This window comes from Arvicola amphibius, chromosome 10 (assembly GCF_903992535.2).
Source record: "Arvicola amphibius chromosome 10, mArvAmp1.2, whole genome shotgun sequence".
Classification (NCBI taxonomy): Eukaryota; Metazoa; Chordata; class Mammalia; order Rodentia; family Cricetidae; genus Arvicola; species Arvicola amphibius.
Genome location: NC_052056.1, coordinates 111,943,863 through 112,083,234, shown reverse-complemented (window position 1 = coordinate 112,083,234; position 139,372 = coordinate 111,943,863). Strand labels below are relative to the sequence as shown.

Here is a 139,372-nt window from a genome sequence, read left to right as displayed (position 1 = left end):
GTGGATAGAATTTAGAGCCAATGTATAACAGAGGATGTACTGAACAGAAGAGTTTGTGGCCCAAGGTGGGGCTTGCTGGGTGAGGTTTACATCGGGTTGAGGCGTGAAAACTCAGCTACAGCACCACCTGGGGAGGAACCCAGCAGTCTTTTTGTAGAGGGGCTGCAAGTCCCACCCTTATCCCCCAGACCAGTGAACGTCTCAGATCCCTCAGCCTGTGGACCCGGGTTGGGGAGGCTGGGTTGGGACGCCGCTCCGCGTGGCGGCAAGCTTGGAGACGCAGCGTGGCAAACTAGCCTGCTGGCTATGGCCCATTGCTTCCCAATACCTGCTGAGACCAAGTTTCAGAGGGAGTTCTTTGGAATGTGTACCCACTTTCTCAACATGAGGATCAAGGCTTGTCCCGCCGGCAGCCTTCATGGGGAAAAGGAGAGCGAATCTAAGAGAGTAACTTGATACAGGTTCATGTGCCTGCAGGTGCAAGTGTGTGGGCAGGAGACAGACGGTCAACGGTCACAAGGCCATAATTAAAGACAAAGCTCTAGGCTGGGGGCGTAGAGTTGATAGAGTGCTAGCCTAGGATGCATGAAAACTGAGGTTCTAATGTTACCACCACATAAAACTGGAAGCGCACATCTCTAATCTCAGCATTTGGAAATACAGGTGCAGAAAATCAGAAGTTCAAGGCCAGCCTGGGATTTATGAGTCTCTCCGCACCACACACACACACACACACACACACACACTACATGAGTTTGGTACTTAGGTGGCTTAGATATCCAAATTCAAGGTCTACTTGGACTACAGAGTTCATAGAGTTTAAGGGCAACTTAGGATCTGCCTTAGTAAAAAGAGGGCTGTGGTAGAGTGTTTACCTAATAATATATAACCCTGTACAAATCAGAGAAGAGTCAGAAATGCTACAAATCCCAGTACTGGAGAGTCCAAGGTAGAAAAAAATGATAAATTTGAGACCAACCTTAGCTGCACAGTGAGATTCCCCTCTCAACAGCAAGAACAACAAGCATACTGTTCTTGAAATGCGTGGTCCTCCCATGGTGGAGGGCTGCAGAGCTGAGACCTGGAGGTCATCAGAAACAGTGCAGCACTGAGCATCCTAGGCTGAAGTGACGGTTCTCCTGAAGTCATTTTGCACGTCGGACCCACAGCTCTCCTGAAGCTCTAGTGACAAGAGGCTGGCAAGCCTGACTGTCTGAGAGAAGCAGCTGGGAACCCTCCTTCACACCTGTTCATCTCCTGGGGATACTCGGTACTCCAGGTAGCTGTCAGCCAGTCCAAGCAGACCCTTTCGGCTTATTTTCTTTTCCATTTTTCATGTGAGCGTGTGTGTGTGAGTGTGTGTGTGTGTGTGTGTGTGTGTGTGTGTGCAAGTTTTTGCACGTGTGTACATGCTTGTGTGTGTGTGCATGTGGAAGTCTGAGGTTGCTATCAGGAAACATCTTCCATCGTTCTGTTCATTGAGGCAGGACGGGCCATCAAGTCCACAGCGCGATGAAAGGACTGCTCTCCCTAGAAGTCGCTCCCTAGCCATTCCATTTTACTGTTTGAGACAGGATCTCTTCAGTCCAGGACGGCCTTGAAGACCCAATCCTTCCGCCTCTACATCCAAAGTGCTGGGGTTTCAGGCACATGCCAACCATGCTCAGTTTATTAGGTGCTGGGGCTAGAACCCAGGATTTTGTGCATAGCAAGCCTCATTTTTTTTTTGTATGCTTGAGGTTTTTATTTATTTCTAAATTAGCATGCAGAGTTAGGTATTGTTATGGTGTTCCAAACTTTAGAATGTTTTATGACATTATTTTATTGTGTATATGTGTGAGCCTATGTAAGACCGAGGACAACCCATGCGAGCTGGTTGCCTCGCACCACCATGTGAGTCTAAAGGACTGAACTCAGGTCGTCATCAGTCTTGGCAGCGAGCATTTTACCCCCTCATCACATCTTTTCACCTATCTTCACTTGTACCCATCACATCTTTAATCTTATTTTATGTGTGAGCGTTTTGTCTGCAAATATCTGTGCACCATGTGTGTGCCTGGTGCCCACGAAGGCCAGAAGAGGGTGTTGAGTCAGCTGGGACAGGAGTTCCAGACCCCATGTGAGAACTGGAAATCATGTCTAACTTCTCTAAAAGAGCAGTAAGTGCTCTTAAACACCGAGCTGGCCCTCCACCCTCTTGGGGTTTCTTAAAGATTACTTCTATTATTTTAAATTATATGGAGGCGTGTGTATTTTTCAAGATAAGTGCACACCAGTGCAGGTACTCACAGAGGCTAGAGGCATCTCATTCCTAGCACTTAGGGAGTAGAAACAGGAGGCTCAGAAATTCAAAATCAGCCTCAACTACACAGTGTTTAAAGCCAGTCTAGGCTACTTAAAACCCTGTCCAAAAAAGGGGGGGGGGCTGGGAGATGGATCTGTGGATAAAGGAAATGACCAACAAGTCCAACAACCTGACTTAAATCCCCAGAACCCACACAGCAGAAGGAAGGACTGATTTCCACAGGTGTACTGTGCATGCACGTTTGTCTCGTTCTCTCTGTCCCTTCCTCCCTCCCTCCCTCTCCCTCTCCCTGTTCCCCCCTCTCTTTCTCTCTCTCTCACACACACAAACACCAAAAATAAGCAAAAAAACAAGTATACAATTTTAAATAAACACATGAGTTGTATATATATATAAAGGCAAAACACTCATATAAATAAAATAATAAAATAAATAAATCAATAAAAATAAATGAAGATTGGCTGGGCAGTTGTAGTCTGAGAAAAACTACAAAAGAAGAACAAAATGGAGGGTAGGGTAAAAGTAGTTAGAAACATGTACTGCTCTTCCAGAGACCCAGAAGTTTCCGGCACCCGTGGCGGCAAAAAGTTCACAGCTGCCTGTAACACTAGCTCCAGGGAATTTGGCCTTATGATCACTTGAACTCAACTGCGTGCGCGCACACACACACACACACACACACACACACACAAACGGGAGTGGAGAGGAGGCTCAGCAGTTGCACAGTTTATAGCAGATCCGAGTTCAGTTCCCAGCACCCAAGCTGGGCATCTCACAAACACGTGTAACTCCAGCTCCAGGGGATCTAATGCCTCTGGCCTCCAAGAGCACCTTGCAGGCACACAAACTCACATATACCAGCATATAATTAAAAGCAAAATTAAGAAACACAGAGAACATGTTAGTGTCCTAGGCCATGCAGTCACCATGGCCACACTGATCAAGATGGCCTCGGCTACCACTGGGGCCATGGTGATGTCCAAATCTGAGCTGCTATCCAGGGAGTGTCCAGGTCTGTGGTCCTGCTGCAGCTAGAGTCCGTGTTGAGCTCCATGGCCCCTCTTACCACAGGGGGCCATAAGAACCATGCACATTGAAATCTGAGGGCTATGCTGAACCAGCATCATTCTTCAATGGCCCTGGGAAAGTTGGTCCTGCCCCTTGCTGGCCACTACAGCAGAAGAACTGGTCCTACCTCACATGGGAGAGCTGGCTCCACACTGAGAAGAGATGGCCCCAGCCCTCACCACCAGCATGGGAGAGTGCCTGATGGCATGGGTGTAGAAGAGCTGACTCTGCCCCTTTAAGATGTGGGGGAAGGGTGGGAGGCCCAGGGGCCTGGACTGACCAAATCAGCTACCTCCCTGGCACACATTCAGGGCTTTGAGTTGGTCCTTCCTTCCCACGTTTACCCCATCATGACCTGCTGAAGACTGTGAAGGGACTGGTCCTGCAGGACCATAGCTGTAGGATCTCCATGACTCAGGGCAACAACGGGATATCTAAGAGGAGTTTCTATGATGGTGTACCAGGGCCAGAGGCCTTGACCCACAACAACTCATTGCAATGAACATTTGCAAGTAAACTGGAGAGGACGAAAGGGTCTTCTGCATGACACGTTGCAACTCCTAATGCTACTAAGATGAATGAAGAGGTGTTGGAGAGGTGGGGGAGATGGCCAGTGGCATCAGTGACAATGCACGGGTTGCATCGAGGAGCAGGTGCCCAGCTGGGGTGAAGCTGGGTACCCTAGACTGGCTGCTCCTGCTTGCCTTGGGCCCAACCTTTTGTATAGCCCCCAACTCTGTTCTGGTTTGTCACTTCAACATTCTCTAGTGAGGCTTGCCTAGCGTGTATGAAATCCTGGGTCTGACCCCTGCACTCTATAAATCTAGGTGTGGTCATACACACCTTTCATCTAGCACTCAGGCGGTAGAGGCAGGAGGACCAGAAGTTCAAGGTCATCCCCTGCTATATACTACATTTGAGGCCAGCCTGGTTTACCCAAGACTCATCTCCTACCCTTGTGCACTAGGGGTAAGACTAGGATGAAGAAACTCAATGCTCTGGTGAAAAGGGTGGGGTGGAAGTGGGGAAAGCCCAGAGTGACTCCCACTGCCACCTACTTTTCAAAAGTGGGAATGCAAGCCGTGTAGTGCATGCCAGACACTCATAGGAAGGGACCTTTCAAGGCCATGCATGGGTGCTCACAAGTTTAGGGGAGAGCAGAAGTTGACTTGCCTATACCCTGCTGTCCCACTCATTAGTTTTGTTAACTTGGCACAAACAATAATCCCCTTGAAAGAGACTTGGTGAGGGGTTGATGGATCAGGTTGGCCTGTGGGAAGGTCTGTCTGGGATCATCTTCATTGACTTCACTGATGTGGGAAGATCTAGCCTGAAAGTGGACATCAACATTCCATGCTTTGGGGTCCTGGACTGTATAAGAATGGAGAGAGTGATCTGGGCACTGCTCTTGACTGTGGATATGACTGATCACCTCAATTCCCTGCTGCCTTGACCTTTCTGAAGGGATGGATCTACCATGGCAAACATGACTTTGGCAGGCCTTGTCCTTCCCCCAACCCCTCTGTCTTGCTAAAAACCACCAGATTACACTCTGAAAGTGAGTACCCATATTCCCTTATTTGGCCACTTCCTCCCCCCTTCCTCAGACTGACTACCAAGGTCTAGCTATCAAAGTACTGAAGCTCAGCAATCAAAAGCCCCCCTTCTGCTAACCTAATTAACATATCCTATCAAAATTAAATGCCTCATCCTAACATGGGGTTTCCTTTTTTCCCTGTGCGCCATGCCTGTCTCCTCTCTATCCAGAGGCAGTCCTTTGTCCTTCCAGGGAATCCCTTCCCCCCCCTCCCTTGTTCTTTTTCCCTTCTCCCTCATCCTCTGTCTCCTGCCTTTATCTCTTACTCCCTACTCTTTGATCCTCTGGGGCAAATAAATCTCCTTTGTGTTAAGAACTTGATCCTGGAGGGCTGGAGAGATGTGGCTCAGCAGTTAAGAGCACTGACTGTTCTTCCAGAGGTCCTGAGTTCAATTCCCAGTAACCACATGGTGGCTCACTACCATCTATAATGAGATCTGGTGCTCTCTTCTGGGGCAGAACACTGTACATAATAAATAAAGACAGGCTTATTTAAAAAAAAAAAGAACTTGGTCCTGGGGTGCCTCAGCTGGTCCCTTCACTCTCTTCAGAAATGAAGTGTAGCTTGCAATTGTGTAGCTAAAATAAACAATCTCCTTTGTAGGAGTTTGCATCAGAATGCACCATGGGATCATGTGTTTGAATACTTGGTCCCCAATTGGTGGGACTTTTCAGGAAGGATTAGGAGGTATGGCCTTGTTGGAGGAGGTGTCACGTGGGGGCGGGGGGGCTTTAAGGTTTCAAAAAGTCATGCCATTCCCATTAGCCCTCTCTACCTCATGCTTGTGGGTGGATATACAATCTCTTAGCTACTACTCCAGTACCGTGCCAGTCTGTCTGCTGTCATGCTCCCCACCATGATGATCATAACTCTGGCTCTCTGGAGCTGTGAACCCTAAATGAGATGGTTTCTTTTCTACTGTTCTGTCACAGCGATTGAAACATCTTTCTCTCTAAACTGTTTTGTTGGTGTTTTATCCAGAAAGAAAACCAGGGCAGGAGTCATTCCAAACCTTCCAGTAGTCCACTCAGCCCTGGGAGTGCGGTTGAAGAGGGTGGTTGGCTTATCCCCACTGTGACTCTGGGGCTCCTTAGGACTTCCACTTCTACTTGTGTCCTGCCAAACCTGCGATGTTTCATTTTGACAACTTGAGTTCTAGAATCATGCCAAAACAAACCCCTGTATTTGTCTGTGAGGGAGTTTCTAAACTTAGGTTAACTGAAGTAGGAAGGCCCACTGTGAGTGTGGGCAGCACAATCCCATGGCTGGAGTCCTGAACCCATCCTTGTCTCCCCTGCAGGTTCCCTTTCTTAGCAACCTGGAGTTGGGTAAGTCTTCTTTGGCCTTGGTAGAGACTGGGGTCTCCATCTCATCCACTCTAGCAGTTTGGGAAGGTGGGCTCATCCATTGGAACAAATGCTCATATACAATATAGTGGCCTCATGTCCCCTAGGATATAATAAACTCACATGACACTGTTGATCCACAGGAGGAAAGAGTGGTTGCATGTGCATCTACACAGCAAGCCTTTGTCACCTACTGAATCCAGGCCCAAAGCCCTAAAGGCCAACATGGATAAGTGCTTTTCTTCAAGAAGAAAAGAGTCTAGGATGACAGAGAGAGTCAGGCCTTCTGTTAGGTGCCAGTCAAAGGCCTGGAGCTTTACTTTCTGGTTTTATGAACTGTGCATTATGAGGGAAAGATCCACCCTTAGTGGCCTTCAAACATGCGAATTTCTCCCTCCCTCCCTTTCTTTCTTTTTTATTGGGGGGGGGGTTTATGCACCCTGAATTAATCAGGGTTTTGTAGGAAGAGGGCCCACTTGTACTTCCCAGCCACCCAGCTAGCTTACACCCAAAATAATCAAACAGAAACCATATTAATTAAATCACTGCGTGGCCCATTAGCTCTAACTTCTTATTGGCTAACTCTTACATCTTAGTTTAACTCATTTCTATTAATCTGTGTATTGGCACATGGCAGTGGCTTACCGGGTAAAATTCTGAACGTCTGTCTCTGGCAGCTCCCTGGCATCTTCCTGACTCCGCCCTTCTTTCTCCCAGAATACAGCCTAGCTTTCCCCACTTAGTTCTGTTCTTCCCTGCCATCTGCATATCGCCACACGGTAGTGGCTTACTGGCAAAGATTCAGCATGTCTTATTCTGGCAGTTCCATGACGATAGACTTGCTGGAACTTTGCTGGTAGGCCACAACCTCATGGTGATACACAGATTAATAGAAATGGGTTAAATTAAGACGTAAGAGTTAGCCAATAAAACGTTAAAGCTAATGGGCAAAGCAGTGATTTAATTAATACAGTTTCTGCGTGATTATTTCAGTTCTGAGTGGTCGAGATGAAAACAAGTGGCCTCCTGCTACAGGGTTCTCTAAAGAAATGAATATATATTCATATATATGTGTGTGTATGAATACAGATATTATACACATATAAATTCATTTTATCATACTCTGAGGATATGGATAAGGCGTACCTAACTACTTATATGAAATATATGTATGGGAATTACTAGAGCAGTTTCTGGGAGGTAGTCTGGGTAGTCCCACAATAGCTATCTCCTGGCAGAAAGGCCAAGAATCTGGTAGTTGTTCAGTTCACAAGACTCAGCAGTCCCAGTCTGGTGCTGGAGTGTTGGAGGATTCCTAGAGAGCAGATGGTCTTTAGTCTAATACCAGGGAAGTAATGCCTCAGCAACAGGACAGGTAAACTTACAAGAGTAAGAACACGCAGGCAAAAAGCAAAAGCTTCCTTCTTCTAATGGGGCCTTTGAGGTCCAGCCCCAAGATGCTCTTCAGGGTTCAGGATGGTACAGCAAGTGAAAGGCACTTTTTTCTTAGGATAGCTGAGGGCAAATGAACTCTCTCACACGTGCTGTTCTAAACAAACCTCTTTATTCTTCTGCTTCCATTCTAATTCTCTTGTCCTAATTCTAATTCCTTCTGGCTTCTCCTCTACCCTCAAAACTCCCCTTCTCTGTGTGTGAGGGGCAGGCATCAGTAGCAGCCACATTCTCTTAGTAGTGGTAACAGGAAGCTTGAGTAAGACTGGAGGTAACTTCTCCACCTGTCTGAGCAATGACAGGGACCACCTCAGACAAGAAAACCTCTTCCTTTGTTACCAGTGGGCTATGCCTTGAAGTGATTGAAAAAATTGCAAGAGTTGCTTCTCTTTGGTCAAAAGCACATTCCTAGGGTCAGTGACATGTAGCTGAGCTATTGCCATGGCAACACAAGGTTCCAAGGTGACAGGACTAAGATTGTGACCAGTTTGGGTGCACAGAGTCCAGTGACAAACTTTGCGACATAGGTCTATTGCCAGCTATTCTTGGCAAACAAAGAATTGGCATGCCTTCCTTAGGGTGCTTTGTGTAGCAACCTTGGTTGGACATTTGTGACTCTGACCTTGGGTATAGCTGTAAAGTTTCAAGCTTATGATCTATTTACAAAAAGCCTTTAGTCTAGCTTGAACTTGCTTGGAGGTAAAAAAAGTAAGATAACTGTGTGCAGTTTATGTTAGACTGATGAGAAATTGTTTTCTGATATTAGTCTGAGTAAAAGAAACAAAGTAGGCTTTTAAGTGTCTACAGTCCTCGTGGGACAGTAGATCTAGTTATGAAGCATGTCCTAGTATATTTTCTATATGTCAAAATTATACGATAAATGAAAAGTCATCTTCCTGACTACCCACAGATATATGTGCCCAATAGATTACTATTTTCATGAGATAAACATGCTAGCAGTGAGAATACACCCAAAGCTTGAGGAAGAAATGAAATGGCATATGAGAAAATTACAGATACAGGCAACCAGTTTTCAGAGTCAGTGGTCCTGAATCTCCATCAGAGTCTGGTGGGTCGATACTCAAATGATCAATTGCCATATGCTGTATACGTCCCAGGCCTCTGACATTCTTCCATGTCCTTCTATATGGGCTGCCACCAGAACATGTGGCCCAAGTTTAGGGTCTTTCCAATAAAAAAAAAAAACTCATTCACCAGTGTGGTCAGCTTGGGTTCTTGTTGGTTCTAGATGTAGTTCACAGCCAAGATTAGTTACTACACACCTCAAGCAGGCCTCAAACTCTCTACACAGACAAAGATGGCTTTGAGCTTTGAACTCACTGTGTACCCCAAAATAGCCTTGAACTTTTGATCCTCTTGCCTCACAAGTGCTAGGAATTGCACACATTCTCCACCATGCTTGGTTGATTACAGTGCTGCAGTTGGAACCCAGGACTACATGCATGCTTGAATGCACTCTATTAGCTAGAGAATCTGTTCTCTTCTCCACCACCCTGTGTAATGAAGTCTCAAGAGACCCTGCTCACATTCTACGATGTACTGATCCCAGTCTCTGCCTCTGCCCCTTCCAAACACTGCATTAGTCATCTTCATGTTGCTGTGACAAAATACTTGAGAAATGAACTGAAAGGAGTGAAGAGGCATTTTGATTCCCTTTCAGAGGTTTCATCCTTCTGAAAGGATGAAGAGCTCACTTTGTTTTGTTGCTTGAGGCTATTGTGAGTCAGAAGAGCACGGTGAGGAGCAAAGCTGCTCAGTTCAGGGTCCTCATGGAGGAGAGAAGGAGGAAGAAATTGTAAAAAGAGCCTGAGCATAAGAGATAGTCCCCAAAGCCAGGAGTAGTAGCACGTGATGCCTATAATCCCAGTACTTGTGAAATGAAAGCAGAAATATCAGTTCAAGAGCAACAGGGCAGCCTCAGCTACACAGCACGTTTACTAGGCTTATTTACAAAGCATGAGTGAGGGGTTATGGGCAGGAACATGAGTGACTCTGAAGCAGACACTGAAAGAACCTTCACCTAACATGGATGATGGCTTCCCCATAGCTAAGCTACGTGGATCATGCCATCCTCAATGAATCCACCCCATCCTATGTTCACTAGCACCTCCTGAGACACGATTCTATTTGGCACTAGGGCAGAACTGCATAGAGATGGCTGGAAGGAGCAGCTGGACTATTATGTAAACCAGCATAGTTAATCTAATGACTATGGTGGCGGTTTTACTTGAATACTAAATGGGAACAAGATGGACGAACTGACAATGAGTGTGTGTGTGTGTGTGTGTGTGTGTGTGTGTAATTCCAGGTCTTGGGAAGCAGAAGAGGGAACATGGCTACTTACTTAGAGGCTAGCCTTACCTATCTGACAAGTTCCAGGCCAACCTAGGTGACATAGTGAGATACCTCCAAATATCACAAGGCAATTTTTAAAAATGATGGGTGGGGACTGGAAGATGACTTGGTAGTTAAGAGCTCATACTGCTCTTACAGAAGACCCAAATTTGATTCCCAGCTTCCAAATCAGGCAGCTTATAACCACCTATAACTCCAGCTTCAGGGCGACCCAACACTTTGGGCCTTTGTAGACATCTGCACTCACATGTACATATCCTATCTCCATACATACACATAATTATAAATAATAAAAATAAAATTTTAGAAAAAAAAATAACTCGGTTGGCAAAATGCTTGCCATACAAGCATGAGGGCCTGTTCTATCTCTAGAACCCATATAAAAAGCCAGACACGGAGGTGGGTACTAGAGAGACAGTAACAGGAAGATCCTTTGGGCTTGGTTGCAAGCCACCCTAATCTATTCCATGAACCCCAGGGCCCAGTAAGAGACCACGTCTCAATAAATAAGGTGTGCAGCAATTTTTGATCTCTGGTCTCCATATGTATACATATACATGGGCACCTTCATATACACAAGAACACAAAAAGAAGGGTTGGGTACAAAATAAAACGGAAATCTGAAAGAGAAAGTGATAGTAAGGTCCCATCATATAATAGTTGGCTGGACGCTGAGAAAGTGGTGGCGGCCCCTTCTACAGAGTGAGTCTGCACAAATGTGGGGAGGGTGAAAGTGTGATTTATTGATTTATGGTCTACTCTGGATTGGCTAAGAATGAATGGGGTCACTGTCCTTAAGGTCCAGGATAACATGGGTCACTGTGTGACCCAGGAAGCAAAAGTTGTGGGACTTTGCCAATCTTGACCCCAAAGAGATAAAATGTCCATGATTGTGCTTGGTGGAGAAATACTGGGATGGGTATTAGGGGTTGGGTTCAGAGGGAAGTTTGTAGAATTAGGCTTTTCAAGGTGGCTCAGTTCACTGACCTAGGTTTACCTTCAAGCTGAAATAATATTTTCCTATTACACTTATTTATTGTGTGTCCACACATCCATATAAGGAGATCTGAGGACAACTCGCCCAAGCCAGTTCTTTCCTTGTAATATGTGGGTTCAAGGGATGAAACTCAGGTGATCAGGCTTGGCAGCAAGCCATCTTACCTGATGAGCCATCTCAGCAGCTCTTCACACACACTTTTAAAACCCTTTATGTGCGCATGTATGTTTAAGTGCAGAAGTCAAATGACAACCTTGGATGTTAGTTCTCCCTTCCCACCTTGTTTGAGACAGGGTCCCTTGTTCATTGCTGCATATAGCAAGTATAACAATTACTTTTCTGCTGCTATAATAAGATGTTTTGACCAAAAGTAACTTATAAAAGAGAGTTTACTTTGGCTTATAATGAGAGGGCTAGGTGTCCATAAAGATGGGGAAGGCATAAGCAGAAGAGCAGGAAGCTGGGAGTTCACGGCTCTACTTCCCAAAGTTTCCAAAGCCTCCCCACACAGCACCACTAACTGGGGACCCAGTGTTCAAATACAGGAGCCCATTGGAGGGATGTTGTCATACAAAACCCTACATTAGGCTGGCTGGCCCAAGAGCACAGACATGGCCCTTGGCAGCAGCCGAGGCCTAGATGTCACTATGGCTCAGGTGGCAGCTCAAACTCAGAGCATTGGCACAGCCTTCAGTGTGGTATCTTAAGTCCAGAGATCCTGCCTCCCCTCATTAAAAAAAAAAATGTGTGTTTGTGTGTGTGTGTGTGTGTGTGTGTGTTTGTAGCCATATGGTGAAGTCATAGAAAAAATCCCTTAACCCCACTTTACATGGACTCCAGGGATCAAACCTGGGCTGTCAGGCACCTTTATTAGCTAAGCCATCTTGCTTAACCACCCCTCCCCCTATTTTTGACATCCATGTCTGGTTTGCATAGTCCCTGCTCCCAACCTCCCTCCTCTTTAGGCAGAGTTCTCCGCTTGACTCATGTTTTGCTTTACTTTTTATAAGTGGCTTTGATAAAATACTCCAACCAAAAACAATTGGGAGAAGAAAGGATTTATTTTCCTTACATTTCTAGATGGAAGCCAAGGCAGAAACTGAAACAGAAATCATGGAGGAACACTAATGTCTGGCTTGCTTCCTATTTTTTTTTGTTTGTTTGTTTTGTTTTGAACACAGTCCTTGCCTACTTGCCTAGGGATGGTGCTGCCCACAGTGAGCAGGGCCTTCCCACATCAATCATCAGTTAAGAAAATCTCTCACAGTCATGGCCACAGGTCACTTTGAGGCAGTTCTTTTGAGGCTCCCTCTTTCCTTCCCAGGTGACTCTAGCTGACAATAAAAATGGGGGAGGATAGAATTTTAGTCCTTTTTGGCAACCCAGTAAATCACCTGTCTCTGGGTCTGGGCAATCTTTTCTTCACTGCATAGATCCCAGGAAAGACCCTCAGGACACCAGTTTAAGGCTTATTCTCAGGTTCACACTTCGCTATTCTCCTACAGCACAAGTCCACCTGCCCAGGGATGGTACTGACCACAGTAGGCTGGGCTCTTCTACATTATGAATCAAGAAAATGACACACACATATGCCCACAGGCTAATCTGATGGAAGCAATTCTTCAGTTGAGGCTTCATCTCCCAGGTGTGTCGTTGACAACCACAATTAGCCTTTACAACTATGGTTTCCTTACTGGGGAAAAAAATCCTTCAAGTTGAGCATGGTAATACTTGCCTGTGATCTCAGCTCTGAGAAGTGAGCAGGATCAGTGTTCAAAGTCCTCCTTATTACAGAGACTTTGATACAGCCTGGGATTCAGGAGACCCTGACTGCAAATTAACATCCCCTTTTTATGTGCATGTTTTTATGTGTGTATGTACATGTATGTAGGCCATGTATGTACATGTTTGGAGGCCAGAAAAGGGCATCCTGGGTGCTAGGATCTGAACTCTGATGGTTGAGCAGTGCTTGCTCTTAACTGCTCAACCATCTCTCCATAACTGCCCCCTCCAATTACTTTTGTGTGGAGTGTACGTCAGAAGCCTTAATTGATCCTCACCTTTTTTGATGCAGGGTCTCTCGCTGAACCTGAAGCTAGACTAGTGGGCCACTGAGTTCCAGGCTGCTCCCTGACTCAGCCTCCTCATGTACTACAGTATCTGAAGCGTGGTGGTCGGCCGACAATGGGAAATAACCAAACTAGCCTTGTCCGAAATAAGCAGCTTTAATAGACGAAGGAAATGGGGCAAACTTACAGAGCCAGGGTTCCAGCGAAGAGCAGGGAACCAAGAGGGAGGAGCTTACCCAAACACGAATCTTTTAAAGGTATTTTGTGCCCCGGAGGGGTCACGCCCCTCAGACAGGGGATTAGTCAGCCTCCCCAACAAGTATCTGTTCTTTGCACAGGTGCGGGAGGATTTGAGCTCAGGTCCTCAAGTTTTTTTTGACAAACTATTTACCAACTGGACCATCTCCCTAGTTTAAGCCTCCTGTTTTAGAATTTTTTTTCTCAGCCATAAGGCAATTTTTAAGTTTTAATGTTTTGTTGTTTTTAATTCTTGGGGAGAGTTTCATGAGTTTCATGTCGTCCAGGCTGGCTTCAAACTGGCTACACAGCCCAGAATGACCTTCAGTTACTGATCCTTTCACCTCTACGCTTAAGAGCCAGGATTCTGAGCTTGCACCACCATTCCTGGCTTCACAATGTTTTTTTTAAGATAATCACTGTTGACTGGTTTGTTGACACTGAAATTTGTATTTCATGGAATTTTCACATGTGTTATCATAAATTATAATCATGGAGGATTCCAATAGGTCTTTATTATCTTACAACAATAATAAACAAGCATCATAAATCTCAAATTATGTATTATCAGACTATTTATAGCAGTTTCCTTTCAGGTTAATTTTCCACTTTGGAGGAAAACATGACATTAGACGTGCTATGAGGAGGAAAACATTCCATCCTGCAGGTAAGGTCCTTAAACTCAGGAAGTAAATAACTCAAGGCCTTTGGGAAGTCCTTGAGACTGACCAGATTTGCTAAGCTCTTCCTTCCCCCACCAAGCACATGCTATAAGGACTAAGAGATGCTCTCAGACCAACACAGCAGCTTGGAAGGAGTAGAGACCTACCTAGCTGCCTAGGAATAGGGCAGTCTCCAGTCTGCTGAAATGCCTGCAGGTCGTCTAGTCTGCTCCGGGTTTTCAGCTTTTTTTTTTTGTCACCCATGTGGAGGTGGGACATTTTGATGATCCAGATAAGTCATTCCTGCTCCTGTAAGTAACCACCATAAAACTTACTGGTTTACCAAGTTGGACTTTGGTGGTATCTTCATTCCAGTCTTTTGTTGGTTCCCTACTTAGGGTAAGTAGAAATTTGTTAATGTCTGAACCCCAGGTAAGGTTTAAAAAGCCAACGTAAGATTAAGGTACTTACTGCCAAATCTGATGATTCCAGTTTGATCCCAAGGACACACATTAGGAGAGAACTGACAACCCTGAGTTGTCCACTGTGGCAAGCATACACATAACTAAGTTTAAATTTTTAAAAAGCATAAGCAGAATAATCTCCTCTGAACGGAGGGTGGACCAAGCCAATCAATAGCAACAGAAGGTACATAGCATCTGACAGACAGGTCTGGGTCCTGCATTCCTCCTCCCCTGACCCACCACTGGGACAGTCTAATATCTTTCATGAACAGGAAGAGGCTTTCTTAGAAGCTATACATACCCATAATTCAGTCTGTAACAATTAGATCCATGAATATGCTGAAGGCGTAAGTACTCCCAGCTGCTGAGAAAGAGCAAAGGTACCTTGTGTGTGCTCCTGCAGCCGGGTGCGGGGTGGGGGAACCTCTATGGGAGCCAGCTGGAACTTGCAGTCTGGCTTTTTACTAGATCTTCCCTTCCTCTTTCTGGTTGGCTACCTTGTACCAGCTGCAAACTTTCTTATTCCCCTGCATTCCAGCACTGTGTGTATGTGCAAATGTATGTGGAGGGCATAAGTCAATATTGGGCATCTTCCCCAATCACTCTCAACCTTGTTTTTTGGTTTTTGAGACAGAGTCTCACTGTGTATCCCTAGCTGGCCTGTAACTCCCTATGTATACCAGAATAGCATTGGACTTAAGAGATCTGTTTGCTTCTTCCTCCCAAGTGTTTGTGTTAAAAACATGAGCTATCATCATGCCTAGCCACTGGTTTTTGTTTTGTTTTTTGAAAGAAAGAGTTTTTCACTGTTTGGCTGGCTACCCTGCTTGGATAGCAAGCCACAGGGACCTTTCTGTCTTCCCAGTACTGACTACAGGTGCGCAATACCTGGCGGCTGCTCCTGGTTTTGTTTGTTGTTTGTTTTCTTTTTTTCTTACCCTTTAACTACAGAATCTCACTATGAACCCCTGGATGGCCTAGAACGTATGTAGCCCAGACTAGCCCAAACTGCCAGCCATCCTTATGTCTCTACCTTCTGAATGCTGAAATCATAAGCATAGGCCAACATGCCCAGCTTGCACCTGGCTTTTTTACTTTTTTTAAATAGACACTGGGGATCTAACTCTAATCCTCATGCTTGCATACTGAACACTTTCCCAACTGAGTCATCTCCACGGGCCCTTATGGCTTGGATAATAAATGCCCCCCCCAAAGTTCCTATCTTCAGAACAAAACGGAACATGGGGGCTCTGACTTCATTAGTGGTTCATTCATGGATAGATTCACAGCTGAATGAACCATGAGAAGGAGATGGGGCTGTCCCAGGAGGTAGGACCTAGTTGGAGGAAGCCTGTTTCTTTGTTCTCAGTCTCTCCCCATCCTGGCTGCCATGGGCTGGGCAGCTGTGCTCCAATTTGTGCTTTCCACCATGACCTTCTGCCCCATCAATGGCCAGAAGCAACGGAGCCAAGTGACCATGGACTGAAAACACTGAAACCCAAGAGCCAAAATAAGCCTTTCTTCTATATAATATTCACCTCAGGCATTTGTCAGTGACAGAAAACGAACACAGATATCCAGAAGCTTCCTTGAAAGGACTTTACAGCAGACATTTGAGGCTTTGTGGGCACATATTCTGTTGGTAGGGCAACTACACACGACTTAGAAAACCGTAGGATCTAGAGTTGAAGAGATGGCTGACTTAGTGGTTAAGAGGCTTGCTGCCCCTGCAGAAGCCCAGAGCTCAGTTCCCTGTACCCACATCAGGTGGCTACAACCACTCATAGCCCCAGCTCCAGTGGACACCCTCTGCTGGCCTTCAGCACCTGCACACATACGCACATCCACACATGCAAACTCACAGTTTTTGTCTGTTTCTGTTTTATTTACAAGTCAAGGTTTCTTTGTGTAGCCCTGGCTGTCTTGGGACTAGCTCCACAGACCAGGTTGGCCTTGAACTCAGGGAGATCTGCCTGCTCCTGCTGAGATTAAAGGTGTGTGCCACAGCCACCTGTCTCACCTTAAAATGATCTTAAAAAACGAATGTACCGCTTACTTTTACCCAGTCTTCAGAATCATGCTAACTTCTCCAGCTTCTCTGTGATCCTTCAAAGCAGGCAGCTGGCGCCTCTTCCGTGTCCTCTCACTCTTCCTCTCCACTCACTTGGGAAGCAAAGGCAGGCAGATCTCTGTGAGTTCAAGGCTAGCCTGGTCTATACACTGAATTCCAGGCCAGCCAGAGCTATAGAGTAAGACCATCTCAAAACAAGAAAAAAAAAGCAAGTATATAAATAAAAAAAAATTAACTAATTGGGGAACCAGGTATGGGGAATAATGCTCTATCATCTTTCTGATATTCCCCAAAAATCTAAATAGTCTATGCCCAACAAGATGGCTCAGAGGATAAAGGTGCCAAATAAGACAATCTGAGTTTGACTCTATGTGGCGAAAGAAGCAAAGCAACTCCCTCAAGTTTCACACACAAATAAAAAGATAAAAATTAAAAATTTTTTAAAACGTAATTTTATTTATTTATTTGGGTTTTTCTAGACAAGTTTTCTCTGTTTAACAGCCCTGGCTGTCCTGGAACTAGCTCTTGTAAACCAGGCTGGCTTCTAACTCACAGAGATCCATCTGCCTCTGCCTCCCGAGTGCTGGGATTAAAGGTGTGTGCCACCACCACCCGGCTAAAAATAAAATTTTTAGAGTCAGGTATTAACAACAGAATATAAATAAAGGAAAACCAGGTATGGTGGTATACACTTGTAATCTCAGCCCTAAGGAGGCGGAGGCAGGAGGATCATGAATCCAAGGTCATCTTCAGCGACATACCAAGTCTGAGGCCAGCTTGGGCCACACCACACCATGTTTCACAAAGGGGGTTGGAGTGGTTGAGGAATGGCTTGTTGATTAAGAGCACTGGCTGTTCTTCCTGAGAACCTGAATTTGATTCCCAGCACCTACACAGTGGTTCAATTCTCCCTCACTCCAGTACCAGAGGACCGCCCACATTCTAGTCTCCATGGTTACCAAACATGCATGTAACACATAAATATACATACAGCTGAAATACCTGTGGTTGTTTGAATAAGAAGGGTTCACTGATTAGAAGGCTGGTCACCAGGAAGTCACACTATTAGGAGTGTGCCTTTGTTGGAGGAAGTATGCCATGGGAGCGTACTTTGAGGCTTTTGAAGCCAAAGCCAGGACCAGTGACTTTCTCTTCCTGCTGTCTGTGGAATCCAGATGTAGGACTCTCAGCTCATCTCCAGCAGTATGTTTGCTTGCATGTTGCCATGAATGATAATGCACTAAGCCTCTGAAACTGTAAGCCAGTCCCAATGAAATGTCATGGTGTCTCTTCCCAGCGATAGAACAATGGCTAAGACAGAAGTGAGTTGGTACCAGGAACTAGGGTATGGCTGTGATAGGCCTGACCATGCTTTTGTTTGGAGAAATATGGAACGCTATGGGACTCTGAACTAGAAGAGCAACAGGACAATTTAAGCAGGGCTGAATGGGCCATACTACTAGCAGCATGGAAGGCAGTGCTGAGGGTAATTTGAAATGTGGTGGTCCTGTTCAAGAAGTTTCAGAGGCAAAGAGTATTAGTATGAGGCCTAGAGACCATTCTTGTGATATTTTGACAAAGAATGTGGCTGCTTTTTACCTATTTCTAAAATGTCTGCTGGGGTTAAATTAAAGAGTTTTGGATTAATGGGGCTGGCAGAGATTTCAAATTAGCTTAATATTGACTCTATCATGTGGTTATTAGTGGTCAGTCTTAAGCAGCTTTATAATGAAAAGGAACAAGCTACACAAGGAAAAATACAAAAAGTATAGTTTGGGGAGAAAGGAGGCACCAGGAAGTATAATAGAGCTAAGGCCTGAGTTCAGAGAAATAGAGATTAAAGAAAAGTCTGATGCTAAATGGAATAAAGGAAGTGGTAGCCTAAGGGCAAGATCATACCCAGCTATGCTTCCAACTTGTGAAAAGGAATTAAGAAAAAGCTTAAGCAATAAAGGAAACCATCAAAAACCACAAAGCTTGTGAAGATATAGTTGAACAAGGGGGCCACGTTCTAACTCCGAGCAAGCAGCAAAACTTGGCAGTTTGGGCCTCCTGGTTCTGACTTTTAAAATCAAGAATACAAAAAAGGGGTTATGGAAATCTCCCTCTGATACTAAGGAAAGTTACTTATGCCGGGCTTGTGTCAGGGGTGTCCCAGCACGGAGGCCCACATCGGGTGATGCTGTTCCGGTGAAGCCTAGATTGCCTTGGAGACCACCCAACATGTTGGAAATGTCAGAGTTGTGGGATACCTGCTGAGGAAAGTTGCTAGCAAGGAGGAGGACCAGCCCCAAGGCAGAGAAGTGTGCTGCAATCAACAAAGCTGAAAGGAATTGGAGATCGGAAGACATGAGACATGGAGATGCAGAGTTTGGAGTTTGTACAGCTGGTGTTCGGTCTTGTTTTGATTTCATATTTCCTCAGAATGCTCCCTTTACTCCCTTTAGGAATAGTAATGTATATTCTCTGACATTGTATGTTGAAAGTATGCAATATGCTTTTTTATTTTGATTTTACAGGAGATTACAGTTAAGAGATTGTCATGAATCTCAGATGAGACTGAACTTTTAAACAGAGTAGACTGTTACAGACTATGGGAAGTTTTGGAGTTGAACTGAATGCAATTTTGAATTATAATATGGCTACAAGCCCATGAGGCCCAGGAAGTGGTTTGTGAGGGTTTGAATAAAAATGGCCTCCATAGGATCAGAGATTTGAATGCTTGGACACCAAAGAAGGCACTATTAGGAAGTATACCCTTGTTGGAGGAAGTGTGTCACTGGGTTTGAGGTTTCAAAACCCCAAAGCCAGGCCTAATGGCTCTCTCTTCCTGCTGCCGGGGGATCCAGAAGTAGAACTCTCAACTCTTCTCCAGTACCATGTCTGCCTGCAAGCTACCATGCTGATAATGGACTAAACCTGAGACTATAAGCAAGCCTCAATTAAATGCTTTCCTTTATAAGAGTTGCCATGGGGGCTGGAGAGATGGCTCAGCAGTTAAGAGCATTGCCTGCTCTTCTGAAGGTCCTGAGTTCAATTCCCAGCAACCACATGGTGGCTCACAACCATCAGTAATGAGATCTGGTGCCCTCTTCTGGCCTGCAATCATATATGCAGGCAGAATACTGTATACATACATACATACATAAATCTATTTTTTTTAAAAAAAGAGTTGCCATGGTTCTGTCTCCTCACAGCAAAAAACATGACTAATACCCATACATGTAAAATAATATGTATATTATGTATTTGAGACAGGGTTTCTTTGTGTAGCCCTAGCTTTCCTAAACTCACTCTGTAGTCCAGGCTGGCCTTGAACTCAGAGATCCTCCTGCCTCTGCCTCCCAAGTGCTGGGATTAAAGGTGTGCATCACTACCACCTGACTTGATTTTTTTTAAAGATGAATAAATGATTTCACTTTTTCCTGATTGAAATAGGAACTTGCTGTGACCAAGGCTAGTTTGTGATTCTCCTGTCTCAGTTTTCTGAGTAGCTGAGACTACAGGTTAAATATTACTGGGCTTCCTCTAAACACTTCATTCTTTAAACTGGCAGTAACAGTTTTATCTCCATTTCTTTCAGGGTTTTTGGTTTTGTATTTGAGACAGAATCTCACATAGCCCAAACTGACCTTTGACTTGGTGTGTACCTAAGAATGACCTTGAATGACCCTGATATTCCTGCCTCCACGCCCCTAATCCCAGTGTTAGGATTACAGTTGTAATCCCATTACAATTTACCGAGCTATTTCCAGGATTTCACTGGGGAAGGTATACAATGCATGTAGCATGAAGGACACTGTAAATACAGAGCACTCACTGCCATTATACTAAACCCCTGCTGTCCACTGTAGGAACTCTAGTCCTATGTGGCTATTTGATAAAAAAAAAATTAAATACAATTTGGATTAGGGAGATAGCTCAGTTGGCAAATTGTTTGTCATACAAATAAGAAAACCCAAGTTTGACCCCAGAACCCATGTCAAAAAAAAAAAAAATTAAAAAGGGCTAGGCACAGTAGCACGCTTGAAGAGGCAGACTGACTTCAGTGCTCTGAATGAAAGTGGTCCCCTCAGGTTCTTTGGGAGCAGCACCATCAGATGTGTCCTTGTTGGAATATATGTGGCTTTGCTGGAGGAACTGTGTCAGTGGGGGTGGTTTTAAGGTCTTAGATGCTCAAGCCACATCTAGCATGGCCTTCTCTTCTTGTTGCCTGCACATCCAGATGTAGAGCTTTTAGCTACCTCTCCAGTACTAAGTCCCACCATGATAATGGACTAAACTGCTGGGCTGTAAGTCAGCCCCAGTTAAATGTTTTCCGTTATAAGAGTTGCCATGGTTGCCGGGTGGTGGTGCCGTACATCTTTAATTCCAGCACCCAGGAGGCAGAGGCAGGTGGATCTATGTGAGTTTAGAGTGAATTCCAGGACAGGCTCCAAAGCTACACAGAGAAATCCTGTTTTGAAAAAAACAAACAAACATTAATTTTATGGTGCTGGAAAGATGGCTCAATGGTTAAAAGCACTGGCTGCTCTCCCAGAGGTCCTGAGTTCAAGTTCCAGAAACCATATGGTGGCTCACAACCATCTATCCGTAATGAGATCTGGTGCCCTCTTCTGGCCTGCAGGCAGACATACATGCAGAACACTGTATACATAATAAATAAATAATAAAATTAAAAAAAAAAGAGTTGCCATGTCATGTTGTCTTCTCACAGCAATGGAAATCCTAACCGAGACACAAGCAGATCCCTGGAGCTCCGTGGTCTGCCACCCTAGCCGGATTGGCCAGGTCAATGAAGACACTTTGTCTCAGAAAAACAAGGTAGACCATGTGAGCGGGGTGGTTGTGGCATACACCTGTAATCCTAGCACTTGGGAGGCAGAGGTAGACAGAGCTCTGTGAGTTTCAGACCAGCCTGGTTTACAGTAGAGCAAGTCCCAAGACAGCAAAGGCTCCACAGAGAAACCCTATCAATAAATAAATAAATAAATAAATAAATACACCAGAGGGCTCTGTCTGTCCTCTACATGCATGTGACAACACACACACACACACACACACACACACACACACACACACACACACCTGCTGTGAAATAATCCCTTTGTATACTGTGAAAATATATTAGTCTCATTGGTTAATAAAGAACTGACTAGCAGGTAGCCAGCAGATGGGGAAGTTTTCACAGGACAGCCAAACTGAGAATGCTGGGAGGAAGAAGGGCAAAAGTGGAGTCACCAGGATACACAGAAGGAACAAGACATGCTGGAGGGCAGGTAAAGCCACAAGCCATGTGGCAATATCTACATTAATAGAAAGGGGCTAAATTAGAAGAGTTAGCTAGTAATAAGCCTGAGCTATCAGTCAAGCATTTAAAATTAAGTTTCTGAGTGATTATTTGGGAGTGGCTATGACAAAGGAAGACTCTACCTATACACATCTGCATACACACTTAAATATAATTAAAAATTCAGATCTTCAGTTAACTAGCTACTGCCAAGTGTCCAACATCAAGTTATAATAGGGAAGTGTTGATAGGGGACACATTGATTTTTGTGTGTAAGTATAGTGTATACCCACATGCGTACACAAATATAGAGGCCAGAGGATGGCAATGGATATCTTGTTCTCTATCACTGGCTAACTTATTTATTCATTTGAGGCTGAGTCTCTCCAAACCTTAAGTTATATTGGCAGACAGCATGACCCATCAATCTTTCCATCTCTGTCTCCAACAACAGGTGGCTTTTGATGTGTGCACCAGGTTCTACACTCATGTGCTCATGCTTGCACAGCAAACCTCTTACCTATTACCTTCCAGCCCCACACCCATAATTTCTACATGGTCTATAGGACAATACTAAACAATAAAGAATGTGATTTTGTTATAGAGTAATTCCTTTGTACAATGTGAAGATTTGTAGCTGTGATTGGTTTAATAAACAAGCTTACTGGCAAAAAGTTGAACAGAATAAGAAAGATTAGGTGGAAGAGTCAAACTGAGAATGCCAGGAAAGAGAAGGGTAGAGTCAGGAGTTACCAGCCAGATGCAAAGGGAACAGGAGATGAACACGCCGTACTAATAAAGGTATTACCACATGGCAGAGCAAAAATAAAGAATATGGGTTGACTTAAAATGTAAGAGCTAGTTAGTAATAAGCCTGAGCTACTGGCCAAGCATTTACAATTTATATTAAGTTTCCAAGTCATTTATTTGGGAAGCAGGCAGTGGGACACAAAAATTCTACCTACAAACAGTGCCCAATGTTCAAGGCCACATAAAGCCTGAGAAAGTTTTAAAGGGATTGCAAACACACAAAAACAGAGTCAAGCATGACTTCTAGGTAACCATCTTTTCTTGGGTAGTCTGTTAGCTAGTGGCAAGCAAAGGTGCAGCTCCTTTAAGAGATGACTTCCTGGCTCAGTGCTAGTGGCAAAAAACAGCAGCTCTTTTAAGAGCCTAACATTTAAATGGGGTTTATGAGCAGCGGGCAGCCCACTACTCAGTGGCAGCATGGACCGAAAAACTCCCCAAAGTTGGGGTGGTAAATGTGGCTCCACTGGCACCTCCACCATGAAGCTAGGCTCTCAGGGAAAAACACTGGCACCTCCACCATGAAGCTAGGCTCTCAGGGAAAAACGTAGCACAAAGTCAGCTGCCAAAGCAGAAGCCACATTGCTTAGTAGTTTAAAAGTTTATGTAGTCAGGAAAAGATTAAAAATACATAAGATACATTCAGAGGGGGGAAAACCCTCTAAATGGGTTATGGTGTGTTTAAAAATGTACAAAGGCTTTGGAGAGAAAAGAAAAAGAGAATGGGTAATGATAAAAAAGAAAAATATAGTTTTAAAATATTAAAGTCCTTAAATAGGGAGAAAGTAATATAAAAGAAAAAAAGCCATGTAAAGATGAGAAATACAGAGAGTCTGGATCCTTAATGTTATTATGTTGTCTTTGAATTGTGTAGCCGCTAAGAGACATTATGAAAACTGATTTAAGTCAAAAGATGTGTTACTTTAAGGGAGAGATTATGCTTTTATTTCCACAGGAAATGAGAGGCTGTGGGTTCATTCTGGGTTAAAGAAAATCGGATTTGATCGAGGAAACCCCCCCTGAAATCCTGACTGCAGACATAAAGAAACAAATCTAAAAGAACTACAAGACATGTGATATATATTTTACTTGCTCAAGCACATAACAAAAAATCATCTTTGGCTGACTTTTGTACAATGCAAAGTCTATATTTATATAGAATTAAATATGTATGCTACTTTTAAAAGTTTATGTATTTTTCGAACAAGGGGACCAAACACCAATGAAAACGGATGGCCCAGGTGATGCAGCATTTCAAAATGTCTCTGTTACAGTCTGCTCAGAATTCTGCACCCAGAAAAGCTTCAAGGCTGCTGGCTGAAATGATACAGTCTCATAGAATACTCCAGTTAAGACTTGACCATAACACTAAATTTTCTTAGGGTTCCGAAAGACAAGAGTGGCCACAAACAGTAGATAGCAGTCTCGAGAACTATGCCTACATTTCCAAAAGACAGGCTGCGGATATTTACTATCATTTAAGGGAGGTTGGTTACAAGCTGTTATGGTAATGGTCATGAAAAAAGGGGAACAAAGGAGATAAGATTCAAGGATCTCTTTCTGAAAAGAAAAAGGAGATACAGAAATGATAAAAGGGTAGATTATTGACTCTACTTTTAAGCCCAAAAAAGCAACTACTAGTGTTAAATATTTTACATTAGTATGGATTTTTGTATATTGATATAAATCTAAAGTTAATTTTGTTACATTGTACGTGGGTTTTTTGCTCTTGTTTAGGATATTTATGTGGCTCATTTAAAAATGTAAGATTTAAGCCAGGCAGTGGGGGCGCATACCTTTAATCCTAGCACTCAGGAGGGAGAGGCAGGTAGATATCTATGAATTCATGGCCAGCCTGGTCTACAGAGCTAGTTACAGGACAGCTAGGGCTGTTACATAGAGAAACCCTGTCTTGGAAAAAAAAATGTAAGATATAATTTAAAAGTACAGATTAATAGACATTTATAACAGTCAAATTTACAGTTATATTAGGTGTTTTCAAGGTCATAAACAAATATATTTAGATAGTAGATGATCTTCAAATACTTCAAAGACTTACAGAATATGGCATTTAATGTTTAATAACCTAAGGCTTTTCATGACATTGAGACATGCCTTCTCCTAGCAGCACCAATTTACTTCACAGAAAATAATGGGCATTAAGGAAACTCCCAATGGGGTTTGCTTACTTTATGGGAAAAGCTAGCCATGTGGGCAAAGAAACTGCCCTTGCCTCAATCACTCAATTACTAGACCACAAGAAAGGCAACTACCGAACTTTGCCAAGACAAGGAAAAATTCCCTGCTTCACAGGAAAGTCTGTCAGATATGCTAGCTCTATAGCTGAGAGCTGGATGTCCCAATCTTACACAGGAACTCTGGGTGGCTGTCCAGGCAGCCTCTTGTCCCTGTAATTAGGTAACATTTCATCCTTCTGGAGTCTTTGATGGAGTAATAAAGATCAAATTGTTAAATTTATTGTTTTCCTTAGTTATGATAGAAAGCAAATTAGGTATAAAATTTGGACCCACAAAGATAGGATAAGTAATGGAGTATTTTTCTCTGACTTTGACAAGTGCAAATAGACTGGAGATTATGACTATGATTCTAACTTAATAATTGTGTCTGTTGTATATAATTTTACTATGTTAAAGTTGAAACCTTTCCTTTTAATTAGACAAAAAAGGGGGGAATGCTGTGTAATAATCCTTTTGTACACTGTGAATTTTTGTGGCTGTGACTAGTATAATAAACAAGCTGACTGGCCAATAGTTGAACAGAATAAGGTTAAGTGGGCGAGCCAAACTGAAAATGCTGGGAAAGAGAAGGGCAGAGTCACCAGCCAGATGTAGACAGCAAAAGATGAATGTGCCATGCTAATTAATAAAGGTACTGCCATGTGGCAGAGCATAAATAAGGAATATGAGTTAACTTAAAATGTAAGAGCTAGTTAGTAATAAGCCTGAGCTATTGGCTGAGCGTTTACAATTTATTTGGGAAGGGACTGACAGTTATATGGGTGCAGGCAGTAGACAGGAAAACTCTGCTTACATAATTTTTTCAACTCTTCTGATTCTTCTTCATATTTCATCTCCCTGGCTAACCTCTTTGAATTTCAATCCCTACCTTCCCTGTACCCTTTTCCCAGTTTACTTTTCTTCTTACTCCTTTAAAAACTATTTCATATGGAACCCATTTGATTTCTCTTCTGTTTCCTCCTACAACACCTCATGGTCCAATGGTAATGTGGGACTTCTGAGTTCTTGAAATGCAATTAGTCTAATTTGATATGTGAAATATGCACTAAATTTCAAAAGCAAATGGAAGAAAAAATCAGAATGTAAAAGATTTCATAACATTTTTTAATTTTTTTCCTGAGATGGGGTTTTTTCCTGTATAGCCTTGGCTGGCCTAGAACTAGTTCTGTAGACCAGGCTGTCCTTGATCTCACAAAGATCTGCTTGCCTCTGCCTCCACAGTGCTGGGATTAAAGGTGTGTGTCACCACCATCCAGAAAAAGATCTCAGATTTTTTTTTTAAGACAAGGTTTCTCCCTGGCTGTCCTGGAACTCACTTTGCAGACCAGGGCCTCAGACTCACAGAGATCCACCTGCCCCTTCTTCCCAAGTGCTGGGATTATAGGTGTGCACAATCACTGCCCAGCAGATCTCATAACTTTTAACTCTGATTATATACTGAAATATTTCGTATATAGTTGGTTAAGTAAAATTATTAAAATATCTGGTTTTTACATTTTCTAAAAGGTACTGTGTGTGCTAACGTGTGGATATGAAAGTCAGAGGACAACTTGCAGGAGTCTGTTCTCTCAAGTGGGTTCTGGAGATTGAATTTAAGTGGTGCCTTATCTTGTTGAGTCATCTTGCAGACTCCTAATTTTCACCTTTTTAATACAACTAATAATTTACTTTTTTTTTGAAATATGGTCCCATGCAGCTGGGCTGGTCTTGAAATTTGCTATGTAGTCAAGAACGACCTTTTTTTTTCCTAGACAGGGTTTCTTTGTGTAACAGACCTAGCTGTCCTGGAACTAGCTCTGTAGACCAGGTTGGCCTTGAACTCAACAGAGATTCACCTGTTTCTGCCTCCTGAGTGCTGGGATTAAAGGCATGCACCACCATAGCCTAGCTAAGAGAGAACTTTTTTTTAAGGAAAAGTTTTATTTATATTTTTGAACTATGCATGTGTGAGTCTGAGTGTAGATTTGTGTACACGAGTGTGGTGTCCCTGGAGGGCAGAGGAGTGCTGTATCCCTTGAAATGGAGATCCAGGCAGTTGTGAGTCAATAGATGTGGTTGCTGGGAACTGAATCCTTGTTCTCTGCAAGAATGGTAACTGTTTTTAACAGTTGTGCCACCTTCCCATCCTGCCCATGAACTTTAGATCCTTCTACTTTATCTCCTGAGTTCTTGGATTACGGGATAAAGTAGCCAGGACTGAACCCTATTTGATACTGGAGATCAAACACAGGACTTTGTGTCTGCTAGGCAAACACTCAACCACCAAGCTACATAAGCTACATCCATGTCCCTTTCCTTTTTTCCTTTTTTTTTTTTTTGAGACGTGTTTTTCTGTAGCTTTGGTGCCTATCCCAGAACTAGCTCCTGTAGACTAGGCCGGCCTTGAACTCCCAGAGATCTGCCTGCCTCTACCTCCCAAGTGCATGATTAAAGGCATGTACCACCACCGCCTGGCATCCTTTTTAGCCTTTATTTTGTGAGCCACCTTGGATGAGCTACGAAAGTATTTTACCATTAAACTACATGGCCCACAATTTAATAAACCTGCTACTTATACATAATATTAAAATAACTTTTTACTATGCAAAGCTAGTTAAGAATGTCACAGGGCTGTAGAGATGGCTCAGCTGATAGACACTGGCTGCTGAACGTGACAACCTGAGTTCAATCACCAGACTCCACATGACTGAAGGAGAGAACTGACTCCTGCAAGCTTTCATTTGATTGCTACATACATGTTCATATAAACACATACATACAGAATATGTTAAAATATAATGTATTTTCAAATTCCATAAAACTATCTTTAAAAGACCACATAACCAGTTGTGGAGTTGCAGGCCTGTAAAGTTAGAATTTGAGAAATGGAAAAAAGAATCATTTTCCTGACATCCTTAGCTACATAGAGAGTTTAAGGCCAACCTGGACCACATGAGACTCTGTCTCAAAAACATACATATCAGCCGGGCGGTGGTGGCGCACGCCTTTAATCCCAGCACTCGGGAGGCAGAGGCAGGCGAATCTCTGTGAGTTCGAGGCCAGCCTGGTCTACAAGAGCTAGTTCCAGGACAGGCTCTAAAAAAGCTGCAGAGAAACCCTGTCTCGAAAAACCAAAAAAAGAAAAAAGAAAAAACAAAACAAAACATACATATCATCTTTAAACCCAGCACTCAGTAAGCAAAGACAGGCAGATCTCTGTGAGGCAAAGTCAGTCTGATCTCCAATTCCAAGCCAGTTCTATTTAGGAAGACCCTGACTAAAAGAAAACAAACACGCTAAAAACAGAGAAACAGAATTTTCTAAATCATGCAATTTGCATATTCTTTTCTGATCGCATTAGCCCAGAACAGCAGTCCCCAAAGGGACAGGCAGTTGTTTTCCAGTCACTGGCTGGCTGGCTGGCACATAGCATGCACTTAAAATCTCAAAGGAAGAGGGGCTGGAAATGTAATTCAGTAATTAAGACCACTGGCTTCTCTTGCAGAGGACCTGGGTTCGGTTCCCAGCACCCTGATGGCAACTAACAAAAGCCTGTAACTCCAGTTCCACAGCCTACGACATTCTTTTACGACTTCCGTAAGCACTGCACGCATGTGGTGCACAGGCAGAAAACCATCCCAAACCCATTTAAAAAAAAAAATCTTAAAACCAAAAATTTCAACGTGAGAGCCTCTGGAAATGCCATGCTGACCACATCCCTTAATTCACTTCACTAGATAAGAAAACTGAGGCCAGGCGTAGTGACGTCAGCTGGTGCTCAACCGCAGGCTGAGCGGAAACGTCTGTCGGAACCGGGATTCGAACTAGTGATCCTAACTCCTAGCCTGGGCTTCCGGTGACCACACTTCTTACTTTGCACAGCCCGTCAGGTGCGGACCACATGGTGTGCGTAGTACAAAGAGAGCCAGTCCTCGGCCTCCGCGCTCAATCGACGTCTGCAGCTGGCCAAGCCCCAGCTAGAGCCCTCCACGGCCAGCGTTAGCCACTCCGCGTCTCCACCGGCCGCTTTAGCCCTTCGCAGGCGGCGCCGACAGGAAGTCCTGCCTCCGCCGCACGCACCAGCGTACCGCGACAGCCATACCAACCAATGAGCGCCGCCTCTTCGAAGACGCCGACCAATAGACGAGCGCGCTGAGAAGGGGGCGTGTCTGGCCGCGGGGCCAGGGAGCGGGTCGTGCGCGCTGAGGAGGAGCCGCCGCCGCCGTCGCCGCCGCCGTAGCCGCTCTGCCGCCGCCACCACCACCGCTACCGAGGCCGTGCGGAGCCGTTATCGCCGCGCCGCCCGCCCCGGAGCAGAGCCCCGGGCCTTCCCGCCCTTGTTCAGGTGAGGCCGGGTGGCTCCGGCGACTTCCGAAAGAGTAGGCCGCGCTAGGGCCTGAGCTCGCCTAGTCCCGCGGGCTCCCGCCGGGCCTGCACCGGCCGAAGGCCCCAGGCCGCGTAAGGCCTGGGTACGGAGACGCGCGTGTAGGCCGTGGCTAGGCGGAGGGAAACCGACTCGGTTTGATCCTGGTCGGCGACAAGCCTCCCCCGGTCCAGATTCCTCTCTGGGCTCCCGCGAGAGAGGCGGGAGAAGGACACGGCGTGGGCACGCGCTTTGGGGGGCCGAGCTCCGAGGCTTCGGGGGGCCCTGCATAGTCAGTCTCGGAAGCCCGGTGATCCGGGGGCGGAAGAGAGGAGCGAGGGCCTTGGGCGCCCAGAGGTCACGGCCTACGGACTCGCTCCCTCGGGAAATCCCACAAATTTCTTTTGTGACCGATTTTCAGGATACAGCGCGACGGATCGTGAGGTCCGCTTAGAAGTGTGCAGACCTTTCTTCTGTATGTATGGAAGTCCTAGAAAATAAAAGGAAAAAAAATTGATCGCCATCTCTAACAAAGCTGTTCTCGGGACGTTTGCATTTGTAAAATAATGTATAAACAGTGAAAATCTAGTAGCACGCAGTTGAACAATGGGGAGTGAAGGAGAGTCTTCCTTTTCTGTTGTCTTCTACTGCTAAAGCCTGTCAAAATGGGTCTTAACACCTACTATGTGCAGGGCAGCTGGAAGAACTTTGTTTCGCTGGACAGAACTTCCATTGTCGAAAGTGTTCATGTGGGATACCGATGGCCAGTGCTCTAGAAGGGGGCAAGATCGGATGATAAAGCTTTTCTAACCTCCTTGCTTCAGACAGTTATGGTCAGATAATGGTTGGTTGTGGGGGCCTGGCTGCCCTGTGCATTGTAGGAAGTTGGATGGCATGCCTGGCTTCTCTGCCCACTAAGTATTAGCATCTCTGCCTCCCACTTTTCCCAGTTGTAAGGACCAAAAATAAATTCAAATGTTACTAGGGGTCTTTCTCATTCTCCCCACCACCAAACACACACACAGAGGTGAGAAATCCTTAAATAATCTTTCTGGAAAGTTCTTCCAGCCTGATTCTGATGTTCTGTGGGAAGCTCTTAAGATTTTGAGTAAGCGGTGTTGAATTACCTGCAGAATAGCAGGGTGAAAGTATTGTGCAGATGTAAATAAGAGGAAAACCTCAGTGTTGTGCGTGCCACCCGTGGAATACATGATGTTACAAATAATCACCCGAATTTATCAGCAGTGTTCCATGTGTTAATACTTGGCAGGCATGTCTCCAACCCCTAAGCTAGGTGGAACAATATCCATTTTAGAGAAGAAAGTGAAGCTTAGGATAGTCTCATGCATTGAAGTGGCCAGTGCAGGATTTGAGTGCAGGTCCTAGCTAACCCAGTGGTTTGCCGCTGAACATGTGTGTACAAAACTGCTGAGATCTGGTTTTTAAAATGCTGTGGGGCTAGAGAGATGACTGCTCGGCAGACAAGAGCACTTGTTGCTCTTGCAGAGGACCCGTGTGTTCAGTGCTTAGCACCTGAATGATGGCACACAACTGTCAATAACTCCCCTTCTAAGGGATCCGTGACGCCTTCTGACCTTGCAGGCACCAAACACGCATGTGGTTCTCATATATGTACAGACAAAACACAAATATAAAAATAATTTTAATGCTGTGACTTTGAAGTCTGTGAAGAAGCTGAAAGAAAGAGGAAATGTTTCTGTTTCAGTTAGCACTGGTTTGAGGGAAACAAATTCAGATGTGTTCAGGAATAGGTCACCGGGCAATAGTAGAAAAGGCGAGATGGAAGAACATACTTTTTCCTGTGCTTACTCAGTTGCTTCCCACACTCACTGTTTCTTTTCTTTCTGCCTTTGCACGCCAGCAGGAGCTGACTTTTGAAGATGGAGATCTGATAATGTTTCTCCTCATTAGAAGTCTTTGGACAGGGAGACAACAATTGTGCTGGGCTTTTTGAATAGCTCTAAAAATTAAATCAGAAGCCCTTAGCATGGGGTAACACCCCACACACACCATCTCTAACCCTATCTGTTCTTTTCTTGGAAGAAGATCTCTTTCTTATATTGTGTGGCCTGATTCAGAGCACAAACATCGCTTGAAGCTGCCTCCAACTGCCAAGGCTTCTCCACCTCCAGAATCAACTGTTCCCTGGTTTGTGTTCCCATCGCATTCAGTGTGTTCAGTCTAGTTAAATGTTGAACGGTGAGAAATGCAATGCCAGCCTTTTGCCTCTAGGTGGCAGTAGCTCAACAGTGGTACTGGCTAAGAGAAGCCCTAAGGAAATTGGTCAACAAGAGGGAAGTGAGCCTTTGCATCCCTCTCCCCCAAGCTGTGTTCTAGCCCAGAGGCTAGCCTCTGGAGAGACCATGGTGTATATGACTTAGGTGTAGATGATTTCAGCCTGGCTGGTGAGCAATAACATAACATAATTGATGTGGAAACACAGAAAAGGGAACTGTTACTCAACTCAGGGGACCTCAGAATGTTCCCTGGAGTTGTTGATGCAGGAGGACTGGAAGGAAGTAGCTAGGTAAAAGACCAAGTGGGAAAGACTCTTCAAGAACTTGGTGAGCAGAAGAGGTCAGGTCATCCATTTGTTTGGGCAACCATGCAGGTATGGAACTCTGGAAAAGCAGAATGAAGTGAGTAGCAGATCCTTTGGGAAGAGAGCTCAGCTATTATGAGGACCCTCTCCAGATCCATGTTAATTGACAGAGGGAGTCACATTTGCACAGGAGGAGCTCACTGGCATCCAGAAAACCAGTTAGGGGCTTTCCTTCAATTTAGAAGTATTGCTAATATGACCCAGAATATCAGCTGTAGAGACAGGGAGCATTGAAACACAATTAGAGGGTCAAAAGTCCCATGGCTTGGAATTTGGACATGAGAAAGAGCAGTGGTAGCTGACCCTGCCCAGCACTTGAGTGCCACAAAAATGGGTGGCCACAGAGAACCTGAGAAGGAAGAGGGAGCAGTTTAATGTATAACTGGAGACAAGAGAACAAGCACAAGGCTGAAGCAGAATGCAGGAAATAGGATGGTGACAGAATATCCATGTCCACACATGGGGGTACTTACTCCAGTGCTCAGTGGTTTAAAACCCCCTTTCTATCTTCAAGAAAGTTATTGTGAATTACCAGGACCTATTCTCTATTACTGGGAAGAAATGACCTTTCCAGAGCTGAGGGTAGGTCAGTTGGTAGGATGCTTGCCTTATATGCATGAAACCTAATTTTAATACCCAGCACCACATAAACCAGGCATAGTGTCTCGTGCCTATAATCCCAGTGCTCAGGTATTATGGGCACATATTGGCTATCTATGGAGGTCGAAGCTAGCCTAGGCTACACTGAAACTGTCTCAAAATGAAAGTCAATCTGATTTGAGAAGAGTACTCAATGTATGAGACATAAAAAAAAGAGGGTTAGTCTTTACATACAGTATATTGAATGGAATGATTATCAGTTACTGAGAGTTTGTTTTTATTTAACCAGATTGCAATAAAAGAAACAGGGCTATCCAGAATCAGCAAATGACCACAGTAAGAAAAAGGAAGGCATCAAGAAGCTACCAGGCCTGAGTGTACCAGTTAAGCCAGACCAAGAGAGTCAGTCAGGAAGGTCAGCATGGAGATAAAACTAGAAAATTATGCTGGGCTTAGGTTTCTGGGCTTTGTCAAGGGGGTTCCAGAAGATTGATTAGGGAGAGAAGAGGACCAACTAGTTCAAGAGCTGTTATCCTGATCTATTGATACTGGGATTGCTTCTGTTTTGTGTTCCTGTGCCTGGCACATGGTTGGCATTCTACCCATGCCTGGAGAAAAAAGAGTTAATGGCAAGCTCAGAAATGACTGGATTCAGCCACACATCAAAGAAACCTTTATGCCAGAGGAAAGATTGACAGGAGAATAGTGCATAGCAACTTGGTGGCAAGGCTCATGTCACCATAGACAGAGGCCTGGAGACGTTGGAAAATGAGTCATTTAGAGGGAAAGGTTAAATTGTGTTTAGAGACATGTTTAGAAGTTGGGCTAGGATAGAGGGGACAGGGCCCTGATTGAGAAAGGAGGGAGAGTTAGAGATGTCTTCAGATGTTACTCAGGCAGAACTTGAAGTTGCATTTGGTAGAGGGAATAGAAAGAGATGAATTGGAGGAGAGGTGTGGTAGTTCTAATGCAGGAAGTAAGTCAAAGTTAGGGAAAAGTTTGGATAAGAGTGAGACAAGAGACAGGCTGGGAAATTACACACCTTGGTTTCAGGAGTAAGGGTACCCACATTTATCAACTGACAGGTGTTGTGTAGCAGTTGGTAACATCCACAGTGAGAAAATGAAGTGACTAACCCCCACTCTCTTTCGGATGTTGCTGACATTCATTTTGGAAGTAAAGTAGAGCCATGGGCTTTCGTGCCTTAATGTGTTGCTGTGCATGCCTGTGCAAGAGCTTCACCAACTTCAAGTCTCTGGCACTTTTAGCAGGACTCTGTAGCTGGCCAAGTCCCTAGGGCCTGTAGAGCACTTGGACTGGGCGGCCAGCTTCTCTGCACCTGACCTACTGTGAACTTGCTGACTAGAGCTGTCCCAGCCAAGTAGCCTTCCCCTTCTTGACTGTAGACAGGGACCATTAAGGATCTCTATGTGCCCCCATCTACCTGAGCACTCAATGGGTAGCAGTTGTAATGGGGTCAAGTGGCACCTTCAGTTTTTTCTAGCAGGAAAGCTTTTCCTGGGTATTTGTTCCCCACCCCCACCACCCACCTTGAACACTCAAGAGTTTTATATTTAGAAAGAACCACGGAAATAATTAAGGAACTAGAGAGAAGGCTTGGCAGTTAGAACACTTGCTGCTCTTGCAAAGGACTTGGGTTCTGTTCCCAGCATCTACATGGTGACTCACAAATACCTGTAACTCCAGTTCCAGGGGATCTGACACCCTCTTTTGACCTATATGGGCACCAATGCACAGACATATGCTGGCAAAATACTCATACACATAAAACAAAATTTTAAAATAGAAATATTTGAGTTTAAGCCTTATTAGAAGAAGTGGTAGTAGTGCTGGTCAGGCCTGATGAGGAGTTTTGACTGTCTTCAATCTAGCATTTGTCCTTTACAAAGGCCTGCCCTACCATTGAAAAGTTTGGCTCTCATGTTTGCCTCATGGATATTAGCTGCACTGATAACACCACCCATGTATATTTTTATGTCGTATATAAAGGTGTCTACATTGCTCTCCCGCATATGCAGTACATGTGCTGCTGATGAGAACACCATGGTAGATGTCACACAACACAACTATAAGACATTTTGAAAGGTGCAATAGGATCAAAAACCCCAAGATCCTTTTAAACAAGATTTCTCCTTGGTATATCCAGTACTTGAAATGGTTCCAAATAATAGGAAGATCATTTTTTGTCACATTTGAAGTTTCCATCTTTTGCTCCTTGCAGTTGGCTCTTATTCTTTGGGGTGGTGCTTAATAATAATGATCTTGAGAAAATAAGATACTGTTGTATGTGGCTGAGTGATAGAACTGTTGCCTTCAAGACTCAAGGTTCTGTCCTTACCACCTTGTGGGCGGGTGGACATGAAAATGCCATTATGATACCCATTATTTTGTATGTTAACTTTAAAATTATTTTAGGGCTGAAAAGATGGTTCAACTGTTAAACATGTGTTCTGCTCTTGCTGAGGTCCTAAGTTTGCACACAATATTCCACATCAGACAACTTAAAACAACCAGTAACTCCATTTCCAGGGGATCCAACACTTCTGGCCTCCTCTCACATGTACATAGCCACATGTAGATACATAAACTTAATTAAAAATCAATCTTAGATACTTTTAAAAGGAAGGAACTTAATGGGTTCATAAGATGTCAGGACAGCTTCTGACTGCTGTTCTTTAACATCAAAGAAATGTTCCACACATGTAATACTCTAGGTGGAGTCTGAAAGCCAGTAACCCTTTGCTACTGTGTAAGACACCAGGGTTGCCTGAAACCCTGAGTTTGGGGGCCCTTAGATAGCAATGGCCAATCCTTAACTGATAGGGGAAATGCCATGATCAAAAGGTCATTTTCCCAGGATGAGACTCATCCATTGCCCTTGGGATGTGTTAACCCCTATGAATTTCCCCAGATGCTAGAAACTTGACTGCAAAATTTGTGATAGTTGGGACTTTGGCCATGTATGTGTATAGGTCTAACCTTGGCTCTCAAAGTCTTTGTTGTATTTATGTTATTTATTTTGGTGTGGGGCACATGCGGAGTTCAGAATAAAACTTGTTGGAGGTTAATTTTACCATTTTTATATATGTTTTGGGTATCAAACTCAGATTGTCAGACTAGCACAATAAATTCTTCATCTGTAGACGTAAGTCACAAAACAATCCCACACCAGTTTGGAATTATGATTAATAAAAGGGTTATTTATTTAAGGGGAAAAGTTAAAGATCACTGTCCTAGACAGTAGCCCTCTGTGCGACCAGGAACATAGTCTAGTAACCAGAAGAGGAACCAGAAAAGAGAGAGAGGGAGAGAGAGAGGGCACACAAACACAAGTAGGCCAGCTGTGAGCTCCTCAACATAGCCAGCACAGGGCTACGCTGCTTTTTTAAAGCAAAAGAGACCACACCCAAGTGGACTGGTATCTTAAAGGCTATTGGCTGAAGGAGCCGAAGGAGCTCCTGCAGTATTCACCCATTGAGCCAGCCAGTATCTCAAAAAAGTAAATAATTCTAAGTCAGAGTAGTTGAGGAGCTAATAAAGGCTAAGTCGATGTTGGAGAAGAATTGAAAAATAAAGCAACCTGTTATCCTGCATAGAGCAAAGCCAGGTTGGGGACACCAGCTGGAAAATTCAATAGGGCACCATCATAAAAGTACTAGAATTCATGCTGGACCATCACTATTTAGTGACAACTCAAGGCCAAGCCTTGTCATTTATTAACAGCCTGACTGACCATTAGCAAAATAAAAATAGTGTGACCTCTGAGCTTTAGTGGTGATGGCAAAGAAAACCTGGAAGTGAAGGGACTTGACTTAGAGGTAGCAGGAAGTGGCAGTGGCTTGATAGTGGTCATTAATAATTGGATAGTCACAAGACCTATTATGGTTAGAGCTCGTGGACATAGGACCAGTTGTACCCAGATTTGGAAAGTGTCAAGGGAGGCATACTAGAAGATTGAGCAGAGTAGCTAGCTTCTAATGTATCGTGAAACTGGCTCCATTGTTGCTTGTTGGCTACAGACTTGACCTCCAAGAGATGCTCAGCCGTGGCTGTCTGTGACCATGCTGTGGAGCAGTGTGACATGTTCTTTGTTTAAATCTTAATTTGAATTTAGTTTTTAATTTGCATTATAGAAAACTACTCATCTTTTGTAGGATTGTTTGAAGAAGAGTTTTTTTTTTTTCTTTTTTCTTTTTGATTTGTTTTGAGAAAGGGTCTGAGTAGCTCAGGTTGGCCTTCAAACTTGCTGTATATCTGAAGATGATTTTGAATTTCTGAACCCTTACTTCCACCTCCCAAATTCTGGGATTATAGTTGTCCACCACCGCTTGCATGTGGTGCTGGGGATGGAACCCAGGGCCTCATGCATGCTAGGCAAAAATTCTACTAACTGAGCTACATCCTAGCCCCACTATTTGAGGCTTGTTGTTTTGTTTTGATTTAAAGGGTCTCACTGTGTAACTTTGGTTGGCCTAGAACTCTGTGGACCAGACTGGCTTCAAGCTCACAGAGGTCTACCTATCTGTGCATCTTGAGTGCTGGGATTAAAGGCATGTGCTACCACATCCCACAGTATGGCCATCAGAGGAAACTTTGTGGATTTGGTCCTCCCCTTTTATGTGGATTTGAGTGATCAAACTCAGGTCTCCAGGCTTGCATAGCAAACAACTTTTTCCATTGAGCCATTTTGCAGGCCATAATCTACTATACAGTCTCAGTGGTTTGCTATCTCATGTTTGCGGGGTGCCTGGGAGCTGATGATGTTTAACATCATAAGACTATCATACCACATTATTAGGAAAAGGTCTAAATTTTGACGTATTAATTTCTGTGAAATGGCATTGCTCCTGAACCTTCAAAAAGTTGTACGTTTCTACATTTGGTGGCACATACCTATTAATCTTAGTAATTAGAGTTAGAAGCATGGAGCTGGAGAGATAGCTGATGGCTCAGTGCTTTAGAGCGTTCATTGCTCTTACAGAGAACTCAGATTTGATTCCCAGATCCCACATGGTGACTCATAATCATCCTAACTTCAGTTCCAGGGGATCCAATGCCCTCTGACCTCTGAGGGCACCAGGCACACATTTTGCACATACATACATATATACATACAAGCAAAACATTCATACACATAAAACTAAGTAGAGCTTTTAAAAATTTATTTATTTAAAGTCATGAGCTAGAGGGTCAGCCTGGGTTACACACTAGTCCTGTTGTAAACACCATGGGGAAAAGTTTTAGGATGAATCATCCTTTGGAGGCTGTCTATAGTTTGATCCTTTCCAGAATGTCCTAGTAGTGTTTTTGTTATAGATCATATCTTAATTTCCCTGTGAGTGACTTGTTTCAGTTGTTCAGACTTACAGTGATTGTGAATAAAGGATGCTGTGTGCATTTGTATATAGGGTTTTTTTTGGTTTGGTTTGGGATTTTGGCTTTTTGTTTTTCAGGACAGGGTTTCTTTTCTGTGTCGTTTGGAGCCTGTCCTGGAACTCACCCTTTAGATCAGGCTGGCCTCGAACTCAAAAACATCCACCTGCCTGTTCCTCCTGAGTGCTGGGATTAAAGGTGTGTATCACCACCACTCAGTTGTGTATATTTTTTATATGAACATGGATTTTCATTTCTCTTGCACTGATGTGGCTTACACCTATAATCTCAGCATTTCAGAGGCTAAGATGGGTTGCCATTAAGTTTGAGGCTAGTTTGGGCTACATGGTGAATTTCAGTGTTAGACTAACAAGGTGTCTCTCTAACTTAGAAAGGATGAAATGAAAGAAAAGAACAAAACAGTAGTAGGAATGTGATCGCCAGGTCACATACTAAGTATGTGTGTTCAGCTCAGAGGCTGTCAGTTTGTTTATCAAATAACCATTACATTTTAGTATTACTACCATTGCTGTGTGCAGAAAGCCTGACTTCTTTCACATCCTTCTCAGCGTTTGACATTGTCTTATTATGCTTTGTTTTGGCTGTTTAATAGGTGGACATGGCCTCTGCCTAGCTAATGATATTGAGCCTCTTTCCATATGTTCATTTGTCATGTACATATTTGCTTTGGTGTACCTCCAAAGTCCAAGTTTGGGAATTGGCTTATTTTGAAAATTGAGTTATTTATTTGTGTATTTTTGTATTTGAGTGGTCTGGCATGCCACTGTACATGTGTGAATGTCAAAGGACAATCCGTGAAAATGAGAATGGATTGATCTTTGGCCTCCATGTCTAGGGGTCTTTCCACTCCAAAGATTTCTTTTGTTTTTGCTACACAGCTGGCCATTCTTGGCCATCTAGATTCATTCTTGGGTTCTGGGTATCAAACTCAAGTTTCAAGCTTACATGTCCAAATAGCCAAATATTTTATTCTCTGAGCCATCTCTCCAGTTCCTGTTTGTTTTTGAGACAATACCATTTTGTTGAAGATGACTTAGAACTCCTGATCTGCATGCCTCTACCTCTTAAGTACTTGGCTGTCAAAACTATACCACCATACTCAGATTTATTTATGTGTGTATGTGTGTGCAAGTGCATATTGCTCATATTTTAAGGTAGGTGTGCTCTGTCACTTTTTGCCTTATTCTTTGAGAAAGGGTCTCACCAGACCTGAAGCTAGTTTGGAAGACAGCAAAGCCCCATCAATCTTCCTGTCTTCTTTACAGTGCTGAGATTATACAGCTAATCCTAGCCATGTATGTCTTTTTATGCATATTCTTGGGATTTGAATTTAGGTTCTCATTAAGCCATTGCTTCAACCTCTTGCCCCTTCCCCCCTTTTTCCCTTTAAGTGAAGATGTATCTGTACGTGTTTGTAATTGTTCACATCAAACTGTGAACATATACTTACCTCTAATAAACACAATTTATGTATACCACCAGTCCATTTCCCAGTAGTTAATTAAGAATAGGGGAGATGGGGAGGCTAAGATGGTGGACCAGAGTAAAAAGAACCATATACTTAGTACACTGAAAAAGCAGTGGGCAAGTGAGTAACAAAATAACTTGTTCTTGTCTTGAGAGCTTTTAAAAAAATGTGTTCTAGGAGCTGAAGAGATGGCTTGGTGGTTAAGAGCACTTGCTGCTCTTCCAAAGGACCTGGCTTAAATTCCCAACACCTACATTTTAAGTGTTTTCACTTCTTTGCAAATACTTTCCTCAGTGTTGGGGTATTAGTTTTTCCGGCATTGTCTTGCAAAGCATCGATATTACATTTTAATGACATCTATTCATTTTTTAATGAAAACAACTTTTGGTGGTATATCTAAAATCTTTGTCTAGCCCAATGTTAAAAAATGTTTATATTCATAAAAAAAAAAAAAAAGACTGACAAGGCTGGAGAGATGGCTCAGCAGTTAAGAGCACTGACTGCTCTTCCACAGGGTTCAGTTCCCAGTACCCACATGGCAGCTCACAGATGTCTGTGACTTCAGTTCCAGGGGACCCAACACCAGTGCTCATAAAATAAAAATTAAAAAAAAAAAAAAAAACTGGCATGGTGGCACATGTCATAATCCCAGCACTTGGGAGAAGCTGAGACAGAAAGAAGAATCTCAGGTTTGAATTCAACCTGGACTACATGGAATTTGACTACCAGCAATTTTAGGAATCAAACCCAGGGCTTTCACCACATATGTGAGGCAATCACTGAGCTATGTTCCTAATTTGCTACTGGCCTGAGCTACATAGGGAAACCCTGTGAAGGATCTTTGGAAACTTCAGAGTGGATAAAGGAGGGGGAGTTGAGAAGAAGGAAATAATGGTAGCAATTTTTTTCTGCAAAAAGCCAGATGGTGAATCTTTTAGGCTCTATGGGCCATGTGTTTGTTACTAGTTTGCTACTACTCAACTCTTGTCATTGTAGTGTTTTTTTAAATCAACCTTAATAGATAGCACAAAGAAAATGATTATGTTCTAGTAAAACTTTTTAAAAGGTGATGAGCTGTGCTCATCTTGTAAGAAGGTAATCACTAAAAGTTCATTATCTATAAAAGCAGAATGAATAGAGGAGAGTAGATGCACAACCCTTAGGGAAGGAGTGAAGAGAAGAAAGGCTTGGGATGTAACTCAGTGGTAGACCACTGGCCTAGTGTATGCAAGACAGTAGATTCGATCACCAGCACTGTGAAAAGGAAGGAGGAGTAGGGGAGGGAAGAGAAAGAGAAAAAAGGAAATAAAAGGGAAAGGAAAAAGAAATGTTTGTTTTGAATGTCATCTTCAGCAAGCTTGAACATGCATATTAATTTTTGTTTTGTTTTTTCAATGCAGGGTTTCTCTGTGTAGCCAGTCCTGCCTGTCCTGGAACTGGTTCTATAGATGAGGCTGACCTCAAATTCAGAGATCCAACTGCCTCTGCCTTCCTGGGATTAAAGGCATGTGCCACCACTGACCCAACACATACTAATTTTTAGCATTAACCTCTGTGCTCTCATCTTCGGCATATGCTTTTGTTTGTTTTGAGCTAAATGATCTATTTAAAACTCTCATGACCACAGACAGTTTAGCAAAGTGATCACAGTTTTTGTGATTAAACTTTAATGTTTTCTACTAAAAATTGATACACATGTAAATGTTGTTCCTGTTTTGTACTTTTTACAAGCAAGGGGATAGTGTGTGTCTTCAGATTACTAACCTGCATCTGTGTGGTCATTGCTGCAGGACAGATTCCTTTGTTCTGGTTTTGGAGGTTGGTTTCACATGTCCCGAGTCTTGAGATTGGTAGGCGCTCTAAACTTTTCCAAAAAGGTGATGCTGTCTTATGTACATGTCAGTCTCTTCTCCCTACTTAAAGGATTTTATCCATCCTATATGACCAGTAAAAATAGTCTGTCATTTCATCCTGCCGGCTTTTTTGGGGGGAGGTGGCGGGGGGAATGGTGGGGTGTCTCATATTAGCCTAGACCTGTGGGTCGCAACCCCTTTGAGGGAACAGACGACCCTTTCACAGGAGTCGCATATCAGATATTTATAACAGCAACAAAAATAATTTTATGGTTGGGTGTCACTACATGAGGAACTGTATTAAAGGGTCACAGTATTAGGAAGATTGGGAACCATTGTCCCAGATGATTCCAAACTGTGAAGGTGAACGTAGTTATGCTTCTACCTCCCAGACGCCAGAATGATATCAATGTGTCATTGTGCCCAACTTGCATGGTGTCAGGGTTAGGCCAGGACTTAGTACATGCTAGGCAAGTGCTCTCCCAGCTGAGTTAACTTCCCTAGCCTTATTTGCATTTTTTCTGTTATTCGTGAGTTTCTCATCTCTGAATGGCTGTCATCATAAAGTTGTAGTTTATATGATTTTCTGCTTTTCTGTTGATAATGTTTTGGATTTTAATTATTAATTTGTAGATGCATTGAATCAACTTACTTAGCATTAGCAATGTTGACATTTTAGGCTGGGTACATCTTGATTGTTGGCATCATTCTGTGCCTTGCAGAGTATTTAATTAACAGCATCCTGGAATCTGCTCACTAGACACTGATAGTGTGTGGGCAAGTACACACTGGTGCTAACCAAGAATGCCTGCACACATCATCACATCCTGTCCCCTGATGGGTGAATTTCTTAGCATGACAATCACTGATCAAAATGATACATAGCAGATACATTCTTCCAGTCTCTTACTGCTTGTCTTTGTTTCTTGTGATTTTTGCCATAAAGCTTTTTAATTTTATACTTGGTTTGCCAGGCTTCTCTTTTTTGATGTTAACATACCTTATAGAGAGGAAGAAACTTGCACAGTTTTAGTAACAAACACTGAGGAGTTTTTACTGTTTACATGGTTAAAAGTTATGAGAGTGAGAACCTGAACACTTATAGGAACCAGGCCTCATTGATTCCCCTTCTCTAAGTGAGTCAAAGAATAAGAGAAAAATGTGTGAGAGTTGTGTTCAATTTTATGTAGTCTCTAGCAAAGCCCTTTTTTTATCTTAAGGTGCTAGACATGGAACCTAGTGCCTCCTGTGTACTAGGCACATGTTCTGCTACTTAGATCTAAAAAGCTTTTCTTTGTTTTTATTTTCTTTTGAAATAGAGTTAAATATAGCCCAAACTGGCCTTGAATTTGCTACACAGCCTTAAATTCCTATCCTGTTGCTTCTACTGCTTAAGTACTGGAATTACAGGTGTGTGCCCACACCCAACCTCTGCAAAGGTGTTTTTAAAGCTAGGCAAAGCCTTATATCTTCTGGGTGCTGAATTTTCAACTAATGTAGAGCTACACATCTGGAGGAAGGGGTGGACTGCCCACTGAGACTTTCAGACAGGTAAGCATACGTGAAGTGTTGGCTAGGAATTTAGAAGTAAAGTCGAAAGGCCTCCTAGACTAGGACTCCTAGACACTGCACCACAATGTCTGTGAGCAAACCAGGTGTGGGCTGTGTTTTCAAAGGAGTGATCTTGATGCTACTAGCTGCATCTATGCAGAAGCTGTCCTGGGCTGTTTGCCTCTGAAAGTGAATTTTCCAGAGACTGCAACTGTGATATCTCTCTCTCGCTCTCTTGCTCTCTCTCTCTCTCTCTCGCTCTCTTGCTCTCTTTCACTTGCTCTCGCTCCATTGCTGTGTGCTGTGTCGTTGGGGAGAAAGGGAGCACATATAACAGGGAACATAGGTTTCTTGTTATCCTTTAACAATGGGGATAAGAAAAGGCAGTTAGGAGGGGTAAGCTCTTGAGACACACAGACTTTTCTCTTAGGAGCTTGAGCTGTTTTACTGGGATGGCATTTGGGTTCCTTCATATGGTTCTTTAAAGCCATGTTTGTGATAGTCATGCTTACCCACTAGAGACAGAACCCAAGGTTTTGTGCATGTTCTGTTACTGAGCTGCATCTCCAGAACTCTTCAAAGGTCCCTACTGAGCCAGGCCAGGTGGCAACATACCTGTAATCCTAGCACTTAAGAAAGGTAGGAGGATCAGAAGTTTAAGTCTAGTCTCAGCTACATAGTGAACTGTGAACTATCTTAGGCTACATGAGACTTCTGTCACCAACCCCCCCCCCCCCCACACACACACACACACATCCTCTTATCCAAATGTGACAGCTGAAGCAAGAGAATCTTCGTGTTTGAGGCCACTCTGAGCTACATAGTTCATTCCAGGCCAGCTTGGCTTAAAAGTGAGACTGCATTTCAAAAAGAAAAGAAAAGGCACTGTTGGTGAACATGGTTGAACTTGGAATTGTTATTTTGTGTTAATAGAATTATTTTGTAGGGTAATTTTAGTTTTATAAAAAGATTATAAAGATGCTAGTGAGGAGCTGGTAAGATGGCTCAGTTGATAAAGGTGATTGCTGTTAAGTCTAATTGATGACCTGAGTTTAAAGGAAGGGAGAACTGACTTTTACAGGTTGTCCTCTGACATCCATGCTCTTGTACATATATGCATATGTGCACACACAAAATAAATGTAATTTTAGGCTAGAGATTGCTTAACAATTCTCTTCTAGAGGACCCAGGTTTTGGTTCCCCACACCCATGTGATAGTTTGCAGCCATTAATAACTCCAGTTTCAGGGGACTTAATGCCCTCTTCTGGCTTCCATAGACAGAAAGCACATGAAGTGCACTTATATATAAGCAGACGAAACACACACATAAAATAACATAAATTTTGGGGGGTGGAGAGATGGTCCAGCAGTTAAGAGCACTGTGTGCTCTTCCAGAGGACCTGGGTTCAATTCCCAGCATCCAAAAAATAAATAAGAATAAATTTTCAAAAATAAGCCATATTCTTTTTATATCCTTCCCCAACAACTTTTTCTCTGTTATCCACATCTTACAGTTGGATACTTTTGTTGCAGTTAATGTATTTGAGCGTGTCTGGCATGTGTGCACATGCACATGCCTGCTGCCCACAGAGGTTAAAAGAAGTCAGGTCTCCTGGATCTGGAGTTACAAATTATTATGAGCTACCATATGGGTGCTGGGAACCAAACTTGGATCCTGTTTAAGAACAGAAAGTTATGAGCTATCTCTGCAGGCCCTATTTTTGTTTGTTTCGGTGGAGGGTGTTTTTATTGTTGGGGTCTCATATCTTATGATGGTCTTCAACTTAATGTGTAGCCAAGGATAGCCTTGAAATTCTGCCTTCTCAAGTATCAGGATTATAGGCATGGCTACCTTACCTGGTGTTATTCCCACAGTTTTGCCTTTTCTGTCATACAATTGGAATCATACAGTATGATATTTCAAGACTGTTTTCTTTAACTTAATAATATGTGTTTAAAGTTCTTGCTTACTGGGCTCAGAGGGATGTAACTTAGTGGCAGAGTGCTTACCTAGCATGCTCAAGGTCCTAGGTTTGATCCCAGAGCCTACCCCTACCCCACAAATAATTGTTTTTAAATAAAATAAGGACTAGGAACTTTGGGAGGTTAGCTCAATGGTAGAGTACTGCCTGTTAATTACAAGATCATGGGTTTGCTTTCCAACACCAGGTAAAAGATAGAAAAATTAAGGCTGGGGGCATAGGTCAGTGTTAGAAAATGAAAGTTTCTCCTTGTCTTATTGTGGCTTAATAGTTGTGGTGGTTTGAATAGGTATGACCCCCATAGACTCACATGTTTGAATGCTTGGCTTATAGGTAGCGGCGCTATTTAGGAGGTATGTTCTTGTTAGAGTAGGTATGGCCTTGTTAGAGGAAGTGTGTCACTGTGGAGGCGGGCTTTGAGGTCTCATATGCTTAAGCTATGCCCAGTGCAGTCTTCTGCTGCCTGTAGATCAAGATGTAGAACTCTCAGCTCCTTCTGTAGTGTCATGTCTGCCTGCATGCTGTCATACTTCCCACCATGATGATAACATACTAAACCTCTGACCTGTATGTAAGCCAGTACAAATTAAACATTTTCCTTAATAAGAGTTGCCATGGTCATAGTGTCTCTTCACAGCAATAGAAACCTTAACTAAGATAATAGCTCATTTCTTTTAGGTCATTATTGGTAAAGCAGCTGTTTGTAACCACAGTTGATCTCTTTGTATGGGTATAGGTGGGTGGATATGGTGTGTGTGTGGGGGGGGGGGGTTACAAGTTTATGTGGAGGCTAGAGGTCAGTAGTGAGTGAATTCTGTCACATTGTATTAAAATACCATGACAAGAGGTAGCTTACAGAAGGAAGTTTATTTGAGCTTACAGTTCCAGAGAGAGACTCTAATGGTGAAGGAGATGTGGCAGCAAGCAGCCAGGGGTAGTAAGGTGTGAAATCACATCTCCATCAACACTCAGAAAGCACAGAGAACAAAGTGGATATTGGGCAAGAGTAAATGCAAATGCAAAGCCTACCCCCAGCAGCTTCCTCTAGCAAAGCTTCACCTCCTAAAGGTTCTACACCTCCCCAAACAGTACCATGTCTGGGAACCAAATATTCAAATGCTTGAACATGTGAAAAAATGTTTCTTGTTCTCATTCTCTGAGACCTGGGTGCCACTAAGAAGAGCTACTCTGTAAATGGCAGTACTATCAGTAAGACAGGACAAGATCATTGTGGAACATTGGCTGTGGTGAGGAGAGGTGTATGGTAGTGTCCACCACACACTTTTCACCTTATTTTTTGAGACAGGGTCTCTCACTGAACCTGAAGCTCATTGATTCAGCTAGGCTGGCCAAAGAGTTCCACGGGTCATGTTCCCAGCTCCCTAAACTGGGATTACAGGTATGTACCAATTCATCCAACTTTTATATGGGTACCAGGGATATGAACTCAAGTCTCCATGTTTGTGCCAGTAGGCTCTTTACAAACTGAACCATCTCCCCAGTAATTGATCTTCTAGTGCAGAAAGGAAAATTCCTTAAGTGCAAATGTTATCATTTATCTTTGCCTTCACATACGCAGATAAACATTTAGAATTTACCTGATCTTATTTTTCTTTGCAGATTTTTAAATAATACAATGTCTAATGGTTATGAAGACCACATGGCCGAAGACTGCAGGGATGATATTGGGAGAACGAATTTAATTGTCAACTACCTCCCTCAGAACATGACCCAGGAGGAATTACGGAGTCTATTCAGCAGCATTGGCGAGGTTGAATCTGCAAAACTTATTCGGGATAAAGTAGCAGGTAAAGAGCCTGAGAGATTTCTTGAAGGGGTCATGGTTGCTGTCCAATTAAGCACTGGCTCCCCTTCTGGTAACTTCCTTAGTACAGAGTAACTGCAGAGATAAGGTTCAGCAGTTAAGAGCACTTTCCACTCTTGCAGAAGGGTAGAGTTTGGTTCCTGTATCCCCTTCAGGCAGTTGTCTGCATTGATAACTCCAGCTCTAAGGGAGCTTATGCTCTTCTGCTGACCTCCACAGACACACATTCATATGCACATAACACCACCACCACACCGTACACACAGATCCCATAATTAAAAATCAAGTATATCTTGATAAAATCTGAAAGTAAGTTCCCCAGAAAGAGCTTGGGTTTTTTGTGAGATGGAACACTCATGCCAGGTGTAGTGGTGCACACCTTTAATCCCAGTACTCAAAAGACAGAGACAGGTGGATCTCTGTTGTGAGTTCCAGAACAACCTGTTTCATGTAGTGAATTCCAGGACAGCCAGTGCTAGGTAGAGAGACCCTCACTTAACAACAAAATCCACATGTACAAAATAAGACATGAAAGGAGAAAAATGGGGCACAAGAAATGGAATGCTCTGAAAACTGTATGGTGCCAAATAATTCTGCACAGATTGATAACTTTCATCATGTAGAAGAGACCCTATTGGGCCAAGCACTGACAAGTCCCTTTCTGTGAATGCAGACCTTCGTGCATAAGTGAACCCTTCACCAGCTGGATCTCTGAGTCAGGAGCAAGATGCCTGAAAGCCTTGTATACTCTCTTAGTGTGACTCCAGACCTTTGTGCACCCATCTATTCAGTAGCCAGTGGTACTTGTAAATCCTGATTATACCTACCTCATAGGTGTTTGTAAAAGGCCAGCCAGGTTCCTGTTACAGCCTCCTCAGGTTTGGCCTCATAGTTCTGAGAATGTGGCTTCAGGAACTCAGTGCTACAGAGTCCTGCTTCATTTCTTTCCCTTTTGGGTGCAGTGTTGTTCTTAGGAGTCACTGCCCTTTTCCTCCTTCTTTCTGCCCTCCCTGCTCCCCTCCCCTTCTCTACTTTGCCCGACTGGGAAACAAGTAGTACTTTGAGGCATCTGGCTATTTAGTTTCTAGGTATCTGGATTCATCTTGGAAACTAATTTAAAAGTTGGTTTTTTGGGGGTTTTTTTTGGGTTTTTTTGTTTGTTTGTTTGTTTGTTTTGTTTTGTTTGTTTGTTTTGAAAAAATACTCTTTTTGTATTATGGAAAACTACAAGTATGTGTGAACAAAAAAAATGTATATTACGTCTGGTATATTCATTGTCTTGCTTCATCAACCTTCAGCATGTTTCCAGTAACCCCTGTATAACCCTGTACAGCCTATCTGATCACTGTCCAGAGAAATCACTCATCAGATGAGGTTCTCAAACTAAAAGCCCTTTTCCCCTTTCAATCTCAAGTCTGGTTTAATGCCATCTAAAAAGAACTTTAGATAATACACAAATTAAAGCCAGGCAGTGGTGGTGCATTCCTTTTAATCTCAGTACTTAGAAGGCAGAGACAGGTGGATCTCTTGTGAGTTTGAGGCCAGCTTGGTCTACAGAGCAAGTTCCAGGACAGCTAGGACTGTTAAACAGAGAAACCCTATCTCGAAAAAACATGCAAAAAACAACAAAAAAGCCAAACACAGATTGAATATTTTAGATTGTTCAGGACTTTGTTCTGCGTAATTTGGATCCCTTTCTCTGGCTTGTGTTTTGCTGGCAGGGGTTCTCAGCAGTATCTTCAGTTCTGGGCTTTGGAGTCTAGCTCTTGGTTCTCATACCCTGATTTCTTTCTCTGGACTTCAGAGGAATGTGGGCTATATTTAGGAACATCTAGATTATGCAGGGTTAGTCCTGAAAGAACTAGTCTTGGGGAATTGAGGCAGCGGAAGTGGAATTAAAAAGTGAGTTGGGTTCCCAGATATAAGGCTTCTCTCTGAACTATAGGCAGTGCTGGGTGTTGTGGAGAAGGTACCTGTTTAGCTCAGCAACTTCTTAGCTAGCAGCCTTTCATTCCTATTCAATGAATGGCACATTTGAGACACTCGCTCTACGCTTATTTTACCCCTGCTGTCAAAACATTTTTTGCTTACTGATTCTAGGGCTGTGGCCTTAAATTTCACTGTTCATCTGTTATTTAGTGACCTCGTCTGCCTAGTCCCATGTCTCCTTTTTCCCCAGCTGGAGCTCAGCCTGCCCACCCCAGCAAGAGAGTCCTGGCTAGGCATGCTGCTAGGGCCAGTCCCAGACCTGTTGATTGGCATGGTGGATAGTCCCATCCGTCATAGCCTTTATGTGTGCTCTTTCTCCTCCAGCCCTCAACAGGTCCTCAGTTGGAGCAGATGGCCACCTACTATTTCACAGTAGAACTAACATCTGCCTTCTCTCTTCCATGGGCCCCTTCCCTCTCTGGCTACTATGACCCATGAGCTATCCAAGCACACACTTTTACTTGGGTTTCTTGAAGATCATCCAGCCAGGGCTCCACAGAGTCCTTCCTGAGTTCCCTGATGTCCTCTAGCACTCTGAAATTTGGAGCTAGATGCTGCAGCCTGAAGCTTGATTACACGCTGAGAGATTCTGAGCATCATTCCTTTACCCACTTGAAACTGGTAGCATCTTCTGAGTTGTGAACATTATTATATTTCTCTAGACATTGTTCTGAGTGATTGTAGGAGGCAAAAAAGATGAGATTCTGGCATGAGAATGGGAGCACTTTGTGTGTTGTCTTCCCGTGTATAGGCTGTCACTATCAAATTCCCTCTCTGTACTTCTAGAAATAACCTCTTCCCCTGACTGGCTGGCTGGCTGCCTTCAAGGCCACACGCTGTCTATCACAACTTTTCCTTTCCCGACCCTTGCAGTTCAGATTATTCCATGGCCCTCTTTCTTTTCCAGAGCTGATAACCAGGGTGAGTTTGGTTTGCTACACAACCAATATGTTCCATACTGTTCTGTGTCTTTGTCTTAGCTGATGGAACCATTGTCTACAAAGTAGCTCCACTCAGAAGTACCAGGTCTCAGAATTCATTCTCCTCAGTGTTTCTGTAGACTTTCCCTGTTTGTCTTTTACCTCAAGAGTCATCCTAGACTAGGACACCATTATCTGCTTTATTGCTGTGACCTCTTCACTGGTCACCCAAGCCTTTCCTTCTTCCAGACTTCCTCAGTACAGCAAAGAGACTTCTTTAGTTTCCATGAGGCCCAATTACTCCTTTCCTCCTAAACTCTTCAGGTTCTGGTCTCTGTTGGTTTAAGAATACCGTCCCTGGCTCTAGCTAGTCATCATAAGATCCTGGCTTGTGGGTTTTTATAGCAACCTATACTGCACTGAGGTGGACACTTTCAAATCTGATACATTCATTTTACAATATTTTACTGTGGGTCAACTAGGCACTAATGACAGCAGAAAAAGGGTCAGGGTTACTAGGATAAAAAGAATGCTCACTTTGTTGACTAGGAAGCTTCCGGTGTTTCTGGCCAGCCAGGTATAAGTCCTTTTGTTGAAGACACTGTGTTTACTGTTGGCATTTCTATCAACAAACGCTACATACAGGGTGTCATCCCAGCATCTATCTGATATCATAGTTTACTGTGCAACCTGTAGCCCTTTTGTACGACCCTTGAGGGATCAGAGTCAGCCCTCAACCCTCATGGTTTCCTGTCTCTCTGTCATCTTGTTGCCATGTACTCAGGATTGAATCCATAGCCTTCACCATCTGCTTGTGCCCAACACCCACCTTCAGCCTGGACTGAGTTGCTTATTTCCACAACATGCCTACTCTGGCTCTCAGGACTGCTGAACAACGTTCCTTCTACAAGAATGCCTTTCCACACTTTGCCAACTTTTCCGTTGACATGATTCATCTTTGCTCTTCATTAAAAAAAGAAAAAAAAAAAAACTGACCAGATGTGATGGCTCATACCTTTAATCTCAGCACTCTAGAGGCAGAATCAGGCTACATAGTAAGACCCTCTCTCAAAAACAAACAACAGCAGCAACAAAAAGCAGAAACAATAGACATTACAAGTAGGAAATAAAACTCAAATTACACATAATTTGCCATTAGATACATTTTCTTTCAAACCCTGTTTGTTATATATCTACTATAAGTAATTGTGGTTCTGTGAGCTATATAGCAAACTGTTCTTCCTGTCTGGACATGTTCCATCCCTACTGGACATGGTATTATCCCATCATCACAGTGGTTGTCTAGAATTCTGTATCCCATGTTTATAAGCTCCACAGAGATGACTGCCTTGCATCACTCTGCTCACTTGCTATTTCCATAGAACCTTCCTGGAAGTAGTAAATCAGCAAATAAGAATGTTCCTTTTAAGAACCCCCATGGTTCCAGTAGCCAACTGGCCCTCCCTTCCACCAATGTTTGCTTGCAGTCAATGCCGTGGGCCCTGCAAGATTCCTCTGCCAGCTGACCTGTATTTTAAGTGGAGCCCATCATCTCCACCTTCTTGCTGACCACCTTTCTATTTTCTGTAAAACACCTTCCTTGTCCTTTGCCTCTTACCTTTCCTTTGGTTCCATTACTATTTCTTTCTTAACTGCCAGGTTTCTTCTCTCTGTCACCCACACCCTTTGTCTCTCAGTGACATCTTCTCTGGAGTCCCTCTTTAAAGTTCACAGTGCCCACCTTGCCATGCTGCACCGGAGTCCTCACCTTACATGGACACCTTCAGCTCCTGTCCCTAGAAGCACAAAAGACAAGGCGAGGCAAAAAGCTGAGGCATCATCTTTTCAGTTGTAACTCTTATCTGAACAGAGAACTGTGGAAATGCAAGATACTGGCCCAAATGCACCAGGGAGCATTTAATAAGGTGACATACATGGTGCTCCATGTGGGGGTTCCTCCAGTTAAGCAGACTCCCAATGCCTGTCTTCTGACTACCAGTAGTATCTGAGAACTTGGAGAAATGCAAACCACCAGACACACCGGATCAGCTACTCTGAAAACTATACTATCTGCATTTTAACTTTTTGGAGAGTGATACTAATACTGGGTCAGCCAGAAAATAGATGGCAGAATTATGTTTCTGCAGTTAGAAGGGGAAGGGGGTACAACCAGCCTCTGGGACATTCTCAGACTTTAGAGCCGTGGTTTGTTTATTCTCCATATCTATTCCCTTCTTATTCTCTTCCCCTCTTGCCTGTACTATTTATCCCATCTCCAGAGCTTTGGCCACCTGACCTTGACTCTAGGATAGTCTTCCTACCCAAGTTCCCAACAGCCTATCTAGAATCTTTGTTTGTGTCCACTACTGTTCCCCAGTCCTCAGGTCTCTCTCGGACTGATGTCTTCTTTCTCTTAAAAAAAAAAAAAAAAAAAGACAACTCTATAAGGCTATTTGGTCCTTGTCAACAGAAGCAACAGGAATGAGACTTGCAGTGTCTTGAGTCCCAGGCTGAAGAAAGATCTTAAGAGTCGAGGTGTCCCACTGCAAAATACACAGTCATTTGGGGACTACTGCCCTTGCCTCATCTTTAAGCCTCCTACCAGCTGTCTACTCAGCTGCCTATACTAAAGTTCTTCTGCAATCTTACTACCCCTATGCCCACAAATACTGTATCAGAAGAACTGATGGTAAAAGAGACAGGTGGTCCAGCCTCATGAGTATGGAAGAAAGACAAGCAAGCCCAAAAGCCGTGGTGCCTACAAGAGAAAAAGAAGTGCTCCATTCCTGGGGTCAGGGTAAATCAGATGGGCTATATTGCTAGAGCGTGGTAGGGGATTGGTAGAAAAGCATTAAACAGCAGTTGCTTAGAGAGGTACAATAGCCTAGCCACTCTGAAGAAATAGGTAGAGATGTGTAGCCCAGATATATTACAGTTGAGACCTTTTATGTCCCAGATTAGCACTCTTGGTGGTATTCTGTAATGTGACTACTGAATGATAGTTTTAGCCCTACAGCCCTGCTGCGGATGCTCACTTTGTCTAGAGCTGTAATTCCAAGTCTCTAGGAATTCTTTGTTAGAAATGGGAAACAAAGGGCTAGAGATGCTTTTTAAAAGTGCCAACTATGCAGGGTTAAGGACCTGAGTTGGGAAAAAGTCAGACTCTCCACATAAAAAGTGTAATCAAACTGGAAAGATGGCTCAGAGGTTAAGAGCACTTGCTGCTCTTCTAGAGGTCCTCAGTTCAATTCCCAGAAACCACATGGTGCTCACAACATGATGAGATCTGGTGTTCTCTTCTGGCTTGCAGGCATATTTGCAGGCAGAGCACTATAAATAAATGAATAAATGCATAATACATCTTTTTTTAAGTCTCTATAATCTCATTGTTGGGGCATGGAATGGGAGGGGGAGATAGGTGGATCACTGAAGCTCTTTGGCCAGCTGGTCTGCCTATCTAAGTCAGTACACTCTAGCTGCAGTGAAAGAGTTTGTCTCAAAGAATAAGATGTTGACCATTTTATTCTCTTATTCTGTGTATGTCAACCAGTTATGGGTCTTTGCATTGATCATCATCTACTGCAAAAAAGCTTCTCTGATGAGGGTTGAGAGACATACTGATCCTATGGGTAGAGAGATAGGAACTTAGGGAGCCGAGTTTAAGGGGGATTGTTTTTGTTTTCTTTTGTTTTAATTTTGATTACACTTTTTCCCCTACTTCAACTCCTCCTAGGTCCTACCCACCCACCTAACTCCATGTTCTTTCTCTCTCTCTCTCTCTCTCTCTCTCTCCCCCCCTTTTTAAAAACAAAGAGAACAAACAAGCACAAAAGGCCTACAAAAAAAAAAAAAATGGAAATCCAAATATACAGGCAAAAGACCAATATGCCCAGACAAGCGAAGAGACAAAAAGTCTGCTAAAAGACCAAGAGTTCATTTTGTGTTGGCAAACTAATCCTGAGCATGAGGCTGGCACGGAAGTGTTCTTAGTATACCCAGTGAGATTCCATTAGAGAAAGCTAATTTTTTCCTTTGCAAGTATCAGTTACAGATAGTTTTGTTTCTTAGGGGCGGAATCCCATATACACTTCCCATTCTAAATGCTGAGACACTCCTCCCCAAATCTGGCTTGAATCTGCACAGGCTCTGTGTGTACTGCTGTAGTCTCCATGAGTTTATATGTTCATCAGTCCTGTTGTGTCTGGAGAACCCTGCTTCCTTGTAGTCTTCCATCCCCTTTGGCTCTCAATCTTTCTACCTCCTCTTCTGCAATTGCTTCCTAAGCCTCAAGGGAAGGAGTTTAGTGGAGACATCCCATCTAGGATTGAGTGCTCCAAAATCTCTCATTCTGTACGTTGTTTATTTGTTGATCTCTTTGTTAGTTAGTTACTCCAAGAGGAAACTTCTCCGATGAAGTCTGAGTGAAGCACTGATCTCTGGATTTAATAGAATATTATTAGGAGTCATTGTATTGCAATGTTCCTTTAGCAAAACAGTAGTATAGTTGGTTTTTCCCGGGCCCATGTCCTTTCCAGTGTTGGGTTCTTGGTAACTCAAGCAATATCTGATATGTGTGCCACTATTGTACAGCATATATCAGAGTAAACAACTCTTTGACTGGATTTAAGACACACTCCATGAGATGGAACCCATACCTGATGTTGGTTGAGTAGCCACTAACCGTGACAGCCTGAGTTTTGTACCTGTGACCAACATGGTGGAAGGAAAAAACTTATTCTTAGAATGTGTTTATTTTCCAAATGTTTGCTGTGGCGTGGGTACACATGAATACACGTGCACACGAATACAGTAAAATAATTTTTAAAATTGAGTATTGTAAAGTGCCAATAAAACAAAAAATAGTAAGCATGCTTTAGGTTCTCTACTTGGTTCAGGTCTTGTTATCAGCAAAGGAGGTGACTTCCTGGGTTCTGATTGCATCAGACTCACAACACAGATCTCGTCTCTGTATCCAATGGGCTTGTCATACAGCTGTTCTCTCAGGAACCCAGAACAGAATGAAAAGTGCTTGCATGAACTAGCAATATGTGAGTCAAGTTCAAATCTCCCTCGGTAAGAGGTCTTAGCTAAGGCTCCTTCCTGACTATCACTCCAGTAGCTTCATTTTCCTGGGCCTCTCCTTATATGCTGTATTCCTTCCTAGGTGGACAGGTGGGTGTTCCTAAATGTCCTAAATATTTCACAAAGAGGACATTGGGATCCTTTGCTGCTGCCTTAGTTGTCATTCCTCTCACCTCTCATTTCCAAATGGGTGCTGATTACATTCTTACAGTGTAAGAATTCTTCTGCTGCCAGGAGAAGCTGAGGGAGTTTGGCCAGGGTTGTGAACCTATGGCCAGGACCACTTGGCAGGCCTAGGATTCTCTCAGTTTAGTTTCTCCCATCCTTTCACTGAGTTCAGTTTCCCCAGACTCAGGAAAGAAAGGGAACCAGTACTAGATGGTGCCAGAACCCAGAAGGCCTTTACACTCTTGCAATTCAGGTTTCAGAGAATCAACAGGCTCTGACCACTGGCCATCATCACCTCCTCTTGTCAGGCCCCATAATGCAGCCAGCATCTTTGGGACTGCTGGGCAGCCTTTCTCAGTATGCAGTCAGTAACACATTTTTATTTCTTTTTTTTAATATTTCTGTTTTGTATATGCTCATGCACTATAGTTCACATTAGGAAGTCAGAATATTTGATTCAATTCTTCTGCCTTGTGAGTTTTAGGGATTGGTCTCAAGTCATCAGACTGTTTACTGGCTGAACCTTCTCACTGGCTCAGTTTTTAAGTATCTTTTAATTACAGGTTGCCTTTGTTAATTGCAAAGATGACAAGGTTTGCCATCATCTCAACAGTAGTTCCCCAGAGTGCCTCACTTGGAATTGTGCTGTGCTGTGTTGTCTTCTCTTTTTCTGACCTTGCCCTTGTACCTCCCCTTCATCCTCATTGGCAGCTAGTTTACCAATATCATGTTCTCTCCATAGGACACAGCTTGGGTTACGGCTTTGTGAACTATGTGACTGCAAAGGATGCAGAGAGAGCGATCAGCACGCTGAATGGCTTGAGACTGCAATCCAAAACTATTAAGGTAAAGAGGCGTGGTCCCACCTCATCCATTCCTGTGCTGAACAGGAGTCATTCTGAGGCCTGGTGCTTCTAGAGCATCTTGGGGAGTCCATGTACACTTCAGTAACCATCCCAAAATGACTGGTAACCTCTTCATTCTCACTATGAAAAGTTGTAGGAAAGGAGTGTATACCAAGTCAGTCCTCACCCCCTGCCTATGGCATCCCTTAGGTCCCCTTTTAGGCAGATATGATGGCCCTCAGCCTGAATTATCCTTTGTCATCCTTGAGACTGCACTGCCAGATTCATATAACAGCTCCTCAATGTTCTCTGGAGCCCTTTGTCTTCAGAGGATTCTTCTTCACCAAGCAAACCTTTCCTGAGCTTCCAGTCAGGGCTAGCTGTCAGGGATGAAGATCTGGGTGACTTCTATCTCCTGCCCTACTGCCCTTGTGAGTTCAAGGATGGTATGTCCATGCAGCATGATAAAGGCCATTATGGTTGTGGGTTCATCTCAACACATAGCATGATACCAACTGATGTCTCACAATTCTGTCTTAACAACAGCCACCCGTGGTCATCACAACCCCCACAAATTTAAGAGCACTCTTCCCAATAAGGCTGTCCTTTCATGGCAGATGCAATTCTGTGTTACCAACTATACCTGCAGTTCTAACCCAGTTGTCTGAAGTTTTGGAGCCCCCTTGACCCCTTCAGATCCTAAGCCACTAAAATGGTTCCCAGAATTTATAGTTCCTGTTATGCTGTGCCTAAAGTCAGGACTTACTAAGCAGAGAGACACAGTACATAGAGCACTCGTGTCCCTGCCCTAGAGTCAAGGAAAAGAACAATGTTTGGCCATGAAAGGCATTCCATTGTGCATCATGTCTTAAGTTTCTTTTTTTTTTTTTTTTTTTTTTTTAGATTTATTTATTTATTATGTATACAGCATTCTGCCTCTGTGTATGCCTGCACGCCAGAGGAGGGCACCAGATCTCATTACAGATGGTTGTGAGCCACCATGTGGGTGCTGGGAATTGAACTCAGGACCTCTGGAAGAGCAGCCAGTGCTCTTAACCACTGAGACATCTCTCCAGCCCCATGTCTTAAGTTTCTATGGAGGTCTTATTCTATGTATGGGGCTGACTTAGTTGTTGTCATATAATATTATAAGCATCATTTATTCCCCCTCCACCTGCCCCAGCACACAAATGTGACGTGATACTGTTTTGACTCAAAGTCCCAACCTTGTAGCCACTAACATGGTCTTTCTGATACCTTGACCTTCATCTTGTCCATCTTTTAGCATAAATCCAGATGTAAGCCATAGACTTCTGAATAACAAACTCTTTAAATAGTTGTAGAAATTTCTCAAGAAGAACCCAAGAAAAAGACCAGACCAATTATTATACAAATAAAGATGAAGAACAAGATCCATTGTATCATTGTCTGGTCTTCTGTGGCCTGTCCCAAATGGATATATGTCCATGATGCATATTAACATCAACCCAAGAGCCCATGTGACCGCCCATGTTGGACTGAGGGAGCCTGTACCAGTAGGCTCCTACGTGCCACTCAGGCTGTACCATAGGAGATCCTCCAAGATTTCCAGTGTTGAAAAAGCCTTAACCAAGCCAGAATGGGGGATAAGAGTATTCCAGACTCAGGACCTAGAGATGGTAGGTGTGTCATTCATAGATGGGGCACCAAGCAAGAGCAGCTATAGTGGAAGAAAACTAGAAGCCAGACATACTCTGTCCCTAAAGCTAAAATCCTTATATCTGACCAGCCTCAGATTACAGCTCTTCATGGCTAAATTGTCTCTTGTGTCCTAATTGGTCCTGATGTTGTACTCTGTTTGTAGAGGTCAGAGTGACGGGTTCTGCTCCTCTATGCCTAACCACCTTTTCTCTGTGACAGCCTGGCAACTATAGTGAGGAAACAGACAGATCAGGCTTGGGTGCAGCTCTACAGGCCTGCCAGCGGTGTGTGAATCACACAACTCACACTTAACAGGATGATTGAAGGCCAGATTCTTCCACATGGTGTCTCAGGTCTTCACTACAGCCCCATAGAGTATGAGAAGCTGACTTTTTCCTTGTCTGTTTCTCTTTCCTCTCCCTCCCCCTCCAGTAAATGAAATGGTTTTCCCAGGATGTGGCAGAGAGAGAGAAGGAGGGGCGAAGGCCAAGGCTTGAAATTGGATGCTCTGGCACCTGGCATTTAACACCAGTTTAGCACCTTCCCAGCACTTGGTGGAAGATAAGTGCCTGAAACTTAAGTTATAACACAGAGCTCTGAGGAAATGGAACATTCATTTTGGTCACCCATTATGTTGTTTTGTTTTTTAGGTTTTTTTGAGTCAGGATTTTACTATAACCAGTACTGACCTTGAACTTGTTATCCCCAGCCCCCATCTCTGGAGCACTGTAATTCATTATGTGTGTTCTTATCACCAGTGACTGTGGTTGAGTCATTCAGTAGGTGTTTGTTGAATGCCACTATTGCCCCTGACTGTTCTAGGTGCTGAAGGAGAAATGGTGATCATCTAAGTTTTACTCTCATGGAGTTAACTGAATAAAATCACAGCTTGTGTGAGTCTGTGGTAAATGTAGTACATATAGTATAGGGACAAAGGGAGCTGTGCATTAAGTAGATAACAGTTCTGTGACAACCACTTGCTCAGGTAAGTTTTAAGTTTGCTTATATAGTACCCCAGACCAGGTATCCTAAATAGCAGAAACCGGTTCACTGCTCTAAAGTCTTAGAACAAGGTTAGTGGAGTTGGCTTTTTTCTAGGGGCCCTAGAAAAGGATCTTTCATAAGCTTCTCTAAATTCTAACAGTTGGCAATCCATGTCATTCATTGGGTTATAAAAGCATCCCTTTGTTCACTACCTTCATCTCTACATGACATTGTACCTGTGTGGATGTGCCTGGGTCCAGATTTTCCCTTTTTATAAGGACAATTATATCATACTAGGGTTTCAGCCTCCCATGTGTGACTTGTCTTAACTAAGTTTGTATGCAAACCAGGTCACATTCTATGATCCTCAGGATTAGGGCTTAAACATGTGAATCTGAAAAAATATATGTGTGTGTGTGTATGTGTGTATGTATATATATATATTTCACCCACAGATTTCTCAAGATGAGGACAGGAAACCACTGGATTGACACTAAAGAAAAAGTGTTGCTGAGAACTTAAAGGGTCCTCATGGTGTCCATATACTCAAAGGGGATATGTGCTCATAGCAGTGCCAGATGCCCTCGTGCTGCTCCATTTGACTCAGTTTTGACTTTGAACTTTACAGTGCCTAAAAAGGACAAATAGTTCTTGTGGTTATGTCTGACATTAGCATTGAAGTTTTCCTTAGCATTTGGCTCTGAAAAGTACAGATAGTGCTCGTCCTGAACTCAGCCCTACTGGTGGCACTCAGTCACAGTTTCGGAATGTCTGTATCTGTGTTCTTCATCAGAAGCTGAGAAAATGATCCTAAGCAAGGTAGACTGGTCCTAGATGGCAACTCCCTGCTGATCAAGCCTAATCCTGGGAAAGCCTAGAAGAGCTGGCAGCCCTGCTAATGGGGAAGCTACCTTCTTTTTTCAGTGTTCTGCCCAAAATTTGGTGGTTTTCACCAAGTCCTTTTGTAAAGTTGGAAGCCCTTAGTTGTGGGTACTTATTCTTCTACAGGAATGAATGGGCATTCTGCAGGATTGATGTAGACATAAACACTTCGGGCCTCTGTGAAGAGAGAAGCTGGGTAGGCTGTAGACCAAAGCAGAACAGTCACACGTGTGTTTTAACCCGTAGTAAAAGGAGTGGCCATGTATTCAGAGAGCTCTTGCTCTACAGGTTGGACCTTGGTATCCAAGGTCTGGGAACAGATGGTGAAGCATACACTGTACACAGCTTTATTTCCTCAAAGACTGCTGCCCAGCTCCCCAATAGTTCTGATGTTAGCCGTGAGGTTAATAGCTCCTTGCCATGTTTAAACAGTTTTGTGTCCTCAGTACACAGATCTGAGTTCTTCTTCCCCATGTATCATCTACCCCATTTCTGGAGCACTTGGTTCACACACACACAACTCTGTACCCAGCTTCCTGACTCAGCTTTAGGTCCCATTCTCCCCTTTATTGGCAGAAAAGCCTCCTGCTAACCATACTGTCTCACTGAAGATCAAGGCTGCCCCTGGTCTTTGAAGTTTCTACTACCTCTAGTGCCTCTACCATGGAAAACGCCCAAAACCTTTGGGTGCGTGCCTTTAGGGTTCCTTTTCTTTCTCCTAGCACAAGCATTCAAATGCTGATCACTGGGCCTCCCTCAACGCAACATTCTTATACGGGCTTTTGTAGTGCCTTCCTTGTTGGCAAGGGTTGATACAGCCTTTACAAGAGGGTCTCAGCTTTTGTCTGCCATACCACAAGTTCCGTGCAGGTGGGAACGTAGGTCCTGTTTTCAGCAGATAACATGAACTTGAATCCCAACTGCTGTGAGCCTATGGTCTCTTTTTCTTTGTGTAATAGGAATAATGTTCTGCTTGTTAGAGATGCTGTGGACCAACTGAGAAAATACTACAAGGTGTCTGAGCTCCCTGTTGGCCTGTAGTGAGCTGCCATGAAAATGCCATTGCATGAGATTGTCCTGTGTGCAGTTACATGCCATAGCATTGGCTTCGCATAACACCAAATTTTGGTCCCTTCCTATGGTACTTTGGCCACATGCCAGCCCTGATTCTGACTTGTTTTGTTTTTTAAGGTGTCCTATGCCCGCCCAAGCTCAGAGGTCATCAAAGATGCCAACTTGTACATCAGCGGGCTCCCGAGGACCATGACTCAGAAGGATGTGGAGGACATGTTCTCTCGTTTTGGGCGAATCATCAACTCCAGGGTCCTTGTGGATCAGACCACAGGTACAGACAGGAGCTAGGATAGGCAACAAAGGCTTCTCTCTGAGCATAGAACCAGGTGTTCTAGGGAAGATAGAAAAATATTATTAGCCTCCAGAAGGGGGCAAATTGGACATTAGTTTTCATTTGATTTGGCTAGGGGAGTGAGCCAGCATTCAGAGAGTCCTGGGGGACAGGGCTAATGGTGCATACCTTTAATCCCAACACTGGAGAAGCAAAAGCAGGTAGATCTGAGTTCGGGATCTGCCTGGTTTATATAGCTAGTGTCAAGCCAGCCATGGTGACATAGTGAAACCCTCTCTCAGAAAAAATAAAAAAGAAATAAAAAGAAGAAGCCACCCAGCATTAGGCTAGCATTTGTAGGAGAAATATCAAAATTCTGGCATCTTCTCTGTACCCACAGATAGCTTTCGTTGCCCTGGGAATAGTTGGAAAGGTTTCTGTTCACCTGTCACTTGCAGTTCTTACTACAAATACATGGTGTCAGTGTGTCTCCTCTTAGAGTCCCAAGACCCCACCTTGTAGTGAGCTGAAGCCAACACCACTGGCTGTTTCAGGTGGGCTTCCTCAGTCTTCATGATTGTGATGCTCCTTTCCAGAGAAAGCAGTAAATTCTTGTCTCTGCCATCCTGACCTCTTGGTGGGTCCCTCCCAGACCATATCTTGGACCCCAAACTGTGTGGAGAGACTAGACATAAAAATGCTGAACACTGGGCTGGAGAGATGGCTCAGAGGTTAAGAGCACTGACTGCTCTTCCAGAGGTCCTGAGTTCAGTTCCCAGCAACCACATGGTGGCTCACAACCATCTATAATGAGATCTGGTGCCCTCTTCTGGCCTGCAAGTATACATGCAAACAGAACACTGCATATGTAATAAATAAATAAATCTTAAAAAAAAATGCTGAGCACTACCACATATGCTCATGCTGCGTCCCAACCAAACCAATACATTACTAGTCCAACCATACATACAGCTCCAGCTGGGGGCATCATTACCCATTATCTCTGCAATATGAATGGGAGTTTGCTGGCACCAGAAAGAAGGAGTCTGTTCTGAGACTGAGCAAGGCCTGTGTGGATTTGCTTGTTTTCTTGCTTTCTCCCCTTCACATTCTCCATAGACTTGGTGCCCCATGCTTTGGCTTTGGATGGCTCAGTCGTTAGAGCAACTTGTGTGTGGCACTTTTGATGACTGCACAGGGTTGATGTTTCACTTTGTCTCAAGCTCAGGCTCACTGCAGACTTTCCAGGTACATGTCACAGGAGCTCTGAGTATGACCTTGTAGCCTGGTGTAAACAACTACTCTGAGCAGTCTATGGCAGAAAGGCCTAGTTTCCCTCACACAGTTTTGCCCCTTTCTCTGGATGATCAGCAAACTAAGTATTTATTGAGCAGGAACACCCACCCCCCGTTTCCATTGAACATTGTCAGTAGTTCCTGAAGTACCTGTTGAGAGAAGCAGTGAGCCACTGGCCAGTGGGTGACCAAGCCAACACAGGTTCCTCTCCCTGAGCCTCCTCCCTAGATCGCATATGGCTCCTATATCAATCATGACCCAGCATTGCTGGGTGTGGGAAACTGAAACAGAACCCCATCCCCAAGAACATACCACTTTTCCTAGAGGCTCCACCTCTGCTTCTTTGGCATAGTTGGCCCTACCATGCAGAAAGTGTCACCTCTACAGTCAGCTCCCTCATCTGTTTGTAGGGATTTTGTCTCTTTCCCTTGTCCGAGAGATATACCACAATATCACCTTCTCTCCCTAATTAGCATGAACTCAGGATGACTTCACACTTTACTCTTGGCCTTCACTTTGTTTCTCGACCACTTTAGCAAAGGACACTACAATCTAAGCAAGAAGAATGTGGCAGGACTCCCCTCCCTTCCCTAGCCCTCCTTCCACAGATGAAGCCATGTAAAAAGATAATGACTTGCTCTTCAGGGCTTCTGCTGCAAAGAGAGGCTACTCTTGCTGAGACTGTATGATGCCCAACATTCCCAGGGAAGGGAAGGGTATGGAAAGGGAAGACTTGTGTTAAGTTCTGTGGATAAAAAGCACTTAAAGTTCAGAAAAGCAAGGGTGGGACCATGGCCCAGTGGTAGAGTTTGCATACCATGATTAAGGACCCAGGTCTCATTCCTGGGGGAAAAAAATAAAGTACTTAACAGAATAGCATTTGGGGCTGGCATGGTGACTAAGTAAGTGAGGGTACGTGCCCACAAGTCTGAGAAACAAATTCAATCCATGGGCTCTATGTGGTGGAAGAAGGGGACCAGCTTCCTCACATTATCCTCTGACTTAATTTGACTTACGATTTCAAAGGGTTAGAACTCATGATGGCAGAGGGAAGGAACAGTTGAGAGCTTAGATTGTGATCCATAGCCACAAGGCAAAGAGCCTTCCACCAGTGACACCCCTCCTTGAAGAAAGTCATACCTCCTAATCCTTCCCAAATAGTTTAAACAACTAGGGACTAAGTATTCAAATATATGAACCTGCGGGGACATTCTCATTCAAACCACCACAATTATTTTTTAAGTACATTTTTATTTTATGTGTATGAGTGTTGTCTACTTGAATGTGTATGCATACAGTGTGCATACAATGACTAAATAAATGTTTAAAACAACAACAGCACAAAAAAAAGATGGTGGCACAAATTTTTAATCCCAACACTGGAAGCCAAGGCAAATGGGTCTCAGTGAGTTTGAAGCCATTCAGGTCTGTGTGATAGGACCCTCCCTGCCTTTAAAAAAGAAGAAAAACTGGATCTTCTTTTAAGAATCTTCATGAAGCAGACAGTGGAAGCTCACACCTTTAGTCTCAGAGGGAGGCAGATCTCTGTAAGTTCGTGGCCAGCATGGTCTACAGAGCAAGTTCCAGGACAGCCAGGGCTGTTACACAGAGAAACTAAAAGAAGGATCTTCATGTAGGGCTGGAGAGATGGCTTAATTGTTAAGAGTAGTTGCTACTCATCCAAAGAACCATTTTCAATCCCAGCATCCACATGGCAGTTCATAGCTGCCATTTCCAGGGTATTGGATATCTTCATTTGACCTCCACAGACACCAAGCACACAGTGATACACATTCATATACATAGGCAAAGCATTCACATATATAAAATAAAATAAATAAATCTTTTAAAAAATATTTACACCCATAGTCATTAGAACTAGTTTTTATTTTTTATTGTTTTTGTTTTTTATTCATAATTGTGAATGTGATTAGTTCACACATCTGGAAGTTGTGCCAGTTCTTGGTTTCTGTTGTTAATCCTGAAAACATTAGCAAAAAGAAAGCCCAATTCAGGAAACTTTCTGAAGAAGAGTCACAGTAAGAGACAGTGGAGATGGAAGACACCAAGGAAGCCATGCTTTCCAGACACAGCAGGACTTAGGCACATATGATATGAACTCACAGATCAGGTCCAAGCTGGCTGATGTCAGAACTGAGAGAGAGAAGTGGACATTATCTCCCATCCCTAACCAAGCAGTCATCTCACTAAGGAAAAATTAGTTTTCTCTAATGGAGTCTCATTGTATAAACCACAATTAAGGGCAGTCCCTATGCCTCATAGTAGACAGCCAACTGAAAACTAACTCAGTGATATTTTTGAAACTTTTTTGTCTCATAATACTTGTTCTTTTCCTGTTTGTTTGTTTTTATTTCCCTGTTTGTTTTCTAAAATGAGAGAAAGCAAGCATGAAGTTACAGGTGGGAATGAGGGGAGCAGGGAGGGGAAACCATAATAAAACTAATTGTGTGGAAAAAAATCTGTTTTTATTTAAAAATAAAGTAAAGCCCAAATCACAGAGTCATCTTCAGCAGTATGAATTCATCAGACATGGATTTTTTACCTCCTTCATAAGATGTTATCCCCTTTTTCTTTCAGGTAGTTTTTATTTAAAAGCAATCGCATAAAACTAAAGAAGCCATTCTTGGACACAGGCTTTTCCTCGGCTTAGTCACAGGTGTAAGAAATAGAATGACAGTCATTCCAAAGGTGACCTTGTACCAACCCACCACAACTTTGAATCATACTGGCCTGAAGTTAGGTCAGGGTTCAGCTTTCCAGGATTAACCAAGCTGTCAATTTTGCTGTGTAAGAGTAAAACAGACAACACCTGCTGACAAGGATTGGTCTTCAGGTATTCCTTCAGGTGTTGAGCAATGAGCTCAAATATCATAATCAGAGCATGGCATATTGCTAGGTCTGAAGTCACTAAATCAGTGCATGCTATGCATTTTAAGTAGGGGTTAAGCTTTGTTGGGGTTTGCAATGTTGCCTTTGAACCCAGAAGAAAGAATCCATAAGATCCCTGGCTGCTGTGCACATGAATTACATAGCATTTCGAGTTCTTTCTAAGAAGTGTAGGGAAAGTACCAAGATGTGGAAAGAGACTTGAGAACATTTGACAGCATGCTCACTTCACAGGTCACCGAAGACTCTAGGACATTATTGTTACTCTTTAACTGTGCGCTAAGGGCCTTTGCCTAAACCAGGAATAAAGTGCCATTAGTAGAGTGGTTGCCTGACATGCAGAAGGATCCGAGTTCAGTCCCTAGCACACGTAAGCTAGGTATAGTGACACATACCTGAAATTGAAGCACTTAAGAGGTAGAAACAATAAAATATTGGTAGGAGTTCAAGATCATAGGCAACATGTGAGTTTGAGGCCAGCCCTATCTCAAACTGAAAAATGTCTGCCTAGAAAAGGATCACCCCCATCCAGGTTAGCCTTAGTTGGTCATGTGAATGAGAATATTTAGTCAGATTGGGGTAGCCTTCTCTTCTAGACCACATTCAGAAATCCAGTTCAAAGATGTCACTAAGACAGGCTGGCACCTTAATACTTTCTTAACAAACTCTTCAGTGTTTGCAGCCATCACCCATTTCTGAATGTACTTCAGAGCAGAGTTTACCCCTTTGCTCCTCCCAAGGAATCATTGCTTCAGCTAGAAAGAGAATCTGAAATCTTAATCTTTGATTAGTCATTGTTTTCTTTATTCATTTGTTTGCATATTTGGAGTTGTTTTCAGTTTATTTCATTATGTAGGTGCCTGGTTTGAATGAACCACAGCCTACAGACTTGACTTTTGCTTCTCAGTTTTATTTTTCTGTCCTTAAGGTTTTCCCCCTAACTCCATTTTTGTTGGTTTGTTAAAAAGGTTTATCCAGAGGGGTTGCGTTTATCCGGTTTGACAAACGGTCGGAAGCAGAAGAGGCAATTACCAGTTTCAATGGTCATAAACCCCCAGGTTCCTCCGAGCCCATCACAGTGAAGTTTGCAGCCAATCCCAACCAGAACAAAAACATGGCTCTCCTCTCGCAGCTGTACCACTCGCCTGCTAGGCGGTTTGGAGGCCCTGTGCACCACCAGGCGCAAAGATTCAGGTGGGTCCAGAGGTTGACATCCTGGTAGGCTATTCGTAGCCTGTTACACTACTCCTTCAAGCTAAACATAGCCCTGTGTTGAGAGGACTTCTCAGAGAATGCTAGACTGATCCTACCAGTCAATTTTTCTAGCTTTGTCCTCACCTCTATTAGAAGTGTGTCTACACTAGGCATGGTGTCTCACCTGCAGTTCCATCACGGGAAAGATATAGGCAGAAGAATCAAGAATTAAAGACCACTTGGACTACAAAGCAAAAACATTTTCAAGGAAAAGGAAAATATTGCAATGGACCCTTAATATCAGTGGTCAGAGAGTGGGTTCCAAGTCCTCTGTAGGCACCAAGTACAAGGTTGCTCAGCTCTCTTATGACACATCTCTCTTTGCACATCACCTACACATGTCCTCCTATAGACTGGATAATTCTTCATACCTAGTTCAGTCTAAGTACTGTGAAGTAGTTGCTGTGATGTGTTAACTGGGGGATAATGGCAAGTCTGTACCCAGACAATATGGATTCTTTTTTTCCCAGGTATATCCAGACTATAGTGAGTCATGTCCACAGATAGCCCATGGCTGCAGGGGGCCAACTGTACATCCACTGAGGCATTGTCTGTCATCGGAGTTGAAAAGGTGGCACCAACTCCACTGGCTTCTGGTAGTGCTCCAGTACTTGGTTCCTGTAATATGAAGTCATATTACTGGAATAGTTCAGCAGGAATTGCAATCCTTCTTTCCTTTTTTTGTTTTTTTTTTTTTTTTTTTTTTTTTTTTCTTTTTTTTTTTTTTTTTTTTTTTTTTTTTTAATCTTGGACCTGGAGAGATGGCTCAACAGTTAGGAGCCCTGCTACTCTTCCAGAAGATGTGGGTTCAGTTCCCAGCACACAGGTGTTGTATCACAACTGTCTGTAACTCCAGTACAAGGGAATCCAATCCCTTCTTTTGCTCTGTGGGGACACCAGGCACATACATAGTGTGTAGACATACATGCAGGCAAAACACACACATATAAAAAAATAAATGCATATATTTTAAAACTATGTAAAAAAAACCCTATATCTGTGAGAAAAGATGGCAGTCAGCATGTACTTAGGCAAGACCTATTTATAAGTTTCATACATTTGATCACTGACTTTAAAGCAAGCCTTTATCATGTGACTTCCTTGTCTATTTTTTCTTTCCTTTTTAGACAGGGTTTACTATAGGCCAAGATGGCCTAGAACTTACCATGTAGCTAATGGATAAAAATGGCCTAGAGCCAGGCCTGGTGGAGCATGCCATTAATTCCACGCACTCTCTGAGTTGAAGGCTAGCCTGATCTACTGAGTGAGTTCAATGACTGCCAGAGCAACACAGATAAACTTGGGGAGGTGTGGGGGAGGAGAGAAAGAGAATAGCCTTAAACTTCTGATCCTTCTGCCTCCTCCTCTTGAATTCTAGCAAATGAATCTGCTGCTGCTGCTGCATCCTACTTGTGATGTGCTAGGGCTGCCATACTATATTGAAGCTGCTTGGTCATATTTATAGCTGAGTGTTAGGTGTCTGCTGCTTAAAGGCCCTGACCTGAAGAAAGGCTGCTTTCCTCAATTCTTTTGTCTTCTACTAAAAATGTCAGTTGCCAGACTCAGCTAGAACAAAACCAGCTTAGAATCACTGACAGAGATGTCAGTTCAGACTGTTAATACTGCCTTAGGAGCAATGAAAAAACCAAATTAAGGTGCCATTTTCTTCATTTTTGTCAGGGTGTCAAAAGCTCGACTTAGGTGGATAAAGTTGGGTTTTTTTTTTGTTGTTTTGTTTTGTTTTTGTTGTTTTGTTTTCTGCTTCATTCTGTAGATTTCTCATCTTTGTTTTAAGCATTGGGGCTGAGTAGATCCTGCTCTTTCTACATAAGCTGTCTTGGAGATTATTTTCATAGTATAGCCATGTAGAGTCCTCAGCCTGGCTCTGGTTCCAAAGCTGACCTGCCTCTACCTCCTGGTTTAAAAGCAGACTGGAGAGGTATGTGGAAAGAATCAGGTCATTTCAGGAGTCTAAAGCCACTAGAGCGGTTCCAACTAAGTAATCAGACAGTAACATGAAGAGCTGCTCAGGGACGAGACCAGAAGATGCTAGAGGACCAGGGTTTGGATGTGACAGAGATAAGGAACGAAAGACAGGCCCAGGTGGTCAGAGAGCAGACAGTCAGAACAGGATTCTTTGTCCATCAGAGGCGATGAGGGTGATCTCCTTAAGAAATGAGAATGAGAAAGATGGATATTTGTGTCCAAAAGCTCTCAGCTTCAAGAAGTCCAGCCAACAAGAGCAGTTCCTGTGAATGACACTCTCGCTGGACTAGAGATGCATATCTGAAATCCCAGGACTGGGAATGCTGAGGCAGGAGAATCTTAAAAGACAGTAAACTAGTCCCCTAGGTGTTTTCAGTATATAGTCATTTTTTGGTGTTCATTAGAGGGCTGGTTCTAGGACACCCCCTCACATCCCTATCTCACATTTCAGAATCATCCAACATATAAAATAGAGTGGTGTTTGCATTGATCCCATACACATCTTCTCTTCAGCTCACCTGCAGATCTCCACATGATTTATACCTGACACTGTGATTACCATGGAAACAGTATACTATAGTATACTATACTCTTCAGACAGTAGTGACCCAAAAATCTGTCCATGGTTAAGACAGGTAGAAAATTGTGGGGAGTTTTGCAAAGGATCCCTCCTCCCCCAGTTATATTTTTTGATTCAGAATTGGTTGAATTGCAGATGTGAATGCTAAAGACATCATTTGATTGGAAGAATGCTTACCCAGTATGTATGAAGCCCTGGGTTCCATTCCCAGAACCACATAAACTAGGTGTTTTAGTACAAACCTGTCATTCTAGCACTTGGAAGGTGGAGGCAAGAGGATCTGAAGTTCAGGATTATCCTTAGTTACATAGGGAGTCAGAGGCCAGCTTGGGCTACATTAGACCCTGCTGGGGGGGTGAGGCGGGGCGGGGGGAGTCTCTGTGTCTGCTGGCACGCACTTAGTTCCAGTACTCAGGAAACAGAACAGATGGCTTTCTGTGAGTTCAAACCAGGCCTGTTCTACATAGTGGTGAGTTTCAGGCCAGCTAAATCTACATATAGTGAGACCCTGTCTCAAAATTAACAAATTGGGCAGTGGTGGCCTACACCTTTAATCCCAGCACTCTGGAGACAGAAGCAGGCGGATCTCTTAAGTTTGAGGCCAGCTTGGTCTACAAGAGCTAGTTCAGGACAGGCTCCAAAGCTACAGAGAATCCCTGTCTTGGGGGAAAAAAAAAAAAAAAAAAAAACAAAATGAAATGCATATGGAGAACCTATAGATATAAAAGGCACGCTGTAGTTGCCACATGAAAATCTAGGTGGCTTGGAACCACAGTCAGTGCAATTTTCTAGTTTTCATTGAAAGCCAACTCAATTTAGTATGTTAGAGGCACCTGGGTACCATCCTACCACCCACATCAACAATACCATAGTCTTTCTGCATTAAGACTGCCTCTGGACCACAGAAGGCCGTCTGACCACTGCAGTATCCTACTGCTGGCTATTGAAACCAGTGCTCACAGTTTTTAAAACCAGAACAGATACTGTATTTTGGTTCTTTCTCACCACATTAAAACTAGCCCTGAAGCCTTCTTTTACCACATTGAAAGTAAAGTAGCCATGGGGTCCCACAGCCCCGTTTTGGTTGTATGCTGCTCCAGAGATGTTATCTATGTCTTCAAACATTCCTAAACTTTCCCTCCAGCCGTTTGTGGGGTTTTGTTTTTGTTTTTGTTTCCAAAAAAAAATACCTACAGAGGGCAACAGAGCTTACTCTTTATTATTCTTGTTAATCTTTATCACTGCAGCTACATGTTTTCATTCACATTTTTTATCCACAATTTTTAGCAGTTTACTATGGCCAGGAATAGTGTATATGCCTGTTGTCCTAACCCTCAGGCTGAGGCAAGAGGACCGTGAATCCTGAGCCAGCGTGAGCTGTAGAGTAAGATACCTATTGCCCAAAAGAAATGGAAAAATAGACGGGATGGAGGTGGCATACGCCTTTAATCCCAGCACTCACAGGCATCCTGTGACCACATCCTGGTCTACAGAGCAGAGTTCCAGGACAGTCTCCAAAACTACAGAGAAACCCTTTCTTGATAAAAAAAAATAAAATAAAATAAAAGAAAGAAATAGAAAAATAGAGGGTATGGTGGGGAGATTAGGGAGGAGGTAGGTACGTGAATGGGTGTGGTGGTGGATGTTTCACTGTGGGAAAAACTCATTGTTTGTCAAGTTACTGATACTCCTCTAGCTTTGTTCATGTCTACTGAGTTCATAGGCCTCGGGAGCTTGACCTGGTCCTTGTGGGGTGGTTTGAGCCAGTTCAAAGCTAGGGGAAAGGAGTTATTGTGTCCTGTACAGGACTTTGACCCCTCAGGCAGAAGTATCACTGTGAGAAGGAACTAAAACTAGAGGTGGTGACATATACCTTTAATCCCAGCACCCAGGAAGCAGAAGCAAATCTGAGTTCAAGGCCAGCCGGTCTACAGAGTAAGTTCCAGGACAACCAGGAGTTACACAGAGAAACCCTGTCTTGGGGAGATAGAAAAAACAAAGGACAAGAAAGCAATGAAAAGGGACTAAACTTGGGGGAGGCAGGGAGTGTCCTCTATCCCCTACATGGACTGCTGTAAACACAAAGGGTGCTGTCCGCTGCACTGGAGCATGTGAAAGAAACTTCCAGGATTTCACTGTGGGATACGGGATTGGACTTGTGGTCAGTGCCCACCTTCAGTTCCTTCCCCAGCACACAAAAACTAAAGTAAAATGGGGAAAGTCTCAGAAACAACTAAAGGCATCCCACATAGCTGCACACATACAGCAGACATGGTGGTGCTGCTGCTGTCAGCTGGCAGGAGCTGGGTGTCTCAGTCGGACCCTCACAGAATGGGTCCTGACCCACCACTGTTTTGCTAGATTCCTTTCAAGAGTTACCCAGAGGTGCAGACAGTGTATGTTTTATGTGCACAAATTCAGATAAATTATATGAAAGTAGAAGGAGCTATTTGGGAAGAAGGCAGGATCTGAGAGAAGATGGGACAAGAAGATAACAAAGGAGAAAATATCACAGTGAACATTGTTACCTTACACAGCTAATACGTTTTAAGTCATTTTGACTCTCGTGGTACCCCAGCCTTGAGCATCTGTAACTTAGAGGAAGAACTGGCTGTGTAGAACAGTGAGAGGCCCAGTATCCTTACATCAATGCATCATCCCGGCCTGCCTATCCTTCCTCCCTTTTATCCCTCCTGTGCAGATACACTACTGGCCTTAACCTTGACCTGAACGTGTGCTCTCTGTTTGCTAGGTTCTCCCCTATGGGTGTAGATCACATGAGTGGGATTTCTGGTGTCAATGTCCCCGGCAATGCTTCCTCGGGCTGGTGCATCTTCATCTACAACCTTGGGCAAGACGCTGATGAGGGGATCCTCTGGCAGATGTTTGGCCCCTTTGGTGCAGTCACCAATGTGAAAGTGATTCGTGATTTCAACACCAACAAGTGCAAAGGGTTTGGTTTTGTGACCATGACAAACTATGAAGAAGCTGCAATGGCCATAGCAAGTCTGAACGGCTACCGCTTGGGGGACAAAATTTTACAGGTTTCTTTCAAAACCAACAAGTCCCACAAATAACTCGCTCATGCTTCTCTTTTTTCTTTTCTTTTTTTCTTTTTTTGTACGGAATAGATAATTAAGAGTGAAGAAGTTGAAACTTTTTTGTTAGTGTACAACTCATTTTGCGCCAATTTTCACAAGTGTTTGTCTTAGTCTAAATGAGAAGTGCAAAAGGTTTTTATACTCTGGGATGCAACCAACATGTTCAAATGCTTGAAATCCCACAAATGTTAGACCAATTTTAAGTTCCTTAAGTTATTTCCTTTAAAGTATATATTAAACCGAAACCTAAATAGATTGCATTGACTAACCAGTCCCTCTGGATGGTGGTGGAACTGAAGCATGCTTTAACTTCTAAGACTGTCTAACACCTGTTTCATTTGATATCTCCACAGACCAGATTTAAAACAAAACAAAAATCTTATTTTTTTCTTCTTCTTAGTTTTAGTTCTTAACCTAAAGATGTTAGACAGATGGAGAGTGTGTTTTCTCAACTGCCTCACCATTTTAAGCAATTTCTGCTTAGTTGACAGAAAATTTGCCCTCCCCAGCAGGTCCCACTGCTGCTTCCTGTCCACTCAATCCTGGCTCTATGGTGTTGGGAGCAGCAGCAGCAGAGCCCATACTCTATGGACCCTCCCCAGGGAGGATGATGGGTTCCACATGTTGGGCTTGGCCAGGCCCTCCAGAGGACACAAAGGTGTTTTATAAGCCCAGGCACCAATGAGAACGGACCAAAGAGTTTCAGGGCAGCTCCAGTATATTCCAGAGTCATACCTGAGCTCCAGGCATGCCTGAAGATGTCCCACTCCTCTGACATCCTGAGTGTCTGTCCACACGTTGCATGCATGGTGCCCACACATCAAATACTGTTGTTCATGCAACCTCTCGAGTTTCCAAGACCATTTAACCTATCTTGAATGCACAATGACAGCTCTGTTTTTAATGACACAGAAACATTTGAGCATTGTATTTCTCGCATCCCTCCTTGTGAGCACTAGACTTTTTCCAATCTTAGATTTTGTTTTGAAATTTTGCTTTTGTATGGACACTCAGCAGAAAAGTACTTCTTGCCAGTTATCTATTAACAAAAACCTTTGATTTGTAGTTTTAAGGATTAACCCTCAAAGTTCTCTTCATAACTGCCTTGACGTTTGGGGTTCTGTTCTGTTAATTTTCTTTTGCTTTTTTGTGTTTTTTGTTTGTTTTTACTTTTGCATTTAAGACCATTAAATTTGATTTTGTTTTGCTCGAGTTTTGTTTTGTTTTTTGTTTTACCTTTTCTTTCTTTTTTGGCTAGGGAAGGCACAGACAGCCCAGCATTCAGGGAGGAGTCTGTCAGACCTTAAACATTTGCCTGAAAATTTAAAAAGCATTTCTGGATCTAAGGTGTAGAAACACAGCTGTGGATCAATGGTTCTTAACTCGGGAGCTGGTAGGAAAAGTCAGAGGGAAGGCCTTCAGAGCAGATAAGGCCTGACCCCTGCACCCCTCAGAAACGTGCTCTGATTTTTATTAGCATGTGGAGAGAATGAGAACAGGCTAGCTCAGTTAACTGGCAGCTCTTCACTTTGATGTGAGCCTGGAGTATGTAACAGCAGGCTAGTACTTAGGTTTTGATATCATATCATGATATGACGGCATCATTTATATATTTGTTTACTTATTTACGTATTTAGCTATTTTGTTTCATTTATTTAAGTGGAAAACTGAGCAACAAGCACAGCCATCTCTAAAGCATGTCATCGTGTCAGAAACCCTTGGACAATTTGAGGCTGCCTATCCCCTCCCCGTGCCTCCTTTCCCTGTCTTCCCTATAGTGTTCCCCACCATTGATGACATTGCCTCATGTACCAGGGCTTTGTCCCACCTGACAGGAGCCAAGTGCTACTCACTTCTTCCCAGAATTCCCAGCCTGTAGAACCTGAAGCCAAGAACCAAAGGCCCATTTGCCCAGATCTGACAAAAAAAAGAGAGGGGTCACCTGCTCTGTTGCTACAGAGTGCTCCTCCCCATAGCACCAGAATGTTCTGGTAAAATAGGCATTTCCAGTTTCTCAGGCCAACATTCTTCTGAGTGAAGGTGGGATTCCCCATCTGACCCTTCCCTGCTTTGTCCTCACTCCTACAGCCATAGCAGGTGTTCCAGGCCTGAAAGGGACTGTGTCTTTAAAGCACCTGGTGCTCAGAGCCAGCACCTCAGTCACTACTATCTCCACCCTACAAACACCTTTTTACTCTATAGTGATCATTCCGACCTGAAGCATGAGAGGAAAGGGGAAAATCATACCAGCTTCTGCAGGTGGCCTCAAGTTGAGTGAAAATGTGTGTAGTCTCCACTGTCTGAACAGCGTTCTAGATAAAAGTTGGTGCATTTCTTAACAGGCTTTCTTTGTCAGTGTCTAGAAAGAGTTAGTTTTGAAAAGGCATTCCTGAAAGCAGTTTTCAGTCTATGAAGGGACTAGGTGCTGGGCCTCATCTCAGAGTTCATGATGGCTTGTATAGGCTTTCTAGAAAGGGGACATCCCAGAATCCAGAGGTGTATATGATTAAAGTACTTGCAGAGCATAAAGGAAACTCTGAGTTTCATCCCAGCAATGGAGAAAAAGTTACTACCCAAGAAGCTATTCTTAATATTTTTTTTCACAGAAATCCATCCTGTTTTTATTGAGCAGGATAAGCTCCTTTTGTTTGGTAATCTGATGTTTAAAAAAAATAGAGTAGGTAATGTTCACTCATCAGAAATGTGGTTCAGCCAATACCAAAGAGGCTTTGACTGAGTTCTCTTGACCTGTATGATTGACCCTGGTAGTGGGTTATCTGTTGAGCCGCCATCCTACTTCTAGTTGGGTTACCTGTTTTCTTCTGGTGTGATTCTCTCCCCTACCTGAAACTTTTCTAGGTAATGTACCAAGCCATCTTGGCTGTGCCTCTGGTTGCAGTACTGTAACTGTATGTCCCTCCTCCCCATACTTAATTGCTCTGCTCAGCTCACCATCTTGCTTGACTGAGAACCAGACTTCCCTGGGGTGGGAGGTAAGGGGTGATGCCACTGTAATGAGTGGGTTCTGTCTCCTTTGCAATTGCCTTAACCTTTAAAGAGTCTATGTTTGGCAGTAAATAGTTCAGGAACCTTACACAGCTGGGTACTGGACCTCCTGGCTATAAGGGGCTATGATAAGTCTCCTAGCTGAGATTTGAATGGAATTCTGCTGGGTCAGAGAAATAGATGAACCTCCAAGACAGTGGCAGTTATCTGCCCAGCTTTGCCTCCAAACAGAAGCCATTTGTCTATAACGTAACATGTTGAAAGGATGTGACCTACTCCAGTCTGGTGTTATATTTGGGAATCAAAGTTGAAATAACAGCTCTTCCAGTTAGCATGATTCAGCTCAATTTTATCTCTTGATGCTTTGTGCAGCCAGCTTTCCTCTATTGGATGAAAGACAATATGAATAAGCTGAAAGGGGCCTCTGCCTTCTCCATCCCAAAACCTTACCCCTTCCCATCTTCCCAGAAACTGCCTCTCCTACTGGAACCTGAGGTAGCTGGGGTTTATCACACTCAAGAGGTCAGGAATTCTGTTTTCCAACTTCCCTAGAACACCCCAAAGTCATGAACGCATATTGTTGAATGACATTGATGAATTTACACATTCTTAGGGGAGCAATAGAGCATGCATTTCCATCCTAGATAAGGACTTCCCACCTCCCACCCCTGCCTTTGACCTTTAATAATGATTGTATTACATTTTTCCCTAACCTTTTGCTGATGTGGTTCAATTTCTTTTTCTCAGTCATGAAAATATTTATTATTTATTTATTTATTACTTGTAAGTCACCAGCTGCCAAGTATCCACATTAGGCTGATGGAGACTTTGAGAGGACTGTGCTTTTCTGTTCCCCCTCCCCCAGAAGAGAAGGCTGGTTGGTTGGTGGAGGCCACCTCTCTTTCCACATGCTGTTTTCCCTCACAGTGGCTTGCTTTGGGGGAGGGGAGGGCTTCTACCAGCTGATTCCCATGTTGTACACTAGATGGCTAGACATTTTTGTATATTAGTATGTTTTAAGTTATTGATTTGTTTTATATGAAATAATTTATTTTTCAGGTACCTTTTTTTTTTCATTTTAACTTTGTTTTTACATGGGTTTGTTTTCAATAAAGTCTGACACTGCTGTCCAAAGTCAACAATAAAGTGAATCCCATTGTGTTCTTTTGAGGATGTTTATGTAACTAGCCTTTAAAAGTAATTTTCAGAAAAAAGTAGGGACAAAGCCCTTACCTGTTTCCCTTCTCCCAGTTTGCCTTTTTCCCCCACTACTTTAAATCCTTGTGAATAAATGTTCTTCAGTGTTTTAGGAAGAAGAAGCAAACCTAGATTTTGATAATCCAGAAGATTTCAGATTAATGAAGCTTTGAAAGAACCATTTTTCGAAATTTTAGTGACGTGTGAATATTTTTTGTCAATGGCTTTCTCAAAGAGAATGAAACTTTTGCACCATTTTCAGAGTTTTTATAGAGATGCCAAATTGATATATTTACATGTAATGGAAACATGAAAAAGTTTTATTAAACAATTGTTCATAGCTGTGTAGACATTTTAATTCAGTTTCCAAGGCTCTTCAAAAGCGTATTTTGGAGGTATGGGGCGTTAACTGATGATTCCAAATGAAATCAGTTTGTCCGAATACTCAGTTCCTTCGCAGGTGTCAGGTTTGTGTTAAACACTGTATGTTACCAGTGACTGGAATTCTGTGATATTTTGGTAATAAATGAAGTGGGATCATTGAGATGCGATGGTGTAGGGGTGATCATGTGTGACTTGTCAGCATTCCAAAGCTGGATAAAGTGCCAGGTGACTTCTTCCCTCCGTGAGCCAGGACCAGGCCACAGCCTTGACCTAGCAGAGAGGGAGCCCATGGACACCCCAGGTATGATGTGTATCTGTCTCCTCGTCACCCTCTCATTTCTACCCAGATGTTTCTTCCTCATGAGGAGCCCCAGAGCCCTGATGGTCAATACCTCTTCCCTGTACTTTTGGGTTGGACATGGCCACATTTGAGCCATGGGATGGAGTGGGACTCTGTTTCCTTTGGGGACAGGAAAGCAAGTGTAACTCTCCATCTTGTTATGTAATTGGGAGCACAGACTCTCATATGGGTTGGAGATGGGGCTCTTTGGATAGAGTGTCTAGAATGCACTAAGATCTGACCCCCTAAGATCAGTGACTAAGATTGGTGCCACAAAAAGCAAGTCTGGTAGTGTGTGGCTGTAATCCTAATACTTGAGAAGCAGAGACAGGAGGACCAGTAGCTCAAGGTCATCCTTGACTACATAGCAGATTTGAGGCCAGGCTGGGATATGAGAGACATTATTACCTCCAAGCCCTCCAGAGTTTGGGGGTGGGTACTGCTTTCTGGAGTTAAGGATCTAAAGTCTGGAAAAGAAATTGTAGCCAGGTGGTGGTTATGCATGCTGTTAATCCCAGCACTCAGTATGGAGGGGGAGCAGAGGCAGGAGGATCTCTGGGAGTATGAGACCAGCCTGATCTACAGAGCAAAATCCAGGATAGCCAGGGCTGTTAACACAGAGAAACCCTGTCTCAGAAAAACAAAAAAGAAATTGTATCTTGAAGAACTGGGAAGAAGACTCAGAAAAGCCTGTTGAAGACCCTCCCCAGTTGAACAAACTCAAGAGTGGAGAGTTGGTGTGGGAACCTTATTTGGTAGAGTACACATGGAGGATGTTTCTTGTCGGGGCAGGCCTCCTGGAGAGAGACCTTGTGGGTTAACAGTGTGAACTGCATACTCCAAGTGGTTGGCTACAGGCAAGTGTAGAAGGGCTGGACTAGGGGGAATGAGACCCAAGTTTACCCTAAGGGAAATGCTACAACCACCAAGGGACTGAAAGGCCTCAGGAAACTCAGAGACACATAAAAAGCATGGCTACAAGCCGGGCGGTGGTGGCGCACGCCTTTAATCCCAGCACTCGGGAGGCAGAGGCAGGCGGATCTCTGAGTTCGAGGCCAGCCTGGTCTACAAGAGCTAGTTCCAGGACAGGCTCCAAAGCTACAGAGAAACCGTTTCGAAAAAAACCGAAAAAAAAAAAAAGCATGGCTACATTCAGGAAGGCTGCAGGGTTGTCACACACAGGGAACTTGGTTAGATAAACAGAATGCATGGGCTCAAAGAAGATGCCAGGGCACCTGAGACTCTGCAGCTCAGACTCCCAAAACTCAAGGAAGAGGACTTCTGAGCTGATGAGATGACTGTGTAAAGGTGCTTGCTACAACTGGTAACCTGAGCTCAATTCCTAGGATCCACGTGGAAGGAAAACCCACTCCCACAAATTGGCCTCTGCTACCATGAAAGACATGCTCATACACAATTGAGTTTTTAAAAAAAAAAGTCTCCCACAAGCCAGGCATGGTTCTAGGACATCCAGGGTTATATAGACATATATTAAAAGGCTGGGGGAAGAGGCCAGTCTGGTCTTTATAGTTCCAGGCCAACCAGGGTTACTTAGTAATATTTTGTCTTCAAAATAAAAAGGTCTGCTCTGAGATACAGATGGTAGATTCTCAACAACTTCAGTTCTGGTCATGTAGAAAAGTATAGAGGAAATGTACATGCCTTGTAAGCAGGAAGGAACCACAAATGGTCAGTTGAAGATATCCAGAGATACAGAAACTGAAAAGGGTGGGAAAGTTAAATTCTTAAGAATGCCTGGCTGGGGCTGGAGAGATGGCTCAGGGGTTAAAAGCACAGACTGCCCTTCCAGAGGTCCTGAGTTCAATCTGTAATGAAATCTGGTGCCCTCTTCTGCATGCAGGGATACATACAGGCAGAACACTGTATAAAAAAATAAATCTTAAAAAAAAACTGGCTGTGGAAACAATGGTCCCAGTTGACATGTTCGTTTTATGACCCTGAAACCAGTTCCAAATTAGGACTCCATGATTTATGTTGTGAAGTCTTTTTTTTTAAGATGGGGAGGTGGAGATCAGAGGATAATTTATGAATTAGGTTCTCTCCTTTCACCATGTGGGTCCCAGGGATTGAGCCCTGAGATTGAACTCAGGTGTCCTTCCTGCACTGCCACACATTTTTCCTGCCTGTTCCATGCTGAGATGAACCCAAGGCTTCTTGCCCTGTACCAATAAGTCACTACACCCCCAACCTGTTTTCTATTTCTTTGTAACCAATTACTATGTCTTTAGTGGCTCAAAACAACACCCATTTATCATTGCCAAATTCTGAGAAGTCTGGCTGGGTACTGGGTTCAGCAGCACCTACACTAAAATTAACAAGAATGAGGAGAGGTTAGCATGGTCTCTGCTCCAGAATGAAACAGAATTCAAAAGACTAATATAATTTAACACAAGGTGAATGCAGCATTTGATATATTGAAAACAGTTTTTTTGAATTTCATAGATTATTTTTGATGTTAGCAGTGTTTTATCTATATGTAAGTCTTTGTGCCAAATAATTCCCAGTGCCCATGGAGTCCAGAAGAGGGTGTCAGATCTCTTGCAACTGGAGTTAAAGATGATTGTAGACCACCATGTGAGTGCTGGGAACTGAACCCAAGCCTACTCCAAGACCAACAAGTGCCCTTAACCTTTGATCCATCTCTTCTGCCCAGTAAGCCTAAATTTCTATTCCAGCAAGATGTCTGAGTGGGTAAAAGTACTTGATGCCAAGCCTCCTGACCTTAGTTCAATCCCCGGGAGGCATGTTGTGCAAAGAATGAACCAACCCTGTAAATTGTCATCTTTCACTTACAGACAAAATATAATGCTTTTTAAAATGGTTTTTAGATTTCTTTATGTGCACTTTGCCTGCAGGTGCCTATGGAAGTCAAAAGAGAGTGTCAAATTCCCCTGGGCCTGAAGTTACAATGGTGAACTGCTTTGTGGGTGCTGGGAATGGAACTTATTTCCACTGATCCATATCCCTAGCCTTAGTTTTAAAAGTTTAATGGGAATAATAATATTAAGTACCTCATGGGATTATTGCAATGCCCAGAGAGGTCAGCCAGCTGTGATGACATCCACCACAGAAAGATATGAGTCCTACACACCTGGTTTATTAAAATGAAAAAGGACATGAATGAATGGGAGAGTCTGGGAACCCACTGATTAGTTTCCCTGCTGATGGAACAAGTAGTTGTGAAGTTGTTATTAATAGCTTCACACAACACAAATTCTAGGCTGGCAAGGTGTCTGAGTGGATAAAAGCACCTGTTACCAAGCATGACAAACTGAGTCCCAGAACCCACTGATCTCCACACACTTATTTACATTGCAGCACTCAAGAGGCTAAGACAGTTTTATGAGTGGTCATTAAATTGTTCTTGCAGTTTTGAAATTATGCAAAGCCAAGGTGGGCCTCACATCTGTAATTGCAGTACTTTGGAGACTGAGGCAGAGGTATAGCTTCAAGTTTAAGCCCAGCCTGGACTAATAACAAGTTCTCTAAGTCTCTAACTTACAAATAATGCATACATATTTGAAATGGCTCAGGACAAAAGGCACAAGCAAGCAAACCTTGACCACCTGGATTGTTCTCTGACCCTCTACAGGTGGCACTGAGGGAAACATTTGCCTTTTACACACATGAAGGCGGGGGGGGGGTCTAAATATAAGAGAAATTTTAAATAGGTGTTAGGATTTGGAGGTGGAGTTCAGTCAGTAGCATATTCATCTGACATGCATGAAGCCCTGGGTTCTATTGGTCTTGGTGGTATAAACCTATAAACCCAGCACCCAAGAGGTAGAGGCAAGACAATCCAAGTTCAAGGTCATCCTCTTATATATTGAAAGGCCAATCTGGGCTACCTGAGGCAGAGGCAAACACAAACTTAAAAGTTGAGGGGAAAATGTTGGGCAGGGTGGAGCATGCCTTTAACCCCCACACTAGGGGATTTTTAGGCACCCTGGTCTACAAAGTGAGTTCCAAGCCAGCCAGGGCTACACTGCTACGCTATCAGACTTTGTTTCTAAAACAAAAATGTTGAGGAAAAAGGTATAGCACCCACACACTCCTCTCTCTGGTTCCCCAGCTGTCATCATCCTCTAAAGATCTGTATTCACTTTCCCTCTTCCCACGCATTGCTGTTCTGATTAAAGATTCAATCAGTGACTCTTCAGATAAGCCCCAAAGCACCTGACTTGTAATAGTTGCTATTTCCTGTGATGTAAACACACCCACCTTAGCTGGTGTCGCTATTGACAGGGCATCATCAAAGCTGGCATTGGTAAGAGATGGGCAGTACACAGTATAGAACTTCAAACATGCCGATACAATATGTGGAGCCTTGGCTACATAGCAAATTCAAGGCCAATCTGAGCTGCACAGGATCTTGCTTCACAGAGGAAGGAGGGGATGGAGAGGGGTGGAGAAGAGAAGAAGCAATGCAATGGACTGACGCAAGTGCACCTTGCATTGTTAAGCATCCTTATCAATGGAATGCACCTGAGGGAAGGTGGTTAAGAGCTTTTGGTTGCTGTTCCAGAAGACCTGAGTTCAGTTCCCAATTTCCACATCAGATGACTTCTGCATTCATGTTGCAGACACACACATTTTTAAAAAATGATAAAAGAACAAACAGATGATGTGAAACTGTCATTTACTTGGCCTCTGAATACACAGCCAAGAAGCTTGTGTATCAGGTCTGAAGAGATGGCTCAGCAGTTAAGAGCACTGGCTGCTCTTCTGGAGGTCCTGAGTTCAATTTCCAGCACCTACATGGTTCCTCACAACCATCTGTAATGGGATCTAATGCCCTCTTCTGATATGAAGGCATAAATGCACAAAGCACTCCTACATTTAAAGAAGAAGAAGGAAGGAAGGAAAAGAAAACTATCCACCATTTCTTTGGGTTCGAGAGATTGCTTGGTGGTTAAGAGCACTAGTTGCTCTTTCAGAGGACCAGGTTCAATTCCCAGCACTCACAGGGCAGCTCACAGCTGCCTGTAACTCTTCAGGACTCTTCGGGTACTGCATGCACATGTTGCCTAGATATGCATGCAGGCAAAACACCCATCTACATAATAATTTTTAAAAAAGAGCTTGTGTGGCAAGTTGCACCCAGGTAATAATAACTTGGATGATGAGGCAAGAAGATTGACGAGCCTGAGGCCTGCCTGGAGTTCATAGTAAGGTCCTATCTCATGAACAAAAAAAACTGCAATCAAGGAAGGAGGAAAACATGATATATGAAGTTCTGTGAGCCTTGATGGGAGTAGGAAATGGAATCTCATTTGTGGTCTGTTGTTTTTTTGTAACCCATGACTATGTCAACAACCTCAAGGGCAAAATAACAGTAATATGTGGTAAGAGAATGAAGTGAGGCCTTGCTGTCTTTTAAGTTTGTGTTAATGTAATCCATTTGTCCCTGCAACTCATCATTAAATATCAGCTATGTTTAAAAGCTGCCTTCAGAATTGTGGAACATTTGCCTTTTGACTCAAGAGTTAGCATAAGCTGGATCCAGACCACTTATGTGAAATGAAATCTCAACACACTGACCTCTGACATCTATCTCACTATCCAGCCCAAACCCTATTGGTTCATCTCCCCAGGCACTTCTTTGTGGGTTTTTTTTTTTTTTTTGTTTGTTTGTTTTTGATACAGGGTTTCTCTGTGTAGCGCTGGCTGTCCTAGAACTTGCTTTGTAGACCAGGCTGGCCCCAAACTCACAGAGATCTGCCTGTCTCTGTCTCCTGAGTGCTGGGATTAAAGGCATGCACCACCATACCTGGCTGGCACTTCTTTATCTTTCTTTCTTTTTATGGAGGGGGAGAATTTGTGTACTTGTGCATACAAGTGTGCATGAGTGAGTGTGTGTGAACATGTTGAGGTCAGTGGTCAATGTTGATGTTTTCTTAATTGCTTTTCACCTCTGTCTAAAACTTGTTCATTTGTCATTTGTGTGTATGTATAAGTGAATTCCATGTATGTGCCTCGCATGTTCCCACAGTGGCCAGTAAAGGGTGTCAGTGTCAGATTCCTAGGAACACAGCTGTGGGCCACCTGATATGGGTGCTCCTCAGGTTCTCTGGAAGAGCAAGTGCTAGTCGTCTCTCCAGGCCTTCACTTTGTATTTTCAGATAGAGAAGGGAGCTCCACAATTCAGCTGTGCTGGCCGGCCAGCAAGCCCCAGGAATCCTGCTGTCTTCACTTCCCAGTGCTTGGATTATAGATAGATGTGGTTTTTACATTGGTGCTGGGTATCTGAAGTCAGATCCTCATACTTTCAGGGCAACTACTTTATAAATGTAGCCATCTCCCCAAGGACTCTAAACTGCCAAAGCAAAGGGCAACAGATACAGTTCTCACCTGGCCTTGGTAAATATCTGCCTTTTTCAAGATTTCCCAGGTACCCTTTTAGTCCATTGAACAATCTTGTCTGGTCTCCTGGTGTTCTATTTTGTGGCCTTTTTCCCCCTTTTATTTGTTCTTTTCTGTTTTTTGAGACAGTGTTACATGTATCCCAGGCTATATTTAGTCAATTTTCTATTACTACGACTAAGGCAACTTATAAGAAAAAGTGTTTAATTTGGCTTATGGTTCCAAAGGGTTAGAGTCCATGATGCCATAATAGCAGGAATAGCTGAGAGCTTACATCTTGAACTGCAAGCCAAAGACAGCACACTGGAGATGGTGGGAGGCTTTGAAGCCTCAAGCCCCTAGTGACACCTCCAACAAGACCACACTTCCTGATTCCCCCTCAAATAAGTTCACTAGGGGCTACATATTCAAACATGTGAGTCAGGGCTAGAGAGATGGCTCAGCAGTTAATAGCACTGGCTGCTTTTGCAGAGAGCCTAGGTTCAATTCCCTGCATCCACATGGCAGCTCACAATTGTCTATAACTCTAGTTCTAGAGGAACTAATACCTCTTCTGACCTCTGGGCACCAGGCATGCATATAGTACACAGACATACAGGCAGTAAAACGTTCACACATACCCAGCACTCAGAAGGCTGGTCTACAAGAGCTAGTTCCAGGACAGGCTCCAAAAACTATAGAGAAACCCTGTCTCGAAAAAATGAAAACATAAACAAAAACCATTCATACACATAAAAGGACAAAAATAAACATGAGCCTCTGAGAGCCATTCCCATTTAGACTACCATACTAGCCTTGAACCATCGGTGATGAGAAAGGCCTTTAACTTCCTCCCCAGCCTTTTAGGTGCTGGGGTGACAGGCATACACCACCATACCCATCTCTCTTCTTCCGATTTGAGTTCTCCATTGACATACTTGCCCTGGGTTTCTTTGCTAACTCTCTAGTTTCAAGCATAACTGAAATGCAGTATTTTGATCAGGGAATGAAAGTGCATGTCTGTAGTCCCTTCACTGGGGAAAACGAGGCAGGAGAATGATGAATTTTAAGTCCTCCTGGGCTACATAGATCCAGCTTTCTCAGCCTCTTCCCAGTCTCCCTACAGAAGCTGTTTTTCTAACCTAGACCTCAACAAACTTGTGTCCTGTGCTTGTCCAGTCTGACACTGGAATGAAACTATGCTAGCTAGTGTTTTGCCAACTTGACACAAGCCACTGTTATCTGGGGAGAAAGAACCTCAATTGAGAAAATACCTCAATCAAACTTGCCTACAGGGAAGTCTATAGGTCATTCCTTGGTGATTGATATGGGAGGGCCCAATTCACTGTCGGTGGTATCACACTTAGGCAGGTGATTCTAGGTTGTACAAGGAAGAAAGCTGAATGATCCTTGAGGAGTGAGCCAGTAATCAGTGTTCCGCCATGTCTCTGATGCAGTTCCTACCTCCAGGTTCCTGCCTTGAGCTGCTGTTCCAACTTCCTCATGATGCAGTGTGACCTAAGAACTGTAAAATGAAATAAACTCTTTCCTCCCCGCGTTGCTTTTGGCCAGTGTTTTATCATAGCAATGGAACACAAACTAGGACAAAGTATTTCACATAAAATCAATAGAAGCTGTTCCCACTACTTTCTCCTAGAAGTGGAATTCCTGAGAGACAAATCTATCTAGTCACAAAGGTGGGAATGCATATCCCCTAGTGTCCACCTGCCCCCTTTTTGTTTGCTTTTCAATAAAAGTAAATTCAGTAATAGACTGGCAATATGGCTTGGTTTTTGTTGTTGTTCTTGTTTGTTTGTTGTTGTTTTTTTTTTTTCCGTTTTTTGAGACAGGGTTTCTCTGTAGCTTTTGGAGCCTGTCCTGGCACTCGCTCTGTAGAACAGGCTGGCCTTGAACTCACAGAGATCCGCCTGTCTCTGCCTCCTGAGAGTTGGGATTAAAGGTGTGCCGTCACCACCTCCTGGCAAGTTTGTTTTTTTTTTTTTTTTTTTTTTAAGAGTTCTATCTTTGCTGATTCACATTTAGGAATGCTACACAGCTGGGCGTGGTGGTGCAAGCCCGTCTTTTTTAATGAATTCTTAATACCCTCAAAAAAAAATCCATCCTTGAGGTATCTCTTAGGTTATCCGAAGCCTGTACTGAATCCTCTCCCTCGCCTTTTTGTAGTCTTCTTAATTTTATGTGTATAGGTAGGTGTTTTGCTGGCCTGTACGTCTACTCAACCACGTGTCTGGCTGGTGCCCTTGGAGGGCAGAAGAGGACTTTGGATCTCCTGGAACTGGGGTTACAGGTGGTTGTAAGAACTACCATGTGGGTGCTGAGAATTGAGCCCAAATCCTCTGCCCTTTCGTTAGTTGTACGTGACCACAGATGGTCTCTCAAAAGTGCCTTCTTCCCCGAGCCTCACGGAGAAGCTAACCTCTCCCACCTATCCTCGGCCCCCTCCCAGGCTGGGACCGCCCCTAAGCAGGTCCCTTTTCAGGCCCCACCCCGTCACAGAGGACCAATCAGAGGCTGCTTTCTCTTCTATTTCTCCCTCCCTCCCTCCGCACCCCGTTCAGTCCGGATTTTCCCAGGCTCGCGCTTCTAGAGACCGTCGCAGCTGCTGACGCGATCGAGGCGCGACGCAGAAAGGTCACACGGGCTCTTCCAACATGGCGGCGGCAGCTCTGCGGGGCGGCTGGTGCCGCTGTCCGCGGGTGAGCAGACGCGTGGGGCTGGTAGGGCAGAATTAAGGGGTTTGGACGCTCGGCTTTCGAGACCTCCTTCTCTTCAGTTCCTGTTCCCTCGTGGCTTTCCCTTTGGGTTCCACGGCTGGCTTGGGTTGGGTCATTGGGTCAGCCGATGCTTGAGCAGGGAGCTCATAGCGAGGCCTGAGGGCGGGAACCGATTCCCCACCCCTTCCCCTGCATCGAGCCGCAGTACCCTGAGTGCCCGGGAACGTGTGAGCTCTCACTTATCTGTGGATCTGATTCCACGTGCACGAGGGAGTCTGGCTAGGGAGGTTGTGCCCCGTAAGAAAATATAGCCAGATGAAAGTTTTTTTTTTCTTTAAAGTGACAGTCGCAGTTCTCATTGGAATGTCAAATTCTTTACGGAGAGTGTTTCCTGAATCACCACTCCAAACGCACAGCGTGGAAGTGCGGGAGATAATTCTTGCCTGGATAAGACCTAGGACTTTTGGCTTAGGTCAATGGCCTTTCATGCACACTCAAGAATATAGTTTTTTATACTGCTGTTGTTTGGCCCTGTTTCATTAGGATAAAGATTCTGAAGCTCAGAAAGGTTAAGCAACCTTACCATAGCCCCATAGCTAGTGCATGTCTGATCTTGTCTAAAACCCAGATCAGTATGAATCTACCGCTAACTTTCGAGAGGAAGGAAAATGTAAAACAGGTTATTTACACTCCCAAGAGCTCTACCTTCCGTAACTATAGCATACTGGTACTTGTGCGCCTTTGGACCTTGAGAGCTTGTTTGGAGCATCTCCTTGGAGAGCACAGCTACGGGTATATATACTTGAGCAAAGAAAGGTTATCCACTTTGACTAAGTGGATAACTTAGTGCAGCTTCAGGAAGAACACACATGGAAAAAAAGGCTAGCCAGCTAGATCATGTAAATAAACCCTAACAGTTAGTGGGGGTGACAGTGATGGTGCCCGATCTCCTTCACTTCTGAATCTGTGTAAGTTTGGGATGTTGCTAGTGCTTACCCATCTGGGAAGAAACAGAGAAGAAAAATGCGTAAAGTGAAAAGTGGCTCTGGTAGGTCATTCATTCAGTTTCAGTACACCCATGCCGGACTCAACTGCACAACAATTACACGTTCAATTGGGAGAAGAATGGCCCTTTCTCATGATGTTACCTAATTCTTTGCCCAGAGGGCTTTTGAACGTTTGACCAGGACATTACAAGTTTATTCCATTATTTGCCCTGGACCAAGAACTTACTGGTTTGTCTCTGGAAGTTCATGTCTGTAGTTGTTGGAGATCAGCAAAACTGGTGTGGGCTTACCTAAAGATGGTGTTTCCTGCTGCGTGCCTACCACTCTCGTTGGCTTCCTGGCCCCATGTGCTCCTGAGGTCCAGAGGTGGGAATAGGTCCTGGAGGTACAGATGCAGCATTTTCTCTTTCCGCCCAGCTCCAGTGACTACTCAGAGTTTATGAAGATTCCCTGTTCCCTTTCAACAGGCGTGAAGTCAAGGTCAGCAAATGACTCACAGGTGACCTTGAGTCACCCGCTTTTCTGAATAGTTCTTTCTCTTTTCTTCACCAATTAGAGGTGCCTAGGCAAAGGAGTCCAAATTCTCTCCAGCCACAAACTACCCCATGGTTCAAGCTACCAGATAAGCCGGCCAGGAGGAGAGCTGACACTGGTGAGTGACCCAGGATGCCAACAAGCAGACCCAGTAGAGGTCTAGGGGGAAACCGTGCCAGCACAGTCACTTTGGGGAGTGTTTCGTGTTCAGGGACTTCAGAGGGACGGAGAGCAACAGACCTTGTTGCTGGGTCTCCTGGGAGACTCTTGGTTAGCCTTCTGTTTTATTTTTCCAGCAATGAGGCACTCTTACCTCATGGAACTATGCAAACAGTTAGCTCTGATGGCTGGAAAAGGCATCCTGCGTCCTTTTACCTTCTCCCTCTCTGGCTTCTGTCTGTGGGCTCCTCACCAAGCGTGGTTATCTTAAGTATTGGAAAAGAGTCACTCCATCATTCCTTGGGTCTCATTGTGTCCTGGTCACTACTTCTGTTAGTGTGTCATGACTGAGTGAGGCAGGAAGCCTCAAATATGCATGCTGCCTACAGTCTTCTCCTCAGCTTCTTCCTGATTCTTTCCTGTAGGCATTCTAGGAGCAAGACAGATCCCAGTGATTCCTTCCTCACTGCTGCTCTCCCTTGTGGCTTGACAAGAGCCTGGGAGGCAGTTGGCCTTCAACCACGGGGCGCAAGCCTAACAAGCATCAGCCACACCCTACTCCCGATGACATTCTGTTCATTGTTCCTTAAACTGTTTTTACAGATAGGAGTTCCTGTAGCTCAGGCTGGCCTATGGGCAGCTGAGAATCACCTTGAACTCGTTGATCCTCTTGCTTCCACCTCTAAGTGCTGCCAGGCTGGGACTGTGGCTCAGTTGCTAGAATGCTTTCCAGACATGGATAAACTCCTAGGTTCTGTCCCCAGTACAGCACACACCAGAAATGGTGATGCACAAATGCATTCCAGCATTCTGGGGGCTGGTGGACCAGGAGTTCTTGGTTATCCTTAGGTACTTAGCAAGTTAGAGGCCAATCTAGGCTACATGAGATCCTTTAAATAGTAAATAGATTGGACCAGGCTTTATGGTGCATGCTTTTAATCCTAGCCCTCAGGTGACAAAGACAGTCAGATCTCGGTAAGTTCTACGCTATCCTGGTCAACTCCACATGGAGAATTCCAGCCTAGCCAATGCTACATAATGAAAACATCTCAAACTAGCTACATAATGAAACTATCCCTCCAAAAAAAACCCAAAAATTAACTAATGAAAAATTAACAAAAGTACAGAGGGTTCTCTCTAGCCAGTTTTCCCCTTTCCTGCTCACAGGTCCCAGTTAGTCATATTTCCCATTCTGGGTGACATTGTTACAGTTGATAAACCAGAGTGGATACATTGTTAAGATCTGAAATCTGGTTGCATTCAGGTTCATTTCTGTGTTATGTATGCATTCTGTGAGGGTATAACAAGTGGATGAAGATTTGTCTCTTTCAAATCATTGTAGAGAAAATACAGTACAGTTCCACTAATCAGGCATGGTGGTGCACATCTGTAATCCTAGCCCTTGAGAGGTGGAGGCAAGAACATCAGAAGTTCAACTACATAACAAGTTCAAGACCAGCTCCCAGACCCTGTTTCAAAGCAAACCCCTCCACATAAACAGTGAGAAGGGGCTAGCGAGATGACTCAGTGGATAAAGTGCTTGCTATACAAGCCTCCGGATTTGAGTTCGGTCCCTGTAACCCGTTCACAAGTTTTCCTCCGATCCCCACATGAAGCCATGGTACCGTGTATACTTAACCTTAATCATCAAACAGCTTCACTGCCCTAAATGATCCTCTGGACTCCCCTTGTTCATTCGTCCTTCCCTTAGACCATTGTCAACCATTAGTATTTTTACTGTCTCCGTAGTCTTGCCATTTTCAGAATGTTATGCTGTTGACTCATGGTTTGTAGTCTTTTCAGACAGCCACATATGAGCTGGTTAGTTGTATGTTCGCAAGAGTACCTCCAACCAGGGAATGCACTTACAGCCAAGGAAATACAGAAGAAACTGTGTTCACTGGCTCCCTTGGACCAATGCTTAGCCAGACTTGTTATACAATTCAGGACTCCCTCCCTGACCATGGAATGGCACCATCTACTGTGGGCTGGACTATCCTACATTAATTGTCAATCAAGACAACCCCTGCCTCTCCAACCAGACCAATCTGATCTGGACAGCCCCTTAGTTGAGACTCATTTTTTCCGGTGATTCAAGTTAACAGCTAACTACACTGATAGCATTTGACTCAGTGTAAATTATAGATTATTTTTTGAGGCAAGGTCTTAACAATGCAGACCAAGCTGGCCTCAAACTCACAAAGATCCAAGCCAGCTTTAATCTCAAAATCTTCCTGTATCAGCCTCTGTTGTTGTTGTTGTTGTTGCTGCTGCTGCTGCTTACATTTATTTTTTGGGAAGTATATCTACCATGGCATGGGTCTAGAGATCAAAGGACAACTTGCAAGAATCTGTTCACTAGCCGGGTGGTGGTGGTGCACGCCTTTAATCCCAGCACTTGGGAGGCAGAGGCAGGCGGATCTCTGTGAGTTTGAGGCCAGACTGGTCTACAAGAGCTAGCTCCAGGACAGGCTCCAAAGCTAGAGAAACCCTGTTTCGAAAAAAAAAAAAAAAAAAGAATCTGTTCACTTCGGGGCTAGAGAGACTAAGAGCACTGGCTGCTCTTCTAGAAGTCCTGAGTTCAATTTCCAGCAATCACATGGTGACTCACAATCATTTATAATGAGATCTGTATATCTGTATACCTTCTTCTGACGTGCAGGCAGAACACTATACATAATAAATAAATCTTTTAAAAAAAAAAGAAAGAAAAAAGAACCTGTTCACTCCTTCTACCATGTAAGTCCAGGGACCCAGGGATAGAACTCAGGCCTGTCCTTAGAGTGCTAGGGTGACAGCATGTGCAGCTACTCCTAGCTTGGAAGCTTTGTTTTTAACTATACAGTTATGTGAGGCCATTTTCGTGCAAATATGTACTTGACTGTTGGCATGTTCTTTTCCCCCATACCCTTCCTTTTCTTGGCCTACCCATTAGTCCCTTTTGTTTGATTGTACTTCTATATCATCTGATCATCTGTATATATACAATTTGATTGTAAACATACATACCTACAACTGAGGAAGTATAACTTATATTCACTTAATATGATTATCTCCAATTTTTCAGAAGACTGTAAAACTCCATTCATTCATTCATTCATCCCTTCATTTATCTATTTATCTGTCTGTCTGTCTCTTTCTACTTTTTTTTTGAGACAGTTTTTCTCTATGTAACTCTGGCTTTCCTGGAACTCATTCTGTAGACTGGGCTGGCCTTGAATTCAGACACCCACCTTCCTCTGCCTCCCAGGTGCTGGGATTAAAGGCATGTGCTGTCATACCCAACCATAACTTTATTCTTTATGGCTGAAAAAAAAATGCCATCCTCTTTGTCCATTCCCCTGTTGTTGGACACCTAGTTTGGTTCCATATCTTACATGCTGACTAGTATGATAGAACATTGGTATGCAAGTTTTTTTTATATATATTTGACTTGTTGATAACATCAATAGATATGAACCTGTGGACATGTAGGATTTACTCTGGTGGCTTATTATGGGTGTTTCTGTAACTCAAATTCTGTTATAATAAAAGAGACAATATTCACTGTTAAAGGCCAGTGTCAACAGAAGGGAGGAAATCGGGCACCCAGTGGTAACCAGATGTTATCATGCATGCCTTTCCAGCCTCTAAACTTTCCTTCTTTCTTTTCAATTTTACATTCTTCCTAGACCAAATCCTATTCTACTGGGAACAGAAAAGGATTTTTGTCAGGCTTACTAGACAACATCAAACAAGAATTAGCCAAAAACAAAGAGATGAAAGAGAGTATAAAAAAGTTCCGAGATGAGGCAAAGAAGCTAGAAGAATCAGATGCTCTCCAGGAAGCCAGAAGAAAATATGTAAGTACCTCAGTCGTGTCTTTATTCCCTGGACCAGGGCTGCTGAGAAAGGTGACCAGGCCATTGATTAAAAGTATCGGGACATGATCAGGTTGCCTAGGCCTTCTTGCATTGATGTCTCTTGAACAGTCGTCAAGCTATGGCCACTGGGCCTGGCCCTTGCATTTTTGTACCGTGCAAGTACCCTGTGGGGAGGCACAGTGCCCCTGTCTACCTGTGAGCAGCTGAGCTCCAGAGTGCCATGCCCTTAGCTTAGGTCCCTCTGTATTCTATTCTGTTGATATCCACCAGTCCCCAGCAAGGTCTTTTCCATCTATGTATTCCCAAGCTATTTATTTGGATGACATTCCTTGTGTGACTTCAGCCTGGTGGAAGGTATCCTTGTCACATCAGTAAAGAATGAGTTATCTGGGAATAGAGCAGGCCAGGCCCCCGAGATTGCGCTATAGAGGTAAAATGGCATTGCCGAGTAGTGGCTGGCAGGACTATCTCTTTCCACTCAGAGAAAGACCAGAGCTTGGGGATCCCATGCTGCTGGGTAATAAGAACCCTTGGGGTGGGCATGCATGGTGCTGGAGTTCTTCGTAGAGTTGGCAGCAGCCAAGAAAATTCTCCTGGGCACCTTTGGTCGGATGAGCGAGTTCAGTGATACCTAAATAAAAAGAGGCCATTCTGTGACCCTAGAAATCCATCGAGTCAGAAACTGTGCGAACCAGTGAAGCCATAAAGAAGAAGCTTGGGGAACTGACAGGGACAGTGAAGGAGGTAAGGCTCGAGGCTGACCCCGCAGCTGGGGTCAAGTGAGGGGCATGAATCCCACTGGCACTCACAAGATTAGAGTGTTTATGGTGGCCTGGGATGAGAGGAAAAGGTAAAGTGGGCATTTTTGTTCTTCACGCCTGAAAGTAGGGGAGGGACACTCGCACCCAGGTGAGGGTGCAGGTGGGTGCAGGACCCTCCTGGAGGGGCAGCATTCCGTGCTGTCTTCCGCAGCCTCCTCTCACGTTGCTAGTTGTTTCCTTGGAACCCTTGGCTAGGAATTCCCATTCCACTCTTGCTCATCCAGTGAGAATCAGGCCTGAACTTCAGGGGTGGGATGCAGCGTTACTCTCAAGACTGTGTTGTAGGCCTGTGCAGCGTCCTCCCCTCTGTCTCTGTCTCAGTAGAGTCTTGATGAAGTCAGTAAGAGTGACCTTGGCCGGAAGATCAAGGAGGGGGTAGAAGAGGCTGCCAGGACAGCCAAGCAATCAGCAGAGTCAGTATCCAAGGGTGGGGAGAAGCTGGGCAAGACGGCAGCCTTCAAAGCCATCTCCCAGGTGAGTGAGTCTGGCCCAGGCAGGGGCAGGGACCCCCAAGGCTGGTGGCCCTCAGCGACCACAGGCCTGCTCTCCCTTGCAGGGTGTAGAGTCGGTGAAGAAGGAGATTGATGAGAGCGTACTAGGACAGACGGGGCCCTACCGCCGGCCCGAGCGGCTCCGGAAAAGGACAGAGTTTGCTGGTGCGAAGTTCAAAGAAGACAAAGTGTTCCAGGCTAATGAGTAGGTCCCAGACAGGTCCCTGAGTGGTCCTGGCCACCTAGGGTCTGTTTCCAGGATCCTCTGGGAGGTGCCTGCCCAAGTCTGTTTCTCTTCTTGGGGTTCCTGGCTCCCTCCAGAGAACTGGGGGAAGAGAGAGCAATGGAGGAAGGAAGAGGAAGGAAGGGTGGAGTTGAAGCACCTGGGTGTGAAGTTGACCTCTGCTGACCTCCCAGTGGTCACAGGAACGCGCAGGGCTCTGGGGTCTGCACTTCATTGTAGGCACCTGCCTTCTCCCCCAGGGAAGCGTTGGGGCTTGTACTACACAAGGACTCCAAGTGGTACCAGCAGTGGAAGGACTTCAAAAACAACAATGTGGTGTTCAACCGTGAGTGTGGCCAGCCTACTGGGTCCTGGGCAGGACAGTGGCAGCAGATACTAGCCAGGCAGAGCCCCACTTACAGAAGGAGAGATGGGGCTGCGCACTTCCTTAGGGCCTCCTACCCATCTAGCTATAGATTCTGTCAGTAAGATACTGGGTGACTAGTTAGGATGTCAGGAGCCCTGGAACTGACAGAGGTGGTACTGACCTTCACTTCTCAGCCAGGCACAGGATTCTCCAGCAGCTGAGCAGGAGAGCCACTGGCTACATACCTTTGTTCCTTCTCCTGTGAGGACTACTAGAGGCCTGTGTTTCCTTTGTAGTGGAGGCAGCAGCCAGCAGGGGTGGCATCCCAAATTTTGCACAGCCCCTTTGGGACTGTAACTGAGTTTCTGCATTTTTCCAGGTAGGTGGGTTGATAATCCACATGCTAAGATGAGGCAGGTCGAAGCCTACAGGTGGCTTGCCTAGTTCTGACCCATGTCAAGAAGGGGCGTCTTGTAGGGAGTTGTCAGGAACTGGAATCAGGGCATCTTCTCAGAAAGGTCCTGTCTCTAGCCCCTGTGTGTGCCCTCCCTCCACAGGCTTCTTTGAGATGAAGATAAAGTACGATGAGAGTGACAATGTTCTCATCCGGGCATCCCGGGCCTTAACGGACAAAGTCACTGACTTGCTGGGTGAGTGTGGCTTCAAGACCCTCCTGTCCGCTGTGGCTACAGTCAGGGGTGGAATGTAGGCTCTAAACTGAGGGCTTGTCTCCCTGCAGGGGGCCTTTTCTCAAAGACAGAAATGTCAGAGGTGCTCACAGAGATCCTTAGAGCGGACCCAAACTTCGACAAGGACCGCTTTCTTCGGCAGTGTGAGAGTGACATCATCCCCAACATCCTAGAGGTGCGATCCATGCTGCAACTGTGATGGAGCCCTGGCCTGCTGCACCTCCTCCCCCGATTCTGGGTGGTTACCCTAGGACTGAGTCTAGATTATCTCAGGGTAATCAGCTTGCTGGGACTGTTTTCTGAGCAGATCCTCTGCTCCTAGGCTGCTTACCTGACTTCGGCTGCTGCACCTTAGGCTATGACTCTTAATTCCCCTGCCTACAGAGTCCTGTGCCCGTCCCATGGCAGTTAGTGCTGGCTCCTGTGAGGATAGCTGTGGAAGTTTCTTGTCTTCTCCATGGGGCATGATAGCTCCAGGACGGGTTTCTCTCTGCCTTTGTGGTCAGACAGTCACAGCTTGTGTCCCTGAAGCTCTGCACTATACCTTCTGCTATAGTTTTCCTGAAGCCATTTGGGAACAGCCTAAGGGCCCTGGCCAGACCAGAGGTGAGGTCTGGAGTCACTGTCTCTGGTATTCCTGACATTCATACTTCTCAACTGTTCTTTTATCTTTGGTTTGTAAGCCAGGAGGGCATGTCTTGTTCAGGTCACAATACAGTGCACCTGTACTGGCGGTCCGTCTGCCTCCCTGAAGCCCCTGGAATATGGCAGGATCTGGGGCAGCCCTATAGGAAAAGACACCAGCCCCCAGGCCTTACTCCTTCCTCTTGCCTCCTTGTGCTTCATCTGCTCCTCTCTCTCCAGTTTCTCAGCTCCTTCTCACACTTTGGGCAGAACTGAGAGGAGGTGGGAAGGGAGCAATCACCAAGAACAGCAGGTTTTACCCAGGCAGCCTCTCTGGGGATGTGTCCCAGCTGGTTCTTGCTTTCTCCCTGGGCACCTCCCTCACCGTCCTCAGCAGAACTAGCCCTAGGTTTGCGTGGCATATCCTCTACCTCCCTCTGCAGCCTGCCTCATTTCTTGCTCTCGTAAACCTGGTCCTTAGGGAGGTAGTGCTGGAAGGCAACTCCTCCACTGTGAGTGCTCCCCTGCTCCCCCTGCCTTTCCTTGTCTTGCACCCAAAGCCCAGAGCTGTATGAATATTAATGCAGGGACTTGCGTCCTCCCTCCCAGGACATCCACAGCTGCCTGCCATCTGACCCAGCCTCTCTTGCCCAGACCTAAGCTGAGGGACAGGAGTCCAGAGGTCTTCAGGAAGGGGTGCTGCCAGGCTGTTCTCAAGCATTCTGCTGCAGAAGCCCACCCACTTTTTCATGCTTATTTTTTCCTTTTCCCTATTTAGGCCATGATTTCTGGAGAGCTCGACATTCTCAAAGACTGGTGCTATGAAGCTGTGAGTAGAGTACTGCTTTCTCGTTTTAGCTTGACAGCAAAGCGGAGCAGAAACAGGAGGGCTGGGGTGGGCCTCAGGGCCGGCATTTTCCTAGCATGTGTATTGTCTTGGGTTCCGTCCCAGCACTGCAAAAACAAATAAGTAGCATAGAAGTCTGCTTGGGTGGCTCTGGCCTATGTCCAGTGGGAGTGAGGTCCTCATGTCTGATATACTTGGTTCCCACAGAGCCCAACAGCTCATCCATCTGTCCTTTCTTCTCTGTGTGATGCACAGGTACCCACAGGTCAGGCACTGAGTTTTCAGCTGGAAGCTAGAAATGTCAGAAATGATCCCTTCTCTGTTTAGTGCCTAATGCAAAGCCTGGTCCACAACTGCCAGTTTCCTTGTTTCCTTTCTCTCCCTCCACCTTCTGATCCCTATATCTTCAGCCCTGTAAACTGATGGGATACGGAGTGTGTGTGTGTGTGTGTGTGTGTAGGCACATGTATCTGGAAGCTTGAAGACTGATGAAGGTTGATGATAATCGCTCTCCACCTTGTATGGAGGCAGAGTCTTTGCTGAACCCAGAGCTTGCTGTTTCACCTAGCCTGGCTAGCCAGCTTGCCCAGGGGTTCCCTGTTTCCACATACTGGGCTCTGGACTTAGAAAACCTCCACACCTATCCCTCTTTTATGTGGGTTCTTGGGATCCAGACTCCACTCCTCATACTTGTACAGAAAGGGCTTTACCAGCTGAGCCATCTCCCCAGCACTCATAAACTAATTTTGATTAAAGAGAATTACAGAAACAATTCATGCCACGGAATGTGAGATTTCCAGGGTGGCCTGTTGTCTCCTTTCTGTCCTGGTTCAAGTGGCTATGAGTGGGGCCCATGTAAGATGGCCTTGAATGTGCAGCTTGGGGGCCTCACGTTCAGGGAGAGGATAGAAGATGTCACTTCTATATATGAAATATATATATGAAGTTCTCGTGGCACTCTTGAGCCCCCACATGGTGCCCCTCGTGGTGACTGTGAGAGTTAACTGTGGGTACTGAAGTGTGTGTCTAATAAGACATATAACACAGATCAAAACAGAAGTGTGGGTAGGATTCCCGCCCAAGGACGGACGCTGTGTTCTGATGATGCCCCAGCTGCTTCCCAGAGTCAGGGCTGAGGATCCCAGGGTCACTGGCAGAGCAGGCTGTGGGGAGGCCAGCATCTTGCCCAGGAGCACATGCCGTCTGCTTCCTCCTGGCAGCCTCCCTGTCCCCATGGAGCTCCTGCTTTCGTCTGGCCTGTCAGGCCACCTCACCTCACCCTGCTGGCTTCTGGCTGTCTCTCCAGGCAGGGTTGTGGGGTTTCTGTTTTGTTTTCTTCCCTCCAGCTTCTTTGTGTGAAGCAATCTAGGGCCTTTTTTTGGCTCATCCTATTCTGCACCCAGCTCACAAACAGCTTGGGAAAAGCAGAGATTTGTCAGGTTTTCTTTTGAAATACTCCCCTGCACTGTGACTAAGCTAGCGGGCATTTATGAGAGGAGCCAGTCAGAGTCCTCCTCCCCCTCCCCCCTCCCTCCCTTGGAACCACAAAGTTGTGACTGATCCTCTACCCAAGAGTGGTCTAGTACCCCTTAGAACACGGCTGAAATTCTGGTTGCTTACAAGTAAGGTGTCTTTAAAATGTTGTCTTAAAGAAGTGCATGGATCTGGGATGTAGCTCTGTTTTTAGAGTGCTTGCCTAACATGCTGGAAGCCCCGGGTTTGATACCCAGCATTGCATGGGTGATGGAGACATATGCTTACCATCCCACTACTGGGATGTTCAGATTTATCTTTTGCTATACAGAATTCAAGGCTAGCTTGGGCTATGTGAAACTCATCTCTATAGCAACAAACAGCAGAAACAGGTGGGGCTGGCATTGTTTTGTATGTGTATGTGATAAGTGTGTGTGCTTGTGCCATGACGCATGTGTGGAGGTCTTAGAACAGTCTCAAGTGTTAATCCTCATCTTCCATCTTGTGTGGGACAGGGTCTCTTGTTCACCACCGTGTATCCACCAGGCTAGCTGGCCCAAGAGCTTCCAGAGACTTCTGTCACAACCTCCCATCTCACTGCAGAAGTTCTGGGATTACAGACTTGTGCTGCTGTCCTCAACTTTACATGGGTTTTAGAGATTTGAACTCATTCTTGTGCAGCAAGTGCTTAATCCACTGAGCCCCTTCCCCGCCCAGCACTACTGCTTGGCCCCTGGCCCTCTTAAGTAGACGCCTTCAAAGCATGTTTCCGTCCTAGTTGCCTCCGAGCTCAGTGGAACTTCTCTCTGGCACGTGGCCATCTGCCCCCAAGGCTCTTGTGGCAGTAGAGAGTGGCACCTTGGGTGTTTTATGAGAGAGGCCACTCAGCAGTAAGTTCCAGGGCAGCTCATAGGTTTGGGACAAATCCTAGAAAAGACATCTGATTCCAGGCCAGGATTCTAGGGGAGGTGAATCTTGGAACAGTAGAGATCAGCCAAGAGTCCACCCACTTACCCTGGGAGTGTCCTTTGGATGATGCTGTGGAATTACCTACTATACTGATTAATACTGCTCCCACTTGGGAGTGTGGCTCTTTCCATAATGAGAAGCAAGTGTTCAGTTCTGGCCAGCAAAGAGTGGCATACTTTACTTCTGGGCTTGGACTTGTGTTCTTGGCTTCTGCCCTTCTCAGTGCTGGAGCATGTGAACATGGCTTCACTTCTGGGTATGACCCAACTTCCATCAGTGACCACATGGGCCTGTTGCCTCTCATTGCAGACTTACAGCCAGCTGGCCCACCCTATCCAGCAGGCCAAGGCTATGGGCCTCCAGTTCCACTCCAGAATCCTTGACATCAGCAATGTGGACGTAAGTCACCCCAAGGGAAGGGATGGTCGGAGTGAAGCACCAGCTGACCTAGCCTGTAGCACAGTCAGGCCTGCTGGTCTTGAGTTCAAGGTCTGCTTGGGCTACAGACTGAGTTCCAGGCTAATCTGGGTAACTTAATGACAACTGTTTCAAAAGAAAAAGTAAGAAGAGGACTGGGGTTATAGCTCAGTGGTAAGAGTTCTGGCCTAGCACATGTAAGACCTGGGTTGAATTCCTAGTACAACAACAAACAGAAATGTATGGCCTGCCTCACAAAGCTTGCTTATTTCTGGTGTTGGAGTATAAGAGATCCCAGCTAAATGATGTGTCTTAGATTGGCTGCTGTCTAGTTGGTTTTGGAGAGAGGTCTGAGGGGGATAGAGACTGATCCAAGGGCCTTGCCTATGGTGGGAAGTGCTCTACCAATGAGCTACACTTGGACTGGCTCTCTCTCTCCAGGGTCTCATTCTGTAGCCTTGGCTGGCCTGGAACTTATGCAGCTTATTACGTAGACCAGGCTGACCTCAAACTCACACCCATTGCCTCTGCCTCCTAGTGCTTGGATTATAGGCCTGGGTCACCATGCCTAGAGTTTTTTGTTTGGTTTGTTTGTTTGTTTGTTTGTTTTTAACTTCTTAATGGTGTACAAGTGATTATTGCATATTAGTGAATTCAGTTGAAACCATACTTCAGATTTTGTTTAAAATTCTGTCAAGGTTGAGGAAGATGGCTCTGTTCGGGTAAGAGCACTTGCTGTAAAAGCAGGAGACATTGAGTTTAAAAAGCCAGGTAGGCATGGCTTCTCATGCCTATAACTCCAAGCATTTAGGTGGAAACAATCAGATTCTGGGAGATTGTTGGCCGGCCAGCCTAGCTAAAATGTTGAGTGTAAGGTTCAGTAAGAGACCCCCTCTCAAAAACAAGGTGGAGTGCAATAGGGAAAGACACCTATTATCCTGCGCTGGTCTCTCTTTCTGTACACATATTAGCATACATACTGCTCAGATACAAATGAGAAATAGCAAGCAGAATTCTGTGCAGTGAGCCAGACATGATGGCACTTACCTATAATTCCAGTTCTCTGGATGTTGAGATAGGAGGATCCCAAAAGTTCAAGGACATTCTGGGCTAAATAATACAGGCGTATTTTTAAAAATCTATAATTTTATTATAAAATAGGTTATGTTGACTGGATGTGATAATCCCAGCATTTGAATTCCACTGAGGCAGTGGAATTCAGGGACATTTTTAACTATATAGTGAATTTGAGGCCAGCTTGGGCTACCCGAGGTGTTCTATCAAAGTAGAAATAAGCTTTGCATTAGATAATCTTGTTCACGTGAAACCCAGCATAACTTGCTAGGATGCATGTTATATTTGGTATTTTAGTGAGTTTTCAATGATATTTTCTAATTTATTTATTATGTATACAGTGTCATACCTGCATGTCTGCCTGCAGGCCGAAAGAGGGTATCAGATCTCCTAACAGATGGTTGTGAGTCACCATGTGGTTGCTGGGAATTGAACTCAGGACCTCTGGAAGGGCAGTCAGGGCTCTTAACCTCTGAGCTATGTCTCCAGCCCTTTAATGCTATTTTTAAGTGGGTTTATCAGGATGCCCTGCATCTTGTGTCCAGGAGCACCTGTGCTGTTGAGCCCTTAGTGAACGTTGAGCCCTTGAGCCTACTGCAGTGCTGCTTCAGCTTCTGCAGCATGGCCTAACAGGCAGCTGAGCTTCAGCCACCCAGACTTCTTTACTGGTGGGAGCTGCGGGCAAAGCAGAGTCAACTTCCTGCTCTCCCTCACCTCCAGGCTGGGAACAGAGAATCCCACAGTTGAAGGCCTGGCGTTGTCTATGAGAAGGAGCCTGTTGGAAAATCACTCCCCCAAAGTGATGGAGGGGTATCATGCTTTTAGCAGGGCAAGGTGTCAGGCCGCTTTCCTACAGGATGCAGCTTTGGAGTTTTTCGTCTCCAGGGTAGTAGGAGGGTATGCTATACTATGAGGCCCATGATTATGTGTTGCTTGCAGCTGGCCATGGGCAAGATGATGGAGCAGGGTCCTGTGCTGATTGTCACCTTTCAAGCCCAGTTGGTGATGGTGATCAAGAACCCCAAAGGCGAGGTGGTTGAGGGTGACCCGGTGAGTGGGGAATTGAGGGAATGGAGGTTTGGGACAGCTTCTCACACAGAAAGCCCTATGCATACCTGCCCAGCATAGACCCCACCCAGCTTGGAGCCAGGAGGGTTCTGAAGTTGGAGAGAAACAGCTAGTAGTTGGGATCTTTTTTAAGTCAGAGGATCCACCATCTTGTCTGAGCAGTGACCAGAGCCAAAAGCCCCAGGCACCCCTCCCTGGCCCCTCCTAGAGCCTTCCTTGCCTTGCTCAGAAGCCCCCCTGTATACCCATCAAGCCTGGCCCCTCACTCTGCTGGGTCTCCACAGGACAAGGTGCTACGCATGCTGTATGTGTGGGCACTCTGCAGAGACCAGCAGGAGCTCAACCCTTATGCTGCCTGGCGCCTTCTGGACATTTCAGCCTCCAGCACAGAACAGATCCTCTGAGGGCAGCGGTGGTATCTAGGCAGCTCCAGAGCTAGACCATCGTGGGACAGATACACAGAGGCGCCATGAGGCACCTTGGCACAAGACCGATAAGACTATGTATGGCCTCTGCCCCAAGTTCTTCAGGGCAGTTGTGAAATCACTGGACAAGGAAAAGGCTGGAGGTGCCTGGCAGGGTTGGGAAGTACCCCAGAATGCCACAGGGGACTGCTGGCAGTGTCACGAAGTCCCAGCCCAGGGACTCCTGTGGTCATTGGGATGAGGCCTGGCCTGCTGTTCTAAGTAGTCCACTGGCATGGCCTGCCAAGCCGCTTTAGTTTTTGTTTTTTTTAATCAGTGCTCTTCCTGTACATAAGCCTAAGATCTGGACATAATAAAACACCAAAGTGCAGAAGAGGCCTTCGGACGGTCTGAAGTGTGTGTCTCTCCTGGGAAGGCTGGGACTAATGGCCTGTGACAGAGAGATCTTCAAGGTCAGTGGAGGATTATAGCTAGATAGGGTGCCTCCTTCTCAGGCCAGGACCCTGTTTTGTGGAGAGGAATAACCACCCCAGCTATCTGGTCTCTGTTGAATTGAGGGCTCCCTGAGACTGAGCATCTTAAACACTAACACTAATGGGCGGTGGTACCTGGGCGCTTCAGGATCCTCGTAAAATAGAGACTTGGATGAGGGGTCGGTCGGGAAGAATAGAGATACGGAGGTCAGGGTGAGACTTTCCCGTAGTGGAGGCTAGCAACTACCCACGCCCTGGTGAGGTCTTCAGTACCCTGGGAGCTGGATCTGGAGCTTGGGCTGTCTCCACAGGCAGTAGTGGTGAGAAGGTCCAGTCTCCCGGTAGGCAGACCGGGGCGGGGTCAAAAGCTCAGGCGCCGCTCCCAGTACATCCTCCACCCCTCACGGCCCCGCCCCCGTCGCCATGGGAACAGCCGCGGCGGCCCGGCTGGCGCGCGCCTCTCCTTCCTCCCTCGGTCTCCACCGCTTCAGGGGCGGGTGGGGTGGGCTGAGCCGGGGCTGCTACAGCCTCCGCCACTACCGCCGCCACCCGGGGAAGACCAGAGCAGAGCAGCGCCGGAGTCCCCGGAGAGAGAGGGGCTGCGGGGCGGCCGGTCCCCGTCTAGGACCAAGGGTGAGGGGGCGCGCTGTGGCTTGGGGAGGCGGCAACGGGTGGGGGAGGGGGTCTTGGGCTGAGGACGGAGAACAAAGGGAGCGGGGTGGGGACCAGTTTAAACAGTGCTGCTCGGGTCTCTGGCCCAGCGCGTTCGCACCTGTTGTGCGCGGACTGGGCGGATCTGAGTAGCCCTGTCCTGGCTCTCAGCGACCCCACCTGCTCGCACCGCTAGAGTTGGGTCCCGGAGTGACTGTAGCGCCAGAGCACACAGGCTGGGCATGGGCGTAGCCCGGAGACGGCAGCACGAACAGGGACGATGTTGCAGGATACTGCAAAGGGGCGACTCCAGAAGGGGTGGATGGAGGTGCAGAGAGGGCGTAGCCTTATCCCCGCGGACCTCGGGGTGGGCACCCCTCTCTCCGCAGGGCGCGCGGCGATGTGAGCTATGAGCGCGGCGTGGACACTGTCACCGGAGCCACTTCCGCCATCGACGGGGCCCCCGGTGGGCGCGGGCCTGGACGTCGAACAACGCACGGTGTTCGCCTTCGTGCTCTGTCTGCTCGTGGTGTTGGTTCTGTTGATGGTGCGCTGTGTGCGCATACTGCTAGACCCCTATAGCCGGATGCCTGCCTCGTCCTGGACCGACCACAAGGAGGCGCTCGAACGAGGGCAGTTCGACTATGCGTTGGTGTGAGGGCCCGCCCCCCCAACCCCCACCCCCACCCCCAGGTCCCGGGCCGGTCCTCTGTGAGATCCAGAGAGGGCCGGCCCGGTGGAGGAATGCCACCAGCCTGGACTGCACTCAGTATTGTGCCCCAGATGCCCTAGCCCGGAGTTGAAGGCATTTGGAGAAATCCAGTCCTTACCCCCTTAGCCACCCATCTCCCTTCCTGGCCGGGCCAGAACCCCACCTGGTGCCTTTATCTGCCCTGTCCCCTTCTCTCTGCAACTCGCATTCTCACTGCTGATCACTCTGTATCCCTACTGGGCGAATCATCCCACACCAACCTCAGCCTTCCCCAGTTATCAGGCATGAATGTTACATCCTTTCCTAGGAGTGTGGACTCCTCTATCCCCTTTCTGTCTCCTATTGTGATCATCGCCAGTTTCAATGCGCTCCTTGAGTTCTGGCCCTGGCAGGCAGGCTCACTTCGGCTCACTATGGACGCTGCCTACCTACAAAGCATGGTACAGCCTGCTCTAGAGACAGACCCCGGAACCCCACCTGCTGCTGTGTCAAGAATGTCTGGCACTTTATGTGCAGGAGGAATACAAGCAGGCTCATTCCCGCTCCCGCCCTAGCCCCAGCCCCAGCACAGGTTAGAGTGCCTTTCCTCTGCCTCCCCCCTCCCAACTCCATGTCCCCAAGCCCTCCTCTTGCCTTTCACTCCTCCCTGCTTCTGAACAATGGAGATGAAAATAAAGCTGTTATTGAGCGCTTACTGCATGCCCAGCAGAGTGCTGAGTTAGCCAGTCCTGTTCTTAGCCTGTTTGCTTCTGGGAACTTGTGAGAAAGCCAAGCCCCTGTTAGGATCCCCATTCTATGGGACAGAAGGCCAAGCTGCTAGAATGACTTGCCTCAAGCAAGTCTCTCCTTGATCTGGAATTAGAGCCCAGATCTGCTGTGGTAACTGCTGCCTAGTCCTGTAAATACCCAATTTCATACATGACCTTTCAGTAGCTTTAGAGGTGGTGGGGGAGCTAACAGTCATCCATCCCCCTAGCTCATAGCATAGTTGAGACACCCCCACACATACATACATACTCTTTTCCCCTTGACCCAGGGAGTCACTGAGGACTATGGGAAGCTAGGATGGGGTTGTTTTCCAGAACCCAACCTGCAGCCCCCAAACTCCTGAATGTGATGCCTTCTGTTCCCACCATCAGGTGTGCCTCAGAACCTGTGGGTTTGGCTTTGTGGGGCTGCGACCATGGAGTGGGCTGGCTAGGCTCCATAGTCTGCCTGGGAGCTGTGTTGTGAGCCTCAGGGAGCCGTGTGCAATGTGTGTGGGGAGAACTGAGCCTTTCTATAAAAGGAAAGCCATGCGAAGGCATAGCTCAGGGAACAGAAATTTTACTCACTCCCAGACAACTCGCTAGGCTCGGGGGAGGGTGCTATCATGTTAGGGCACCTAGCTCCCCAGGCCTGTCCTGTACTTACTCCCTGTTCACAAGGCAGTTAGAGCTTATGCTGGGAAGCCCAACAGCACAAAGATTCAACTTCAACTCCAATCACTTACCCCAGCTCTGTGACCCTCAGTTCTGCCTCCCTCCTCCCTTTATTCCTAAGGGTAGTTGAGTCTCCAAGGCCACTTGAAGGGACGCTCCCTTCTTCCTCATCCTCCCTCCCACCTCTTACTTCCTTGGAACCAGGGCCTTTGTTCCATCCATCTGGCTGGTCACACTGCCAGCTTCAGACATCTGTATCATTGCTTTGCTCTGAAACCTTGTCCCTAATACCTGTACTGCATGAGATCAACCCAGCCTTTCTCTTCCAGCCATTTGTCAGAGCCACCTCCACAGTCACTAAGGAGCTCATGGCCAAACTAAGGTCACTCTAGATAACAGCCTTTTAAAATTATTGTATGTGTGCATGGTGTGGGCGTACGTACTAGAGCGTGTGCATTCAGACGATTTTCAGGAATTGTTTTTTCACCTTTACAGGAACTCAAGGAATTAATCTCAGGTTGTCAGGCTGCACACCAAACACTTTACGCTTGAAACTATCTCACCAGCCCGGGCACTAGCTTTTGCTAGGGGTAGTACCCTCTTCCCTGGCATCTTGCTCCAGCTCCCAAACTGTGTCATTTCAGGGCCCCGATCCCATTTTTGTCACGAGGCAGAGCACACATAGTTAGCTACTAAGATGACAGCTTTATTGAGAGTTACACCCCAGGAATGGGTGAAGAGAACTGTACACCCCAGGAATGGGTGAAGAGAACTGTACACCCCAGGAATGGGTGAAGAGAACTGTACAGTGGTCAGTTGAGGTGGGGGGATCCAAATGCAAGCCCAGGTTCAGGAAAGCATATCCATGAAACAGACGATGCTGTTGTGGTACCCACAACAGATAAGGCACAACTGGGCTAGGGAAGCCAGCCCCGTCTGTCTGTCCAGGAATTCTGCCTTTGTGCAGAGTTCCTATCTCCATTCATGACAAGTGCACTTCCCTTTCTGAGGCTGCTGGTGTGTGCAACATCTGAAGACTTAGCCTGTGGCTGGACACTATGTCAGGGACTTCCACAATCATCCTCATGGCTACCCAGTACCAGGTGTTGGACTGAAACTCCAAGCAAAGTCAGCATATCTGGTCTTCTGTATCCCTCACGTCGCAGGGGTGAGCACCTGGCCCAATAGCTCCAGGGGTACCAGGAATGGGTTCAATGGGCAGATCCCAACTGCTTGCCAGGCCGGCCTCTGTTCTATGGGCTCAGAGGCCTGAGGACTAGCTCGGTCAGGCTCCTCGGGCTCCTCAGAGCCAGTCTCTTTATCTTCATTCCCCAGCCTGGGGCTCTTCCCGCTAGGGAGAGAGGTCTGGGGGGCCATCAGTCGAGCATATGTTTTGGTCATATGTTCCACCAGGGCTGTGCAAGGCAGATGGGACAGCTCCTCTGGAAGTGACATGATCAGGTCAAGGACCACAGCTGACTCTGACAGAAGGAAAGGGGAAGAATGAGAGGACAAGGTTTGACCCTGCACTCCAAGCCCCCGCCCCATTATAGCCCCTCTCTTCCCCAGCTCCTCTTACCAGCTGCTGAGAGCTCAGGGCCATGGCCATTTCTGGAGGAGAAGGACAGATATTTGTAGATCTTCTCAAAGTCCACAGTGAAGTCTTTCTCTATGGAGGGGCCAGCCAGGGATTTGGTTGGGGTATCAGAGACAGTGACCTCAGAGGCAAGGCCAGGGGTCTCAGGGTTGGGATCAGAGGCCTTAGGGACAGGAACAGAGGTCTCAGGAGTGGAGTCAGCAGTTACAGGGGCAGACCCAGAGGCTTCAAGGCCAGGATTCTTCTGCCCTCCTTGGGCACTCAAGAACAGCAGTGGCTTTCCACGGGCCTTCGTGGGCTTGCTGGGCGTGGAGTGCAGGAGGCTGATCGGTTCCGCAGCAGCAATGGTGAGCACCTAAGCATCAAGGGAAGTGGGAAGGCCTTCATCTTCCATTGCTCTGCTAGGCTAGAATAAATCCTCCACCTCTACCCACTCACCAAATCCTCCTTCTGAGGGTGACCCACCCATGAGATGGCCTTGACAAGCTCAAGCACGGGTGTTCTCACAGGAGTCACTGGGTGTGACAACAGAAAAGGTTCAGGATCCAGACCTACATTTGTCTTTACTTTCTGGGTAGGGGCAGGAGAAGCCTGGAACTCACTGGCAATTCTCTACTCCTTCAAATTTGGAGATTATTTACAACACCATTGCTTGGCTAAACCCAGTGGCTTTCTACCACTGGGCCATACCCACCCATGTCCTGTAAAAAATGCCTTTGACCTGCCAAGGGTCAGTGGGTATACCTGGGAGAAAGCTGCAGTCAGGGCTTCCTCCAGCGGGCCTGTTAATTTTTCAGCAAGATCCATCCATACCTGGGTGAAGCCAGCGGATACATGGTCAGACTAGGGAGTAGCCCCCAGGAGTCTTTCAAGCTTTGCCCTTCCTTGAATTCCTCCTTCAGGGGCCAGCCTTGGGCAGTCCTCGCCTTACCCTCCTGCCTTACCTCTATGGGGGCTGGGAGCTGAGCTTCTTGCCGCCTTAGCCCCTCTGGGCCACCTGGGTGCACCTTTCGAATGGCTTCACGAACCACACGGCCTTTGAGCTGCTGGATAAATCGGCGTATCTGGGGAGGAGGACAAGCTTTCTGTGAGTTCAGAAATAGAGGCAAGACCAAAAGTCTATTATTACCTTGCTTATTTCAGGAACTGCTACTGTTCCCTATCCCGGACCAGCCCAACGCTGCACATTCCCGAAACTACTGGGACTCAAGCCAAGGCCCCAGAGTGTGAACAGCTATCCTAATGAAAATGGAAAAGCCGGGTCTATTCTTGAGAACTCCTTCCTGGGGCTATAGCTTGCTGTGATAATGAGAACTAACCTATTCACTTCCACTCCACCCCATTTCCTGTACTCTCATGTCATACTAACTTTGGTTCTGTCCACCTTCACCTTTTTTGTTTGGTTGAGATTTATATAGCACTGGCTGTCCTGGAATTATGTAGACCGGGCTAGCCTTGAACTCAGAAGTCTACCAGTGCTGGGATCCTGCATGCTGGGAATAGAGGCATTCGTCACCACACCTGGCTACCAACTCCACCTTAACCCAGCCTCACTTCCACTACCTCCACCCAGCTCCGCTTAGCCCTTTGATTTCTCCCATCCACACTCGGCTCCTCTGTCTGTCTGTCTGTCTCTCCCCCACCCTCCCTCCCTCTCCCTCTCCCTCACTCTTCATTCCTCCCTCCCTCTTCTCCTCTTCTCCCCCCCCCCCTCCTCTCCCCTCCCTTTTCGAGACACGGTTTCTGAGTAGCCCTGGGTGTCCTGGGACTAGCTCCGTACACCAGGCTGACCTCGAACTTACAGAGATCCTCGTGCCTCTGCCTGCCGAGTGCTGGGATTAAAGGCGTGCGCCACCACCATTTAGCAGCTCCACTGTTTCTGTTTCACTCACGTACAGACCCACAATCCAGTAGCGTGCCATCCGAGATCTATCCCTAAGCTCCCCTCGCCCTAAGCTTCACCGCGCCTCCTTAAGAGGCCCCTTAGGTATACCTAGGTCGGCTCAAAAGCGCCACCACAACCCGGCCCCCCAAACCCCACCCGCGGCTCCGCCCCAAGCTCCACCCCCCGGGCCCGCTCGGGCTCAACAAGGCCACCGGGCTCCCTGGCCCAGCCCCCAGCCCCGGGAAACCACCTCGGCCTCACTGCGGCCCCGCAGCTCCTTGGCCAGCTCCGCGGCGTCAGGCTCTGGCTGGTCCCGCCGAGCCTGAAGAAGTCTCAGTAGATGTCGCATCTCGCGGGGGCTCCAAGCCGTGGGGCCGGCAGCCTCACTTAGGTAGCGGGCCGGGACCTTCCGTTGTCGCTGCGGTGGCTTCATGCTGGAACTCTAGAGCGCCCTTTCTTGGTGGGCGGGACTACGGGGGCCGGGAAGGTCTGAAAAAGCACTACGCGGAAGACTTAGCAGATGGGGGCGTGGCTCGCGTTTGTCAGCTGAAGGACTGGCTCTGGAGGATCCCCGGATTTTATTTGCGTTTTATATCATTCATGAGCTGGAGTCAAAACTTTAGACCCTATATTCCTGAGCCAACCCATGAAATACGTACTGTGTGCTTTGCTTTTCATAGAGAAGTGGGCTGTTGCCCTAAAAAACCTGGGCTTGTCCTTTGTGAGGCAGGGTAGCCCTGGTGGCCTGGATATCGATATGCAGACAGGCTGGCCTCAAACTCATAGAGCTCTTCCCGAATGCTGGATTTAAAAGCATACACCTCTACACCTGGCTCACTTGCTGTTCTTGTAGATGACATGAGTTTGATTCCTAGCACCAACCAATTGTAGTTCCAAGGGATCCGACGTCCTCTTCTGACCTCCCCAAGCACCAGGTACGCATATGGTGCACATACATACATGCAGACAAAACACTTGCACACAGAAATCTAAACAAACCAACCCTGGCTTGCCAAGAGTAATGAGGAGTAATGAGTAATCCCAGCATTTGGGAGGCTGAGACAGGAAGACCATTGAGTTTGAGGTTAGCCTGGGCTGCCTAGTGAGAGTCTAGCTTGAAAGAAAAATAAGTCAATCTTGAAGATTGATTGGTATTGCTGAGCCTCCATTTCCTCATTGGTAAACTAGATCTGGAAAATCCATTGTTACTTAAGTGCAGAGGAGGGGGGAGTTTGAGCAGGGGGGAATCGAGAGGCACACAGAGACCTGAATGAAGGTAGGGTCGGGGGTGGGAGTAGAGCAAAGGTCCAACCTGGGGAAGAGCGAAGGAGCAAGTGAGCCCTTGGAGTGGAGGATGAAAGCAGAATTTAATTTAAACTTAAGCTGGCCAAGTTTGGGTGTTATTTTCTGTTCCATGCAAATGGCCCTGGACTCTCCCTGGGTGTATGTGTTCATTGGGATTGGAATCGTACCCCTTCAATCTAAGTCCTTCCCAGCCACAAATATCCCCAAGTTCTGGTCCCAAGGCACAGCCTTGAGCCTCCCTTTCCTGCCCTCCCTGCCCCCTATCCATGGGAGCATATTGATTACACTGAACATTAGCAGGCAGGTCAGCAGTTTATTTTGAACCAGGGGAGTAAAGACGAGAAGGGGGTGATGGAGGAGAGACGTGCAGAAGTCCTTCCAAAAGGTTCTGAATCCATGACTGGATGCATCGGAGGACTTCACTGGGTTGTAGCATCTCTAGAGGAGGCAGAGGCTCAGCATGGGAGATCACCTCTCGGGTCACAACATTTTCCCAGCAGACATTGGCTCCCTCCATCAGTCTCTGCACAGGTGGGAGACTAGGAACTGAGTCTTATCCCTAACTCTTACCTAGTGCCTGTTCAAGTCTTAAAGACCTCCTTTCTTCACTGCTGGTAACCCCATGCCCCACATTCAACTTCCAGCTCCACCTTGACAAGTTACTTAACCTCACAAAAAGTGCCGTTTTTTTTTTTTTTTTTTTTAAGAAAATCTCTGATGGAAAAGGTAAAAGTAGCCGCCTGAAGGTTGTTCAAAAGACTAAATGAATATTCAAACTATTTGGAGCCCAGTGAGTTAGGTCCGTGAAGGACCCTTACCATCACCTTCTAGCTCTTGCTTCAGATCTTCGCACTCTGTGCTTACCTGCCTATGAGGGCCTCTGGAGCTGAGGGCCGCTGGGCGAAGCTCTAAGAGGCTGGCCTGGGGCTGGAGGTGCTGAAAGAAGAAGCGGGCTAAAATAGGGGTTGCCTGTGCGTTGTGCCAGGGTAAGCGCGCCCCCTGGTGGGAGCTGCAGCAGGTGTACTAGCCCTGAGGGCCAGATCCGAGAGAGAAGTTCGGCGTTTTAGGGCGCGCAGGATGTTTTGGGGGAGGAGGGGTGTATGGGGCAGTAGGCTGTCTGGACGTGTGGAAATAGGTGTGGGGTTCTGGCGGGACAGAAGTCGGTACCTGAATGTGCGCAGACGAGACCGAGCCCTGCAGCTAGTGCAGCACCCAGCACGAATGCCGCCAACACCAACGCCACCACTGGTGCCGGCTCCAAGGCTGCAGCGGCTGGAGCCGATGGCTCGGGGCGCAGGGCCCTGCCTGGGATGCTCTTGGACGGCCCTATGGGGATGTGCACAAGGCTGAAACCAGGCCCTGGACCTAGTTGTGTTTACCACCCGAGTTCCAGGGCCGCTTGCGAGCTTACTAGGGGGCGGACGAGGTACTGTGACCACGATGGGCTGCGTCAGAGTGTGCAGGAGCGGGCTGTCGGTACCAAGGCTCTCACCGCTGCCCGCGCATGCCTCATCCTGAGGCAGACACTGGGTTGGGAGGGAAGAAACCAGACGTCAGGGCCTTGGTGATTCTGGACTGGTCCTCCAGAGCTCCTAAGATGGACTTAAACTTCCAGCTTTCCACTAGAGCTAGGAGGTCACCACAGGACTCCTGGACCTAAGCCCTAAACAGAGAAGTGGTTTCAGCCCTAGAACACCCCATATGCCAGTCACTAGATCCCAAGTGAGGCACGCAAATCAGGGATTTGGACGTGTCAGTTTTCTGCATCCAGTCTGCCCTAAAAGAACTCCAGATTCCCACCCAAGGATCCCAGAGCCTGAAGCTGTGTTATTTTCTGTCTCCTGGGGAGTCCCCATGCAGGTAGATCCATGAGGGGTAGCTCTGTACCCAGTACCCATCCTAAGAGGAACCCAGACCGTAAAGGACTCTGCCTCCCAGGCCCCTAAACCTGGTAGAGTTCTTCCCACAGCTGCCAGAACCGCTTGTGACTAACTACAGAGATTTTCTCCAGTGCTGAGATTACTGCCTCTGCAAGCGCACCTGCGAAGGCGCCGGCGGGGTCAGAGGCGTCGGTGTCTGGCGGACAGCCCGGTGGCGCTGGCTGCGACGGCAACGGCTTATCTGGCAGTGCAAGAACTGCACTGAGGCGTTGAAAACCGGGCGCAGGCGGAAGCTGAAGCGTGCGGAGCGAGCAGCATCCGGGTGTGGAGGTGGTGAGAAGCTGACAGAGGCGTCGGCGGGGCAGCCCCCACGTAGAAGCACCAGAGCAGGCCCCAGGGCCGGGCGTGAGGAAGGCGTTAGGGAGCAGCGGTGCAGGGCCAGGCCCCATTTCGGTGAAGGACGGGCCAGAGCCGCCTGAGGGACCAACGCGCCATCAAGGTCGACCGGTCCCCATTTAACCCCACCCACCCTCGGTGTTTCAGGCGCCCGCACCTGCACAAACACATGGCTGTCGGCTGGAACCTCCAGTGGTCCAGTGCGGCGAGGGAATGAATCCTCAGTGTCTGATAAATCCAGACTGAAAAGGGGTCTGCGCAGCCAGGGGCCAGGTGCCCCAGGGAACGGGAGTGCTGAAATGGAGCACAGAGCAAGGAGGACGCATTCCTTCTAGGAGAGGGCTTCCACCTCCAGCCCTTGCCTCTCTTGGAATAGTAACGCATTACAGGTGGTCTTTTTATCCCTGCTCAGCTGTGTGCCAAATTCTCTCCAAGTTACTACCATGTACTCCCTAGTGATACCACTGCCTAGTAGTCGAAACCCCACACAAAGCTGTGCTCCTTTTTCTGACCTCTTTTGCCACCTGCAGACTAGGGATGGGGATTTGGTGACCCACGGGGTTGACCAGCATTTGCATTGGATGGAGGTCAGATGGTTAAGAGCAAGTCCGGGTTCTCTGCCCAGTTCAGGTTGCTCTAAGTCTTGGAGCAAAGAGTCTTGTCTTCGTGTCTAAGAGATCCATTATGACCTACTGACCACTGAGGAGAGGTAGGTGCTGGCATCTGCTGTGTGAGGGCACCTTCCCTAAGAAGGCTGAGCCTCAGTCCAGACAGGCAACTGGAATGAGCATTTCTGTTCAGTAGAGAACCAAGACCCCAGACAAATGGAGGACAGCACTAACAGGTAATGGCGGATGGTCTCTTATCTTGTGCTCACCCAGGCTTGCACTTACGTGCACACTCTAACATGGTCTACACAGGCAAATGGCTGCCATCAAGTTAGCGGGGGGGGGGGGGGGCGCGGGGGTGTCTCAAGAATGATTTGCACACCTGGCCCCATTCCCATAGTCCCTGCCATCACTTTGTTGTTGAGAACTTTGAGGAAAGGGAATGACACCCCCCCCCAACACACCCAGGTGCAAAACTAAGTTGAGAAGGAGCAATAGGGAAGTGAGACATGATGCCCCCGCCCCGTGCCAGCCTCTACATACCAAGTGGTTCATTGAGCACAGTGGCGGTCCCAGGGAGCAGGGCCAGAAGCAGGAGTGTGGTGCCCACCATGGTGGTCTATCCAGGCTGGAATGCTCCAGGCCAGCAGCAGGCACCTGGTTGGGCTGTACTCAGCCCTGTAGGTGTGAGTAGGCAGCCCTGGCCTTGGTGAGTCTGCCACCCTGGGAAGCAGGGAGCGGGGGCGGAGGATGCAGGGGCTGACATCCGAGCCCATGCTCAAGGCCTGCATGGATAAGGACTTCTTGGTGTGCTGAAGTTTCTAGGAAAAGGGGGCCCCTCACAAAGCAGCTTGATACCCTCAGTCACTCCAATCACCTCCCACCCAGCTCCACCCTGACTGTTTCTCATGAATGCAGTGTTTAGCCACACACGAAAAGCCCAACTCCCAGCCCCTTCCCGCATCTCTACAAATTCTACCATTCTTAGGACACCACACTCAGAAGAAAAGGGAAGGGTTTTATTCTCAAGCGCTAAGGATTTACAAACAAGGGTATTTTGTTTTAAAAAGGGAGAGGGCAACACTGGTGGCCTGAGGAGGAGTCCATAGGCCAGAGGGTAGGACCAGGCCACTCCAGGTCCCTACCTGCCCGACACCCACTCTGCCTGGGCCAGAGGGATGGCTGGTGACAGAGGGGAGGATTTGGGAGAGGTGGGGAAGTGGAAGACTCCCCCAGGCTCCCACTTAACACTGAAGGGGGATGGACACAGACAGACAGAGACACACACAGAAAATAGTTAAATAAAAATAAAACCATGCGGCCCAGTCTTGGGCCTGTGCTGGCCCAAGGACCAGCCAAGTGACCTAACTACCCATGAAGGCTGCCCATGCTGGTAGCTAGCCTCAGAGTGGTAAGGGTAGGGACCAGGCTTGTTACCCTACCCCTACTTCACTCCACCTCCCCACATAAGGGATAAGGAGAGAGGGTGCCCTGCCCAGGCAGAGCAGATGACTTCTATTGCATTTACCAGGCGGCATTGTGAATAGGATGAAGATGAGTCAATAGGACAGTTAAGAGCCACAGTGTCACCTAAGCCTACAGTTGCATCATCAGCTACATCCAGCAAGGTTTCTCAGCTTTGGTGCTGGGTTTTGTTTGTTGTTTTAAAGTATTTTTTGTTTTGTTCTGTTATATTGTTCTCTTGTCCACTTGATTTGCATGCATCACCAACATAAAGGAAACATACCCCACCCTGTCCTGGCCATTGCAGAACCATGGGACAGACACCTGGCCCACTCCAGGCCACACGCTGGGTTGGAGCTGGTCAGCTCTAGGTAAGCTAAGGGAGGATGCTCAGGGCATAATGGGAGCAGGTCACTTCACATGCCAATACCCTGGCCTCACTTGTACTCAAGCCTGTCCGTCTCGTCCCTGACACACATGCGCAGACCTCCACATCTACTTAACTCTCAATCCCTGACTTCTTTGGAACCCCTCCTTCTGCCCCTCGGCCTCACTCCTGTCACTGACTCCCTCCAGTTCGCTCCCTGCTTCCTGCTGTTCTCCACTGCACTCCTTAAACACCTTTTCTGAAGGCCATCTGTGTGGCTGAGGCCCCTTGGTCTCCCTTTGTACCACCTGAGCTCTTCTACTCAACCCCAGGCTGTAACCAGTCCCCAGTCCCATGCGAGGGTCCCCCAATGAAGCCTGGTCTTTCTTACGCCAGAACTGACAAAGAGCAGCAAGCAGTCCAACCCCCCAATGCCCGAGGGCAATGGAGAGGAGGGGGCCCACCACAAGCAGCTAAACATTACTTTGGTAAAAGTTTCTGAAGGTACCGACACACCCCATGAGGACAAGCCCCCCTCCCACACCCTACCAAGTACAATAAAATACAATAAACTCCAAAAAGGACCCCCTGAGATCAAAGAGAGAGAGACAGACAGACACAGAGACAGCAACCCATTTGGCTGCAGTCACAATGCCCACAAAGCTATCCTAGGGCAAGGACTGGAGGAGGCCTGGGTGGACCTGGGGCTTCCACTGAGGGGTAGGAGCGGCTGGGCCCAGGCTTAGGCTAGGAGAGAGGCAGAGGCTGGGAGTGAGACAGGAAACCAGGAACGGACAGAGTTAGAGAGGAAGGGGAGAGGGGGGAAAATGAAGAGCAAGCATGTGGGAGAGAAGGTGGAGGGGACAGACACTGGGAGTGTGCGGGAAAGGGACAGGGGCTTTCTCCTTGCCCCAGGGGCCACCCCAGCCCATAGGTTATGATTGAATAAATACCGAGTCTGCTCATGGCCTGCTGTCTTCCGTTCACAGTGTCTGTCGGGGTGGGGTGGGGTTCGCATAGTTGGCTGACCCCAGAGTGGGAAGAATTAGGGACCAGCATGCCCGTCTGTCCATAGCTGGTGGGTAGGGAGTCAGAGGTGGATGGGTACCCCCTACTTTCTGTCCTCAGCCCTTGGCAGCCGTCCAGGTCCCAGGTCCCCTGATGGGCAGCTGGATTGGCCAGGTGGGAAGGGGGGCCTGTGGCCATGCCCCTGGGCCCCTATGGGGCTGGCCGCTGCCGTGAGGCTACCTGAAGAAGGGCAGGTGGTGTTGGCTCAGGACTCCACTAGTCCTTGGAGACTCGGTCTTTGCCATGATGTCCTTGAACCAGGATGCCACATCCACCTCGAGTGTCTCATAGTGCTTGATGAAGCTGTGTTCCTGTAGGCCCAAGAGTTAGCTTAGCATGAGGAGTCAGCCCTCCTGGTCCTGCAGCTGAGGCCGGGAGGACTTCACGTGTGGCGGGAGTTAGGGGCTAGGTACTCACAAGTAGCTTATTATACTTTGGTCTCTTCCTGTGATCTTTAGTAAGGCTGGACGAAGAGCAGGGAGAGAAGAGAAAAGAGAGTCAGGGAGGTGGAGCCTGGCTGTGCCTGGCTGCGCACCTGTGCACAGGCCCTCCCCAGTGAAAAAGGGGTCTTCCACATCAGCCAGAAGCAGCTGCTCAGCCAGGTTCCACCAGGCTGGGATCCACAAAGTCTCCTGGCCCAGGGTAGCATGGTGAAGACCCAGCTGGGAAGTTGGAACCAGAATGTGAGGTTCACACAAGAGCAAGTTAAGACTCAAGTGTGGTCTTCCTGCATAACCTCCATAACAAAGCCCTAGGTAAGTACACCAGACACCCATAGGACCAGCTGTCCCCTTAGGTCAGATCCAAAGCCAGAAAGTGATTCCAAAGACTCCTAAATTAGTTCCTGTCTACAGCCTCCAGGCATGGACCTACCTCTACCCATGCCCATATCTCATCCCTTCCCCTTTCCCCAGCCCTCCCCAGCAGCACGAGGATATCTGACATTCCAGAACATCCCAGAGCAGAGAAGTAGGCAGAGTGGGCATGCTCACCAGTCTTTGACGAATGACTGGAAGTCCCCTGAGAAGCCCATGTGACCAGGCAGGAGCGGGGGCTCTTCCTGTAGGACTTTGGTAAGGACCTCAAAGTCTGTCTTGCAGTTCTTGTAGGGAAACTGTCCCGTTGCCAGCTCCACCTGGGAAGGTGACAGGCACTGCTGGAGCAGCAGGTAAGAGATCCCTGCCTTCCCACCAAGCCCCAGAACAGGAGCCCCAACACACCAATGATATGCCCAGACTCCACACATCGGCTCGGATGTCATAGTCAGGCTTGGTGGGGTCTGGGGGGTCAATGCGCTCAGGCTGCAAGGAGGGAGAGAAAGAGGATATAGGCTGAGGGTAGGGCCAGCCCACCCAGTCCCCTTGTCAGGTCCAGCAGGGCCCCACTCACAGCCATGTAGGCAGCACAGCCAGCACTCCGTGTTTTGGCCTTAGAGTCAACAAGGCGCCCACTGATGCCAAAGTCACAGAGCTTGATCTGGCCCCGCTCGTCTAGCAGAATGTTGGAGGGTTTGACATCACGGTGGATGACACCGTGCTTCTCCTTCAGATAGTACAGCGCTTTCACAATCTGTAGGACAGAGATTCAGGAACCTGTCAAGGGTGGAGGGGGGGGCACGGACGACAGAACCCGGGGACAACCACCTAGCCACACAAGCCCAGACTTAGCCACTCACTGCCACAGTCATCTTGCCCAAGATTCGCTCCGGGATAGGGCCCTGCATTCGTTTCTTCAGCTTCTCTGCACACGTGCCCATGAGCTCCATGGCAATGAAGACGTCTGTCTGTAGAGGAAGGGTGGTACACAGGGTTTGGGGCAGCCATGCTTTCCTCCCCAACCTAACCACAATCTGGTACCTGGGGACATGTAGGACCCTATGGGGCAGAAGGCTTGGCCCCTCAGGCAAGGTGCTCACGTTGGTGATGAAGGTGCCAAAGCACTGAACTATGTAGGGGCAGTCGTGGCTCTTGAGTACCACATCCAGGTCCATCAGGATACGCTTATTCTCTTCCTTGTTCCCCGAGCGCCGCATTTGCTGAAAGGAGGGACAGCCAGGAGGGGAGCTTCAAGTGCTGGGTAGGCTGCAAGGGTACAGGATACATCCTGGAACTGGGGTGTGGAAGGCTCACCTTGACAGCAATGATGTGGCCTGTCTTCCGGAAGCGCATCTTCCACACCTGACCACAGGTACCGCTGCCCATCTCGCCAAGGTTCTCCAAGTCATTGATTTCTGCCTGATAACGCTGGGTGAAGAGCAAGGCAGCTGGAGGGTCCCCAGAACCTCTGCTCCTGTCACCCACCACCTCTAGCCTGCCTGGGTCCTGTCACAGCCCCCAGGATGCCAATGGGGAGGTAGTACCTGGCCTCCGATGGTCAGGTACCCTGTCTGCTTCATGATCTCCTGCAGCTTCTGGTCAATCTCGATGCTGAAGAACAAAATAGGAGCTAGTCAGAAGGGTCCCACAGATGTCACCCACTTCCCACGGATCTGCACAAGGAGGGCCCTGTGCTGGTCCTGCTCCGCCAGCTTACCTCTCCATACTGCGGGGTGTGAACAAGGTTGATGGGAGCCCCAGCATGTGGCGGGGCCGGGTGGGCGGTGTAGGGTGCTGTGGGGAGCTCTCTGAGGAGGGTGAGCGACTGCCCCCATCATTGGCCAGTGGGAGCTGCAGGGCTGGCGGGTTAAAAACCAGGGGCATGAAAGGAGTTAGAATCTAGCTGGTCAAGAAGGGGTTGGGGTTCTCATCTTCTCTCTCATATCCCTTTGGCCAGGCTGATACAAGCCCCCTGCTCTGCTGGCTGGGGCCTCCTTCCCCACCCCCTGGGGTATCTTCAAGGTACCATCTCTGTCCCTCTGATCTGAAAGGAGACTGGATGGGCTGGTAGGAGAAGGGTGATCCCAGAAGCTGAGGGTTTGTCCTCAAGTACATACTGTAGAGAAATGGGGTGACTCTCTGCCAGGAACTTCCCCTAGCAGTGCCAGAAAGCAGGCCCGGGGCCACAGTGCTCACATGGGAACCACATGAGGACAGAATGCCCACCAGGACCGGCTTGGAACCTGGTCTGGCCACCAACACTGCACTGTGGACGAACAAGAGCCAATAGCTATGGAACTCTGGTTTCAGGCTGTCTTGCCCCAGATTCCACTCCTAGGTCAAGGAGAGCCACCTTCTGGCCAGCTGGCTCATTTGTGCATGTCCCAACCAGGCCTGCAGAACTGGGATGGGGGGGGAGGCAGGAACAGAACCCCAGGCTAAGCCTGAGCTCTTGGGAGGAGGGACTGATGGGAATCTAAACAGCAAAGCTCTTCCGGGAACTAGCTGGGCTGGGCAGGTGGAAGATGCTGGGCCACGGAGGGGAGCTTGGTTGGTACTTCCCAACGGCCTGCATGCGGATGGCTCGGGCATGCTACAGGCAGGCGGCGGGCAGGCAGCAGGCACCCCAGGATGGGCGGGCGATGTTAGGATGTGGGGGGGACAGGAGAAAGAGAGAGAGAGAGCCAAGACTTGGGACCCAGCTGTCCAGAGGAGATGCTGCAGAGACAGCCAGAGAGAACACGAGACATTTAGAGTAGAGCTAGGGGTTCTGGGTCTAGTGAAAGGGGCTATGAGCCCCCTGTGGTTTCTGGAAGTATCTGCCCTCCATGAACCTCTCATACTTCAGGGGTCCTAGTGCCCTAGAAGGATTATAGCTAGCTCAGCTCAGGGCATCAGCAGTAAGTATCCTTCAAACATCACTTCCCAGGTGGCCAGGAGTCTGTCAAGACAGGGTTTCTCTATGTAACAGTTCTGGCTATATTGGAACTTGCTCTGTAGACCAGGTTGGTCTCAAACTCACAGATCTGGCTGCCTCTGCTTCTCAAGTGTTGTATTAAAGGCCTGCCGCTTTCTGATATACTTCTCCATACCCTTAAATTTACTACCTCTTTTCCCCACAATTAAGCTAATGGCTTTTAGTGAGCGGGGCCCAGTAATTAATTAGCAGAGACCACTGGGCTGACATCCAGGTCCTTTGTAAGTCCTGGTGGTTAGGACCCCAGCTGCACCCAGACGCTCCAGGAACTGTCCACAGCCCACCTTCATTGACTCCTGTGATCCTTCTTTCTCTGGCACCTCAGCTCTCTGGGGTGAGGACCATACCTCTACCCTCTCCACACCCTACCAGCCCCCTTACCTACACAGACCGTCAAGCCCTCTTAGGCTGCCTCAGACCCATGGAAGAGGCTGCTGGCCCCACTCTCTGAAGCATGGATTTGATGGGGCTAGAGTGGAAAAGGGGAGAGAAATATACACAGGCCCTGAGAACAGAGGTTAGAAGGGTTTGAGTCACATGGCAGCCCTGGCTAGTACAGTAAGTTTAACAGTGGAGGAGGAAGAGGTGAGGATGAATGGATCATAGGGACACATGCTCACTTTTCAGGCTACCAGACCAACATGCATACTCATGTGCAGGTACACACATACACACATGTACACCAAAAGTATGGCGCACACACACACACACACTCATCCATGTATACACACAAGCTGGGAACACATTATCACCAACAGTCATCTCTGCTAACACAGGTATTCTTTCTCTTACACACACGAGACAGTGTTTACCCTGGAATCAGCACAGCTGAACTGCCTAGCATGGAGTCCTTGTGTGTGTGTGTGTGTGTGTTGGGGATGGAGGGTCTTGCCTCCCCCAACCTTCTGGGACACTTTTGTTCAAATCCTGTATCCTCCACCAGCTTTCCCTGAGAGACCCTATGTGACTATTCTATAGGATCAGGAATGTGCTTAGTGTCCACTGATGAACCCCTTATCGCAGCCTCAGTCCCACAGGACAGGAGATCGGTCTGTTTTTCTTACTGCTATGTTCCTGGGTCGAGAGCAGACACAATCCATAAGTCATGACACTCATTCACTCCACAACAGTGACAGACTGAATAGGAACAGTGCACCTGCCTCTACCCACCTTCTTATTCACACACATACAACCTTGTGTGCCCACCTAGCAGAATCCCATTTATTAGGGGAGCCCATTTCGTCCTCTAGGGGTTCCAAATTGAGTCAAAGAAGAAATGGGAGGCTAGAGGACACAGAGGAACTACAGTCAGGCTCACACTGCAGTAGTGAAGAGAGAAAGTGGGAATGAAGAGACAGAACACACACAGAGCATGGGGCAGGGATGAATGGTATTCTGCGGCAGGGGCAGCGGTTAGGTCAATGTGCAGATATGCAAGCAGCAATGATAAAAAGGCTGGTACCTGCTCGCTGGGACGGGGCAGGAGCAGGGCTTAGAGTGATCACAATAACTGGATGGGGAAAGGAAGAAAAAAAACCACGATAAATCACAACAGAAATAACTGATTTGTCCAACAGAAAAGAAATCAAATCATAATGAAGAGGAGGGGGAGGCGCAAGGTACCACACTGCAGAGATGGGTAGAAACCGACAGAGATGAGAGGGTGGGAGGAAGGCATGGAGCTGACAGACACAGACACCTGCAGGGGGCTCCTTGGGGCCTGCCAGCCACCAGCCTTACCAGGTCTCACTCTGTTCTAGGGACAGACACCTCTTAGGGTACCTAGAACCCCATACCCAACCCGGTCTCATCCACACTGGGGCTGAAAAAGATGGCTCTGCAGAGTCCGGCAGGGGCCCTCCAAGGCTTGGCCCAGCTTCTGGTCCCAGGCAGAATCCAGTGAAAAGCACCCACACCTCTGGGTATCTCCACACACTGGAAGAAACCCCCCAGGAAGGTAAACTGGCAGACTCAGGCCAGAAGCGGGAAGGATGGCAGGAACCCTGAAGAGGGATTCAGGGCGAAGATCAGGCTGTGAAGGTTAGGCCAGGTGACCAGGGAGTGGACAAAAATTCTCAGCTATGGGAGGCTGCCTTTCCCCTCTTACCAAGGTGACCCACAGTACAATAATATACTCCAAACATTGTATCACAGAGTATAAAGAAGGCATTCTGCTCAATCAAGAGGGATACAGAAAGGGTTGGCAAGGCAGTGATCGTAGGGTAGATGAGGAGGGAGGAAAAATCAAATTCCTTCCAGCAGAGAGACTTGGGGACGGGGTATCTGGGCTACAACAAGGACGCTAACTGTGGTCATGATGGTGACAAACTGGGTGTGTGTATAGAAAGAAGGGGAGCAGCTGTTGGTACAGGACCATATGTCAGGGGGGCAGGCCCAGAGATGGGAGAGTAAGAAAGGAGGTATGTGTCTGCTGGGTGAGACTAGATACATCCTCACCGCCACAGGTGTCTGCAGGACTAGCAGTCACTTGAGGCCAGGAGACAAAATCTGCCAGGTTGAGAGCTGGCTATGTGTTTCCAGAGGGCCAGACACACTAAGACAGCAACACTGAAGTTAGCTGGCCACAGACGTATGAGGTGCCCCTGTGTGAAGGAGACAGTCAGCTGAGCCCAATGACTACCAGGCTTAGAGCAGCCATCAAATGGAAGACTCCTCTATTCAAACAAGGATTGAATGTAAATAAAGGCCAAGTGACCTAAGTGGGCAGATGGGTATACATATGTGTGTACTGTGTGCTAGGGGAGAGGACCTCTTGACAGTCCCAGAAACAGCAAGAGTGGAACCACTGGGTCAAAAGAGATATAACTGTTTACAGGGTTCAAAGACTTGGCTGTGGTCTCGGTAGCGTCGGGTCTGATAGCCTGCTAGGTGTAGGTGACAGGCACTGGGGGCAGTCCACAGGGTGAGGGGACCCAGTCGCTAAGCTCCCATGATGTGAACCCCATGATCGCGGTATGTGTGGGGAGGAAGTCGCCCTGGAGACTGCCCACCCGACTCCCAGGTCACCGTGACCCTCTCTCTGCAAGCTAACAGCGGTAGGGAGTAGAGGGGAGGAGAGCTAGCGCCCCGGAAGCGGGGGCGGGATCTGCCTGGTGGGCGGGGCCTAACAGTGCGCCCCGCCCCGCCCGCCCCCTCCCCCACGCCGCCGTGCTTACTGGGCCTGGGCCGCTGGGGGCTAATATCCAGGTTGAGGTCGATTCTCCTCCGGGCCTCGCGGTTCTCCTGTTTCAGCTTGGCTTCCAGGCGGGACAGCTTTTGCTCCAGGGAGGACGCCGCCATCTTCCCCGCCGCCGCTCGCCGCCAGGCCGCCCGTCAGTCCGGGGTAGACAAACACCGCACTGCGCCTGCGCCTCAATGACCCCACCGAGCCGCCGTCCTACCCTGCCCAGCCCAACCCAGCGTGTGCCCGCCCTGCCGCGAGTGGTTAGCGCCGCGCATGCGCGATGCATCCCAGTAGGGAGATGACGCCACCTAGAGCTACAGGCTGGCAGTGTGCAATGTCATCACCCACGGCCACCTCCCGCAGTGCGCATGCGTGAAGTTCACCACCACCACCACCACCACCACCCCCTTTATTTTTGGTGAGAGGCGAATTTCGAGAACCACGAGTTTTTCTTTTTTCTTTTCTTTTCTTTCCTTTTTTTTTTTTTAATAAAGCGGAAGGCGGGCAGGACGGCACGCGTACATGCACAAGGGGAGACCGGCCACGCTCGCGGCTTTTACTGCGCACGCTCACAGCTATTCCCGGATTCTTCTCCACATGGTGCCTCCGTTAACTTCCTGTGAGCTCTTCCCAGCCCTGACTCTCCCTGGCATCTGCATCTTTACAGCCTTCCTCATCTCGATCAGTCCTTCATTAGGACCTGTTATGCTTAATTGCGGCTTGACCTCCCAGTAGCAGCGTGAAGTCGCCTCCTCACATAATTAGGCACCTGTGGGGCTGGCTCTCTTTCCATTTCAGCCAATATAGAGTCAGTGGATCAAAGCCTGACGGGAGGAGAAGGACTCCAGAGCCAGCCATTCCTGAGCTCAGAGTTAGAATCAAGGTTAAGGCCAGACTTCCTGACCGTGCCTATCTGGGACCTTAAGATGCCCCATCCTCATCTCTTCGCCCTGAGAATCTGGGCTCAGCTCCTGAACCAATGTATCTGAAAACAGACCCTGCTGAGGGGACTCCTCGCCCACCTTAAAGAGTTAAATCATTTAAAGGGTGCTAGGATAACGTCCCTATCTGTAAATCTGGGTTACTAAGGAGCAGTTTGCCTCTAGGTTTTTTAGGGCCAGGAGGAGGCTTGCATCGTACAGGGACATTCAGCAATTGACAAAGCCAAGGAGGTCAGACTGTGCCACAGCTCTGAAAGCAACAGTAAACACTTTGGGATGGACCTTAAAAGGCTTACCGGAACTCCTCTGGGTGGAGCAGACACAAACTTGGAGTTTCAAGGATAAAGGGAGAGGGGACGATATGGGGTTCTTTGTTTTGATTTGGTTGAGTTTTTCGAGACAAGGTTTCTTTGTGTAACCCTGGCCTTCCTGGAACTCGCTCTGTAGACCAGGCTGGCCTCGAACTCGGAGATTTGCCTGCCTCTGCCTCCCGAGTGCTAGAATTAAAGGTGTGCACCACCTTCGCCCGGCTTTTTTTTTAAGTGGGGAGGGTAGGGATGGGAGGGGGATTGGATTCTTTAGAAATCAAAAAAAAAAAAAGCAAGGTAGAAAACTCCACCTAACTTTTCTTGATTAGATGAGGTCTCTACTTCACCCCCTTTTTAAGTACCTTGGATGTCTTTCCTCCCAGGAGACCCTAATTTGATATATAGGTGTTATCATTTGGTTGTAGATATAGAAAGCTTAGATAACTGTACAAAGAGGTCAGAATTACAGTTCCCATTTATTAAGCACCCACTGGGATATACTCCACTGCACAGGAAGCATCCAAAAGAAAGTCCCTACATGTACTAAGAAAAACTCCACCAGCAGTCACTCTTAACTTGGAGTCAACCAGTCTTAAGAAACCCATGAACAGTACTTTCACTAGCTGGTTACATGTCAACTTGACACAAACTAGAGTCATCAAAGAGGAAGGAGCCTCAGTTGAGAAATTGCCTCTATAATATCCACCTGTAAGGCATTTTCTTAATTAGTGATTGATGGGGGAGGGCCCAGTCCACTGCGGATGGTTCCCTCCCTTAACTGGTGGTCCTGGGTTCTATAAGAAAGCAGGCTGAACAAGCCATATGGAGCAAGCCAGTTAGCAGCGCCCCTCCATGGCCTCTATTTCAATGCTTGTCTCCAGGATCCTGCCCTGCTTGAGTTCCTGTCCTGGCTTCCTTCAATGATGCTGTGGAGGTGTAAGCCGAATAAACCCTTTCCTCCCCAAGTTGCTTTTTGGTCATGGTGTTTCATCACAGCAAGGGAAACCCTAACTAAGACAGTAGTCTAGTGGGGATCTGTGACTGCCTGACTTTGTTTACAGAGTTTTTATGACATTAAATAAGCATTTTCCTGAGGAAATGTGGTGCTTGGTTTCATGGGGTTCTCTAAGATGCCAGAAAAGGAGCTCTGTATGTAGACATTCCAGTACCCATTCTTCGTTGTCTTGGAGACAAGTTCTGCTGTGTCTCCCAAACTGGCTTCAACCTTTCAATCCTCCCCCTTCCCCCTCCAGAGTATCATATAGGCACGTTCCACTGCTCCTGGTTCATGAAATGCTTGGGCTGGAACCCAGAACTTCCTGCATGCTAAGCAAGCACTCTCCCAACTGAGCTACAGCCCAGCCTAGTCTTTTATGTCAACAATTCTATTATACAGTCTCAGGACCACCTGAATCAGAATCACCTGGCATACTTATTCAGTAGCAGGTTCCTGGCCCCCACCCAAAAATTCTGAGTCAGTATTTCAGGGGTAGGGTGTGGGATGTTTTAGTTCTTCCTGGCTCCTCAGCTTATTTTACTACATAGCTAAATGTGAGAATCATTGTTCTAAGTACCCATCTCTGTGGCAAATGACTTATGAAATAAAGACTTGGAATTAAAGTTGGGATGAGGAGGTTTGGAACTAGTCCCTGTGTCCTCTCCTTAGGGGAGAACTCTAGATGTATGATGATTTGTCATTGGGGTGGGTTGGAAATCCCACTGGGATATGCCCCCCCCACTCCTGTATAGGACACTAATTAAGCTGGAATGTTCAGAGGAAGGACAAGCCAGCCAGCCAAAGACGCGGGTGTGGTTTTGGTTCAAGAATCTAAGACTGAGTTAATCCTTTCCTGTGGGGTTACACCCCAAATCCACCACCTCCCACTTCTCTCCTAGACAAACCAGTCCCAGGATCTTGTCTGAATTGCACAAAACCGACACGTCTAACCTTCTTTTCTCTCCTGCTTTGCCTATGGGACATCTCCCTTGGAAGACAAGGCTGGGGCAGAAGGATCTGAAGGCCTCTGCGTCAACAGTCCCTTCCCCCACCAGGCCTCATTCCTCCTCCATCTTCTCCCGCACCTCTGCAGGCAGTCCCTCATAAAGGGTGTCCTCCACCAACAGCCCTGACTTCTTCAGCCCCTTGCAGTCACCAAGTTCTTCTGGCAGAGCCTCCAACCGGTTGCCCTTGAGCTCCAGACGGCTGAGGGTCCGCAGGGCGGCCACATGGGGTGAAAGCTGAGTTAGGTGGTTGTAGCCCAAGAGCAATGTCCGCAGCTTCTGGCAGAAGAACAGTTCGTCAGGCAGGCTCTCTAGTGCATTGTAGGAGAGCGCTAGATGCTGGAGGCTCTGGAGAAGGCCCAACTCAGGCGGCAGGGAGCGAAGCCCATTGTGGGACACATCTAGCAGGCGGAGGCCAAAGCACTGGCCAAGCTGCGGGGGAAGAGTCTCGAGCTTGTTGTGACTGAGGTAGAGCTGCTCCAGGCCCCGAAGCTTCCTCACATGCTCAGGAACATATGCTATCTTGTTGTGCCACAGCCTGAGAGTGACCAGCTTCCGACAGTGCTGGAAGCTGAGAATTTCCTCTATAGACCTAAGGTGGTTGTCCTTGAGGTCAAGTTCCTGCAGAGCACCCAGGCTAAAGACTGCATGGGGGATGCGCTCCAGCCCACAGGCCACCAGCTCCAGTTCCCGCAGCACTGCCAGCTTTTTGAGGCTGTTGAGGGCGAGTAAGCGAGCCCCATCATTGTGCAGGCTGAGCCGCTGAAGGTGTCCGGCCACGTCAGTCACACTGGCTGGCACCTTCCCAGCGTTGCTACGCAGAGACAGTACCTTGAGCTGCTTAAGCTCCCGAAGGCTCTCAAGGGTGGCAGCCCGGGCCATTTCTGGGGGGAAGAGCCCTTCCAGATGCAGTTCCTCCAAGCCCCGAAGCCCAAACACCCAGAGGGGCACCTCTCGCAGCTCCTCAAACTTGACATAGATCACCTTCAGGCGATCCCGCAGGAAGATCTGTGAAGAGAAGGGCAGCCTGGCAGGCGAGTGCAGAAGGCTGAGCTCCTGAAGGTTCACAAGCTGGGAGAGCCCTGGGGGAAAGGAGATGTCACAGATGGCCTCCAGCCTGAGGGCTTCCACCTCACTGAGCTCAAAGACCGTGTCAGGCAGTCCCGGGAGCATGCAGAGGGCCAGCTCCAGCCGGCCGCGTGTGTTGCGCTGCAGCTTCTGCCTCAGCTTCTCAGGTGTCCACTCGTGGTTGAGGTTGAGTTGCTTCAGGCGGCTTTCACTGACTTCTGAGAGGAAGACGGCAAACCGTTTCGAATAGAGGGAGTCATACTGGTCAATGAGGTGGAGCATGAAGGCGAAGTCATTCTTCACATCCGGGATGTCATTCATACCTGTCTCCTCCCGCACAGACCGGAAGGAATACTCTTTGAGGGGCCTATGGAAGAGCCAGTAGAGCGTGTACAGGCAGGTGATGCCGTACACACACACGAAAGAGATGTAGCAGAAGGCCAGCTTAGAGAAGAGGTGGGCCTTGGTGTGGTTGCAGCAAAAACTGGCGTACCCTGTGACCTCTGAGGTCTCCACCCTGCAGGACACCAGGAAGCTGATTTTCTCCACATAGACCAGGTTGTAAACCAGGATGGCAAAAAACTTGCACACTTTGAGCACGGTCTGCCGGATATACATAGAGTAGAGGATGTCGCCCTCCTCCACGTGCACGCGGAACTTCTTGACCTTCTCAAACAAGGCCTTGGCTTGCTCGCCCTCCTTCTTGTCCAGCAGAGTAACAACTGGAGGCTCAGTCACCACCTTCTCAGGCTCCACCAGCACTTTCTCCTTTTCGCCTTCACCCGCCTTTCCCGATCCTGCCCCTGTTGTGACCGTGAACACCATGGCCCGTCCAGCAGCTGGGCCCTTGTGGTTCTCCCCAGACACCTCAGACAAAGCCCGAGTGGTCCATGGGGAATCAAAACACTTGCCCAGGATGGAGATGAAGTGTTCGATCTTGGAGCTGGTGCCGGGGAATTTGAACCAAAAGCTGGTGCAGACCATGAAGATGAGCGTGTGGATGACGACGAGGTAGGGGAAGTACTTGGCATACCAGTGCAGGGCGGTCTCGTAGCACAGCTGGTTAATAAAGCTGTACTGCTGGAGGTCGAGGTTGTTTCTGAGGCCACTCAGTTCTCGGAGGCCCCCCATCTGCTCAGAGACCCCTTGAGGTAAGAGCTGCCGACAAGGAGCCTCTGATAAGTTCTCTCGGGGTTCATGGCTGGGCAGGCAGATGATCTTATCCTGTGTCACCTGGGGATAGGAAGAGAGGTGGGAGACCATAAAGGGACCGGGGAATTGTACAGAGGAGAAACAGGCTGAGGTGGGAGACCCTGATCCTAGACTGCTGTCAGCTGTTTGACTGTGGAAGAGCTGTCAAGCATCAGCTTCAGCCTTCATCTGAAAAGGATACTGGAGGGTGGGGGGGTATGGCTAAGGTGGTAGAGGGCCTGCCTAGTACACACTAGTTTTGATTCTCACCAATGCATAAACTGGGCTTGGTGTCACAGACCTATAATCCTAGCACACAGAAGATGGGAGCAGGAGAATGGGGAGCTTAAGGTCATTCTTGGATTCATAGTAAGTTCAAGGTCAGCCTAGGATATAAGACACTCTGTCTCAAAAAAAAAAAAAGAGTGTGAGGGTGTATGTGTGTTGAATTGTGGTCCCACAAAAAAGAAACAAAATCCCAACCCCTAGTCCCTGTGACCTCATTTGGAAGTAGGATCTTTACACAGGTAAGCATAACGGAGTTATGTTCAGGACTATATCTTCCCAGAAAGGAGACATTTAGGGTGGAAATATACCTTAGTTGGTAGTGCTTTGCCTAGCACGATGAAGCCCTGGCGTCCCATATCCAACACTGTGTAAACTGAGTGTTGTGTGCACATATGTAATACCAGTACTTGGGAAGGACCAGAAGTTCATCTATCTATTGTTTTTTAAAGTTCTAAAGCAGGGCCTTGTGGCACACACCTTTAATTCCAGCTCTCAGGAGGCAGAAGCAGGTAAATCTCTGAGTTTGAGACCAGCCTGATTAGAAAGTGAGTTCCAGGACAGCCAGGGCTACACAGAGAAACCCTGTCTCAGAAAAACCAAATAAAGAAATTTTAAGGTTTTATTAATAACAAAATTCCACCCACAAGAAAAACAAGTTGGGCCTGGTAATGCTAGCCTATAGTTCTAGTTACTTGGGATGCTGAGGCCTGGGCTACAGAGTGGGCACAACTTCTAGACATCCTTCAGTAGACACTGCTCCAAGGGAGAAAGTAGGCAGGATTCAGCTCAGTGGTAGAGCTCTGGCCTAGAATCCCCCAGTGAGGGACTGGGGGTTTGGCTCTGCAGTAGAACCCTTGTGTAGCATTGGAAGCCTTGACTTCTATCCCCATTGCCGCAAGAAAGAAAAGAAGTGTGACAATGGGGGAACCCTAATATTACTGTAGACTTCAGTAGCACTGCTTGTAGGAACGGAGGCAAGGAAGGTAGTAGCACTTGGAATCGGTCTGTGTGTGAGCTTTGGTACTGGCTCCCTCTTGTTTGTGTCTCTTATTTCATTGGTGATATTTTCATGCGCTTAGGTTCTCATGTAAGCTAGGTGAGTGATCTAATACTGATATTTTTCTCCTTTTCTATGTATTTATTGAATTTTAGAGATGGGGGTCTCACTGTGTGGCCTAATTGACCTGGGACTCCCGAGCCCAACTCATCCTCTGTGCTAGAAATCCAGGTGTTCACTGCCACACCTGACCTTAATTTAATTTTATTTTTTTTAAAGATTTATTTATTATGGGGGCTGGAGAGATGCCTCAGCAGTTAAGAGCATTGCCTGCTCTTCCAAAGGTCCTGAGTTCAATTCCCGGCAACCACATGGTGGCTCACAACCATCTGTAATGAGGTCTGGTGCCCTCTTCTGGCCTGCAGAAGAATATTGTATACATAATAAAAAATAAATATAAAAAAGATTTATTTATTATGTATACAACATTCTGCCTCCATGTATGCCTGCAGGCCAGAAGAGGGCGCCAGATCTCATTATAAATGGGTGTGAGCCACCATGTGGTTGCTGGGAATTGAACTCAGGACCTCTGGAAGAGCAGTCAGTGCTCTCAACCACTGAGCCATCTCTCCAGCCCCTGACCTTAATTTTAATTTTGAAAGACAGTCTTGCGAAGATGTCTAGACTGGTCTCAAATTTGTGATCCTCTTGCCTTGGCCTACAGAGTAACTAGGGTTACAGGGCACTCACCAAGACACCCAGGCTCTTTCTCCCTCTTCTTGGGTGACTTGAAGGCTTCAGGACTTCAATACTAGTCCTACCCCTTTAGAGAGTCACTCTTTACCTGGAGGGTGCAGTGGAAGACACTTCCCCATCTCATCATCATGGTGGGACCTTACCCATCTGTATAGTGAGTTGAAGACACCTCCCCCGCCCCAATCATAATAAGCATTGCCATGGTAAGACCATGCCCCCTTATGGTCCTGCCCTTCACCTGGAGGGTGCAGCTCAAGACCTCAGTCAGGAAGGCACCAGAGAAGCCCAGTGCCTTTATGGCAGAAGGGGATATAGAGTGGCTGAGAACACCTGAACCCGGAAAAAAAAAAAAACAGTCAGTGGTGTACACCTTTAATCCCAGCACTTGGGTGGCAGAAGCAGGTGGATCTCGGTGAGCTTGAGGTCAACCTGGTCTACAGAGCTAGTTCCAGGAGAGTCAGGACTACACAGAGAAACCCTGCCTTAACCCCCCCCCTCCCCGGCCCAAAAAAACCCCAAAAACCTCTCATCCATAACTTTAGTTCCAAAGAAACCTAACACACTATTCTGACCTTCACAGGTACCAAACATACATGTGGTGCACATACATTCAAGTAAACACACATACACATGAAAGAAAAAAAATTGTTTTTTTTTTTTTAAAAAGACCCTCAGATAAGGAGTGTTACCAAGGTGTGGTGCCACTCTATCACATCACCACTCTCTGGCCTCACCCCTCACCTGGAAAGAGCAACCCAAGGCCCCAGCTATTAGAATGGCCACAAATATGTCCACAGCGAAACCCCGATCCTTCATCCCCTTTCCCTGTCTGCCCTGACTCCTGCCTAGCTCAGTGCCACCGTGCAATGGCCCTACCTCTTCACAGTTCACCCCCTGTCCAGAAGGCACTTCCTAAAATCCTGATGGTAAGGACTGCCAGCTGTTTGGCCCTGCCCTTTTTGGTCTCGTTCCTCACCTGAAGGGTGCACCCGAAGACCCCAATCATGAGCATAGCCACAGTGAGGTACTCAGCCAATACATCCCACCAGGGTTTGAGCACCTTGAATGCAGGCTGCTGTTCTGTGAACTGCTTGAACTCCGCCACTGGGATCATCCTGCCTATGGGAGTCAGGAGACAAGAGGGTTTGAGACACGGTGAGAGCAAGGCTCTGCCTGGTAGGTAGGAGAAACCCCAGAAAGGCCAGACCCAGGGCAGTGTTCCCAATACAGTTTCAGCCCTGCCAGGACTTTCTAGAATGTATGAGCCATATGCTCCCTTCCCCCTCTTAGCCTGGGACTTGTCGCTTCCTTCAGAACTCACCTCCTTCCCAGTCTCACAGCTCTTCCTGCTCCCAAAAGCCCCTATGTGCTCTGCCTGCCCTCTCTGAACTCACGAGTGAACACACAGGGCAGCTGTCTCCAGCCTCCTCCTGGAGCCACCCACCCCTGGAGGAGGAAGCCTGCGACATTCACTGTGGTATTCCTTTACTCTCCAGCTGCCCTCTTACCTCCACCCTGACACCAGAGTGTCCCTGGGCTCGAGACTTCCGGGGTGTGCCCCCCTGACAGGGGTGCTCTGGGCACCACCTCCAGTCCCCAACCGGAAAAGCCGGCTGGGGAAAAGCAAGCTGGAGCGTGGCTTTGCTCTAGTTAAGGGCCTTAGGGGTTAGGGTGTGGCCAGGCTGAAGGCTACTGAGCCCTGGAGGCATGTGCCAAGACACCTGAGTGTTCAGATAGGGACTAGAGCTCAGAATCTGAGAAGCAGAAACCTGGGCGCTGAGAGGGAGGAGTGTGTTGGAATGTCTGAAGCAGGAGGATCCCTAAAAACTGAAAAAGTCTCAGGGTGACACCTATGACTGGAGCCTGGCACGGGGCTGGACTGCCAGGCTCCAGGGCTGCCAGCCCACTCTGTCTATCTCTGGTTTCCTTTTCTACTAAGGTATCATTATTGCAAAGGCCAGGCCTAAGTCATACGGGGGTGTAGGATGCAAGCGAGGACATCACTCTTCTAGGAAGTCAGCTACTTGTTAGGGGCAGAGGGGGGAAGCAAAAAGTGGGGTCTCTAGGCAGCCCACCCCTGCCAGCTTCCACGCCTTGCCTTTCTGTGAGTGAGTGTGGTGTGTATGTGTGTGTGTGTGTGTGTGTGTGTGTGTGTGTGTGTGTGTGTGTATACGTGCCACGGTGTGGGTTTGGAGGTCAGAGGAACCGCAGCAGTCAGTTCTCGCCTGCCATCCTGTGGGTCTTTGGTGTGGAACCCAGACCATCAGGCTTGGTGGCAAGCGCCTTCACCCTGAGCTATATTGCTGGACCCCTCTATCCCTTATCTTAAACAAGTTCCTGAGAAGCTAGGTATGGTAGCCAGCCAGACTGCAATCCTAACACTCAAGAAGCTAAGACAGGAGGACTTGGAGTTTAAGGCCAGCATTTGCATTACAGAAAGACCCTATCTCAGTGCAACAAAACAAAAACAGGCCGGCAAACTGGCTCAGTAGATAAAGTGCTTTCATGCAGCCATGAGAATATTCGTGTGATCCCAACAGCCAGGAGAAGCCAGAGCGGTGAGTGTGTGTACTCCCAGGGCTGAGGAGGTAGAGACAGGCGGATCCGTGGGCCTCACTGGCAGCCAGCCTAGCCTAACTGGCAAGTCTCAGGTTCAGTGGGAGACTCTGTCTCAAATAAGGTAGAGAGAGACAAAGGAAAGCACATGACTGAAGGTGCCTCTACACACACACACACACAAAACCACACTCACATACATGCACATGCATTCTTGAGAGAGATGGAGGACAGAGAAAGAGAGAAAAACAGAATCAACAGCATCCTAGGAGCCCTTTGTCCTGTTCACTTGTGGCTCTGGCCAAAATTGGGGTATCTGTGTCACCAACTAACTGTTCAGACACATCCACATCTCCTGTGTCTGCCTCTGTTTCTCCCAAGGGTTTGTAGCAAGTGAAGTCAAGGTAGGGGTTGAGAGCCTACTCACTAGGCTGAGAGACAGGTACTACACGACCAGACCCCTTCACCACTCTGGGGTAGCTATCTCTATATAGTAGAAGGGTCTTGGGAAAGGGAGCAGGTATTAAGGTTTCTTTCTTTTTTTTTCTTTTCTTTCTTTCTTTTTTTTTTTTCCAAGACAGGGTTTCTCTGTGTAACTTTAGAGTCTGTCCTGGAACTCGCTCTGTAGACCAGGCTGGTCTCAAACTCACAGAGCAGCCTGCCTCTGCTGGGATTAAAGGTGTGTGCCATCACTGCCCAGCTCAAGGTTTCTTATACAAGAGAGACAAGACAGGGGTCCCCAATCACCCTGAATCGGGTACATGCAAGGAAGTGACCAGAAAACAAGACCCTTTATATGACAGTTGGTCCTGTATGCTCACCAAACACTCCCTAGTCCTAAGAAAAAAGCTTAAAAAAAAAAGCCTCAGACTGGGGAGATGGCTCAGTTGGTAGGGCACTCGTGTGGCAAGTACAGTTCTCTGGATTTAGTCTCTAGCACCACATAACTAGGCAGACTGGCACATGCCTGTAATCTCAGTTTTCGGGGGTCTGAGGTAGGAGGATCAGAATTCAAAGTTATCCTCAGCAACATAGGGCACTCAAGGCCAGCCTGGGCTACAGGAAATCGTGTTGCAAAAAGGCTTTTTTAAAAAAAATCCCCTTAGCCTGGAGCTGTAGCTCAGTGTTGAGTGTTTGCAAGAGAGTCTCCATGACTGGAGGGGAAAAAAAAATCCCAATTTCCATCACCTGATAGAGATGACGGCCCAGAGGGAAGAGAGAGAAGGCTCAGCAGCTAAGAGCACACACTGCTCTTGTAGAGGACCGAGTTCGATTCTCAGCTCCCACAGTGCTCACCACCCCTTGTAATTCCAGCTCTAGAGCCTCCAGCCACCCAACATCTTCTTCTGGCCTCCTAGAATACTCAATGCACACCCCTGTCGTGCATACAACACACAAATAAAAATAAAATCTTAAAAGAAAATGAACTTAGAGCATCTTACTGATATCCAGGGTGACATTCTGAAACAAGCAATAGTAATGCCCACATTGGGCTCCCGTTGGATCCTTCTGAGGCACTACTCAAAGGCTGCTACACGTGCAGGCAGGCAGGGACCAACTCCCTGTCTCCACTTTCCATGACCAGTCTCACAAGTTCCCCAATGCTGCCAACCCACTCTCACAGGTCAGAGGTCAGAAAATAGGAGCCCTCTGCTCAGCTCCTGGGAACAAGACATACACACAAATAGACAGACAGACACAATCAGAGGGAGACACAGGGATTATCATTGTCTGACTCCATGACTCAAACTCCATCTTCCGGAACCTGCCATTAAATCCTAGCAGGCAGATACGGGGTTGGCCCCTTTTGCTATGTCTGAACAGAGCTGGTGGGAGGGTTTAGCAGGAGGGACTCACAGAGCTGGGGGAAGTGTAGAGAAAAATAGCAAGGGACTCTGTATGAAAGAATGTCTCGTGTTGCTCTCAAAGCTGATTTTTTGGCTTTGTTTTAAAGGTTTTTTATTTTATGTTGTGTATGCATGTGTGCAGGTATATGCATGTGTGTGTGCATAGTGGTTGGTGTTAGGTGTCTTCTACTGCTCTCTATCTTATTTATTAGTGTGAGTGTGGTGTGTGTTACTGTATGCTGTGTGTATGAGTATGTGAAGATCAAGAACAACTTCATGGCATCCATCCCCTCCTATCTTTATGTGGGCTTTGGCTACCAAAGTCAGGTGTTCGCGCTTGCTTGCTAAGCTATCTTAGCTAAGTTATCTTACCTGCCCCTCATCCCCCCCCCTTTTTTTTGACAAGGGCTCTCAATCTGAAATCTGAGGGTCAGCATTTTAGCTGGACTGGCTAGTCATTGAGCTCTGGAATTCAATAATGTGTACCAGCGTGACCTGCTTTTATCTGAGTGTTAGAGATTCAAACTCAGGTCCTCAAGTCTTCATAGCAAGCTCCTTACCCACTGGGCTACCCCCAGCCCTCTCCCTTTCCTCATTATTATTTTTTTTGTGTATGTTTGTGTGATTTTTCAAGACAGGGTTTCTTTGTAGCTTTGGAACCTGTCCTGGAGCTAGCTCCTGTAGAACAGGCTGGCCTCGAACTCACAGAGATCCACCTGCCTCTGCCTCCCAAGTGCTGGGATTAAAGGCATGCGCCACCACTGCCCGGCTAACATCGAAGCCATATATATATATATATATATATATATATATATATATATATATACACACACACACATACATACATACATACATATATCTCAGGGTTTCGTGTGACCCAGGCTGTCCTTGAACTAGCTATGTGGTGGCTGAGGAATGATGACCTTGAACTCCTGATCCTGCTTCAGTCTCCCAAGGGCTGGGATTACTGTACTCCCCCTCACTATTTTTTTAAGACAAGTTCTTGCTATATAGCCCAGGCTATCCTTGTGCTGGCTGTGTAGCCCAAGATGAAACCAAAATTCCAGTCCCCCTTCCTCAGCCTCCTAAGTGCTGGGATTCCAGAAGTGTGCCGCCACGTCCAGCCTAACGCTGACTGTCATCCCTATTTTGGAAATATAAGTGTAGAGACCTTTGTCTTGGAGAATGAACATAACCCATGAGGATTTCACTGTTACAAGTATCAGTTGAGTCGGTCTAGCCAATGGTCACCTCCTGTTTGATGACACCTACTCTGTTCCATCCAGTGAAAGCACCCCAATGGCTCAGTCAGGAAAGAGTGTGTGAATCCAAGTGATATTCCCAGCAGGGCAGCCTGGATCCATAACCTAGCACAGTGGAGTCAAGCAGGTAGATCCTGAGCGTCATTGGCGAGATAGTCTAACCAAACATGAGTTTCAGGTTCAGTGAGAAACGGCTCAAAAAAAAAATAAATAAAACCACTGTGGAGGCCATCCCAAGTCAGTCTTTGGTCCCTATACACACCCACACCCAATAGGGGTGTCCCAGAAGGCCAGGCTTGGGAGGAGCTTGCAAACTCCTTCCCACATTTATGCCCTGCTTCTGATGCTGATATGGAAGCAGAGGATGCTCCCCAACTTCATATCCCCAACTTCATATCACGCTAAGGGGCAAGGAAGGAACAACAAAGAGTACAAAGTCAGAAGGAGGGATACGGCTCAGTTGTTAGAGTTATGGCTCAGGCCCTGGGTTCAATTCCCAGCACCACAAAAACCTGGAATGGTGGAACACATCCCTGTAATCCTCCTCAGGATAGAGGCAGGAGGACCAACACATCAAGGTCAGTCTAAGATGCGTGGCGAGCTTGTTAGAGTCAAGCCCGTGCCATAAGACCTTGTCTCAAACAAATAATATGAGAAACAACAACAAAAATCCCAAACCCAAATCTCGCAGGGCTGCTGTGATGGTTCATTGGGCAAAGGTCCCTGCCTCCAAGCCAGAAGATGTGAACTCAATCTCAGGGGCTGTGAGGCAGAAGGACCAACTGTGACAAACTGTCCTCTGACCTCTCAGAGAGTGCCATGGCATACACACACATACACACAAAATATAAAGTAAGAAAATTAAACACATAAACAAAGTCAAAGTTCAGTCCCTACTGTTTTTACAAGGGAGTTACTGAGGTAAGGAAAAGTCACCCCTAGTGTCAAGTCTGGGGGCGGAGGCGGGGGCACGGAGCTATGGACACCTAGGCTAGCACTTTCCCAAGCTTCCTTTGCTGGGACTTGTAGGGGCTTTTGGAATCTTGAAGTCTAAGAACCTCAGGGAGCAGGTGGTGAGACTGGGGTTCTCAAACTTTCTATCTTTCTCGGCTACTTCCACCATCCCACGTTGGGACAAGCTGTGGAAATCAAGACTCCCAAAGTCGTTGCCTGCCTGTTGATCTTCCTTCCTTCGCTTGGTCCCGGACTGCCTGGTTCCCAGGACATGAGCTTCTGGGGCCAGGCTGAGGGTTACGGCACCCCCTCCCACTCCCAGTTTCAACTCCCAGTGTGTGTGTGTGTGTGTGTGTGTGTGTGTGTGTGTGTGTGTGTGTGGTGTGGCGGGGGGGGGGTGTTCTCACCCAGGCCATGGAGCCACCCAGCCACCCACACCTGAGCGATCCTCCCCTGGGTCATTCCCTGGTTCCAGGTTGACCTCCTCCCGTGGGACAAAATCCCTCAACCCCAGCTACTTACCTTTCACGGATGGAACTCCGGGCCCAACTCGTAGATCCCAGGGAATGGATCGACCGGGACTCCCGCAGAGTTCCCGGGCGGGCGGGCCGGAGAGGGTGAGTCAGGACGGGCTGGGCCAGGAGCCCGGGAGCCGCCCCGCCCCGCCCCCGGGATGACTGGGCCCCGCCTCGCTGCAGTCGCTCTTAGGTCGACCCTTCTCTGAGCCACGCGCCACGCGATTGCAAGCGAGGCGAGAGATTCCTAGAAAAGGGTCTTTCGAAGTCTGCAGCAGAAGTCTGCAATCCCTCTAACTCCTGGCCATAGGGGCAAACTGGTATCCTGTACATGCACCATCTGGACAGGTGTTGGGAAAGTAGTTCTGGGATCCATTTCCTTTAACCCCTAAGCATCCCCACCTGGTACCAAAGCTCAGTCGAGGTCCGAGGTCCGGATATCACAGGCTTCCGGCAGGGGAAGACCAAGAGCAGAAGGCTAGCCCTCTTCCAGGGCTGGCTTTCCATCAGAAGAAGTTTCCAACACAGGAAGTCAACCCAGTGTGGGTACAGGCCTGACTGTCTCTTCCTAGGCTTTGTGGCCCATCCTGAAGGTTGGAGGGATGGAGTGGGAGCAAATTTTTTCTCAGCCTGGGGTGTGCCAGGTGGTAGACCTGGGTGTGCAGGGTCAGAGGGTTCAGGCCGGAGGGGTGGGAGCTGGAACTACTTTCTCCTCCCCCTACCCCCAGCTCTCCTCCTCAGACTACCCTTGAACGCTCCAGACTGTCAAAGATGACCTTGAATTTCTGATCCTCCTGCCTCCAGCATCTGAGTGTCCACCACCTGAGAGGATTAAGGAAGGGTTTGCAGGCTGAGGGATTACGGGCCGGCCTGTGTCATCACAACACAGGTTTATGTAGTGCTGGGGGTGGAATCTAGATGCCAGGCAAGCACTCCATTAGATGAACTAAACCTTCAGCTTCTGAGAGCCTCATTAACAGACAAAACATCCCAACAAAATTAAAAACTCACCCTACCTCACCACTACCACCACGACTACCTAGGTCTCACCATCAGCTGAGAGAGGCTTTGGCAGTCACAGACCATCAAATCCAGAATACTCCATCTGGGGGCAGTCGAATGTGAGCCTTTGTGTACTCTCAGTCTGAAATGCCTTCTCAATGGGAAACCTGCCACTCAGACTAATGAGGAGAGTGAACATGCCCTCCACCCAACACACGCACACCTGCAGGGACACACACACAGAGAAAGACTTTGGGAGCTGGAGGGATGGCACAGAGTGTGCACCGCTCTTGCAAAGGACGTCCTAGCATCCATGTCTGGTGACTTACAGCCAACTATGATTCTAAGGACACCTTCTTCTGGCCTCTGTAGGTGTCTGCATTCACATGCCCATACCTACCCACAGACACGAGTGTGTATACATAATCAAACATGAAAGAAATCTAGCACTTGGGAGGAAGAGGCAGGTCCACACTGCTGTGGGGTATCCACCACAGAAGATTACAGAAACCAAAAAAGCAAGGTTAGTACGTTGAGAGACTTTCCCAGAACTAAGGACTTCAATGGATTAGGTCTTTGTTTCATTTTGGCTGGTGGTGCTTGTCTATGTGTTAAGTTTTTTGGTCTGAATAGTACATCCACCATGGAGTAAGTTGTGCTAGAGTCTGGGAGCCCTTTACACATAGAGAGTTCCAGGACAGCCAGAGCTACATAGTGAGACCCATTTCCCCTCCCAGATCAGAGACTGGAAACCAATCAGAACTCTTTATGCCCAGAGTAGAGTACTTCTTCTTCTTCTTCTTCTTCTTCTTCTTCTTCTTCTTCTTCTTCTTCTTCTTCTTCTTTTTCTTCTTCTTCTTCTTAAGTTATTTATTTGTTGTGTACACAGTGATCAGCCTCCTTGTATGCCTACAGGCCAGAAGAGGGCACCAGATCTCATTACAGATGGTTGTGAGCCACCATGTGGTTGCTGGGAATTGAACTCAGGACCTCCGGAAGGACTGGTTAAGGCCAGTGCTCTTAACCTCTGAGCCATCTCTCCAGTCCCCCAGAGTACTTCTTTGGGCAACCCAAGAACAAACCTTTCTGTGTTTAGCAGGCTTTCCTCTTTCCCTCTTCCTCTCCTTCATTTCTTCCTGGCACTCAACCTCAAACCTAAAGCCTTCCTTAAGCCAGGCAAGTGTACTGCCACTGAGCGGTGCCCTCAGTGTCCTGTTTATTGATCTTTATTTAAAACAGAATGTCACCATACTGCAGCCTAGGATAGCCTCAAACTTGCCAGAATCATGTGTGTGTGTGTGTGTGTGTGTGTGTGTGTGTGTGTGTGTGTTTGTATGTGTGCACATGCGTGTGTTTGGTTTTTAAGACAGGATCTTTCTTTCTATGTAACACCTGCTGTAATTTTTTCTGCCTTTGCCTCTCTGGTACACAGCAAGAATACACTACTAGGCTTGACCCTCCCCCTTTTCTGAGACAGGCTCATCACTGCATAGCCCCGACTGGCCTGGAACTCTCCATGTGAACCAGGCTAGTGGTGAATATGGAACCCAAGCTACAAGCACAAACTGGCCTTGAACTCTCTGTGTAGTCAAGGATGAACATGAATTCCTGATTCCTTTGTCCCCAACTCTCCAGGACTGGAGTCACAGGTGTGTGTGAATCCCCACCCAGTATATTTGGTGCTGGGATTAAAACTAGGGTTCATACCAGGCGAGCACCCTACAACTTAGCTACAACCCCTGTTCTACCCTTTGCTTTCTGGATAGATAGACGATAAGCATTCAAACAAGCCAGGAATGGTAGCATAGCTTGTAATCCCAATACTAAAGAGACTCAGATAAGAGGAGCACAAATTTGAGGCCAGCCTGGGCAATGTACTGAGATTCTCAAAAAACACTAAACAATACTGGGGAGGCAGCTCAGCTGACAAAGTACCTGCCTCTCAAGCCTGAACACTTGGATTTGGATCTCTAGCACTCATGTACAAGCCAGAGAGACAGACATGGGTAGATCCCTGGAGCTTGCTGGCCAGACACCCACTCTACCTAAATGGACGTGCTCCAGGGTCAGTGCCAGACTCTGTCTGAAAAACAAACAGACAAACAAACAAACAAACAAACAAGGTGGA

At 46.6% G+C, this 139,372-nt stretch overlaps 7 protein-coding genes and 1 pseudogene across 15 annotated transcripts; 4 read left to right on the top strand and 4 right to left on the bottom strand.

Moving 5' to 3' along the window:
* The first annotated feature begins 29,164 nt into the window (after positions 1-29,164).
* Elavl1 (ELAV like RNA binding protein 1) lies at positions 29,165-72,891 on the top strand. Of its 2 annotated transcripts, XM_038346886.1 has the most exons (7): positions 29,166-29,324; positions 46,142-46,234; positions 46,456-46,643; positions 55,562-55,665; positions 60,402-60,555; positions 65,727-65,952; positions 71,331-72,891. In XM_038346886.1, exons 3-7 carry the CDS (start codon positions 46,472-46,474, stop codon positions 71,653-71,655), a joined length of 981 nt encoding a protein of 326 aa, XP_038202814.1. In that variant the 5' UTR covers positions 29,166-29,324; positions 46,142-46,234; positions 46,456-46,471; the 3' UTR covers positions 71,656-72,891. The 2 variants fall into 2 exon arrangements, with proteins under 2 accessions (XP_038202815.1, XP_038202814.1); XM_038346887.1 differs by lacking the exon at positions 46,142-46,234 and having other exon boundaries at positions 29,165-29,324.
* Positions 35,395-35,546, top strand: LOC119825854 (annotated as a pseudogene).
* Positions 72,892-85,558: 12,667 nt separating the features above from the next.
* On the top strand, positions 85,559-101,131 carry Timm44 (translocase of inner mitochondrial membrane 44). Its single transcript, XM_038346244.2, has 13 exons — positions 85,559-85,686; positions 87,268-87,363; positions 91,076-91,246; positions 91,931-92,011; positions 92,413-92,562; positions 92,645-92,784; positions 93,063-93,148; positions 93,727-93,819; positions 93,909-94,033; positions 95,261-95,311; positions 98,081-98,170; positions 100,202-100,312; positions 100,615-101,131. The coding sequence occupies exons 1-13, from the start codon at positions 85,642-85,644 to the stop codon at positions 100,732-100,734; spliced, it is 1,359 nt and encodes a 452-aa protein (XP_038202172.1). The 5' UTR covers positions 85,559-85,641; the 3' UTR covers positions 100,735-101,131.
* Positions 101,132-101,276: 145 nt separating this feature from the next.
* On the top strand, positions 101,277-102,537 carry Ctxn1 (cortexin 1). The gene is made up of 2 exons (XM_038346245.1): positions 101,277-101,861; positions 102,269-102,537. Exon 2 carries the CDS (start codon positions 102,289-102,291, stop codon positions 102,535-102,537), a length of 249 nt encoding a protein of 82 aa, XP_038202173.1. The 5' UTR covers positions 101,277-101,861; positions 102,269-102,288.
* A 2,160-nt stretch (positions 102,538-104,697) lies between these two features.
* On the bottom strand, positions 104,698-107,947 carry Snapc2 (small nuclear RNA activating complex polypeptide 2). Its single transcript, XM_038345779.1, has 5 exons — positions 107,745-107,947; positions 106,554-106,673; positions 106,354-106,422; positions 105,592-105,964; positions 104,698-105,493 (listed from the first exon to the last, which is right to left on the bottom strand). The coding sequence occupies exons 1-5, from the start codon at positions 107,925-107,927 to the stop codon at positions 105,168-105,170; spliced, it is 1,071 nt and encodes a 356-aa protein (XP_038201707.1). The 5' UTR covers positions 107,928-107,947; the 3' UTR covers positions 104,698-105,167.
* Positions 107,948-109,092: 1,145 nt separating this feature from the next.
* On the bottom strand, positions 109,093-112,350 carry Tgfbr3l (transforming growth factor beta receptor 3 like). 6 transcript variants are annotated; one of them, XM_038345450.1, is made up of 7 exons: positions 112,227-112,350; positions 111,233-111,369; positions 110,840-111,154; positions 110,211-110,325; positions 109,967-110,125; positions 109,664-109,735; positions 109,093-109,237 (listed from the first exon to the last, which is right to left on the bottom strand). In XM_038345450.1, exons 1-6 carry the CDS (start codon positions 112,294-112,296, stop codon positions 109,668-109,670), a joined length of 864 nt encoding a protein of 287 aa, XP_038201378.1. In that variant the 5' UTR covers positions 112,297-112,350; the 3' UTR covers positions 109,093-109,237; positions 109,664-109,667. The 6 variants fall into 6 exon arrangements, 5 of the variants coding, with proteins under 5 accessions (XP_038201378.1, XP_038201376.1, XP_038201375.1 ...); XM_038345448.1 differs by having other exon boundaries at positions 109,093-109,322; positions 110,840-111,369; XM_038345447.1 differs by having other exon boundaries at positions 110,840-111,369.
* Map2k7 (mitogen-activated protein kinase kinase 7) lies at positions 112,349-121,750 on the bottom strand. 3 transcript variants are annotated; one of them, XM_038345441.2, is made up of 13 exons: positions 121,551-121,750; positions 119,837-119,884; positions 117,115-117,256; positions 116,942-117,008; positions 116,712-116,825; positions 116,498-116,617; positions 116,258-116,365; positions 115,972-116,151; positions 115,803-115,883; positions 115,575-115,717; positions 115,000-115,045; positions 114,763-114,893; positions 112,349-112,468 (listed from the first exon to the last, which is right to left on the bottom strand). In XM_038345441.2, the coding sequence occupies exons 1-13, from the start codon at positions 121,672-121,674 to the stop codon at positions 112,462-112,464; spliced, it is 1,311 nt and encodes a 436-aa protein (XP_038201369.1). In that variant the 5' UTR covers positions 121,675-121,750; the 3' UTR covers positions 112,349-112,461. The 3 variants fall into 3 exon arrangements, with proteins under 3 accessions (XP_038201369.1, XP_038201370.1, XP_038201373.1); XM_038345442.2 differs by lacking the exon at positions 112,349-112,468 and having other exon boundaries at positions 112,682-114,893; XM_038345445.2 differs by lacking the exons at positions 112,349-112,468; positions 119,837-119,884 and having other exon boundaries at positions 112,682-114,893.
* Positions 121,751-123,743: 1,993 nt separating this feature from the next.
* Lrrc8e (leucine rich repeat containing 8 VRAC subunit E) lies at positions 123,744-136,320 on the bottom strand. The gene is made up of 3 exons (XM_038346031.1): positions 136,250-136,320; positions 130,085-130,227; positions 123,744-127,109 (listed from the first exon to the last, which is right to left on the bottom strand). The coding sequence occupies exons 2-3, from the start codon at positions 130,220-130,222 to the stop codon at positions 124,863-124,865; spliced, it is 2,385 nt and encodes a 794-aa protein (XP_038201959.1). The 5' UTR covers positions 130,223-130,227; positions 136,250-136,320; the 3' UTR covers positions 123,744-124,862.
* Between the last annotated feature and the right edge of the window lie 3,052 nt (positions 136,321-139,372).

What these genes read in the sequence shown, in the direction of transcription:
- Elavl1 (XM_038346887.1), top strand. Translation starts at nt 46,472, where the DNA reads ATGTCTAATGGTTATGAAGACCACATGGCCGAAGACTGCAGGGATGAT. An exon ending in TGCAATCCAAAACTATTAAG is followed by an intron (nt 55,666 to 60,401) that starts GTAAAGAGGCGT and finishes TTGTTTTTTAAG; the next exon opens with GTGTCCTATGCCCGCCCAAG. An exon ending in CACCAGGCGCAAAGATTCAG is followed by an intron (nt 65,953 to 71,330) that starts GTGGGTCCAGAG and finishes TCTGTTTGCTAG; the next exon opens with GTTCTCCCCTATGGGTGTAG.
- Timm44 (XM_038346244.2), top strand. Translation starts at nt 85,642, where the DNA reads ATGGCGGCGGCAGCTCTGCGGGGCGGCTGGTGCCGCTGTCCGCGG. An exon ending in TCATCCCCAACATCCTAGAG is followed by an intron (nt 94,034 to 95,260) that starts GTGCGATCCATG and finishes TTCCCTATTTAG; the next exon opens with GCCATGATTTCTGGAGAGCT. An exon ending in AGGTGGTTGAGGGTGACCCG is followed by an intron (nt 100,313 to 100,614) that starts GTGAGTGGGGAA and finishes GGGTCTCCACAG; the next exon opens with GACAAGGTGCTACGCATGCT.
- Ctxn1 (XM_038346245.1), top strand. Translation starts at nt 102,289, where the DNA reads ATGAGCGCGGCGTGGACACTGTCACCGGAGCCACTTCCGCCATCGACG.
- Snapc2 (XM_038345779.1), bottom strand. Translation starts at nt 107,927, where the DNA reads ATGAAGCCACCGCAGCGACAACGGAAGGTCCCGGCCCGCTACCTAAGT. An exon ending in GGGGCCGCAGTGAGGCCGAG is followed by an intron (nt 106,674 to 107,744) that starts GTGGTTTCCCGG and finishes CCTCCTCCCCAG; the next exon opens with ATACGCCGATTTATCCAGCA. An exon ending in TGACTGCAGCTTTCTCCCAG is followed by an intron (nt 105,965 to 106,353) that starts GTATACCCACTG and finishes CTTGATGCTTAG; the next exon opens with GTGCTCACCATTGCTGCTGC.
- Tgfbr3l (XM_038345446.1), bottom strand. Translation starts at nt 112,296, where the DNA reads ATGGTGGGCACCACACTCCTGCTTCTGGCCCTGCTCCCTGGGACCGCC. An exon ending in TGTGCTCAATGAACCACTTG is followed by an intron (nt 111,370 to 112,226) that starts GTATGTAGAGGC and finishes GCTCCATTTCAG; the next exon opens with CACTCCCGTTCCCTGGGGCA. An exon ending in AGTACCTCGTCCGCCCCCTA is followed by an intron (nt 110,126 to 110,210) that starts GTAAGCTCGCAA and finishes ACATCCCCATAG; the next exon opens with GGCCGTCCAAGAGCATCCCA.
- Map2k7 (XM_038345441.2), bottom strand. Translation starts at nt 121,674, where the DNA reads ATGGCGGCGTCCTCCCTGGAGCAAAAGCTGTCCCGCCTGGAAGCCAAG. An exon ending in GCTGTGCTGCCTACATGGCT is followed by an intron (nt 115,884 to 115,971) that starts GTGAGTGGGGCC and finishes CCCTCCTTGCAG; the next exon opens with CCTGAGCGCATTGACCCCCC. An exon ending in CAAAGTATAATAAGCTACTT is followed by an intron (nt 114,894 to 114,999) that starts GTGAGTACCTAG and finishes TTGGGCCTACAG; the next exon opens with GAACACAGCTTCATCAAGCA.
- Lrrc8e (XM_038346031.1), bottom strand. Translation starts at nt 130,222, where the DNA reads ATGATCCCAGTGGCGGAGTTCAAGCAGTTCACAGAACAGCAGCCTGCA. An exon ending in TCTTCGGGTGCACCCTTCAG is followed by an intron (nt 127,110 to 130,084) that starts GTGAGGAACGAG and finishes TCCTATCCCCAG; the next exon opens with GTGACACAGGATAAGATCAT.